Source organism: Pelmatolapia mariae, linkage group LG3_W (assembly GCF_036321145.2).
Source record: "Pelmatolapia mariae isolate MD_Pm_ZW linkage group LG3_W, Pm_UMD_F_2, whole genome shotgun sequence".
Lineage (NCBI taxonomy): Eukaryota > Metazoa > Chordata > Actinopteri > Cichliformes > Cichlidae > Pelmatolapia > Pelmatolapia mariae.
Window position 1 is genome coordinate 4665449 of NC_086229.1, and position 127151 is coordinate 4792599.

The 127151-nt window shown below is 41.9% G+C and overlaps 3 protein-coding genes across 5 annotated transcripts; all 3 read left to right on the forward strand.

Annotated features, from left to right (window-relative positions):
• Positions 1 to 10481: 10481 nt before the first annotated feature.
• Positions 10482 to 29454, forward strand: LOC134624167 (uncharacterized). Of its 3 annotated transcripts, none has more exons than XM_063469148.1 (11): positions 10482 to 10675; positions 14114 to 14155; positions 18944 to 19222; positions 19303 to 19533; positions 19619 to 19714; positions 23329 to 23607; positions 23682 to 23918; positions 24015 to 24110; positions 28163 to 28441; positions 28516 to 28758; positions 28854 to 29454. In XM_063469148.1, exons 1-11 carry the CDS (start codon positions 10639 to 10641, stop codon positions 28931 to 28933), a joined length of 1899 nt encoding a protein of 632 aa, XP_063325218.1. In that variant the 5' UTR covers positions 10482 to 10638; the 3' UTR covers positions 28934 to 29454. The 3 variants fall into 3 exon arrangements, with proteins under 3 accessions (XP_063325218.1, XP_063325217.1, XP_063325216.1); XM_063469147.1 differs by having other exon boundaries at positions 19297 to 19533; positions 23688 to 23918; positions 28854 to 29453; XM_063469146.1 differs by having other exon boundaries at positions 19297 to 19533; positions 28854 to 29451.
• A 2707-nt stretch (positions 29455 to 32161) lies between these two features.
• LOC134620194 (alpha-2-macroglobulin-like) lies at positions 32162 to 70961 on the forward strand. Its single transcript, XM_063466232.1, has 36 exons — positions 32162 to 32241; positions 32321 to 32501; positions 32599 to 32752; positions 34541 to 34593; positions 34697 to 34717; positions 36444 to 36609; positions 36685 to 36769; positions 36868 to 37018; positions 38925 to 39042; positions 39136 to 39245; positions 39342 to 39509; positions 39748 to 39975; positions 50343 to 50406; positions 50501 to 50646; positions 51047 to 51196; positions 52082 to 52225; positions 52332 to 52455; positions 52592 to 52700; positions 53064 to 53289; positions 53819 to 53945; positions 54905 to 55026; positions 55124 to 55175; positions 55442 to 55525; positions 58552 to 58728; positions 58979 to 59054; positions 59964 to 60120; positions 60704 to 60778; positions 64776 to 64938; positions 65013 to 65200; positions 67302 to 67514; positions 69944 to 70068; positions 70179 to 70269; positions 70357 to 70425; positions 70507 to 70612; positions 70753 to 70797; positions 70910 to 70961. Exons 1-35 carry the CDS (start codon positions 32162 to 32164, stop codon positions 70788 to 70790), a joined length of 4341 nt encoding a protein of 1446 aa, XP_063322302.1. The 3' UTR covers positions 70791 to 70797; positions 70910 to 70961.
• Positions 70962 to 73450: 2489 nt separating this feature from the next.
• On the forward strand, positions 73451 to 111609 carry LOC134620201 (alpha-2-macroglobulin-like). Its single transcript, XM_065470085.1, has 37 exons — positions 73451 to 73477; positions 75541 to 75661; positions 81402 to 81498; positions 81577 to 81757; positions 81856 to 82009; positions 85733 to 85785; positions 85877 to 85897; positions 86444 to 86609; positions 86685 to 86769; positions 86869 to 87016; positions 91928 to 92045; positions 92139 to 92248; positions 92345 to 92512; positions 92741 to 92968; positions 95952 to 96015; positions 96110 to 96255; positions 96655 to 96804; positions 97570 to 97713; positions 97820 to 97934; positions 98019 to 98154; positions 98559 to 98784; positions 99301 to 99427; positions 100387 to 100508; positions 100606 to 100657; positions 100915 to 100998; positions 103033 to 103209; positions 103460 to 103535; positions 105519 to 105675; positions 107397 to 107471; positions 109251 to 109413; positions 109488 to 109675; positions 110026 to 110238; positions 110734 to 110858; positions 110966 to 111056; positions 111144 to 111212; positions 111293 to 111398; positions 111539 to 111609. Exons 1-37 carry the CDS (start codon positions 73451 to 73453, stop codon positions 111574 to 111576), a joined length of 4521 nt encoding a protein of 1506 aa, XP_065326157.1. The 3' UTR covers positions 111577 to 111609.
• The last annotated feature ends 15542 nt before the right edge of the window (positions 111610 to 127151 follow it).

Genomic DNA, 127151 nt, shown 5'->3' on the forward strand with positions numbered 1-127151 from the left:
CGCGTCCCATGCGCTTCCACCCGTCGATGGCGGGCCTGCGCCTGTCCGCTTCCAGGTTGGTCATGGCGATCACCGAGTCCTCTATCTCCGGCGGGAAGTAGGCCATGAACGCGGAGGCCTCGTCTCGCGCCGCCGCGAGGGCCTCTTCGGTGGGGCCTCGTCCTCGCGGGTCGAGGTTGTCGTCGTCGTCTTTTTCTTCTTCTTCTTCTTCTTCTTCTTCATCATCATCATCATCATCATAGTCTTTGTCTTCGTCTTCTTCGTCGTCGTCGTAATCATCGGCTACATCTGCGTCGCGAGTTTCACCGAGTTTCGCGCCGCGATCGCGCCCAGGATCGCGAACGCCACCTGCAGCGCGGCCGGCGTCGTCCTCGTCCTCGTCGTCCTCGTCACCCTCTTGCTCTTGCCAAAGCTCCCGTGTCCCCCGCCCCGGTTCGGCGTCTGCTTCTTCCTGTTCCTCTCCGTCGCGGCGGTTCGACTCGAGTTGCAACGCCGTATCGTAATCGTGCTCCTCTTCTGCGAAATACCTATGGTCCGCCACCCCGTCGTTTTCGTCCTCCTGAGCCTCCGAGTAGAAGCGCTCCTCCTCTGTCGAGTCGTTATCCCCCTCGGCCTCTTGCTCTTTTTCCTCGGCCTCTTCGTCCTCCTCATTCTCCTCGTCCTCCTCTTCGTCCTCCTCCAACTCCGAGTTCTCCTCCTCCTCCTCCTCCAACTGCGAGTTCTGCTGCTGCTGCTGCTGCTGCTGCTCCTCGTCCTCCTCTTCGTCCTCCTCCAACTCCGAGTTCTCCTCCTCCTCCTCCAACTCCGAGTTCTCCTGCTGCTGCTGCTGCTGCTGCTGCTGCTGCTGCTCCTCGTCCTCCTCGTCCTCCTCCTCATCCAACTCCGAGTTCTCCTCCTCCTCCTCCTCCAACTCCGAGTTCTCCTGCTGCTGCTGCTGCTGCTGCTTTTGGTCTTCCTCGACCCCTAGGCCTCGATAGCGGAACGTGGCCGGTCGCAACAACCCAGCCGCCGGAGCCGAGCCCGTGTAGGCTGAAACCGTAGGTGGCGATGGCGATGGCGATGGCGGTGGCGGCGGTGGCGGCGGTGATGGCGATGGTGGCGATGGTGATGGTGAGGAGGAGGACGACCACCGTGACGCTGAAGGCGAAAGCGCTACGCCTGTACCGCCGAGCTTAGTGCTCTTTCCCTCCCACGGTCTATTGCGTGACATTGTCTTTGTCTAACGAGACTCCCTCCCTCTCCTTGTTGGAGCCCTTGCCTCCGTGACCAAACACCAACGCGCTTAGTACCCGCCGTACACTTTCTTATCATCTCGCCTCGACACGCGCTCTGCTTTCGCTAGGGTGTTTCTCCTCGACGCGCGCACCGTCGCCACACACACACCACCCAACCCCCCCCAACTCACTCTATCACCCCCCCCCCCCCCCCCCCAACCCCACCACTCTATCACCCCCCCCCCCCCCCCCCCCTCCTCCTCCTCCTCCCCCCGGGGGCTCGTGAGACCCCCCCACACACACACACACCCGACCCCCTTGCTATCTCCGTGGGGGGACCAGCGCACCCCCGGACGACAGACCCCAACAGACCAGACCCCACCAGACCAGACCACACCAGACCGGACCCCAACAGACGGACCCCACCAGACCAGACCACACCACATCAGACCACACCACATCAGACCAGACCAGACCCCGCCGGGGAGCATCAGGGTTAAGTTGAGCCAACAAAACATTTTTTAGAGTGCACCGTCCCAATCCTCAGCATAAATCCCCACAAGAAAGCAGACTTAGAATGTTTTACATGTCAGGGTATCACACCCCTTCCTGCATTAAGCAGATACATAACATGCATAGGTTACCGTAACCACAGCTCTTCTGTTTACAACCTTTGACACACTCAAAAAGATATCATCTTCGTCTCCATGCCAGGTGCTTCCTGTTGATTTTTTTCTTCTTGCTTATCTCTGGAACATCAGAAGCACATTCTATAAAAAAAACTGTTGCTTATGCAGCCACAAAATGCAGTTACAAGCAAAATATGTCTTAACTCTTACCTAGAAATGAGTCTATGTAATGTCTGTGTATGCAGGCGAGCGTGCCTCGGCCTGACTGCGCTCTGTCTCACCTTTCACCTCACCAGATAAAGCTTGTAACCTCTTAACAGACAGAATGCCAACTTTTCTAAGCACATTTTGCAATATGTGTAATAACCAGAGATGGGCAGAAACGAGTTACTTGTAACTTTCATTGCCTGACATCTGTGCCGTTTGAGTTTGCTTGGCTAGATCTTAACTGGTGGTCATGTTCGACCAATCTCTCGATAGCTTCTCCTTCACACTCTGTTCACCAACACCTCGTTGTTTTTCTCTCTCTGAATCAGGTTTTCCCTCAGGTATGGCGTCCATCATCACCATCATTGAATTCAAGTTCCCTGGATGACCGATGTCCCCCGATGTGCTGTCAGATTCAGGCACACTCAAACAGTCGGTAGTTCAGTTTAAACACAGTAGAAGCTCCAGGTGTGGTAGTCCACTTCTTAGTGATGATGTTTGTAATTTTTGGTCTTGTAGTCTGGAGTTTGGACACTTACTCATCTTCCTTTTCCTCTTAGCATCCAGTAGCACATATTTATGGTTGTCTCTCCTTTTTGTCCATCTCCTTCCTTTTGGAACCCCCTGATTTCCCTCCTTCCTTCTTCCATTCTGAGTGTGGATGCTCATATTCGTCACTAGCTTGTTTTTCTATTTGGAATATGGTTGGACTGCTGGGTAATGGCCCCCCAAGACAAGATGATATATAGCCTTCCTTTTCCACTGATCCCATCTTTAAAAAAATTCTCATTGTTATTGTTTAATTTATGTCAAAATTCGATCCCTTTTCCAGATAAGTCTTAATGTTTGTTTTACCTGTTTTTGTTTTCTTCTAGGAATAAGGACTCTCTTCCTCCCAGGTCTAATTATTATTAAGTTTCCTTTTATTGTTTAGGACCGAAAATGAATTAAACTTTTCTAATTACTGAGATTTAAACGATCAACCTCTATTTTCAAAACGATCAGCGCAATGCTTTTTCTTTTTCTGAAACCGCAGGTTTCAATTTTGACAAGGAATAATTCTGAAATAAAACTGCAAGCTCAACGATTCTAATTTAAAGCAAGCAAAATCATAGCTGTTCAATCCAGCTGGTAAATGATTAAAAAAACCCAACCCACATCCACACACACCCACAGTGCTAAACTAATACAGCGATAGCGACAACATCGAATGAATGGAAGTGGCAGAGGTCTGATCTGCTGCCCTTTAAGACCACAGCTGACCTTCCTCAGAACGTCACAGTGGAGTGAAGAGACTCCAATAACATGAAGGGTCATGTGTATGAGAGTGGAAACAATCGGCCAGGTAAAGAGGACCAGGATTAAAGAGGTCGCAAGATCCACTGACAACTAAAGACCTCAGTGTCTGTGAAGGTTCTCAGTCATCCAGGTCATCATAGTCTAAGGAGCTTGTAAAGAAAAGCGTCTGGACTTCTTTAAGTTGCTAGAAGACGTTTCACCTCTCATCCGAGAAGTTTCTTCAGTTCTAAGGTGAAATGGTGGAGAGTCCCAGATTTAAACCCAGTGGGAGTATCCCCCCAAAGAGGGACAAAGGACCCCCTGGTGATCCTCTAATCGCCTGAGCCAAGGTGTGAAAGCGGGTGTGGGTCCTAATCAGCCAGGGTTTCGGGTGAGCTCATTGTGAAACCTGGCCCCACCCTATCATGTTATTTCCTGAGGTCAGATGGCCCAGGATGTGAGTGGGCGTTAAGGCGTCTGGGAAGGGATCTCAAAACTGGATTATAGATGGCAGACAGTTGATGTCGTAAACCCCCGCCTCTGTTCAAAGATGGTCGCTCACAGTGGACATAAATGGCTTCTTTCACTCCTCTTTCAAACCATCTGTCCTCTCTGTCCAAAATGTGAACGTTGGCATCCTCGAAACAGTGACCTTTATCCTTTAGATGCAGATGGACTGCTGAGTCTTGTCCCGTGGAGGTGGCTCTTCTATGTTGTGAAGTGGCTGTTTGGTCTCTCCGATGAAGAGGTCTGGGCATTCCTCGCTGCACTGTACATGTGGTGCATGCTGTACAGTGTAAAGACCTCAATCTGACCCTGAAAGTGGAGTCTACACCTGCAACATCTACAACACATACAGAGCCCTCCTGCTACAGAAATAGTGATAATTTCCTTAAACATCAATAAGTTTTCACCTTGTTCTCACTGTTTGCTGGTGATGATGTCACATGCTTTTATGACTGTCCAGCCGTACTACGATTCGAATAAGCACTAAGCCCAATTTGTATGAGTGCGAGGGATTTCCAGCTGTGTGCACCCCTGTGCAAACATGGGTCAGAACCTCTCTAGCTCTAAGATTCAATTCCCAAATTTATGGAATAGGATGGATATAAGTCTACTGTTAACTTCGGGAAGTTGTTAGAAAGCTGTGGTATCATTTTGCTAAAGTGCACATCTCCACTCAGGCTAACTGGGAGGAGACAGATCTATACTTGGACATATTATTTACATCCTTCAGGGGTTTTACGTTAGAGCAGACATTCCCAAACTGTGGGGCCCGCCCCCTAGGGGGGGGGGGGGGGGGGGGGCGCAGAGCTATTGCAGGGGGGGGGGGGGGGGGGGCGCGGCATGAAAAGGGGGGGGAAAAAACAAAACAACAACGCTTGGACACTGCTAGCACAGGGCGCCCACACAAACGCAAAGCAGGAGATGAAGCATCGCTGAATATGTTTCCAAACCAACTTCATTCTAAGCCAAAGACTAGAAAATATGGTGAAGCATATCTTCCCTTTGGTTTCACCTGCACAGGTGCTGAGGTAGGTCTCCCTGCATAATTAGTTTTCCCTGCATGGGAGCAGCGCTGGGCTGTTCAAATCACGGAGAAACAGTATCCTACAGTTGTTTATGTTTTTTAACCCATTTTGCAGAGGGATTTTTTGAAAAATGTATTTATAGCAATGTTGAACATTATTACACAGGAAAAAAAACAACTACATGTAAAATAATTACACCGTGATGCCTCTGCCTTTCTAAATGCAGGGACAGTAACTGCCTGTATATGTAAGCGTGTAAAACCTGCAGAGTCAGATTAACAGTATTTCGTCTCTATCTGCCATTCTGCAATTTATCTCATGTAAACAATAACGTGGCGCACAGCGTGATATGAAAAAAGGCACATACCTTTGACATTGCGTGACAAACTCTGTAATCCTCGTCCACACAAAAGAGGAGTTTTAAAAAATCTCTGTTCTCGGTGATTCAATACGCCGTTTACATGTGGCTGAAACAGCTGCGTGTTCAAAAATACCCGTGTAGGTGCGGACGGAGCGTAAAAGAGTTGGCAGTTTATTTTCTTACTACCTGTAATTTATTGCAGATTATTTGTATTTGCTTAATTGTTTAATAAATGTTTGAGGTGTGAAATGGAGCAAAATATGGGTGTGTGTGGTTGGAGGATGTGTTTGTGCGTGTGCGTGTGCGTGCACGCGCGGGGGTGGGGGGTGGGCGCGAACATTTTTCTTGTAAAACAAGGGGGGCCCAGCAAAAAAAGTTTGGGAACCACTGCGTTAGAGTATCACATTATAGAACATGTACCTGATATGGAGTATGTTGGGAGGTTTGACTGATATTGGTAGAAGCATGTGACTTTCCACCGCAGCCTTTGACGTGGGGCAGACTTGGGTAAAGTAGTTAGGTTATTTGACCACTAGAGGGCTCTAATGACCACCTAACTGTTGACTTTCATTAATATTGAGATATTAGGCCTTTTCTGTTGCTTGGGATATGCAGATATTCCTGCTTTCTGCCTGTTTAAAATCGCACTGTGAGATTTCATTCAGTCAGATCATTCAGTTGATTGTTTATGGTGTAATTGATTAATGGTGTATGATGTTGAACAGTAATGATTGTCATATTTGTCATGTAATAATAGTTATTCTTCCTGTTTCCTGCTATTTAGAACCACACATACACACCCCCATATCCTCACCGAGTATGCCAGTTGCTGTACTACTTGCCTGCTGTTCACTCAGTTATATCAGAGCTATCTCCCAGCTTACTTTGATGATTATAAAGTTGAATATCAACCTGAATCAGCTACACCGACTGATGAACCGACAGCAGGTTAAAGATCAGCGCTCTGCTGAGCAGTGCTCAATCTCTCTGCAATCATATACTTCAGGTTCCCAGTGCAGCAAATCCAGAACCCAGGCTTGTGGATATTCAACTTCAGGATGCTCTATTATTGCAGGGCTAACAGATCTCCACACAGTGATATTAATAATATTGCACTTTATTAAAAGCGCCTTATCTGGCACTTTATTGAGCATTGCACCCTAAGCATAGATTTGCACATAAAGAACATTTGCACGGAATAGTTGAATTATTTATTATTTTTTGTGTATTTTGTGTGTATTTATTGTGTATTTTAAAATCAGTAGGTAGCCTTTTGGTTCCAGGTCCTGCACAGCTGCTCCTCATTAAGAAGTGTGCTGGTTGTCTGTGATGAGGAAAGGTTGTTACTGAGAGCAAATAAGGTTAACCATCGAGAGCTGGGGCTAATGTTTGTAAAATTTAGAAATAAAGGTGGTGCAAAGAAGTAGATGTTGAACATGTTATCTGCACCCAGTGATGCAACCTTAGCGAGGCCATGAGCGAGTGCATCAGATCCTGTTTTGTCCACTGGAGGCCTGCAGGGCCAACATTTACCTTCATGTTCAACAATCAGTACAGTAGTAGCATTAGCTTTTACTCACAGGTCTATATGAACCAAACATGATAATGGAAACCAAAGCAGGTTCACAAAACAGCTGTTGTGTGTCAAGCTGGGATATTGTGACATCAGCCAGAAAATTCAGACTGGTGCTGGTTTCATGTGGGAGGTTTGAACAATATACAGCAGCAACAGCACAAGTGCAAAGTTACCAGCTTCTATTCATTTTAGTGCTTGAAATGAAAAATGCACCTGTAAAATATTTGGATGTAAAATATGTTCACAGCTGTCCTGCTAGTAGGAAGGTCACAGCTAAGGTCAGAGCACAGGTTAAACGATAGATATAGCATGATGACACTTTCATACAGTTCCTGCTTATGTCACTCAACAGTATGAGAAGACGGATCATCTGAAAGCTTAAGAGTGGAATGAACTGATAGGTTAGATGGAAATGTGTAACTTAAAGAGTTGTTTCATATCTGAAACAACCAAAAACACATTTATTGAAAAGAAACAAACACTGTTGGTCAACTTCTTACAAACAGATTCACCAAGCGACCAGCTGTAGTGGGAGGTACCCACTGTGACAGTGTCACGTTAGTGTTGTCCATCTACCATTGAAACAATGAAGCATTTAGACTCGAGTGAGTCCACCACAGTGGACTGTGAGTGCATGAAGCACTGAGGAAGCACAGCAGCTAAATAAGGATTTGACTGAAAAATAAATCTATACTTCTTAAGTTTACCTTTGTATATGGATAAACATTAAAGTGTGAATGTATGAGTATTATAGAATAACAAACTTCTTCATGTTACTGTTTCTTTATGTGACTGAAAGAAAGAACAAAGTTCCTATTAAGGCTTCAGCTGCTGCATCACAGCTGAACTCTTTCACAGATCGTTGGAAACGAGGTTTGATTAGTTCATCAACTTTCCCAAAACACATCTGTGATCCTGGATCATTAGTTACAAACAAATCCTGATAATATGACAGGGAACACATGTCACATTGTGGAGGGGGAGCAGGGTCACATGGACACCACAGTGGGTGTGGTCAAAGCTAGAACTGCTGCCTGTTCCCCACTTCCACTGAAATCTACACCTGGCTGCATGTAGCAACCCAAAAGGTCGCCCAGTGTGTCCTGCAGCCTGCAGCAGTCCTGTTGGACCTGTAGAGCCACGCCCACTGTGTCTTGAGACCCCTGGACCACCAGCATGGAGGTCTTCACTGCAGCTACACAGGACTGCATCAGCTGAGGCAATATGGTGGCCTATGAAACCACTGGGAGAACAGCAGAGGGCGACAGACTGCTAAGTTTTCCTCATGTATCAGTGCTTACACAGAGGATATAAACCTATGAGGTATTGAAATCAACCAAAGCCAACTGGAGTCCAACCAGTGAAAGAGACTGACTTGACCTGTGATTGGTAGAAAGGAGGGATAAGAGCCTCCATCCTGTTTGGATGAAGGTGTGAAGGAACTGCAGAACTCCACCGGAGGAGAGGACTCAGTAAGAAGAGACGGAGGTAGAAGCTTTCCTCACAAACACAGGAACTTGAAGTAGGTTAAAGTGAGGTGGACACTCAGGTCACAGCTTGTTAATGCAGCTCCCACCTGTACAGGGACACTTTGGCCATGATTGGTATCATTTATAGAAGACCGACTGTTGTTTGATATTAGCAGTGATCACACAAAGTCAGTGAGAGGGAAGCATCCAGACAGGCAGTGATGGAGTCGACCATGTGGGGATAGCGGTGTGAAGACACGCTGGACAGCAGCTCACAGTCTGCTCCTGAAGCCAAGACGCTGCTGAATAGAAGAAAATAGAAGAAAATGAGGTTGTTGGACTGCAGGGAGGTGTAGACCACAGCTAGAGGGTGTAGACAAGCACCTAAAAGAACTCCACTCAATGCCTCCAGCTGGGAGCCTGTTGATGAAGTATGGAAGTGACAAACATCTATGATCTCAGTGGCAGTAAATAAACACAGTGTTGTTTGAAGGTCTTGGAAACAGGAAATGTGGGCAGTGTAATATCTGAGAGACTGACAGAAGTCCAGCTGTGGTGGCTGAGAGCCTTTAGAGGAGCTACGCTAGTTCAAACTGCCACACAGTGACTGTGTCTGTGCCACTTTACAACTTACAGGAACAACCAGGTCCATTTAGAGGGCATCAAGGACGTTTTAGGAGCCAAAGGGGGAACAGACCATGAGTCAGGTGCTGTCAGTGCCCATTCAAGTACATTATCTTTAATGCTCAGGAGGCCGAGCAGGATGTCTGCTAACAACAAGGTTGATGGTTTCACACCTAAGTTGCTCCTGTGTCCATCAGACCAGGTCAAAATACAGATTATAAGACAATCACACACACACACACACACACACACACACACACACACACACACACACACACACACACACAGAATTGCACCCTGAGCACCCGTCCGGCAGCCAAACCCATCTGTTCTCTCATTGGATTGTTACATTTGTGATTAACATGACATTGACCAATCAGCTGAAAGGAAAAAAAATTGTGTCAAAATTAGTTTTTGTCTCACATGCAGAGTTTTACACGTAGTTTTCTGCTTAGTATCTACAAGCATACAAAATGTGTATATTTACGACTTGTGTACATTTATTTTTTTAGACACACACAAATTCTCATCTGTAGATGCACAAACATAACATTTCACATATTTTGGTTTATAAGGTTACAAAACTCAGTTCACAAATATGCATAAATTACTAAGATCTGGTGGAATTCTTAGCCCAAGGTACGTGAAGCTGCTGGGGGACCACTGAAAGGGATTGCAAATATTTGGCAGAGCAGACCTGGTCACCCAGCAGCAAAACCTCTAACTGGCCCAAATTAATTGTGTGAGCAGAGAATGAGCTGAGCTCACATATAATGGACATAACAGCTGATATTGATGCTTCTGCTTTCTAAAATAACAAAATATCGTCAGCTATGTTATGATTTGTTCCACCCAGTGGAATCATCTTGCACATCTTGCACTTATCATGCACATCTTGGTGAATGGCCTCAGCTAGAGGTCCAAGTGCTAATGCAAAGAGGAGAGGGGACAGAGGACAGCCCTGCCTCGTTCTTCTTCACAGTGGGGAGGCTGATGATTGGACACCATCGGTTATAACACAAGCTTCTGTAAGTTCGTAGATAATTTTAATCCATTAAATTAAACCCTCGCATGAGCCAAGTCTTTCTATCTTTCTTTCTATGGTAAACAAACCCGTCCACTCGATTCTGTTTTTTCAGCTTCTAAAGCTATAACATAGGCTATTATATTATATTATATTATATTTCAAACATTAGTTCACTTGTCTTCCAAACCCCAGCAGCTGTCTGTTGCAGGTCTGAGTGTTTACTAAAATAAAAGCTTTCTAACATCTCACCTGTTTGTTTCTATTCACACATACATGTGTATTATGTTTATTAACAGAGAGATGAAGCTTGTGTTTCCGTCATGTAGTGACTGTGCTTAACTCTATGAAGCTTATTAGACATTATATAACAGATCATATATAAAAGTGAATTTTCCCAAAGTGCTTAAGATATTTTTGAATTATCTTTTGTTTTCCTTAAAGAAATCTAGAACATGTGCCATTTTTTTCATGTCGTGTGTAATTTCCATTAGAAATATTAATGACAGTTAAATGAAGAGGGGATGGAGCTGTGATGTCATCAAGTACACTGCTGTTTAACGATCGCTGCGTTGCTCGGCAAGTCTCGCCTGTGAGCTTACGAAGTCCGGACTAGCGGAGTATTGAGAGACGGCCTCAGTTTTCTTTGTGCGCCATCATCTGCAGAGTGACGGATCTGTCTGAGAGCTGTCGGTGGTTCGGTGAGGATCAGCTGTAACTTTTTATGGTCAAGATGTTGATGATCGTGCTGCTCTTACACGGTAAGAACCCGCTCTGAACTCACACACGTACGGACACACACACGGACGTGGCTCCAGACTGTTTTTATAGCCGCTCATGTTCACGTTAGGCACATTATTCTGTACTCAAGCTCGTTCATGTGACGAAGCTCGTCCCCGGGACCTCCATGCATGGCGGATCCTGCACTTTCAGCTGGTTTGATCCCACACACCGATCATGTGTGTGGTTAAACGTGTGTAGTACAGACAGCAGTGAGGGCGGAGCCTTTCACTGATCGTTTTTACAAGAGCGACTTATTGATTGATTGATTTCCCATGAGTAAGTTTCCTAATAAAGGTGGATGAAGCTGAGAGAAGCAGTCAACAGAAAACAATAACAGCGCTGTTTTAACGGCCGAAATGCAAAGATTCATTTACTCAAACACAGAACAGAAAGAAAGGCAGCAGCCTGTGTTCAGAAAACCCCCCAAAAACATTTGATTTCAATAAAAACCACAATGGTGGGGAGGGAGACAAAGAGAAACTGGCTTCTTTTCCCACTACAACCGTGTTTACAGGCTGTTCCAGTGTTTCTCTGTCTGACACAGTCGACCAAACAACAGATACACATTTAAACAAAAGGAAGTTAACAATCTAAATGTTTCTTCCAGCAAACATAAAAACCCTCGTATGTAATGTCAAATCTTTTGTGCGATTTGGTGCATCTTAAATAAATAAATGAATAATCCACAAAGTAAGCTGTATTAATGCTGAAACCAACAAAAGTAAAACAAAACTTATCAATTCTTTGACAGGAAAACGAGCATGTTTACTTGATCAGGTGTTAGCAGTGTTGTTAACAATATTAGCAGCGGTGCTGAAGACGCGTTGAAGATTTCTGTGCCATGTGTGACATCAATGGGAACCGTTCTTCTTCTACGACCTCCTCGCTGAGCTAACTCCATTTCTATCTGCACCTTCTCCTCCAGTGTGCAGCAGGTTGGAGGCCTCCCTCTCCCCAAAAGGCTGCCCAAAGAATGAGGCTTCTTCTTTGGTGGCTGTGTTACACTTTCTTCTCCTCCTTCATTTTTCACCTTAATGTGCACTTTCCAGAAATCCACCATCTCAGCCTGCAGTTTACTTTGGATAAAGTCAAGCCGGGCTGCTGTCACATGGTTCCTTTGTAGCGAGGGTCAAGCAAAGTTGCAGTCTGCAGCAAGCGCGGGCTATTTTATTGTCATATTTTATATCCAATTGTACCAAAATCTCTTCTTTTATGACTCTTGTCATTTTTGCATCACCTGCCTCCACTTTGAGAGCTGAATCTCTCAGATGGTGAAGCATGGGCACGATGGAAGAAACAGTCACATCATTTTCTGTGGATAAAATGTCAGTAAAATCAGTGATGGGCCTCAGTGCTGCGTTCACAGCCTCCAAAACACACATGTCCTGCCACGTCAAGTTGGGTAACGAATGGCGGCTCCTGTCTGAAGGAAAAACTCTTTTTCCAATGTTGCAGCAGTTCGAGTTCCTTTTGTTCCTTGTGGACTCCCGTCGTCTCTGCCAGCTGTATGCAAATGATGCATTAATGGAGCCAAACGCTCTGTCAGTGTTTGTCTTTTCTTTCTTGATGGCATTGTTTACTGCAACATTTAAGTTCCGGTCATGCGGTCTGAACACTGGACTTCATTTATCTCTCTGCAGGACAATCAGAAGAAGAAGAATCTGAAGAAGAGAGTATCAATTGCGTTGAGGGACCAGTTGATCAAATCCATTTTCTTTAGGTTTTAGAGAACAAGACTAAGAGACTCTGAGGGTTAGAGTTAGACCAGACTAGACAAGGACATGAGAAGTCAAGCAGGAACGATAAGGTGATGGAGAGAGAGAAAGATGCAGCCGCCTCCGTCAAGAGCCAAAGCAAAAACCTGTTTATTGAATAATCTGAAACTCTCGAAAAAGAGTTTATTAATATCTTCTCTAATCTCTTTGAGACAGCTTTGCAGATTATTTTGAAGCCTACATTAATAAGGGATATTGTACGATAGCTTGAGGTAAATACAGGGTCTTTGCCTGGTTTAAGCAGGAGACTAATATTGGCAGAATTCATATTTGGCAGTAGTCTGCCATTTTCCTTGATTTCCTGCAACATTCTGTGGAATACAGGTACAAGAAGTGTCCAAAATTCTGCAGCAAGTCTGTCTGGAGCCTTATTAGTGGGCATACTTATCAGGGCTTCCTGGAGTTCACCTGGCGTCAGTGGCGAATCCAGTGCCATTGCTTGATTGTCTAATAATTTTGGAAGAGCTACGTTGTCAAGAAACTGGTCAATTTCATTTTTAGACGGGTTTATATGCGGTGAATATAAAGTTTCATAGATATTCCTGAAAATGTTGTTTAATCTTTCAGGGTCATATCTTATTTTCCCAGATAAATCATTTACAGCTCATATAGTTGTTTTTTTATTTATTTATTTTTAACTGTTTAGCTAGAAATCGACCGGATTTGTTACTGCGTTCAAAATTCTGCCAGCGAAGTCTTTGTACTAAGAATTGTATTTCATTTATTAATAATTTCATTTAATTCTAGTTTTGTTTTGTGAATTTTGTTCAGTGTTTCCTGATCTTGGTGGGACACGTAGGCTTCTTCTAAGGAGTTGATGTTTTTTTCTAATTCCTGAATAATTTTGTTTTCTCCTTTCTTTTGTGTGATGAGAAAGACATTGTTTTACCTCTCATCACAGCTTTCCCTGCTTCACATAGAACAGATGCTGTTGTTCCACACAGGTCATTATAGTCTAAATATAGAGTCCACTCTTTTTAAAAATATTTAATAAAGTCTTCATCTTTAAGCAGTGATGTATTAAATCTCCAGTTTTTACTTTAGGAGATAATCCAGACGAGACTGGGAGTGATGGACATGTGAGAAGAAAGTATATTTCTTACTTTTGGGGTGACGGGAACCTCTTTTCTCTGGTGCCAGCTACATTTACATTCCATGTGACAACCTTAGTGTGCCCATATTTGTGTGTGTATGGCTAATGATGCACGCTGTGGGTGACACTTAGACGGGCGAGGAGAGGAAATACATCACTCCTGTGTAAAGAGAAAGAAAAAATGTGAAGAGATGCTCCATAAGTCTGACTGTGTGTGTGCATAATAACTAATATGAGTGAACGCGCTTGAGTGTGTGTGTCCTATAAGTCTGTGTGTGCAGTGAGACTGTTGTACTTGTGTTGTGGGAGGGATGAAAGAGAAAACTTGAAAGAAAAAAGAGAACATTGTAATTAACACTTTAACGCCATGGAGACTTTCAGTGTTTTAATATAATTTGACATCATGTTGAATTAATAAGCTGATATTAATAACTTCAACAGATGTTAATGGAAGATTAACAAGAATCTGTACTGTACACATGGTGGTGGAGAGGCCTTTAACCTTTAATGATCTCTGGCCTTTAGTGACCTCTGTCCTCCTGTTGCAGGTGTGTGTGTGCTGCTGCTGGCTGCACCGACGGTTTCTGCAGGTGAGTTGATGGAAGTGTAAGTTCAGACATTTCTGTAAATGGTAAAAAAGAAAATTCTGCAGATTTACAGCATATTGTCTGTGTCATTACCATAATTTTGTCATTAATGGAAAAATTGAAAGTTCTGTTTATATTCCCATTAAAAGGCACTTCTTTTCACAGTAACTCATTAAATGTACACTAGTGGTCATGGTTCTGGGTCATTTTGACCCAGCATTTTCAGTTTCTTGTGTTTTGGTATTCTTCTGTATTATGATTCATGTTCTGATTCTGTAGTTGTGCTGTTTTGATTATTATTATTATAGGTTTCAGATTGGTCCTGGTAATGAGTTTAGTTCCTAGGTTTCATTCTTGTGTCCTCATGTTTAGTGTAGGTTTATTTCAGTGTCAAGTCTGCATCTTTGTGATTTGTTTCTGGTTTCCTCTTTTACTTTGAAGGTCCATGTCTTATGTCAATGTCAGTGTTTTCAATTTTTCTTCTCCCCGTCTCGTTAGCCCTAATTTATCCCAGTTGTGTCTCCCTCCTGTTTCCTATTCCCTGATCGCTCCACTGTGTATTTAAGCCCCCTGTGTTTGCCTTTGCCCTCTGTTGCGTCATTAATATTTGGTACCCTGTCCATGCTGTGTGTTTTGTCTGATGCTCCTGTTTAGTTTTTCTCGTCCTGCATTTCAGTCCTTAGTTTCCCTGTTCAGAGTTTTGTTTTAGGTGAGTTTAATTTATTAAGAGTTTTCCCCAGCAATAAAGCTGCGCTTTAAGTTTAACCTCCCTGTTTTGAGTCCTGCGTTTGGGTCCTTTCCTGCCTGCTGCACACAGCCCAACATGACATTACAGGTCAAAAGAACACTTCAATTTTTCCAGTTGTTTATTGAAAATGATGCAGTTTAATGTCTCATTGCACTCTGAAATAAAAGCATGGTACAAATAAGCAAGTCAAGTTAAGAAATCATGGAATCAATTTATAGACCAAAATGTATTTGACTCATCAAAGTAGCCCCCTTTGGCAAATATAACAGCTGAACACACCCGTGCCATTCTTTCTGCAATAGCAATCAAATATTTTCCCAGAAGTTCCCATAAATGTGGAACTTGTAGGTTGCTTTGTTTGCACTCTTCTGTCCAGGTCTGTCACGTCCATGCGGCCAAACACAAAGGAGTGGACTTAATCGCAGACAAAACTCGGAGACCTGATGTGAAGTTTATTACAAAAATGAGAAACAAAAACAAAACACACTTAACAAGTAAGCCATGAAGGGCGCGAGCCTAATAATTTGAGTTTCTGTTCCATTTCCTCATCTGTGTCCATGCCTGGGTCCACACACACCTTCACTCGGTCTGCTCGCGGACCGTGACATGACTGTGAACTGAGCAGGGAGGCAGGCAGGTGAGTAAACACTGAAAACTGTGAGCAGACCAACAGCTGAATTAGCAACAGCAGTGCAGGAATCCAAAAGGTTACTGAGAGCAGAGAGAAACACGGTCAACTCCAACAAAGCAATGGTTAGAAGGTTGGACTATGACAACATTCACTGACTGATGTTAGCAGACGATCTCGCAAGAAATGGTTGTGAGCTCTGGTCTTAAATCCCAGCAGGCTGATTACACACAGGTGTTACCAATGCGAGTAGAATGGTGGCTCCACCCCGAGGTGGAAACACCGGTACAATGGAAAAAACCCAGCACTGACTGAAACCTTGACAAGTTCATCCTAAACTAACTCGATGGAGTTCAATTCTGGAGATTGCTGGACACTCCATGTTTTCAAGCTCACCATCTTCTTCTTCTTCTAGGGTCAATCGTGGCTCAAGAGTTGGGAGTTTGCCTTGTAATTGGAAGGTTTCCGGTTCGAGCCCCGGCTCCGACTGTCTCGGTCGTTGTGTCCTTGGGCAAGACACTTCACCCGTTGCCTACTGTTGGCGGTCAGAGGGCCCGGTGGCGCCAGTGTCCGGCAGCCTCGCCTCTGTCAGTGCGCCCCAGGGTGGCTGTGGCTACAACGTAGCTTGCCATCACCAGTGTGTGAATAAGTGGATGACTGAATGTGTAAAGTGCTTTGGGGTCCTTAGGGACTAATAGAGCGCTATACAAATACAGGTCATTTACCATTTTTTCCTGAGGTAGTTCTGGTACAGCTTGGACTTATTTTCTGGGTCAATATCTTGCTGTAGGATGAACACCTGACCAACTAGATCCATAGCAGAGGGTACTGCATGGTGCTGCAGAATGCTGCGGTAGCTGTTTTGGTTCAGTATACATCACCAAGCTGGATCTAGCAAACAGCCCCAGATAGTGTTTTCTTTATTCCCTGAGACCAGCTGCACTGGATCATCACCAGCTTCATCATCACCAACCTCCAAAGATGGCGCTCATCAGAGGGCGACATCGTAGAGCACTCTGAGTCAAGTTACGTTTTACATTCCTCTTCCTTACTACTCTCTTGTGCTGAGCTAAGACACATATTAAATCTGAACCTGCTGGAATCCTGTCCAGAGCTAACATGCTACGCTGACCTGATGCTAGGCCGGCGCGAAGCAGAGGACTCTCCTGAGAACAACAAGCTGGAGTGGAGGCAGACGGGAAGGAGCTGACAGAAGGTTCCGGTGCATGATTAGCAAAGGAAGGCCACTGCTTGCAAACATTCAGTAGTTGGAAAATAAAATGGATGAACTCCATGCTCGGATTTTCACACAAAGAGACATTCAGGAGTGCTCCATACTGGGTTTCTGTGAAACCTGGCTTGGGGAGAGAACACCTGCTATGGCAACAACACCAGAGGATTAATCGCTCATCAGAGGACAGAAGCACTTTGGACAGTGGCAAGATCCGCGGTGGCGGAAGGCAGCCCTCATTAAGCAAACCCAGTCACAGTCACGACTATTAACACCTTACAGTGTTTATTACATAAACTGGTGTACGTCTGTTTGTGCCCCTCCCAGGACTGTGCGTAGGTTTCCCAATTAAAAACCCTTGGTCAATGGAGACATTAAACAGAAAGTCAGGGAGAGGAGGGAGGCCTTGAAGGCAGGAGATCAGGCAGAGCATAAGAGAGCCCGCTATGAACTGTTGGCGTCCATCAGAGCTGCAAAGAGGGCCCACTCAGAAAAGTTTGAAGGCTACTACCTCAACAAAAACAATACACGTAGTATGTGGCAGGGAATTCAAGGTGTCACAAACTACAGGGGAACCACAACAACATCCACAGACCCCTGAGACACCACCGTTCCAGACAGCCTCAACACCTTCTATGCCAGGTTTGACAGACTGAACACAGACACACCCTCAAAGACCCCCTGAAACCCCACAGACACTGTCTTCCAGGTGACACACTGGTGCTGAAAGCTCTGAAAAAGGTGAACCCCCACAAGGCGGTGCAACCTGATAGAGTTCCTCCCAGAGTACTGAAGGCCTGTGGGGAACAACTAGCTGGAGTGTACACTGGCATCTTCAGCCTGTCACTATCCCAGGCAGTAGTCCCATGCATTTTTAAAACCTCCATCATTATACCAGTTTCCAAAAAAACAGACCTATCCGCCCTGAACAACTTCAGATCAACGGCACTCACACCAGTCGCTCTTCCTGGACTACAGCTCTGCTTTCAACATCATCCCTCCGGGCAAGCTGACTGAGAAGCTGACTGCAGGTTACATTAGACCTGAGCTGGAATCTCAACAACACAGCAACAGTGATTTATTTTATTAAGCTGTTCAGGAAAGCTGGCTTGAACCACTGCCCTACAGAGGACTGAAAGAGAGCATCCTCACCGCAGGCACCACTGTCTGGTATGGAAACTCCACACATGCAGAGAGGAAGGCTCTGCAAAGAGTCAGAAAGACAGTGGAGAGGATTACAGAGAATAAACTTCCTTCCATGGACTCTCTGTACACACAATGCTGCCAGGAAAGAGCAGAGAGAATTATTAGGGACTCACACCATCCAGCTCACTGCTCAGACACAAAAATTGTACGTACAATCTGAGACACAACAGAGCAGACAGCATCATCACACACAGAACAAGGTTATTCAGCAGCTTCTTCCCCGCAACTGTCAGACTGATGGCAAACAGAAAACACTGAACACCTAAAAATAACACAGCACTACTTTACCTCATTCTGAATGAAGTTGGAAAAATCATGGATGAATACGCAATTATTTACTCAGATCTGTGAAATGTGCAATATTATGTTTACAACCCTATTACACTATTTATATGTAATATACCATTTGAACTCTCACCAGCAAGTACTTGTATCAGCACACAACCTGTACAATGTTTCTTATATCCTTGATATTGTAAATACTACTAGAAGACTGCTCCACTCTTTGCTTGATCTCTACTTTCTTAACTTTCTTTGCTTTTACCTTTTAAATGTGACATGGATACCGAGCTCTGCAAAAAGAATTCCAATGTGCATATGACTGTTGGTCCTGTGAACAAATGGCAAATAAAAATCTTGAATCATAAGTTTGGATCTTCATCCTTTTTCACTCAGTCAAGTCTTTCCTTTTGTTGGCCGTTCCTCTGAAAACCAAAGTGTGTGATCACAGCTGAAATAAGGGAGATTTTTCCACTTTAAAGTGCTTCAATTAGTGATGCTGTTGATCCACAAATTAAATCAACTCTAAGGATCTGAATGTTCATGACAAACACAAATATCTGCTTATTATGAGGCTAAAAGCTTGATGTAGTTTATAATATGTCAGCAGCATATAACAGCCCTGCACACCAGCACTGTGCTTCTACTAGACTTTAATCAACATATAGTTATGATTTATCATCTCTGTGTGTCCTCCAGTGTCTCTGTCTGTCAGTCCAAACCTTCAGCAGGTCTTCAGAGGATCTTCTTCAGTGTATCTGAGTTGTGTTGATGATGGACAGACAGCTGATGGATGGACAGTGAAGAGGACCAGAGGAGGACTCACTGAGGACTGTGGAGCAGCTCCAGGCTTTGGGAGGCTTCTTGGTTCCTACTGTGTTGTGGATCTTTCTGCTCCCAGTGAAACTTTCTGGTGTGAGGACTCCTCTGGACAGCAGAGTGACAGAGTCTCCTTCAGTGTCCAATCAGACACTACAGGTGAGATGTTCCAGCTGTGTCTCTGTCTCTGTGTGACTCTGCTCTCATTAACTCTGTTTGTCTTTGCTGGTCAGATAGAGCTGTCATCCTGGAGATCCATGCACTTCCTGTGAGGACAGGAAGTGATGTCATTCTGCGCTGCAGACAGAGGAATGGTGCCACAGTCGCAGCTTATTTCTTCATCAAAGGAAGTTCTGTTGGTCCTAAACCAGAGCACATCATCACTAACATCACGCAGGCTGATGAAGGTCTCTACTCATGTTCTACTGAACAGGGTGGAAAGTCTCCTCAGAGCTCTCTGAGGGTCAGAGGTCAGAACACTGACATCACTTCCTGTTTAAAAGCTGATGTAACATTGTGACCTGATAATAACCTTCTTTATCACCTCTTCTGCAGATTCTCCTACCATCATTCATCCTCCTCCTCCTCACTGTCCTCCTCCTCCAAGCACCTCCACAAACTTTGATCCTCCTCTTTTGCTCGACAAAAAAGGTCAGTAAAAACATACAGTGGCATCAACTGCATAACCCAGTGTCTGCAACAGTCAAACCTCTGCTGCCAGTGTACAGGGTACCCCAACCTTACCTGTCCAGCCTCCCACCAACACACTCTGTTTTACATACACAGAAGCCTTCAAACACCAAAGACCATCACACTTCCTCCTCCATGTTTGACAGTCGATGCCACACACTGTGGATTCATCCTTTCACCTACTCGATGGTGTACAAAGATCCTGCGTGATGAACCGAAGATTTCAAACTTTGATTCATCAGTCCATAATACCTTCTTCCAGTCTTCAGTAGTTACTTAATGAGAGTAACGTATTCAGAATACTTTCGATTACTTAATATATTATCATGTTTTCTACAACTACATGAATGTACTATTGCTGTGATTTATTACTATTACTGTAGGTTACTCTCCATACTAATACCAATTAGATGTTTAAATCTTAATATAAATGAGTAATAGTAGGTGGACATTAGGCAAGGCTGCACTTTTTGCAGCGAGCTCGTATAGAAAACTATTCCGCGCCTATATAAAACAGGCGACTCAGAACCGTAGTAAAGGGACCTCTGGCTAATACGTCGGGTTCGTGTTGGGCTCGTAGCTGAAAACTAGCTTTACTTTGTTGTCTGGATCAACTTTGCTAGCGAGAGACAGAGAGAGGCGTTGAAAGGCTGCTGCAACGGAGCTCATTGTTTCAGAGGAAAACACAAACACAGTGTACAGTCGAGTCTTAATGCTCATCAGGCACTCTTCTTGGCTGCAGTGGTTATTATTATATTTACATGCTTCCAGCTCCCGTTTCTGCTCAGTGACAACTTTTGCTTTTTCTCCCTTCTGGTGCTCACAGACATATAACAGGTATGGCAGTCCATTCTCCCTGCAGCACGGACTACACTGCCCATGAGGCTACATCCTTTAGGGCTATGCTTGTAACACTCTGCCTATTGCCTTCATACTAAATAATTTTTTGTATAATAACTTTTACAAATATTTCTTCACGCCATTATGCAGGCCGCAAGTAGAGGTGACATGTGCCACGAGATTGAGACACAGGCCTTAGAGCCTCTTAATGCATGTTTGTTTGGGTTTCCACCTGCGTGGAATTACCAAAAATAGAGAGGACATAGCCTAATATTTGAAACAGGAAACACTGCCGTGTAATCCATTTATTTCAACAAAGTAACTGTATTCTGAACTAGGATGCTCCAAAGCCACACAGAAAACCATCACTGTGTGGCGCCACGATGGTGACTCTGCACTGCAGCACTGCTTTAACTGCACAGACTGGCAGGTCTTCAGGGATGCTGCTGTGTATAAGGGGAAGCTGGATTTAGAGGAGTATACATCGGCTGTCCTCAGCTACATTAGTAAGTGTGTGGAGGATGTTACCACCACCAAGTCTGTGATGTGCTATCCAAACCAGAAACCCTGGCTGAATGCAGAAGTCCATTCCCTGCTGAAACTCAGGGACGCCCTCTTCAGGTCTGGTGATGCACAGAAACTCAAGAGGGCTAGGAGAGAACTGACTGCAGGTGTAAGGAGAGCCAAAGCCACATGCGCACAGAAGATTCAGGTTCATTTTTCTTCCCAGGACCCACGCAGTATGTGGAAGGGTATCTAGTGCATCACTGACCACAAAACTGGGGATAGGCAACGCCCCAGGGACCCTTCTCTGCCTGAGACTCTCAACCAGTTCTACGCCCGCTTTGAGGACCCTAACACGCACCCAACCAGGATCAGACTCTCCCCACCACCAGATGAAGAAACCCTCAGTGTGACAGCAGCTGAAGTGAAGCGGACCCTCAAGAGGATTAACCCCCGCAAAGCTGCCGGCCCAGACAACATCCCCGTGCAGGTTTTGAGGAACTGTGCTGATCAGCTCTCTGTGGTCCTGAAAGACATTTTTAACTCCTTCCTCATCCAGGCAGCTGTCCCCACCTGTATGAAGACCGCCACCATCGTTCCAGCCCCCAAGAGTTCTGCTGTGACAGGTCTAAATGACTATCAGCCAGTAGCCCTCACGCCGATCGTCACGAAATGCTTTGAGAGGTTGATTATGGCCCACATCAAAGCCACCATCAGTGTCACTTCAGATCCACACCAGTACGCCTACCGGAAGAATCAATCCACAGAAGATGCCATCTCTTCTGTGGTTCACACCACCCTCACCCCCCTGGAGGAGAAGAATTCCTACGTCTGTCTGCTCTTCGTGGACTTCTCATCCGCTTTCAAGACAATTATCCTGCAGACACTTGTTGACAAATTACTGACCCTGGGACTGAGCTCCTCTCTTTGTAAGTGGGTCCTGGACTTTCTGACCAACAGACCGCAGTCTGTGAGGATCCACAATGTCTCCTCCTCTTCCACAGTCCTCAGCACTGGCTCCCCTCAGGGCTGTGTGCTAAGTCCCCTCCTGTTCACGCTGCTTACATATGACTGCTTACCCAACCATCCAGGCTGTCATATTGTGAAGTTTGCGGATGACACAGCTGTGGTTGGTTGCATCACAAACAATGATGAGACTGGCTTCAGGAAGGAGGTGGAACACTTAGAGAACTGGTGCAGGAAAACAATCTCTGCTTAAATGAGAAGAAGACGAAGGAGATGATTGTGGACTTCAGGAGTGGAAGACACACACACACCCCTGCACATAGGAGGATCTGCAGTCAAAGTAGTACCCAGCTACAAGTACCTGGGTACGTACCTGGATAGCAACCTCATCTGGAAAAACAACACTTCCAGCCTGATCAGGAAGGCTCACCAGAGGCTCTACTTCCTGAGGCGGTTGAAGCATGCGGGACTTGAGAGCTTCCTTCTACAGATGTGCGGTGGAGAGTGTTCAGTGCTCTGGCATCAACATGTAGCACAGAAACTGCACTGTGGCAGAGAGGAAAGCTCTACAGAGGGTGGTGAAGGCTGCACAGAGAGCGGTCGGAGGCAGCCTCCCAACCATCACAGACATATACACCTCCAGATGCAGGAAGAGGCCCACCTGTGTCATGAAGGACCCCACTCACCCAACATACTCACTCTTTGTTCCGCTCCCCTCAGGCAGGAGGCTGAGGAGCATTAAATGCAAAACCACAAGACTGAGAAACAGCTTCATTCCAGAAGCTGTGAGACTTCTCAGCGCATAATGGACAAGAAGTGTTATTGTAGCACCTTAATCACTACTGACACTTACTCATTATTTTGTATTTTAAATACATAACGCTGGTACATGTATTCCATTACTCCACAACACTGATCATCGCCAGCTTGGATCTCCATCCTTTTTCACTCAGTCAAGTCTTTCCTTTTGTTGGCCGTTCCTGTGAAAACCAAAGTGTGTGATCACAGCTGAAATAAGGGAGATTTTTCCACTTTAAAGTGCTTCAATTAGTGATGCTGTTGATCCAAACATCAAATCATCTCTAATATCTGAATGTTGATGACAAACACAAATATCTGCTTATTATGAGGCTAAAAGCTTGATGTAAACATAACAGTTTATAATATGTCAGCAGCATATAACAGCCCTGCACACCAACACTGTGCTTATATTAGACTTTAATCAACATATAGTTATGATTTTATCATCTCTGTGTGTCCTCCAGTGTCTCTGTCTGTCAGTCCAAACCTTCAGCAGGTCTTCAGAGGATCTTCTTCAGTGTATCTGAGTTGTGTTGATGATGGACAGACAGCTGATGGATGGACAGTGAAGAGGACCAGAGGAGGACTCACTGAGGACTGTGGAGCAGCTGCAGGCTTTGGGAGGCTTCTTGGTTCCTACTGTGTTGTGGATCTTTCTGCTCCCAGTGAAACCTTCTGGTGTGAGGACTCCTCTGGACAGCAGAGTGACAGAGTCTCCTTCAGTGTCCAATCAGACACTACAGGTGAGATGTTCCAGCTGTGTCTCTGTCTCTGTGTGACTCTGCTCTCATTAACTCTGTTTGTCTCTGATGGTCAGATGAAGGTGTCATCCTGGAGATCCCTGCACTTCCTGTGAGGACAGGAAGTGATGTCATTCTGCGCTGCAGACAGAGGAATGGTGCCACAGTCAAAGCTTATTTCTTCATCAAAGGAAGTTCTGTTGGTCCTAAACCAAAGCACATCATCACTAACATCACACAGGCTGATGAAGGTCTCTACTCATGTTCTACTAATCAGGGTGGAAAATCTCCTCAGAGCTCTCTGAGGTTCAGAGGTCAGAACACTGACATCACTTCCTGTTTAAAAAAATGATGTAACATTGTGACCTGATAATATACTGACTGAACCATCTTTATCATCTCTTCTGCAGATCCTCCTACCATCATCCATCCTCCTCCTCCTCACTGTCCTCCTCCTCCAAGCACCTCCACAAACTTTGATCCTCCTCTTTTGCTCGACAAAAAAGGTCAGTAAAAACATACAGTGGCATCACCTGCATAACCCAGTGTCTGTAACAGTCAAACCTCTGCTGCCAGTGTACAGGGTACCCCAACCTTACCTGTCCAGCCTCCCACCAACACACTCTGTTTTACATACACAGAAGCCTTCAAACACCAAAGACCATCACACTTCCTCCTCCATGTTTGACAGCTGATGCCACACACTGTGGATTCATCCTTTCACCTACTCGATGGTGTACAAAGATCCTGCGTGATGAACCGAAGATTTCAAACTTTGATTCATCAGTCCATAATACCTTCTTCCAGTCTTCAGTAGTTACTTAATGAGAGAATCAGAATCAGAATCAGAATACTTTATTGATCCCTACGGGAAATTATTTTTTGTTACAGTGCTCCATAATAAACAGACATTAACAAGACGGACAATACACTAACTAAGAATAGTACAATATATACAGGCATATATATACATACGTCGTTTATTAATAAATAGCTAAAGAAGAAACATGTGTGTGTTAAGAGGATGCGTTGTACAGGGAGATGGCCACAGGCAGGAATGATTTCCTGTGTCGTTCAGTGGTGCTTTTCGGTATCTCAGTCTCTCACTGAACGTGCTCCTGTGACTGACCAGCATGTCATGGAGTGGGTGGGAGGTGTTATGCAACATTGCCTTTATCTTGGACAACATCCGCCTCTCCAACACCACCTTGAGGGAGTCCAGCTCCATCCCCACAACACTACTGGCCTTATGGATCAGTTTATCGAGTCTGTTTGCATCTGCGACCCTAGTAACGTATTCAGAATAATATATTATCATGTTTTCTACAACTACATGAATGTGCTATTGCTGTGTGATTTATTACTATTACTGTAGGCTACTCGCCATACCAATACCAACTAGATGTTTAAATCTTAATATAAATGAGTAACAGTAAGTGGACATTAGGTAAGGCTGCAGTTTTTGCAGCGATCTCGTATAGAAAACTATTCCGCACATATATAAAACAGGTCAGCGGCTCTGAACAGTAGTAAAGGGGCCTCTGGCTAATATGTCGGGTTCATGTCTGGCTCGTAGCTGAAAACTAGCTTTATTTTGTTGTCTGGATCAACTTTGCTAGCGAGAGACAAAGAGAGGCGTTGAAAAGCTGCTCCAACGGAACTTATTGTTTCAGAGGAAAACACAAACACAGTGTACAGTCGAGTCTTAATAGCTTACTTACAGCTGGGCTCGTCAGGCACTCTTCTTGGCTGCTGTGGTTATTATTATATTTACATGTTTCCAGCTCCCGTTTTTGCTCAGTGACAGCTCGGACTTTTGCTTTTTCTCCCTTCTGGTGCTCACAGACATATAACAGGTATGGCAGTCCATTCTCCCTGCAGCACGGACTACACTGCCCATGAGGCTACATCCTTTAGGGCTATGCTTGTAACACTCTGCCTATTGCCTTCATAGTAAATCATTTTTTGAATATAATTTTTAAAAAAGATATTTCTTCACACCATTATGCAGGCCGCAAGTAGAGGTGACATGTGCCACGAGATTGAGACACAGGCCTTAGAGCCTCTTAATGCGTGTTTGTTTGGGTTTCCACCGGCGTGGAATTACCAAAAATAGAGAGGACATAGCCTAATATTTGAAACAGGAAACACTGCCGTGTAATCCATTTATTTCAACAAAGTAACTGTATTCTGAACTAGGATGCTCCAAAGCCACACAGAAAACCATCACTGTGTGGCCCCACGATGGTGACTCTGCACTGCAGCACTGCTTTAACTGCACAGACTGGCAGGTCTTCAGGGATGCTGCTGTGTATAAGGGGAAGCTGGATTTAGAGGAGTATACATCGGCTGTCCTCAGCTACATTAGTAAGTGTGTGGAGGATGTTACCACCACCAAGTCTGTGATGTGCTATCCAAACCAGAAACCCTGGCTGAATGCAGAAGTCCATTCCCTGCTGAAACTCAGGGACGCCCTCTTCAGGTCTGGTGATGCACAGAAACTCAAGAGGGCTAGGAGAGAACTGACTGCAGGTGTAAAGAGAGCCAAAGCCACATGCGCACAGAAGATTCAGGGTCATTTTTCTTCCCTTGATCCACGCAGTATGTGGAAGGGTATCTAGTGCATCACTGACCACAAAACTGGGGATAGGCAACGCCCCAGGGACCCTTCTCTGCCTGAGACTCTCAACCAGTTCTACGCCCGCTTTGAGGACCCTAACACGCACCCAACCAGGATCAGACTCTCCCCACCACCAGATGAAGAAACCCTCAGTGTGACAGCAGCTGAAGTGAAGCGGACCCTCAAGAGGATTAACCCCCGCAAAGCTGCCGGCCCAGACAACATCCCCGTGCAGGTTTTGAGGAACCGTGCTGATCAGCTCTCTGTGGTCCTGAAAGACATTTTTAACTCCTTCCTCATCCAGGCAGCTGTCCCCACCTGTATGAAGACCGCCACCATCGTTCCAGCCCCCAAGAATTCTGCTGTGACAGGTCTAAATGACTATCAGCCAGTAGCCCTCACGCCGATCGTCACGAAATGCTTTGAGAGGTTGATTATGGTCCACATCAAAGCCACCATCAGTGTCACTTCAGATCCACACCAGTGCGCCTACCGGAAGAATCAATCCACAGAAGATGCCATCTCTTCTGTGGTTCACACCACCCTCACCCCCCTGGAGCAGAAGAATTCCTACGACTGTCTGCTCTTTGTGGACTTCTCATCCGCTTTCAAAACAATTATCCCGCAGACACTTGTTGACAAATTATTGACCCTGGGACTGAGCTCCTCTCTTTGTAAGTGGGTCCTGGACTTCCTGACCAACAGACCGCAGTCTGTGAGGATCCACAATGTCTCCTCATCTTCCACAGTCCTCAGCACTGGCTCCCCTCAGGGCTGTGTGCTAAGTCCCCTCCTGTTCATGCTGCTTACATATGACTGCTTACCCAACCATCCAGGCTGTCATATTGTGAAGTTTGCGGATGACACAGCTGTGGTTGGTTGCATCAGAAACAATGATGAGACTGGCTTCAGGAAGGAGGTGGAACACTTAGAGAACTGGTGCAGGAAAACAATCTCTGCTTAAATGAGAAGAAGACGAAGGAGATGATTGTGGACTTCAGGAGTGGAAGACACACACACACCCCTGCACATCGGAGGATCTGCAGTCAAAGTAGTGCCCAGCTACAAGTACCTGGGTACGTACCTGGATAGCAACCTCATCTGGAAAAACAACACTTCCTGCCTGATCAGGAAGGCTCACCAGAGGCTCTACTTCCTGAGGCGGTTGAAGCATGCGGGACTTGAGAGCTTCCTTCTACAGATGTGCGGTGGAGAGTGTTCAGTGCTCTGGCATCAACATGTAGCACAGAAACTGCACTGTGGCAGAGAGGAAAGCTCTACAGAGGGTGGTGAAGGCTGCACAGAGAGTGGTCGGAGGCAGCCTCCCAACCGTCACGGACATATACACCTCCAGATGCAGGAAGAGGCCCACCTGTGTCATGAAGGACCCCACTCACCCAACATACTCACTCTTTGTCCCGCTCCCCTCAGGCAGGAGGCTGAGGAGCATTAAATGCAAAACCACAAGACTGAGAAACAGCTTCATTCCAGAAGCTGTGAGACTTCTCAGCACATAATGGAGAAGAAGTGTTATTGTAGCACCTTAATCACTACTGACAGTTACTCATTATTTTGTATTTTAAATACATAACGCTGGTACATGTATTCCATTACTCCACAACACTGATCATCACCAGCTTGGATCTTCATCCTTTTTCACTCAGTCAAGTCTTTCCTTTTGTTGGCCGTTCCTCTGAAAACCAAAGTGTGTGATCACAGCTGAAATAAGGGAGAATTTTCCACTTTAAAGTGCTTCAATTAGTGATGCTGTTGATCCACAAATCAAATCACCTCTAAGATCTGAATGTTGAAGACAAACACAAATATTTCTGCTTATTATGATGCTAAGAGCTTGATATAGACATAACAGTTTCTGTGCTTATATTAGACTTTAATCAACATATAGTTATGATTTTATCATCTCTGTGTGTCCTCCAGTGTCTCTGTCTGTCAGTCCAAACCTTCAGCAGTTCTTCAGAGGATCTTCTTCAGTGGATCTGAGTTGTGTTGGTGATGGAGAGACAGTTGATGGATGGACAGTGAAGAGGACCAGAGGAGGACTCACTGAGGACTGTGGAGCAGCTCCAGGCTTTGGGAGGCTTCTTGGTTCCTACTGTGTTGTGGAGCTTTCTGCTCCCAGTGAAACCTTCTGGTGTGAGGACTCCTCTGGACAGCAGAGTGACAGAGTCTCCTTCAGTGTCCAGTCAGACACTACAGGTGAGATGTTCCAGCTGTGTCTCTGTCTCTGTGTGACTCTGCTCTCATTAACTCTGTTTGTCTCTGCTGGTCAGATGAAGGTCTCATCCTGGAGATCCCTGCACTTCCTGTGAGGACAAGAAGTGATGTCATTCTGCGCTGCAGACAAAGGAATGGTGCCACAGTCGCAGCTTATTTCTCCATCAAAGGAAGTTCTGTTGGTCATAGTCTTAAACGAGAGCACATCATCACTAACACCACGCAGGCTGATGAAGGTCTCTACTCGTGTTCTACTGATCAGGGTGGAAAGTCTCCTCAGGGCTCTCTGAGGGTCAGAGGTCAGAACACTGACATCACTTCCTGTTTAAAAAATGATGTAACATTGTGACCTGATAATAAACTGACTGAACCATCATCATCATCTCTTCTGCAGATCCTCCTACCATCATTCATCCTCCTCCAAGTGCCTCCACAAACTTTGATCCTCCTCTTTTGAAAAAAGAAACAGTCTGAGGAGGAGTAGCTGGTGATGAAGAGCAGCCTGTGTGTATATACAGGATAAAGTATTTAGTGTGTATTAAGATGAAGATGCAGCTTTGCTGTGGCCTTCCTCTGCCAACAGATAACAGATAACTAACCTCAGCCAGATGTTCTGCAGCTGTTTCTCTAACATTAGAAGTTTATAATGATGATGACCGCGAGCGTGTTTCTGCTGTTCTGATGGATCTCCACAGAGTGTCCTGACTCTGTGTCACATGTGGGGTCAAAACGCTTCATGTGGTTTAAAGGTCAAAGCTGGTGACTGTCAGGAAGCATCAGACAAACAACATGAAACACCCCCTCTGACCTCAGAGCTCCCTGAGGCCACACCCACACTTCCTGTCAGTCCCTGTGATTGACAGCTGCCTCCATCAGTATCATATATATCCATATAATCACCCTGACGCTATGATGTTGTGATGTTGGTTTTTACTTATTAACATGATGTCTCGTGTCTCTCTGTCACACATACAGTATTTAATCATTTTCTCACACAGTTCTTCTCTTTCAGATTTGTGTTGTTGGGTTTGTTGTCACAGGTCACAAAAAAGTTTCTTACTTCACTCTAACGTATGTGAGTTTGTATTATATTTGCAAACTGATAAAGGGAAAAAGAGTCATACACACACACACACACACACACACACATATATATGTATATATATATATATATATACATAATGTATAAAGAAAAAGAAACTTCCCCTCTCGCCCCTGCGGGCGATCAATCCTTCAAGCTCGGGTCCTCTACCAGAGGCCTGGGAGCTTGAGGGTCCTGCGCAGTATCTTAGCTGTTCCCAGGACTGCGCTCTTCTGGACAGAGATCTCCGATGTTGTTCCCGGGATCTGCTGGAGCCACTCGCCTCGTTTGGGAGTCACCGCACCTAGTGCTCCGATTACCACGGGGACCACCGTTACCTTCACCCTCCACATCCTCTCGAGCTCTTCTCTGAGCCCTTGGTATTTCTCCAGCTTCTCGTGTTCCTTCTTTCTGATGTTGCTGTCATTCGGAACCGCTACATCGATCACTATGGCCATCTTCTCCTGTTTGTCCACCACCACTATGTCCGGTTGGTTAGCCACCACCATTTTGTCCGTCTGTATCTGGAAGTCCCACAGGATCTTTGCACGGTCATTCTCCACCACCCTTGGGGGCATCTCCCATTTTGACCTCGGGACTTCCAGGACATATTCGGCACAGATGTTTCTGTACACTATGCCGGCCACTTGGTTATGGCGTTCCATGTATGCCTTGTCTGCTAGCATCTAGCACCCTGCTGTTATGTGCTGGTGCATCTTTATACAGCCTTCACTTGGGGCCTTACTTGGTGTGATAGACCCCAGCCTCTATGGATCTTGTGCTCCATCTGGCTGGGATCTCACTGTCCATGTGTTGGGGCGGGTCCAGGGGCATACTGTGTCCATCTATGAAAGGGTTACACACAGCCAGGCAAGATGACTGGAAAGAGTCTTCGGTTAGGATTAGGCAGTGAAAAAGCAGTGTGGTTATGGTTAGGGAAACTGACACGGTCATGTTTCCGTCGCCTCATGTTTCGTCATTAAATCCTGAGAAAATGTTAGTAAAGGTTATGGCTGACTCTACCACCCTCAGTGGACTCTGAGACAGCAGCACGAGCCAACTTATTACCTGTTATTTACACTGCGTTTTACATACAGATTTCAGGACACATCAGTAATTGACCTCAAGAGAGTTTTTCGGCCTTTTAACAATTATAGGGAGGATTCAGGGTCACCTGGTCCAGCCCTAACTATATGCTTTAGCAAAAAGGAAAGTTTGAAGCCTAATCTTAAAAGTAGAGATAGTGTCTGTCTCCTGAATCCAACCTGGAAGCTGGTTCCACAGAAGAGGGGCCTGAAAACTGAAGGCTCTGCCTCCCATTCTACTTTTAAATACTCTAGGAACAACAAGTAAGCCTGCAGTGTTCATGTTCAAAGGCATTGTAAACGTTGTCGCTGTAGAAAGGAGTTTTCTTCCCACACAGAGTGTACAGTGGACTCTAATGTTTTTGTCACTTTTTATGGAATCAAACTCAAAGTAATGTGAGTACTTCCAATCTCTAAATGCTGCATGGTTGTACTCTCTCCCACACTCGATATATTATCCATTGTTGATCTGCACATGTCTCATGTCATAAATAAATGTATCATAATAAATATCTAATAATATCATAACAGCAGCAAATATTCAGTATATCAGTACAGACTTCAGTCTTTCATTTAACTGTTTTTAAACAAACTTTATTTTCTGCATTTGTTAACAAGTATTAACAAAGTGTATTAACATTTATAGATTAACACATCTGTATGTGTGTAAAGCATGCCCCACCACAGCCCCTTAGTGAGACAGAACAAACAAAAAACCTTTTCCCGTAAAGGCAAATCAAACAAGGCAAACAGAATCACATGGGGTAACACTGCTGGGTCCAGAGGGTCAGAGATAATGACTCATTCTCAGCAATGTTACAGTTTAAAAACCAGACCAGATATCCATCCACACTCAGCAGTGTGACTGTCACTGCAGTTATTTCAGTGGCTGAAGTTTGATCTGTGTTGTTTACCAAAGTGCAACAAAAGCTGTTTAACATGATTCATTTTGAATTCTTACAGAAACATTGTGATTTTTGTCTTTAAAGTGTGTACAGCAGTCTGTGACATCACTGATGAATCCACCAGTTCTTTTTGAGCCTGTTATCACTACACAAACGTTTGTTTAGTCTTTCCTGAAAAATAAGGTCAAAAACATGGCACAGTCAGACATCCCACATTGGGTAAAAGGAGTTACACCCACTGTAACTCCCAGTGATTTTAGAAAATATCAGTAGTTACAGACTACAGCGGTGTATCCCAGCACTGATGCTAAGTCAAACATGGGAACATTCAGAACAGAAATAACTTTTTGTAACAGCCGCATTAAACTTGGAGCTGATTTAGAAACATCACCTGGGAGCACTGTATGTTACTGTAATGTTTTACACTCAACCACAAACTTTACTGTTGTCTATAGTTTAGTGTTCAGTGGTGAAAGCAGGATTGGGATTTTGTAAATGTGTAAGTTATTGACTTTGTGGAGATCAGAGTACATGAGTGCGTTTCAAACACGTGGCTGTTACAGTGTATGTGGGTGGGGACGATCAGCCTATATTTAGCAGAAGTTGACACTGAGAATTTTCACAACCAGTCATGGACCGTCTCTGGATCCTGAGCTGCACTCTGTGTGTCCTCCTGAGCTGGATGCATGTGGATCAAGCAGTGGCTGAACCGTGAGTTTGTCTTCAGCCTGTTTTTGTCTGTGTGAGTTGTTCACTGCAGTAACTGCTGTATGTGCGATGCTGTATGCAGCCAGTACCTGGTGGCCATTCCTGCAGTTATTGAAGCTGGAGCTGAGGCCAAATTCTGTGCAACTCTCCGACAGCCCAGTGGGACTCTGGTCATGACTGTCACTTTGAAGTCTCGAGAGAAGAACACGACCTTATTCACGCATACGTCAAATGAAGAATTTCAAACCTGTGTTCAGTTTAAGGTCCACAACCAGCACTTTCACACACAAAGTGTGTTTGTTAGTTTTTATTGTATGCTTTATTGGCTTTGATGACTATCTAAATATCACACTGTCCCAGGCTCCTTTGGTACAAAAGGAGGTGCAACATTTTCAGGTGGAGGTACGAGGAGACACATTTTACTCCACACAAGTCACAAAAGTGATGATCCGAGCCTCTGATCCCTTCACATTCATCCAAACAGATAAACCCATCTACCTCCCTGGACAAAAAGGTAACAATGTGCTACTATGTTATATAAGACATGTAGTTCATTCAAATTTCATCATCATGAGCCCGCTGCTCCACCGTCTCCAATTTGTGTAACAAGTTTTATGGTCCAAAATTTGGACACACATACAGTGATTGATGTGAAAGTTGTGCTTCATTTAGCAAACGCTTTTCAAGATATTTAATACGGTCCATCGACCGAGATGTTTGTTCGCACTTTGAAATCTGAGTCCATCTTTGAATATAACTATTTTAAAAATTCACAGTAATGCAAAATAAAACATGCAGAATACTCAGAGTGCACAACTCCCCCCAAAGGACAAAGGCCATATTATATTACTCAGACATGATTTATTTTTTGTACCATCTGTCCCCGATTACAGAGTCAAATTCATTTTATGTGAAAGTTTAATGGTTTTATCTTTAATAGTTTTATTGTTCACAATTAAATTATGTTCAAACATGGAATTCAAAGCAGCAAAAATCATGAGGGAAGGATATGGAGGGCCACGGGTGCCATAATGTATGAAACACATAATTAGAAAATAAATTAAATGTCTTGTTAATTAAAATATAAATTAGTGATATCAATTAAATTTAAATAAATTATATATATATATATATATATATATATATATATATATATATATATATACACACACAATACACATTAATTAAATATCAGTGATTTTATTTAAAAATGTAATAAATTATTTGAATGATCTGAAAAAGTTTCTGTTCATCTGGTTGTTTTCAGTGGGGAAACTATGAACCAGTGACTTTGTTTTGTTCCAGCCAGGGTGTGATACCAGAGCTCTGCTTTGCACTTCTTCCATGTAGCGAACGGCACGTTGTTCCTTCAGTGGGCTGGTTTCAGTCATTATGCAAATGTACTGTTTATAAGATTGGGGAAAGCTGAGACTGAAGAAGTCACCTGGATCAGTGACGCAACGTTTATCCACTGAAAACATCCTGATGAACAGAATCAACTTTTGGGGTTTTCTTTACCTGGATGATTGAGTGTACACTAACAGATATTTAGGTATTTATGTCTAATTTCCAGTTTCCAACACATATTTAATGACTTTGTTATATATTCAATTAATTTTTTCTCATTTTGATTATTTACAAGGATATTTAATTATTTCACTGTCCATTTATTGGTTTTCAATTTAATTAATTATTTTGTGTTTCCTCTTCTTCAGTGTTCATTAATCAGTTTTATCAGTCACCCATCAAACTCAGGGACACAGACCATTTAGACAAAGTCCAAAGTATTGCTTTGGCCTGGTGTCTGTTTATTTAGTGTGCCCTGCTTAATGCACACAGCCATTTGGACCTGATGGACCTACACCATAAGCAGTATTTTAAAATACTTGCCATGTCACCAAATATGATTTTATTATTTTTATGTAGTGCAACCTTCAAGCATTTGGTCGGTCTGTCCACATAACCACCAATTCATATCAGTCCATTATCTGAGATCTGCATTGACTTGCTGTGTAGGGTAAAAATCTGATGTTGTGTTTGTTGATAAGCTGCAGTGACAGATCACGATGCGCTGCAGCACAGCAACCATGAAATATTTAATTAAAAATTGAAAAACAAAATACATAATTTATTAATAATAAAATTGTTTAGATATTTAATTAATTATTTCAATTTTAATTAGTTATGTAATTATGTGTTTATTTAGTTAATTTTAGCAATCATGGCCCAACCCTAATAGATCTTTGTTTTAAAGTATAATGAGAGAAACAGAGAGATAATCTCTTTAAAATTTTTCTCACAGTGAATTTCAGAGTCGTTGCCATGGATAATAACATGCGACCGGCCAATCAGCTGGTGAGTTTTTGAACAGTGTTATTAATGATGCTGTTTAGAATTGACATGCAGTGATTTACACAACAATTTCTGAACTCCACCTGTCTTTGGTTCTTTCTTTCAGTATGATGTCATTGAACTTCAGGTAAGGGAATATCTCCAGAAAAGGTTTTTACTTCTGCTGTAAATGTATCAACACAATGCTGAACACATGGAGTCGGACTTGATTGCTCCCTGCTTATATACACACTGCTTCTGCAGTATTACTCCAAGTCACTGACAATTTAAAAAGTGAACAAATTGGGTCGCATATATACAGAGGTGGGTCGAGTATCGAAAAATTTTATTCAAGTAAAAGTAGCATTACTTTAAAATATTATTAAGTAAAAGTGAAAAGTAGTGAGATTGCTGTCAGTGCTCGTAGGGCAGTGGTTCCCAAACTTTTTTTGCTGGGCCCCCCTTGTTTTACAAGAAAAATGTTCACGCCCCCCCACCCCCGCGCGTGCACGCGCACGCACGCACAAACACATCCTTCAACCACACACACCCATATTTTGCTCCATTGCGGTTTATATCAAACCTCAAACATTTATTAAACAATTAAGCAAATACAAATAATCTGCAATAAATTACAGGTAGTAAGAAAATAAACTACCAACTCTTTTACGCTCCGTCCGCACCTACACGGGTATTTTTGAACACGCAGCTGTTTCGGCCACATGTAAACGGCGTATCGAATCAACGAGAACTGAGATTTTTTAAAACTCCTTTTTTTTTGCGTTTGCAAGGAATATAGTTTGTCACGCAACGTCAAAGGTATGTGCCTTTTTTCATGTCACGCTGTGCGCCACGTTATTGTTTACATGGGATAAATTGCAGAATGGCAGATAGAGACGAAATACTGTTAATCTGACTCTGCAGGTTTTACACGCTGATATATACAGGCAGTTACTGTCCCTGCATTTAGAAAGGCAGAGGCATCATGGTGTAATTTTTTACATGTAGTTGTTTTTTTTCCTGTGTAATAATATTCAACATTGCTATCAATACATTTTTCAAAAAATCCCTCTGCAAAATGGGTTCAAAAACATAAACAACTGTAGGATACTGTTTCTCCGTGATTTGAACAGCCCAGCGCTGCTCCCGTGCAGGGAAAACTAATTATGCAGGGAGACCTACCTCAGCACTTGTGCAGGTGAAACCAAAGAGAAGATCTGCTTCACCATATTTTCTAGTCTTTGGCTTAGAATGAAGTTGGTTTGGAAACATATTCAGCGATGCTTCATCTCCTGCTTTGCGTTTGTGTGGGCGCCCTGTGCTAGCAGTGTCCAAGCGTTGTTGTTTTGTTTTTTTTCCCCCCTTTTCATGCCGCGCCCCCCCTGCAATACCTCTGCGCCCCCCCTAGGGGGCGGGCCCCACACTTTGGGAATCACTGTCGTAGGGTCAGGTGCAGCTGCCATTCCAGCCAGTCTGTAAGCCTGTATAATGATATTGACAACAAAGAGTTGTACTCGTCTTACAGCCACCAGGAAAATATCCAGAATTCCAGATTACCAGTCAAGCCCTGCTGTCACCACAACTTTGCACTGCCAGTAAACTTAGGAAGCTAGCTCCCTGTGACTCATAGCTGACAATGGCATTACCGCCTTATTATTCCTTTAATTGGTATTATAGAAAACAGAACAAATAAACAAATGTTCAAAAGAATTATTGTGTTTTTACACCTGCCTTTTCATTGGCATTGTTGTCATTTTAGAGGCAGGGGAAACTATATATATATACATATATATATATACATATATATGTATGTGTGTGTATATATCTATAAAACTACTATGTGTATTAGCTGTCACTGTCATTTGATTTAACAGGATCCAAATAGTAACAGGATTGGACAGTGGCTAAATGAAACATCCAATAGCAGAATACTGCAGCTTTCTTACTCCTTGGACACTGAGGCCTGTGAGGGACCGTACCAGATCATTGTGTCAATGGGTGAAAGGAAAATATCTCACAACTTCAAAGTGGAGAAGTATGGTAAGTCAGTCTTATTTAATTTTAAATTCTTTGTTGTAATGGAGTGAAAATGCTGACATTCATATTTTTCCCCAGTTTTACCCAAATTTGATGTGACAGTAAATATATCTGAAGAAGTGAGTATTGGGCAGGAAGACATTGAAGCTGAAGTGTGTGCAAAGTAAGAAAAAGTTCTTTCAGGACAAATTATGTGTTGTTGAAAATCTGTAGTTTGGAGAGCAAATGACTCATAATGTTTATTTATTTTTCTTTAAATAGGTACACGTATGGACAGCCTGTACCAGGACGCGTTACAGTTAATGTGTGCCGACCTATTAATAGGTATAGCGGTTTTGGTATATCGATGTACGATTACGATCTTTTGGCCCTATGGGAGATGGGTGGCTCCTGCCACACAGAGACAAAGCAGGTACAGTTATGGCTTCATTTCTCTTTTTTCTCTGATTCTTTGGGTACATTCAGGCCACTGCATTAGCATTACAGCACACGCATTGCCTGCTGTACTCAGTTAAGCTGGTGTTCTCTTCACTTTTTTCCTACAGTTTCATTGTCTCATATGTCACATACTGAGTTATGTGCCTTCATTGAGCCATGAGCTAAGGCAAGTGGTGTGTTTCATTATGTCTGACACACAAGAGAATACAATTTCAGACTGTTACACTGACACAAGCAGAATGAATAGCTACAGGGTTTACTGAAACATGCAAACACAAATAGAAATACAGCCTGAAGTCTCTCAGGCAAGCTTTCATGAGTTCAAACCCCACTGTTAGATTCAAAGAAGGACATGGGAATAAAGGATGTGCTTTTGCAACAGGCTGCTCAACAATGTGATACAAGTTGTCTGTTATGTGTAGAAACAATAATCCCTTGAGGCAGGTGTCCTTGTTGTGCTTGGATGGTTCATAGGTCAACATAAAGTGCCTGATGCAAATAAAGGAATGAAAAAAAAACCTTTCTCTAGAAATGATCAGGTACAGGGACTGAACTGGAAATGAATGTGAAAGCAGCCAAAGTCTAAACAAAAACTGCTCAAGCAGGAAGAAATTAACAAAGTTTGGCTCTTTGGAAGTCAACAAACAAAAAAAAGGTTGTTGGGTGAAGAAGTTTTCACAGTACTGTATAACATATATATAGTAGTACTGAAATTTTCAGGATGTAAATGAGATGCTGCTGGGAAATTTAAACGATACAGTGGTTTTGTAAGGTGATACCATCATACTGCTATACAGGCCCAGTTCCAAAGGATGTTTGGGAGGTTGTGGAGGATATGGTGTCTGTGTTTTCCAAAAAGAATTTCACATTTTGAATCATCTGAGCACAGAGCAGTTTTTGTTGTTTTAAATGAGCTTTTGCCCAGAAAAGAATGCTGTGTTTCCAGTTCGCATTCACATTTGACTTCTTCTGCGCGATGGAGCTTTAACCTGCATTTGTGGGTGGCACGGTGAACTTTGTGCACAGATATTGATTTGTGAAAGTGTTCCTGAGGCCATGCAGTGATCTGAGTGGCAGAATGATGACAGTTTTTCATGCATTGCTGCCCGAGGGCCTGGAGACTGCAGCCATCTGATAGTGGATTTCAGCCTTATCCTTTGCTCGTTTTGATGACATTATGTGCTGCAGATGATGAGATATTCACCGTCTTGATAATTTTACATGAATGAAATTATTCTGTCATTGTTCTACAATTTGTAGACACAGTCTTTTGCAGATTTGTAAACCTCTGCCCATCTGTATTTCTGAGAAACTCTGCCTCTCTATTCAAAGGAGCTTGCAAAGAAAAGCGTCTGGATAGCGTCTGGTATAACCTCACAATACAAAAAAAGAAGGTTGTTGCTTCTCTGAGCAAAGACCGCGACATCATCATATTACCAGCTGACAAGGTGAAATGTCTTCAAGCAACTTAAAGAAGTCCAGACGCTTTTCTTTGCAAGCTCCTTTGACTACGATGACCTGGATGACTGAGAACCTTCACAGACATTCTGCCTCTATGATGATCTTTTTATACACATTTATGTGAATGACCTGTTGCCAGGTAACATAATCAGTTGCAAAATGTTCCCTCAGCTGTGTTAGTTTAATACAACTGACCGCTCCAGACTTTTGTCCCCCCACCCTACATTTTTGAACCATATTGCTTTCATCAAATTCAAAATGAGCTCAAGATTTTCATGACTCTGTAAAATCTCATAGTTTGAACTTTTAATATATTTTATAGATTCGATTGTGAATGAGATTTGATTCTAATTTTGGTTTATTCTAGTAAGATTATATCGCACACAGCAGTCATTTTCTTTCTTTATTGTTCTTCCCAGGCAGACAAGACTGGCTGTGCAACATTTTCCTTCAACATGTCAATTTTTACTAAAATGGACCAAAAGGTGCTTCAAGATGTTCTGGATATCAGGGCCAAAGTGGAAGAAGAGGGAACAGGCAAGTTGTGTTATTCCTTTAAAATGACACATCAATGTGTATTTAACCAAAAAGGCATTCACAGGATTATAACATGAACGTTTCTACATTCAGGTATTTCACACCCTCAAGAGAAGAGAATCACAATTTCTTATGTCCTTGGAAAAGTGTCTTTCATTAACATGCCCAAGGTTTGGGAACGGGGATCTAATGTGGAAGGAAAAGTGAGCCTAACATGTTGTTTTCAGCTCAGTTTGTCATACAAAGCACACTTATGTTATTTGTATTTTCCATTGATAGAGCATTGTGTGTTTCAACAGGTCAGAGCAGTGTACCACAATAATACACCAGTTTGTGACGCACCGGTCTACCTGTTCACGGGAGAAATGTGGCGAGCACGCTCACTACAAAATCTGACAACTGACAGCAACGGTGTGGCCTCATTTTCTTTCAGCACTGATAACTTTGACCAGGATATCCAACTCCATGTGAGCTGACACACTGAAACAACACTATAATTTAATGCAGCTATCACAGCAGCCTGAAACCTCGACTGGTTTCTCATAGCTTCAAATGTCCAAATACCTCCCACAGTAAAAAGTGGCAATACTGAAATAGTTTATGACTCATCTTACTCCACGTTTCCCTGTCTTATAAAGACTGCCTCATTGTCCAAGGTTAGTTTTAGATCAAGTTTTTAGATTTTTGTTTCCTATCCCCAACTAGGCAAGCCTGACACCAACACTGGGCCACCCAGGATATAGAACTGCATACTATGACAGGGGATTTCACACATTATCCATGTCCCAGCCGTCTTCTCCTGATATTAAAACAATCAGCTCTCTAGAGGTGCAGAAGAAGGATAAACCAGTTCCCTGTGATGCAGAAGAAGACATATCAGTCAACTACACTATGGTGGGAGAGTCTCCGGGATCTGTGGATGTCATTTATCTGGTGAGTTATCGCTCATCTTGTCACTTTATGGCATAACTACAAAGTTCACCATGGCCAGACCTTTTGTGTGTTTGCTAAAAAAGTACTGTTGTAATGCCCATCATGACTGAAGAAGACACTCTCAGTCCATCATGGAAATCCAGCAGCCTCGATCTATTTCAGAATAAATACCTGATCCAGCCCAAACTATATGCTTTATCAAAAAGGAAAAAGCGTAAACTTAAAACTAGGGAGGGCGTCTGTCTCCTGAATCACAGACTTCATGTCTGGTTCCTCTGTTTTGTCCCTCATCATTTTCTGTCAGCTTAGTAATTAGCCTCGTTTGTTCATGATATCCTTAGTTTTCTCTCTCTGTTAAGTATTTATATTCTTAGGCCTTCGTAGTTTTAGTCATCTGGGTTCTGCTCTCAGTTAATCGTGCTTTCCCTGTGTTTCCCCTGCACTTTTCAAGTCTCGTCTTTTAGTGACTCCATGTTTAGTTATTTTCTGTTTTATTTTCTAATCCTTTGTTTTGTTTATCTTGTCTCTTTTTCTCCATTGAGTTAAAGTAGTGTTCCACAGGTGTTTCCTCTCTATTCTGTGGATTTATTCTCCTGTTCCCATACACTGTTTCCTGGGATTCCAGTTTTTCCTAGAAGTGTATTTCCTTAGTTAGCATTTCCAGTGGACTATCTTGAACTTGTTGTGTTGAAAAACCAACCACTTGTTTTTCTTTCCACTTCTGTGTCTTGAGTTCTGCATTTGGGTCTGTGCCCTGATTGCATTACATGATAAGCCTAAAACCCCAAATGGACATGATGGCTGTCACAGCAGTCGTTTTTAGCTTTCTCTAACTTGGATGTAACTGCCCCTGAAGTTTATTGATGATGTTTGGGTAGAATAAAGGGCCATGCTCCAACTGATGTTTAGCCAAAATTTTAATCTTGTCTTCACCAGCAAACACCGTGAAAAACTACAGTGAAAAAAGCAATGAAAACACAGATATTGTGTCAGCAAAATAAAATTACAATCGCAATAAAATGTACACACAAAGTAAAATACACAACCATACCACGTGCGCCTTTCTACAAAACATTGTGAGCAGTTGCAGTCCATATTCTTTCTCCTTATTCACAAGCTAGCTTGTTTTTCTGGCTTGAGTCTTCAGTCTCTGGTGGCATGTGTATGGGCTCGAATTGTGGTCATAAATATTTTGTACTTGTAAATCACGATTTGTATGTGTAAAAAGAATTTATGTGTGCATAAAAAGAATTTGTGTGTGGACTTAGCCAAAAAAATACGTGAGAAACTCTGCACTCAAGTTTCAAGTTCCAAGTACAAATTTTGACCCTATTTTTCTTCCTTTCATCTGATTGGCCAATGTCCTGTCATACAGTTAGGGCTGGACCAGGTGACCCTGAATCCTCCCTTAGTTATGCTGCAATAGACGTAGGCTGCTGGGGGATTCCCATGATGCATTGAGTTTTTCCTTTCCAGTCACCTTTCTCACTCACTATGTGTTAACCCTTTAAAGCCGGTCGGAGTGGACACGCTCCGTTTTGCGTAACTATTTTTAAACCCCGGTAGCACTGCAACCACGTAAGCTAGCGCAATAATTTTTTTTGCATATGAAACCGGAGGAGTTGTACTTACATCTTATGCCATCAGCTTATCCTAGGTCACAGTTTCCTTCCACATATAGCTTTGCAAAAACTGCATAAAAAGCGCTTGCAGCAACAAAAACATAATATTCCAGAAACACGCTTTGCCGATCCGATCAGCTGTTCATAACACTTCCTACGTCCATCAGCGTGAACTGTCGCATGTCTGCCATGACCTGCCCGAAACCGGAAGTGACGTCATTTTGCGGAAATGTAGTTTTTTACCATCGTGGCCTTATGACCCTATACTGGTGTTTTTAAAAGTTATGTTTGACTTTCTGACTTTCTGTGTCGTTTCTGGGATGCTTAGGACTCATATTGCACTGCTGGAAATAGTTTATTTTGATGCATATGCTGGGTTTTTTGCAAATTTGCAAATAATATTTATTTTCGTTTTTCCTGCAGTATATGAAAATTGGTGTATTTCAAAAATAAAACTATGAAGACACTTAAAATAAATTTCCTGTGGTGGGAAACTAGTTTGTGCAACATTTTTGTATTTACAGTTTTGAGGGATAAGCCTCTTAAATTTCTCTAACTAGAAATATATGTTAAAAAAACAAAAACGATTTTCAATTTTTTTGTAGTTTATTGCACTTTTTTGCAATTTATGTAATTACTATGCATACATATTATTAAAATTTGGGCTATAATGGTTGTATTGATGTATAGTAACTTGAAATGCTCCCAAAAATGGCTCCACAGCATGTAAAAATATAATATAAGCTCTGGCGGACTTGGTTCTATGGTAGGTCTTAAAGGGTTAATAGACCTCTCTGCTTTGAATCATACCTGTTATTAATCTTATTGTAGGGTCTACCTTACAATATAAAGCACCTTGAGGTGACAGTTTTTTTGATTTTGCGCTGTATAAATAAATTGAATTGAATTATTTCGATTGATTCTCACTGAAGGCATCAAAACTATGAATGAACACATATTTAATCATTTGGTGAACATTGTCGAGCACTTGTTGGCCTTTTTTGCGGTCCATCTCATCCCAAACCATCTCCTTTGAGTTTATGTCAGGTGACTATGGAGGCCAGGCCATCAGGTGCAGCACTCCATCACTCTCCTTCTTGGCCAAACAGCACTAGGTGTGTTTGGGTCGTTGTCCTGTTGGAAAATAAATGATGCAATGGCATGTGGCTGCAGTATCCTGTGGTTGCCATGCTGGCTCAGTGTGCCTTCAGTTTTGAATAAATCCCCAATGGTGCCACCAGCAAAGCCCCCCCCCCCCCCCCCCCCCCCCCCACCCTCCCAACACACTATCACACCTCCTCCTCCATGCTTCACAGTGGGAACCATGCATGTAGAGACCATCCATTCACCTTTTCTGTGTGGCACAAAGACACGTCAGGTAGAACCAAAGATCTCAAATTTGGACTCATCAGACCAAAGCACAGATTTCCACTGGTCTAATGTCCATTCCTTGTGTTTCTTGGCTGAATTGTAGCATAAGCTCCTAACACGGCGGTCTGATCGACAGATAGATTTTATTCCAGGACCGTCAGAAGACGCTACAATTTTGCGAACTCCCTGGAAAACTGCTCGGTTTGTGGCATCTTGTGAAGATTGTGAAAGTAAACAAGTGGTGTGATCCTGACTGCATGCACGCATGCTAGCAACTGCCACAACTAGCTAAACGTAAGCTAAAGTGGCAGTTTTTGTTTTGACGCTGTCACCGGTACGAGATTTCGGAATGGCACCACTTACCTCAACATCCAGTTGTGAAAGCTGCATCAACCTGAGCCAAAAAGTGATTGAGCTGGAACAAAGGATATCCACGCTATACCAAATCCAGGGGGCTGAACGCGAACTTGACACGATCCTTCTTGGCAAAGCTCAAACCACCGCTACTAGCGCTGAGCTAGCCGACACAGTGCACCACCCAGCTGTTGTGTCCCATGATCCCGCCAACAGTCAACCCAGGCTCTCAACTTGTGTCGCTGGTGTTTCTGCCACGGACGAGAACTGCTGGTTTCAACTAGGGGCCAGACCCAAGGCTCTGGTCAGCTCCACTCCACTCCAACCGGCGCCATGGACCGTGGTTGAGACGCGTGGTGGCTGCAGAGGGGCCAGAAGGATCCATCTCTCGCACCCTCACCCCTCCGGTGCGGTAGTGCTGGAGAATAAATTCAGTGTCCTGGATCCTGTGGACTTTCCTCCTCTGGCTGCTAGCCCTCGCCATCCCGCTGTGTCGCTGAGGTCTGCGCCATCTCCACCACTACGTCCCCGGAGCCGCGGCGGGCAGCCCGACGCCGTGGTGCAAACTCGCCGTGGAGAACTGTGCTTTACCCCGGCTCCTCGGAGAAGAGGACCCACGGCGCGGCTACCTGGGAGTCACTCACGTGGTCTGGTTGGTGCATCTCCATCTGAACACCCCCGGTGCCGCGGCGCGGGCGTCTCAGATGGTCAGCAGCCCCCGGTGGCACCTCCTCTCTCCACGCTGGTCCTCGGGGATTCCATCGTCAGGAACGTGCGGATGAGGGGGGTGCTCACGCTGTCGTTCCCGGGAGCCACCGTCGTCGACATAGTGGACAGAATTCCCAACATCCTGGCATCCCACCCACAGGCCAACCGGCTCATCATCCACATCGGCACAAATGACATCCCCAAACAGCAATCTGAGCTGCTGAAGCTGGACTTCCTCCAACTCTTCAGCCTCCTCGGTCAGTTGCAGGTGAGTGCTTTTATCTCCGGGCCCACCCCCACCTGCGGCAGAGGGATAGGCCGTTTCAGCCGACTGCTCAGCCTTAACACCTGGCTCTCCTCCGCCTGTGTCTCCCACGGTGTGGGTTTTATTAACAATTTTGATGCCTTCTGGGAGAGGAGGCATCTTTTTGGGGCAGACGGACTCCACCTCAATGCCTGGGGACGCCGTTTGCTGTCCGCCAATTTGGTATTTGGCGTACAGCACTCCCGCACACGGCCCTGTCATTACCCCAAACCGACATTACCTGCTGATCTGTCCGCCACTGACTGATGTCCCCCTGGTCCCAGCTCCTATATTTGTTCCACTTTTAACAGTAATACACAAAACCCTGGACTCGGACCTCTCTCTCCCACAGTCAACACAATACCCGTCATAATCACAAACAGAGAGCAACACAATTATCATAAATCCAGTAACTCCAAAAACATTAATAACCTCCGGCCTCTTCAAAAATGTCAACATTCATTGAACTCTAGTGTCAAAAATCCACCAGTCCCAATCAGTATGGCACTTTTAAATGTCCGCTCTCTGTTGAACAAGTCTTTTATTATTAATGATTTAATTTTAGATAATAAACTTGATTGTTTATTTTTAACTGAAACATGGCTGGGTTCGGATGCACCAGTTGTTCTCACTGAGGCCTCCCCACCAAATTTTAATTTCTCTTTTTCTATTAGAAGTGGTAAGAGAGGTGGTGGGACTGCATCTTTCACCAACAACACACTCACCACCAAACAAATTTTATTTGATCATTTTACCACTTTCGAATTCCACGCTATTGTTTTTAGCAGCCCTCCAGTTTTATCTGTCACAATTTATAGACCACCTAAAGACAGTGCTGCTTTTATCAAGGAATTCTCAGAATTTTTAACAAACATACACTCAAAATATAACATGATCATTCTAACCGGTGATTTTAACCTGCACATAGATAATCCTTCTGACCCTACATCAAAAGAATTCTTAAACATTCTTCATTGTATGGATTTTACCCAGCACGTCATGCAGCCGACTCACAACAGAGGACACACTCTGGACCTGGTCATCACCCATGGATTGTCCACCAGTGTGTCCTCTGTTGTTGACTTGGCTGTCTCTGACCACTACTGTGTGTTTTTTAACATCACCGGTTTTATTCAGCGGGAGACCTCGGTGCGAACTGTGAGGAGGCGCTATCTAACCTCTGAAGTGGCTGCAAATTTTACCAGGGTTTTAGACGAATGCCCCCCTGTGATTTTACCTGCACCCTGTGATTTTATTTTTAATCATTTTAACCTCAAACTGAAGAAAAGCCTTGACTCCGTTGCTCCACTCACCACCAAAAAGATAAACGTAAAACGTGTGTCACCCTGGAGAAACGAAGAAGTCAAAAAACTCAAAAGAAATTGCAGGGCAGCAGAAAGGAGATGGAGGAAAAATAAAAATGAAATCAACTATCAAATACTTTGCAAGCAACTTAAAATTTACAATAATACACTAAGGAATTCAAGAAATTCATACTTCGCCAAAATAATCAGTAATAACAAAAATAATCCCAAGGTCCTCTTCTCCACCATAGATCACTTATTTAACCCTGATTTTAACAGCTCCCAAAGAACCCCCACAGACTCACTCTGTGAGCAGTTTGCAGACCACTTCAGGGGAAAAATCAACACCATCAGATGTGATATTTTATCTTCTCGTGATATGATTTTAAACACATCTGAGGGCTCGATTGTACCTGAGGAGACACTGGACAGGTTTGTCCTGGTTAATGCTGAGAACCTTAAGAAAGTTTTCTCCACAGTGAGACCCACCACATGTCTTTTAGATCCAATCCCCTCTCACTTTTTAAAACACTTTATGGATTTTTTGAAGCTGAGCTTTTATACATGATGAATTGCTCTCTTCAGTCGGGTGTCTTCCCTGCTGCCTTTAAAACGGCGGTGGTGAGGCCCCTTCTGAAGAAGAGCAATTTGGATTGTAATGATTTTAATAACTACAGACCTGTATCCAACTTACCATTTTTGAGTAAAATTTTAGAAAAACTTGTTTTCACTCAGATTAATGATTTTCTGAATGATAGACAGATCCTGGAGATATTTCAGTCTGGATTTCGGGTGAACCACAGCACAGAGACCGCTCTCCTAAAGGTTTTAAATGATATTAGATGTAACTGGGACTCCCAAAAGCTCTCAGTCCTGGTGCTACTGGATCTAAGCGCAGCCTTTGATACAGTAGACCACGCTATTCTTTTAAACAGACTGAAACACATGGTGGGCCTCTCTGGTGCTGTACACAACTGGTTCACTTCCTATCTCTCAGACAGAACTTTTATGGTAAGTATGGATACATGCTCCTCTAAGATCCATAAAATGACATGTGGTGTGCCTCAAGGGTCGGTTTTAGGCCCTGTACTTTTTAATTTGTATATGCGCCCTCTTGGCGGTGTCATCAGGAGGCATGGAGTGAACTTCCACAGTTACGCTGATGACACTCAGCTGTACATCTCCGTGTCTCCTGATGACACCAGACCAATGGATGCCCTTTTTAACTGTATTCTAGATATAAAATCTTGGATGGCAGACAACGTTTTACAGCTTAACCAGGACAAAACTGAAGTTTTAATCATCGGTCCTGAGGCTCAGAGAGAGAAACTCTTGTCTAAATTACAGGCATTTTCACTATGCCCTTCACTACAAGTGAAAAACCTGGGTGTTATTCTTGACTCTGAGCTTGGTTTTATCCCACATATTAAACATGTAACCAAAATTGGATTTTATCATCTAAAAAATATAGCCAGAGTTCGCCCTATTCTCTCTCGGGCCAACACGGAGATGCTGATGCATGCTTTTATTACCAGTCGCATTGATTACTGTAATGCGCTGCTCTCTGGTCTCCCCAAAAAGAATATTTCATCTTTACAACTTTTGCAAAACTCTGCAGCTCGTGTGCTGACGAAGACCAGAGGGCGGGCCCACATTACACCGGTTTTACAATCGCTGCATTGGCTCCCCGTGTGTTTCAGGATCGATTTTAAAGTTCTTTTATTGGTTTTTAAATGTCTTAATGGTCTTGGGCCTTCTTATCTTTCAGATCTGCTTTTACCATATGAACCCTCGCGGACCCTGAGGTCCTCTGGTACTGGCCTTTTGATTGTCCCTAAAGTCAGGACACATACTCACGGAGAGGCAGCTTTTCAGTGGTATGGTCCTCGACTGTGGAACAGCCTGCCGCAGGAGCTCAGGGCCCCAGAGAACGTTCATGTTTTTAAAAACAGGCTCAAGACCCACCTTTTTAATTTAGCTTTCACCTAACGTTTATTTAGTTTATGCTTATTTATTCTATCCTGTTATTCTATTTATATTATTAATTTAGGTTTTACCTAATATTTATTGATTTTATTCTTATTCATTTTTTATCTTCTTACTCTATTTATATTTATATTGTATCCCATTCTTATTTATTTTATCTCTTTATCCTGTATATATTCTTATTAGGTCATATCTCCAGTGTTTCCTCGGAGGGGGCTCTCTGCACCGGGGCTGTGATCGACCGTGGCTGCTGGGGCCCTGTGGGTCCTCTGAGCCTGGCTGGGGGGCTTCTTTGCCTCCCTCCTGCTGTGTGCCCAGCCTGGAGGCTGCAGTCTGTGACCGGCTCCCGGTGCAGACAGCTCCCTGTGATAGTGTTTCCTCACTTGGCTAATGCGTACCCAGCCCAATTTTACTCTTTAGGTGTGTATGTGTGTGGGTGTGTGTGTGTGTGTGGGGGGGGGGGGGGGGGGGAATGTGTGTATTCATGATCGTTTATGTTAATGAGAGTGTGGGGAGTGAGTGGGAGGGTGGGTGGGGTGGGCTGCTTTTAACCATGTAAAGCACTTTGTGTTACATTTTTTTTTTGTATGAAAAGTGCTTTATAAATAAAGATTGATTGATTGATTGATTGATTGATTGATAAACAAATCACTCACTCACTCACTCACCCCCTCCCTCTTGGGTCACAGCTTCTTCTTCTTCTTGGTTGGCAACCAATGTTAAGGAGCATTACCGCCCCCTGGCTCACAGCTCAGTCGACATTTAGATGCGAAAATATATATTTGACACATGTGAGGAAAATACTAATAAAATAAAATAAAAATAAATAAAATAAATGTTCCCTTTAGAAATCTTTTTTTTTCTCTTTTTTGCTCTATAAAATAGTTGTTTTTCTTTTTCAATCACTCATCTTAGCAGTAGGATTTACATGAAAAGAGAAACAAATTAAGTTTGAGTGAAAATGTAAATTTTTTGCACTCTCTGGTCAACTGACTCAGTGAACCAAATGACTCAAAACCCCCGATTCACTTTGGTGAGTGACTCATTCAAACTTGATTCAGTAAAAAGAATCAAATTTACTATCACTATCTGCTACTGGAACTCTGTGTGACATTTATCTGGACTCTAATCTGAGCTGCTGTTAACTTGTGATTTCTAAGGCTGGTGACTTGTATGAATTTATCCTCAGCAGAGGTGACCCTTGGCCTTCCTTTCCTGGGGCGGTCCACATGTGATCCAGTTTCATCGTAGCACTTGATGGTTTTTGTGACTGCACCTGGGGACACATTCAAATATGAATTCTAACAGTTGTGTCAGCTGTTCTGTCAGCTGTGTACCAACCTGACTTCTGCACAACACAACTGATGGTCCCAACCCCATTAAGAAGGCAGGAGATTCCACCAATTGACACTGATAAGGTTCACCTGTGAGGTGAAACCATGTCAGGTGACTACATCATGAAGAGAAGGCCGAGGGTTTGCAGCACTGTCAGTAAAGCAGAGGGCGACTACTCTGAGGACTCTAAAACATAAAACATATTTAGTGTTATTTATATATTTTTCTTTGCTTCAGTGTGCATCTACATTGTAGAAAGTATTAAAATAAAAATTAAAAAAACACTGAATGAGAAGGTGTGTCAAAACTTTTAACTGGTAGTGTATGTTCACCAGTGTTGGTCAAGTTACTTGAAAAAAGTAATCAGTAACTAATTATTGATTGCTTCCCCCAAAAAGTAATCCTGTTACTTTACTGATTACTTATTTTCAAAAGTACTTAATTACTTAGTTACTTTTTAAAAACACGATTTACAACCTGAATAGGTGATAAAGCGATAGATCTTTCTGCCCAATTCTACTTTTTCTGCATAATCCATCATACAAAATGTAATCAAATGGAAAAGTCTCTTTTTAAAACTTGTTTTATTGGTTTTAATCTTTTAACTTTATGCATCAAGCAAAAATCTAATTATATGCAACATTCTCTGACTGGAAGAAATTTGTTTAACATTTAAACCTATTTTCTGCACATTCCAGCACATAAAATAAAATATTTTTTTGTGTTTACACTCAGTCTTTCAAATAGATGCAAGTAAAACACAACAGAAAATATATAAAATCAAAGACTAGAGGTCCTGTTGCTCTATTTTCACCTGTAAAGCAGGAGTGGGGTAGGCGGAGGTTTGCCCTGGTGCAGGTGTGCTGCAGCGGTCAGTTGAAGAATCTGCGAGTTTCTCTGTGAATTTCCCATTACGTCGTAGCGCACTCAGTGCTTGCTTGGAAGTTTAGGGGGTTTTTGCTGTAAAAAGAAGTTTTCTTCCCACGCACAACGGACGCTAATGTTTTTGTCACTTTTTACGGAATCAAACTCAAAGTAAGGTCAGTACTTCCACGCTTTAAACGCTGCACGCTCATACTCTCTCCCGCACTCGATATATTATCCATTGTTGATCTGCACACAGCTGTTGTCACCAACGTCGCACTCGCTTACGTCACTGTCATGAGACATTCTCGCACAAAAAATCACGGTTTTAGTAACGCAGTAACGCAGCGTGCTTATGGGAAAGTAACAGTAATCTAATTACCTTTTTTGCAATAGTAATCCCTTACTTTACTCGTTACTTGAAAAAAGTAATCGGATTAGAGTAACTGCCCATCTCTGATGTCCACAGATATCAGTGCAAGTTCATTCTTGTTTTTTTAACTGATTTCTGTCTTCCAGGTGTTGTCCAGAGGAGCTGTCACCATGCAAGGACAAAAACAGGTTGAAGTGCAAGATAGATCGGGTAAAATTCCCATATTTCCACAAATGCCACAGCCAAGCATTGACGTTGGTCTGTTTTGTTGATCTGTGGATGTATGTTTGGACCTGTGTTTCAGTGAATGAGGGCCAGGTGTCCTTTAAAGTCAGAGTGTCTCCTGAGATGGCTCCAGAGTTCCAGGTTGTGGCTTATGCCGTCCTGCCAAGTGAGGATGTAATTGCCCACAGTGCTGACTTCTCTACTGACAAATGCTTCAGCAACAAGGTGAGTGTAATTCTAGAGGTGTGCTGTGTGTTTGGTGTCTGCAGTCATGCACTGGTGTTCAAATCAAAGTCATCTCCAGTTGGCTAAATCATGTGAGGAATTCTAGCATCAGTAAATGGACTGGTTGTTCCACAGCTGTTTCTACTCTACCTAAGGACTCAAAGCACTTAATACAACCTCACCCACTCACACCCATTTATACAAGCACTTTTTTCAATGATGATGCAAGTCCTACCTATCTAACACTGACACAGTGTTCATACAGTGTCCAATGTAGTGTACAGCCATCCCATGGGACTCATGATTTGTCACTCACCACAGTGAAGCAGCACATTTAGCCAGCAGTGAGTGGGGAGTTATCACAGTCACTAAACATCTACGGGTGTTTTGTGTGTGTCAGGTGTCAGTGGAGTTTTCACCGTCTTCAGCCGTCCCAGGTGAAGAGACCAACATGCAGGTGACGGCCCTGCCACGTTCTCTGTGTGGTGTGAGCGCCATCGACAAGAGCGTTCTCATCAAGGAGCCTGGGAAGACTCTGGATGCAGATAAGGTAACTGCTGATATTAACACCAGTGAGATGGACACATCCCTTATTTCCAGAGCCCGTAGTGTCGTGAGTTACCAACAGCTCACGCCTTCGCTCTGGTACTGATAAGTACTCTTTGGGCAGTCGTACATTGAACTGTTTTAAACAGTCAAATGCTGAGTTTGTCTTAAAGCAAACTGGTATCAAAAAATTCAAGGTTACATACGCATGTGTCTGTGATGGCAGTCTTTCTAGTGAGTAAGTAAGTACCATGCTTGTTGCTCATGTGGTTGCAGACAACAATATTTTAATCTTATAAAATTAATTCCTTTTGGGCAAATTAATATTTCAGCATGGAGATAAATCCAGGATCATGACTTTTTTTTTGCAAATAATTCAGCCATACAACAATTTGTAAGTGTATCACCTGCCAGTCAGTGTCTTCTTTACTTGAGAAGAATTTAACTTTGCATCAAAACTGCTCACATACATGAGTATTTTTTGATGTTAAACATACAGCAAAACTTAGAAAAAGTGAGACTTAGTGAGGTAAAGGAGCTACAGAGACAGCATCAAATGGAGAAGACTTACTGTAGCCATATAAAGTCACTAAGAACGATGTGGTGTTTATAGCAAAATTGTAGAACTTCTGTAAGATTTGGTAAACAGATACTTCAACTATAACACTTCACATCTGCGGACACTTACTGCTAATTTGATCATTTTTATTTATTTATTTTTTATCAGAATTCTTCTTAGAAAATGTAGCAATTGATTTGAGCCTAATCTGTACTCGTATTTACACAAGTACTACATGTAAGAGTTAAAAAAAATATGTGGATCAAATGTTACCAGGCAGGCAGGCAATAAATGTTTGGAGATTTTGTTGAACTGCACTTTTCTTTTCAGATATTTGACTTGCTCCCACTCAAGAAATCCTCAGGTATCCCATATGAGGTTGAAGATGCTACAGAATGCCTTAATGTGAGACCAAAAAGATATGTTTTGCCGTACCCCAGTCAACAGCAAAATGACGCCTATGCAGTTTTCCAGGTAAAATACATGTATACCTGTGAGTCAGTCAAACATAATGTAAATGCAATAGTTTTTGTTGTTGCACCAGTTTTTGCTGATCTTCGTGTGCTGCTGAAATATCTAGAAAGTCGGACTGAAGATGGCAACAAACTTGCTTTTTCGATTGCCTTCATGCCTCAAGTTCAAGGGAAAAGTCTACCATGATGGCTCTCGTGTCTACCATGATGACTCTCATCGCGTCTACTACGGTGAATCATTCACTTGTTTGTGTTGTGTCTGGCTATAAATTTTACTTTGTATTCACCAAAAAGAAAACAGGTAATTAATTTTTCTTTTTTTATTTAGCTATGGCTCCCCGGTTTAGAGATAATTCTATTCAACTAGGTAGTCCTGGTCTGGGATATGCTGGGCATCTTCCTCCTGAAGCTGCACCAATAGAGACAGTTCGCTCTTTCTTCCCTGAGACTTGGATCTGGGATCTGGTGGAAGTTGGGTAAGTATCTGTTGTGAAGAGATCTGATGCATATTACATTTTAAAAAAGTATATGCGATCACATTTAGAAACCCATGTGAACTTTCTGCTGTGTCTTTGCACACATGAAAAACATGAAAATAGAATAATTGTGAGTTTTTTCTTAAGCATGTTTTGATGCTTCAGGCTGATGTTTTGTCATATTTAAAGTTGTGCTTTGTTTTTGTGGGATATATTATTTCACTTTCTTTTACTTTGTCAATGCAACATATACAAGTAATTCACACTGCAGGATGTAACCATACTGTTATACAAATAATTTACAGACATAAAAACATCTTTTATAATGTTATAGAATATGTTTGTGTGTATCTGCTACTTCAGAGAGGATGGGAAAAGGGGCGTGTCCCTGACTGTCCCAGACACCATCACCACCTGGGAGACGGAGGCTTTCTGTTTGTCCTCTCAGGGTTTTGGTTTGGCTCCTCGTAAAGAAATGAAAGTCTTCCAACCTTTCTTCCTTGAACTCACCATGCCCTACTCCATCATCCGGGGGGAGCACTTTGAACTGAAGGCGACTGTCTTTAACTACCTGACCAGCTGCATCATGGTAATGAATGATTAAAGTGTTTAAATACATTTCTGTTCATAGCCAAGGAAAACCATACCTAAAACATTACTTTCTAAGCTAAATTTATATCATAGTTATTAAAATACAATAGAAAATATTTTTTTCTTTGGCAATATAACCATGCAGGATGCAGGCCGTTCTTGAAGGGCCCCTGCTCACCAACACCTACAAGCTCACCTGCAAATACTGACAACAGGATTGCCCAATCAAATGTCTTTACACTACCAACCCTCCTCTAGTTTTCTTTGTGCTCTCATGCACCTTGTAGAACAGAGTTTAGTGTGGAAGCTGTAAGAAAACAGATGGAGGGAAACGATTAGGAAGGGAGTGATTAAAGTATCCAAGTAAAATGAAGGTCTACTTTCTACTTTGATTATGAGTTCATAACATCAAACTTGTGCATTCATTTAGATGCTTAAAAAATGTGTTCACATTTGAACTCAGCTTTAAATGTAGCCATGAGATTGTTGAGCTAGTTTAAAATATAATGTCTGTGTTCCTCGTACAGGTTACTGTCACTCCTGGGCCGTCCTCAGATTACACCCTCACGCCTCTCTCTGGTGATCTGTACACATCCTGTTTGTGTGCCAACGAGCGCAAGACCCTCAGGTGGACCATGATCCCAACAGCCTTAGGTGAGAATCAGCCTTTGGTCCTCCACACTGCCAGGAAACCGTGTGTGGCAGGCTGAGTATGGCCCAAGTGCAGGACCCAGAGCAGGAAGTGAACTCTCAGGAAGTGACTTAAAAGCAGCTTGAAGAAAAAAGAATCCACATAAGACGGCTAAATAGAATAAATGGAGATTAAAACATTAAAGAGCAATTATAAAAAAAACTATGTGAGAAATACTGTTGAAATATAAGTTATCATAATAAAATGAGTGAATCTGAGACCCAATAAGCTATATTCATGGAACTTAGAATGCTGTATGTGCATTAGACGACAGTGAGTGTGCAGTGTAGAGCTAGGACATGTAGACAGTCAAATCCAGCTGCAAATCGAGGTAAACCAAGAATATAACCTCTGTGTTTAGAGGGCTAAACGTGGGGGTTGTAGGGAGTGGGACAGAACTTCTATACCTCCAGTCTGAGGGTAGCAGCTGCCTCCATCCTCATGCTTTACTTAATGCAGCTGTCTTAGCCAATTATAAGTCATTTTGAAACCTTCCTTTCAATTCTCATCAATTATTTACATTATGCATGCTTCCCTTGGACAGTATAATTAGAACAGACTGTTTGCAGTTGCATTGCCATGTAAATTATTTCTTCTTAATCTTAATTAGTATGATTTGCAGTACTTTGGCCTCCAGCAGGACTCAGCAGCAACCCTGACATCATTTTGGACTGTTTTTTTTTTCCAGCTCATGTTTTTCATGCCTGATGCAGTAAAATGTCCAATTATAATTTATCTTACCTTCGATTTAGAACCAACATTAAATCTAGAGATCTAGATTTAGATCTAGTGTGATCACAGTTAACTGTCTCCTTTTGTCCCAACACATTCCCTTCTAGTTTCTACAAAATCTGTAAAATAACCTCAGTAACCTTTATTTTAATGGAGAGATAAAGAAGGTGACCTGTGCTGCTGTTTTTAGGGGCTGTGAATGTGACTGTGTCTGCTGAGGCCGTAGCGTCCCATGTGTCATGTGATAATGAGGTTGTGAGCGTACCAGACAGAGGTCGCATCGACGTGGTCACCAAATCTCTCATAGTGAAGGTCAGTGCCATAAATACAAGACCAGAAAAACATTTTTACTCATAAAATTTAAATTGTTACTCTTTTTAAAGATAATTTTGCACGTCCTCTTCCTCAGGCTGAGGGAACTGAGATGACAAAGACGTACAACTGGCTTCTTTGTCCAAAAGGTCAGTGTGATGTCCATCAGCAACACCAGTTACATAATGTAAATAAACAAATAACCTAAATGCTCAAAGTTAGCAGTGGAGTGCATTGTGTAAATAAAATGTTATTTTTAAAGTAATAATGTTAATAAAAATGTGCCAAATTTTCACCTTTTGCTTTCACAAAATGTAACGATATGTGCTGAAGTTCAGCCCACCTGGTGACTTTGAACAGTAACTCTGTTGTAGTCGTGACTTCCTGATTGGACTTTTGTTGTGTCTGTACACAGGAAGCCTGCTGACAGAGGAAGCAGAGATACATCTGCCTGAGAATGTGATAGAAGGATCTGCCCGCACTTCTGTATCAGTCCTGGGTAAACCTCATGATTTCATCTCAATTTTGATTCAGCCAAATAAAAATATGGCAAGTTAAAGCTTTGTTAAAAAGGTAAATAGCAAATTACTAAAACAACAGAAAATAAAAGGGACCTCATCTTCAAGTAAAAGTAAAAACCGTATTCAGCTTTTAAAAGATGATTTCATTTATAAATAGAAAAAAGCGACCCACATCTTCCTGGCCTTATGTGAAAAATAAATGGACCCCAAAAACAAAAGGCTGGTTTTGCCATTCTTTGCAGGAAGAACTGCAGTCTAGCTTTTGTCATAAGTGTCTTTTGAAACGCTGTGGAGGAGTTTTGGCCCAGTCACACCAGAGGGTTTTCCAGCGCAATTGTTCTGGTCATGCAGAATCATGTCAGTAGGATTTAAGTCCAGATTTTGACTCGGCCACTTTCTGGCGTTCTGGATCATTTTCCAGAACGCCAGAAACAACCTGAAGAGTCGGCTCCCAGCCGACTCTTCAGGTTGTTTTGTTGCTTTAATTAATTTATTATCAACAGCAACATAAAATTATGCACAAAAGAAATTACTAATGTAAAAAAAAAGTGGATTTATTTATATCTTTACATATAAATATATACGGTGGCCCCTAGAGACAAAGCACGTAAAGTCCAAAGCACGTACAAACTCCAAAACACATTTCTAACGTTAACTGACCTTCCAAAACAGAGCTACCTAAATCACTTAAATTTCACAATTGAAAACATATGTGTATTGTTTGTGTATTTATACACAAGCACTCATATATATTCCAATAATTCAAAAAAATGTTCATTTACCTGTTACTACCACACACCAGATCTGGTCGCTGGTACTTCCTGGCTTGTGTAGCCACTAGGTAACAAAAGCTCAACACTGCGCCGAGCATTCTGGAGCACTTCTGTTGTGATTTGTACGTGCTTTGACTTTGTACGTGCTTCTAAGTTTTTACGTGCTTCTAAGTTTTTACGTGTTTTGGAGTTTGTACGTATTTTGTCTGTAGGGACCACCATAAACATACTTTTATTTATTCGCTCCACATAAAATGTAATAAATAAATCATATAATACAAAAAACTATTTACATTTCAACTTATAACTATTTAAATTTTCAGCTTTTTCTTTTAAACAAATTTAAAGTGAAACAACACAAAACACTGCAAACGCATGTCAGCCAATCAAAAAATGATATGGCAACATGTGGCACTTGGTTGTTTAGGGAGAAGGGGAAGTTTTAGTAGTGACGGAAAGCGGGCGAGCGAAAGAAAGAGAGAGCGAGTTTTCATATATGAGACATTAGTGACGTTTAGCGTGTTTGGAGGCTATAGTTAGTGTGTTATTGTTTTATATTGTGTGTCAGTTAGACTGCTGAATGTCACATTTGCTCCAAAAAAGCCACCAAAGGCAGATTCCAGTGTAAACGCTGTTCCCACATGGAAAACAGGACTGATGCACCTCCTGCTGTCAGACCTGCAGGGTTTAAGCCTGTGGTGTTCTCCTCTGTCTTATACTGAATACAAACTAGTTTTTTGGACTGGCACAAATAATTTGTGTGCCTGCTTATTTGATGCAGCACACCTGATTGTTCTGTAAATAGACTTAAATGGTTATATAAAAAACGCCTGAGGCCTTTTCTGTATTTTTAAGTAAATAGTACCATATAACTTTGTTGTTTACAAAACTTGTGTATAATTTTTAGAAATGTACAACTCATATTTGCATTTCAAGTTATGAAAATAATTTGTTAAACATGTTTGTGGGTTTTACAGTAAAAAATATAACTTTTTTTCTACTGGGATTTTGACATTTTTGTCTGAATTTAGATCAATTGTGCTAATATAGTATGCCAAAATGAAAAAATAACTCATAACAATTTCAGATATTTGAAGTTGTGCTCAAAGTAAAGATACAAAACAAGGCAAGATAAACAGTTTTTAAAGGTGAAATATAGAGGTAAAATCAAAAGTAGTCAAAACGGCCAATTATATCCTGGATCCCAGAAGGTTAATTGCCCAAGTTTGAGATTCAAGGCACAAACTGATAGCTGAACATTCTCCTGGTAGAGAGTTCTTCCCTCCAGGTCGTGGCGTGCTACTGAAACAGCAGAGGCATGATTTAACACTGGGCACCAGCTGCCTTAACCAGACTCCTCCGTCGCTAACCACCTGAACCCAATGCCCCACCCCTCCCCTGCAGCTGAGCCACAGACACCCCTACGCCACACAGCCCCAGAGCATCACACTGCTACCACCACTGTTGGTATGATGTTCTTTCTATGAAATGATGCAACAAAACTCAAGACTTTTTCTCTTCAGTCCATATAATATTCTCCCAAATATGTTGTGGAGCATGGAGATGTTTTTTTGGCAAATGTGAGATAAGCTTTTGTGTTCTTTTTGGTCAGCAGTGGTTTTGTCCATGAATGCTGTTTTTGCCCCGTCTCCTTTGTATTGTTGAATCGTAAACTCTGACCTTTACAGAGGAAGGCAAGGCCTTCAGTTCTGGGTGTTGCTGGGATTCGTTGGACTTTTTCAGTGAGTCGTCGATGTGCTAATGGAGTAATTTCGGCCACATCTTTTCTAGTTTTCTCAGTTTGTGGATAATAAGTTCCAACATGGTGCACTGGCGCTCCAAAGCTGTAAAAATTGTTTTTAACCCTGTCCAAACTGATAGATCTCAAGACTTCTCGCATATTTTTGAATTTCTTTAGGTCATGGCAATGACGTGTTTCTTTTAGCCTGCTTCCCTTTGTCAAACAGATTGTACTTGAGTGATTTCTTGATCCAGCTGGTCTGGCCTTAATCAAATCTGGGTCTGGTTGGTGAAATGAAACTCAGGCTTCCCAGAAATATTTGGTTAATCACAGTCAATCTACGATTTTCAGTTTGGATGTTTTTTCGCTCAGCAAATGAAATCATTGTTTAAAATTGCATATTGAAATTATTCAGGTTATCTTTGCCCAATAATACAAAGTTGTTTCACGCTAGTTTTGTTAGTTTTAGTGAATCAGTGTTTTTGATCAGGTGACATCCTCGGCCGGGCTCTGAAGAACCTGGATGGATTGCTGCAGATGCCGTATGGATGTGGGGAGCAGAACATGGCTCTCCTGGCCCCCAACATCTACATCCTCCACTACCTGAAAGGCACACAGCAGCTCACCACAGCCATCATGGAAAAAGCTACTAACTACCTCACCAGTGGCAAGTTTTCATTGTTTCCTCTAAGAAGGAAATCATTTGAATCACTTCAACACACACGGTTCAAGAAACAAGCCGACATGAGGCAGAACATTAGCCACAGTTTTTGGTCAAATGTGTCATTTTCCTCATCTGTCAGCAAGAGTCATAGAATTTCCCAAATCTTGATGTACACATGCAGATCCATAAACAAATGGAGTCCAATCATCACCATAGCAACAATGTCTCGATCGTTGTGTCTCTGTTGTTACAGGATACCAAAGACAGCTCAACTACAAAAGTGCTGATGGTGCTTACACCACATTTGGAACAGGACCAGGAAACACTTGGTGAGAACATCACTGATCAAACATGTCATAAACCAGAGAGGTTACACTAGTTTTTAAATATCCCACCAAACAGAAGACGTTTCTTGAAGTTTGACTACCATTAATAACATAAACATGTCTGCCTCTAAGACTTAAAATAATTCTACATTTAATCCTTTGACTAAGATAACATTACCAATAACTTTTGGTTAATACTGTGTAATTTAGTAGGTAGGAAGGAGCATTAGAGCCACATAAAAAATGTTATTGATCATTATTAGAATAAAGTCAAATTTTAATGATTAAAGTTGTAATTCTGCTTTAAAAAAAGTCTAAATACTATTTCAATAATAAAGTCTTAATACTGTTTTGTGAAAAAAGTCAAATTCAAATCTAAGAAAACAGTTGAAATGATTACAGTTTTGTTTCAAACGACTGCTATACCCTGTATAAAATGCTTTGTGTAGATGTAGTGAAATAGATAAGTCGTCCTGTGTTACAGCATAGATCCTCTTTATTCCACGAGCATGTAACCATCGGTATCCTTGCATCTGTACATTAGCAGCTATTTCCTTTTATACAAATCTAACCACATGCAGATTTCTGCACCACTTTATGCTTTTCAGTGTACTTATACTTACTGCCACACGGTTTTTATTGCTACAAGTGACATCAGTTCCTTCCTTGTTACTAAAACTGAGTCTGAAGTACGATTTCACTAATTCAGAGGGTAAAGCAACCGTGGCAGTTTGTCCTGAAACAACTGTAATATCCACATTTCTGCTTTTTATTCAAAATACATTTTCAAATTTAATTTTAAAATTTCGACTTTATTTTCAAAATGATCAGTATTTCTTTCTCTTAATGTGACCTCACAGCCAAACATTTCCATCGTTGTAAGACGTGTAAGTGTTGTTTTCTTTTTGTCAGGCTGACTGCGTTTGTGGTAAGAAGTTTTGCCAAAGCTCAGTCTTTCGTCTATATTGATCCCAGAAAGATCGAAGAGTCTAAGTCCTGGCTGCAACATAAACAACAAGAAAATGGCTGTTTTGAAAAGTCTGGGAAACTCTTCCACAATGGAATGAAGGTAACCTGCAGTTCTTTGCTGTTAGACTGTGGAAACAGCCTCCAGTGTGGACGCACTTTAACAAATATTATTAATATGTCATGCATACATGGAAAACACTGTATTAAATACTGTAATAGCTCACACCAGTACATTCTATTATTTTATTTAAGAAATAATTTCCATACATCTTGCTCCATTCACACCAGCACTGCCTTCTATGTAGCATTCACACACATATTTATACAAAATACAAAGTATGCACCAGAGACCAACTTGGGATTAGTATCTTGCCCACAAATATTTGGCATGCAGGCTGGAGCAGCTGGGAATCAAACCACCAGCCTTCCGATTAGTAGATGACTACACAAACTGTTTATAAGGTTGGGGAAACCCGAGGTGAAGAAACATCCATCTCATTGGAAATACAATGTCCAAATGAACAAAATCAACTTCCTGTTCATCTCTTTAGCTGGATGTTTGAACATACATCAAGACATTCATGATACTAAAACCACATGCAGCTAAAAATCATTTTCATGACTTCATATCCCTGAATGTTGGTGCATTGATGATAAGTGTCTATGATGTATTCTGTTGACAGGGTGGTGTATCTGATGAAGTGACTCTCAGTGCGTACGTTACAGCTGCCTTCTTGGAAATGAATACATCCCAACATGTGAGTAGACTCAAAGAATATCAAGGTATTTTAAAAAAAAGGAGTAGAGTTTGTCCTGCTGAGCCATGGAGTTAGGTTCAACCAGCAGTCCCTACACGTAAGCAGGTCTCACTACCATCCAACATCACCAGATGACACAGTTCACCTTTGCTATTTCTATTGGCACTCTTATATGGAGCATGCATCAAGTTACCATTACCGTCACCCTCCACATCTTCCTGAGCTCTTCTCTGAGCCCTTAGTATTTCTCGAGCTTCTCCTGTTCCTTCTTCCTGATGTTGTTGTCGTTCGGAACCGCTACATCAATCATGGCGGCTGTCTTCTTCTGTTTGTCTACCACTACTATGTCTGGTTGATTAGCCACCACCATTTTGTCCGTCTGTATCTGGAAGTCCCACAGGATCTTAGCTCAGTCATTCTCCACCACCCTAGGGGCCGTCTCCCATTTTGACCTTGGGTCCATACTCAGCACAGATTCTTCTGTATACTATGCCGGCCACTTGGTTATGGCTTTCCATGTATGCCTTGCCTGCTAGCATCTTGCACCCTGCTGGTATGTGCTGGATTGTCTCAGGGGCATCTTTACACAGCCTGCACCTGGGGTCTTGCCTGGTGTGATAGACCCCAGCCTCTATGGATCTTGTGCTCAGAGGTTGTTCCTGTGCTGCTATGATTAGTGCCTCTGTGCTGTCTTTCAGTCCAGCTTTGTCCAGCCACTGGTAGGATTTCTGGATATCATCTACTTCTTCTATCTGCCGGTGGTACATACTGTGCAGGGGCCTGTCCTTCCATGATGGTTCCTCGCCTTCCTCCTCTTTCTTGAGTTTCTGCTGCCTGAGGTATTCACTGAGCATGCGGTCAGTTAGGGCCATCTTCGTGATGTATTCGTGGATGTTCGTTGTCTCATCCTGGACTGTGGTGCTGACACTCACCAGTCCCCGGCCTCCTTCCTTCCATTTAGCATGCGGGACTTGGGGTGAAACCCTCCATGCATGGTCAGGAACTTTCTTGTCTTGATGTCAGTGGCTTCTATCTCCTACTTTTGCCAGCTTATTATCCCAGCAGGGTACCTGATGACAGGCAGGGCGTAGGTTTTGATAGGCCGGATCCTGTCCTAACATTCAGCTGACTCCTCAGGATTTGCCTGACCCTCTGCAGGTACTTGGTGGTAGCAGCTTTCCCAGCAGCCTCTTTGTTGTTCCTATTTGCCTGTTGGATCCCCAAGTACTTGTAGCTGTCCTCTATGTCTGCAATATTGCCTTCTGGTAGTTCGATTCCCTCAGTTCTGACTCTTTGTTATCATCCGACTACATTTCTCCAGTCCAAATGACATTCCAATATAGTTGCTGTATATCCTGGTGGTGTGGATCAGTGAATCGATGTCTCGTTCACTCTTGACATACAGCTTGATGTCATCCATGTACAGGAGATGGCTGACAACTGCTCCATTCCGTAGTCAGTATTCGTAGGGACAGAGCATCTCCTTGGCAGATGGTGATTGTGCTATGGGCTTGAAGTTGGCCTCTAGTGTTGTACGCCACATCCCCACTGAGTTTTTGATGAAGGCTCTTAGAGTCCTGTTGATCTTGTACAGGTCTAGGCATTCCAGGATTCAGCTGTGGGCATCGAGTCATAGACCCTCTTGTAATCAATCCAGGCAGTCTCAGCTGATTGTTACAAGTAGCTGGTGTTTTGCACCTCTGGTATTCTTGCCAATGAGTGGGGCACAGGAACATGTGTCTGTTCATCTTAGCCACTATGATTCCTGACAGGAGCTTCCATGTGGTACTGAGGCAGGTTATTGGTCAGTAGTTGGATGGGACCGATGGGACCGATCCCTTCAGGACTGTCCACCCTACAGTTAGCCATTCTGGGTGTTTCTCGTCAACTAACAGCTGGTTCATTTGTGCTGCCAGACGCTCATGGAGTGCAGTCAGCTTCTTCCACCAGTAGGTGTGAGCCATACTAGTGTATGGCAAGGTGCTGGCCAAGGCTGTTAGTCGTTGCTTGGCAGTTTCCATGGACAGCTTGCTATACTTCTTCTTGGGCACCGTCTTTGTCACACCTTTCTGCAGCTCCGATAGTTGGCTAACCTCCCTCCTTGATCTTAGCTTTCTAGTCTCCTTCTCCTTGTGGCTGTTCAACCTGTAGCCAAGCATCTCTCTGATCACTGCTGCTGTAGTTTAGATCTTCTTGTTAGTCTTGATAATCGTGGATGTATGTATCGCATTTACATCATCTAGCAGATCTTCACATCTTGGTAACCAGCTACGGGGGATCCAGGTTTCAAATTTTGCCAAGATCTTATCTTTCAGGTCAGTTCCTCTCGCACTATAGCACTTGGGTACCCGAGTACAAATCTCGGGTGGAGGTGATGACATCTCCCCCCTGACCTGTCGTCCTGGCTCCCCCTTGCCGTAGCATTTGTGTTGTACCTTGTCAATCTCTAGCTGTGAGAGCAATACCCTTCTTTCGAATGTTGGAACACTGAGCTATTAGTTGTTTCGCCGTCAATGTGGATGGTGGGTATTGAAGATTCCATAGGTCCCTCATCCTATTCATGTAACCCCTTCCGCCAGGGTTACTTGTATAGTAGCATTCCAACAACGCCCTATTTTCATCTCTTGCCCACCAATGCCTTCTTGTTCCAATAGTTGATCTGGGCGATGTCCGAGCTGGTATGCATATATACATACATACACAAAAGTGTATAAACCAACAATATAATATACAATCTAATATATATATTACATATACCCCAAAAAGTTGATTCTGTTCATCTGGACGTTTTCAGTGGGAGAAACGTTTCGTCACTCATCCAAGTGACTTCTTCAGTCTCAGCTGACTGCAGGTTTCCCCAAATCTTATAAACAGTACATTTGCATAATGACTGAAACCAGCCCACTGAGGGAACAATGGGCTGGGAGGTCAGTTCCTTAATCATAATTATGCAAATTCTCATGACCATTGATCAACAACCACTGACCAAAACCCACTGATCAAAGACCACTGATCAATGGCCATGAGTACCATTCACAGAGAGTTGGGGAATGGCTGCAATAACAGCACTGGCCCCCTCCTCGATTCAGAGAGGGTCTTTCCTTTTTTACATAAATGGCCTCCTTGACCCCACACTCAAACCAGCATTCCTCCCTGTCCAGGATGTGTACATCCTCATCCTTGAAAGAGTGTCCACTGGCCTGTATGTGTGAATAGACTGCAGAGTCCTGGCCTGACGAGGTAGCTCTTCTGTGTTGTGCTATCCTCTTAGCAAAAGGTTGGTTGATTTCCCCGATGTATAGATCCTGGCAATCCTCCTGGAACTTAACAGCGTACACTATGTTACTCTGTTTGTGTCAGGGTGGACCAATTTTTGGCGCAGCGTGTTTTGGGGTTTAAAAGCCACAGAGACACAGTGTTTAGAAAAAAATGCGCCTCAGCTGTTCTGATACTTCTGACACGTACGGGATCACTACAGGTTTTCACTTAGGCAGCAGTTGTCCTTCTCTCCTGTATCAGCTAGAGCGTAGGTTTACGGTACACATCAGCTTTTAAATGTCCCCCATTACTGATGGAAATCTCACAGTCTTAGGGTAACCTGACACTTTTCATATCCTCCCTGGTGAATTTGATGTGTCGGTCCCCCAAGTTAATGTGATCCGTGAATTGTGGAACATCCTGAGAATTGATTTTCACCCAGGTGTCATCCACATACCTGAACTCTCACCAGCAAGAACTTGTATCACCACCCAACCTGTGCAGTATTTTTTCAATATCTTCTTTATATTGTAAATACTACTAGAAGATTGCTCCACTCTTTGCTTGATCTGTACTTTCCTCTAATTGCTGTGTTTTCCCACATCTGCCACTTTCTATTATCACGCTGATGTTTTGAGTGACTAAATCAGGAATACTGCCTCCTATTCTTCTCATACTGGGTTTAATGAAAGAAGATTTCTGTTTTTCCATTGAAGTTCTTTGTTTTGATCTTTTAAAGGATCCTGTGATGAACAAGAGCCTGGCTTGTCTCAAGGAGTCTCTCAGTGACCTGAGCAACACCTACACTACAGCTCTGCTGGCCTATGTGTTCACTCTGGCAGGAGACGTGGAGACCCGAGCTCACCTTCTGCAGCACTTAGACACAGTTGCAGTGAGGGAAGGTGAGTCATCCTTCAGCAGGACATCATTCAGGCTTTATTAGCATAACTGTGACTGTTATTGTGTGTGTTTGTAGGAGGTTTCCTCTACTGGTCTCAGACAGCAGCAGAAACATCAGCCTCCCTGTCAGTGGAGATCAGCTCTTATGTGCTGTTGGCCAAACTCAGCGCCTCCCCGACTGCTGAGGATCTGGGATATGCCTCTGGTATTATCAGGTGGCTGACTGGGCAGCAGAACTATTACGGAGGCTTCTCCTCCACTCAGGTACTACACCACCCGAACAGCATGAAGCTCATCTTTGAGTTCATATACAGTCTTGGACAAAATCAGTGACAGAAGAAATAATACTGAAGCTTTCATTTTTCTATCAGATATGTAAAAGGTTCAAGGTTCAAGGTTCTTTATTTGTCACATGCATAGTTATACAAGTATAACACACAGTGAAATGTATCCTGACACGCTCCTCGACATGTGCAAAAAAAGGGGGGGGGGAGTAGAGGAAGAACATTATATATATATATATATATAGTATATACATTGGGGTGAATGTGCAGTAGTAGCAGCAAGCAGGTGAATTCTGTACATTAATAAGAATAGACATCTGACTATTTTACAGAATAGACAATATAAACATATTTAAAGTTAAAGGGATTTGAAATGTACATTGTGCCTGGGTTTAGAGTGTCTGGAAGAGAGTCCTGTCTCAGTCAATTATAGATGATGTGAGAGGGCGGGTGTGTTTAGGGCCCGGATGGCTTGGGGATAGAAGCTCCTCTTGAGTCTCTCTGTCCTTGCCCGGATGATGCGGAACCTTCTACCAGATTGTAGAAGTTGGAACAGTTTGTTGCCAGGATGGGACGGGTCCTTCAGTATCTGCGCTGCTCTAGTCCGGCATCTCCTGGTGTAAGGTGTCCTGAAGCGGGGGGAGAGCAATCCTGCAGCAGCGTTCTGCTGTACGGATCACTCTCTGGAGAGCTTTTTGGTCCTTAACACAGCTGTTCCCAAACCACGATGTCATGTTCTGTGTGAGGATGCTCTCCACAGCGCCTGTATAGAAGATCCTGAGGATCTTTGGAGAGACCCTGAACTTCCTCAGTTGTCGTAGGTGATACAGGCGCTGCCTAGCCTTTTTGGTCTGGACCTGAATGTCGGCAGCCCATGTCAGGTCTGAGGAGATGCGGACACCAAGATACTTAAAGGACTGCACCCTCTCCACTGGAGCTCCATTAATGATAATGGGCTTGTAGTCTCTGTGCTGACTCCTTCTGAAGTCCACCACCAGCTCCTTGGTCTTGCCGACGTTCAGCTGGAGGTGGTTGTCCTGGCACCATGATGCCAGATTCTTCACTTCGTCCATGTAGGCCGCCTCATCGTTGTTGGAGATGGCGCCCAACACCACTGTGTCGTCCGCAAACTTCACAATGGTGTTGGAGCTGTGGGTGGCCACACAGTCTGAAGTGTAGAGGGAGTAGAGCAGTGGCGAGAGGACACATCCCTGTGGTGCTCCTGTGTTGATGGTGATGCTGTCGGAGACACACCTACCCACCCTCACCACCTGAGTTCTGCCAGTGAGGAAGTCCAACACCCACGCACACAGACGGCTGTTGAGTCCCAGATCCCTCAGCTTTGTGAACAGTCTGCAGGGCACTATTGTGTTAAACGCTGAACTGTAATCAACAAAGGGCATTCTCACATAGTTACCCTGTTTCTTGTCCACGTGGCTGAGGGTGGTGTGCAGGACGTGGGCGATGGCGTCCTCAGTGGATCTGTTGGGTCGGTAGGCGAACTGGAGCGGATCTGTGGTGTCTGGGATGGAGGAGGAGATGATGTTCTTCAGCAGCCTCTCAAACACCTTCATTACTACCGAGGTCAGCGCAACTGGCCGGTAATCGTTCAGGGATGAGGGTTTGCTGTTCTTGGGCACCGGGATGATGGTGGATCTTTTGAAGCATGTGGGGACCAGATGCTAAAACAGATTTGTTTGAGCCAGGCAGGGATGTTTTTATTCTTTAGTTAGAATATGACATTTAAGTTTTGTCTAAAAATTCATTGTTTTAACAGAATAGCAATGTTACCTCAGACCTCTGTACACCAACTACACGTAACAGCTTGTAAATAACAGATCACCTGCAAGTTTATACCTGTAATTTCTATACTTTGATGATTCTCAGTTAAAGATATTTTAACCTGTTTAACGTTTATTTAACCAGGAAGTGAAAATTTGAAAACTTGAGATTAAGGATCTCTTTTGTGAGAGGGTTTCAAAGTGACACGGGCAGTTTTAACTTAATGTCTATTCCACTTAAGCCCATGTAATATGGAGACATATGCTGTGTGAGTTAACCACAATGAATCCATCCTGTAGGACACGGTGGTGGCTCTTCAGGCTCTGGCTCTCTACTCCACTCTGGTGTTCAGTCCTGAAGGTTGGAGCACAGTGACAGTTCAGGCTCCCAGCAGTCAGCTGACATTTGATGTAAATCAGAGCAACAAACTGCTCTACCAGGAGGAGGCGCTGCAGGACGTGTCAGGAAAATACAGCCTGGAGGTGAAGGGCACTGCATGTGCTTCAGTGCAGGTCAGTGACAGCATCATGTGACAAGCTCCTGGTTGATGTCAGAGAAAGGCTTTCTTCTTTTTCTTTTTACTTATAAAACTTTAGAGAGTATTAGCATTTTCACATGTAATAAAGCTCATCTTGCACATTATTTTCATACACAATAAAGACATTAGACCTGGCAGTAATAACTGTAGAGAGTACAATGCTATTTTCAACTAAATTAGAGAACTGAGCAAAAATAAATGAACTTTCTGTCTGTATCAGAATCAGGGAAACTATTTGTACCAGAGGGAAATTGAGTTGTCATTGCAGCAAATATACAACAAACATCAAGCACTCGTATAAAATGAGTGTAGATATAACAGAGATACTCATATTAAGATAAATATAGACATGTATGAATTAGGGGTGCAACGATACACAAAATTCACGGTTCGGTTCGATACTTTGGTGTCACGGTTCGATATTTTTTCGATACAAAAAAATGTTCATGCCTTTTTAATTTGTCATTTATTAAAATTATAAATATATATTTTAACTGAAAAGTACAGTTTTTAAATGTAATGTTGCTGAAACAACAAAATAATCTTTTAAAATAAATCTATCTGATCGAGAAATCACTCATCTTTGGAAAAGAGAGTTTATTACAGAGAAATGGTTCTTTCCAAAATAAAAGCTATACTATACGCTTCTTCTGGGCTATATTCTCAGCAGCATATTAAACATATCAGGTCCCCATAAGGAGAATCATGTGCTAACGGCTAGCTAAATGATGCGGGTAAAGTTTGTAGCATGCGTGCTTGTTGTTTTCTTCTGCTTCCACTTGTCTTTCCACTAGGATGATGTCGGCGTAAATGTGCAGTCATATTCGTTGTGTTCCCACTAGTGCTGTCAGGGTTAATCTCGTTGAAATGACATTAACGCCATAACACCGCAAATCTCTGTTAATGAGTTACCGCGGATCCTCCCGTGCGTGGGGCTGGACGGCGTCAACACGTTAACAAGTGTAATCGATCCCTTAATTGATTAACTTAGGGACATGGATATTCTAGGTACTTTCAATGAGGAGAAGAGGAACAAGAAAACTATAACACCTCCTTATGCTGTCTTATAGAGAACACTCTATGGCATTTATTACAACACAACACATAACAGTCTCATCAGCAACTTCAATAATATGCAGAATGTTAACAACACTTCTGAGACAAAACCCAATATAATCCCCCCTTCAGTCAGTCAGTTCAGTTTCCATATTAATATTAGTCCATTTATGTCTCTTATCACAGTTCTACCTCCACCAACCACTCTGGTTTGGTGAGGAAAGGAAAAAAGTAAAATATGGTGTTGAAGTAAAAAATAATAATAAAATAAATTCAGAGCTCTGAGAAAAACTTTGTCAATCTACCCGGGTGGTGTGTGTGTGTGTGTGGATAAGCCCAGTGCTTATCTGCAAAGATGAGTAAAATCCTCGTTCGCCGTCCTTCTGGTTGGAGCGATGCGTCTCTGGAAAAAGCCCCACTGGATTCGCCTTCCAATCGCCGATCAAGTATCCAGCAACTGTCTCTCGCACTATGTCCCAACAAAGTAAAAAAACAACTGGAAAAAGGGATGCATGGTAAGCAAATCCTAATAAGTCTGTAACTGTAAGAACCTTAACACTTAGAAAAAAGTTCTTATTCTCTTTGGTACTCAATGCGCTCGGTGCGTTCTTCTTCTAGCTTGCTGGCTATCTGCTCCGCTGCAGCTCGTCTTCTTGCCGCATAACGCAGTGCAGGACAACTATAGCGCCATCACTGCCCTCTGTTGGATAGAATTAGTACTGCATACATTAAACATTAAAACAGTGGCTTGAACAGCAGTGGATAACCTTAAGAGGGTTACACAAGCTAACTGCGCTAACGCACAAGTTCCCACCAATGTAACTGAGCATTGCGTGGCACATCCGACATACTGTTTTACTTTTGTCCATGACGCGCTTACCATCGGGGTCATGCTTCACATGAAAACCAAAATAGTTCTAAACGCCAGATCTGAATGAGGGTGGGGGAGGTTCAATTTCGGCTAGCGTTGAGGCAGTTGCCATGTTGCAACGAGCTTAGCTTCTGTCTCGCTAGCTTGCGCTGCGCTCAGTGGATCTGCGCTCGGCAGTGCAGCCTAGGGGGAGTAGTGGAACGCAGATCCACTGAGCTCTCAACACAGACAGCATCGTCAGAAGAAAAGTTGATAAAATAAATTTAAAATTTTGTATTGTTCGATACATATGCGTACCGAACCGAAAGCACTGTATCGAACGGTTCAATATCGATACGAGTATTGTTGCACCAATAGTATGAATATAAAAGGAAAGGTATGTGTGCAAATATGTGTCATGGTGTAGAACAGTGACAGCAGGGTGCATTGAGGTGTGATTAGTTCTGTTCCACACGTGACCCAAGTGTGTTTCCCAGATTTCTGCCACCTACAACATCCCAACACCTGCTGATGTCACCACTCTCAGTGTGAAAGTCCAGCTAGAGGTCAACACCACCAGTGAATCTGCTAGACCCAAATTCACTGTGCAAACACAATCGCTGTAAGTATGTGACAGGTTAGAGGAGTGCTCTTTACCAGTGTGGAGGAACTGCTGGTAGATGAAAAGCAAGTGTGCAATCAGGTCAGTATAATCACACTGTTCAAACACAGGTACAGTGGAAAGGAGAAAACTACAAACATGGTGATCCTGGACATCAAAATGCTCTCTGGATTTTCCCCAGACCCCGAGTCTTTGAAGAGTGTGAGTAATTAGACAGATTCTACCAACGAGTGTGTCTCATGTGATAATTGTGATGATAATAATAAAAATGATGTCATCTCCTCACAGCTCAAACGTGGCTCCCTGGTGAGTCGTGTTGAACAAAAGGAGGATCATGTTCTGGTGTACTTAGAGGAGGTAAGTGAAAGTCACCGTGGGGAACACCAGATGATGATCTTTGGTACAAACTGTGTCTGCGATTGTTTCTGTCTCGTCCAGTTATCAAAGGACACACCCATCAACCACAGCTTAGAGATCATCCAGGAGCTCCCAGTGGACAACCTGAAGCCAGCCGTGGTCAAGATCTATGACTACTACCAACCAGGTCCAAGTCTAGCTAAGCTTTACTCCAACAGCTTCACTTCAGAGGATTCATCAGACTGAACAGTTCATACAAGCTGATGTTTCCATCAGTGGGACACAGAGAAATGACACTTTCATGTTTTTCTACCATGTTTCTGTCAGGTGACCAGGCTGAGACCCAATACATGTTTGTGTCGTGAGCTGCAGGTAAGAAGCTGTAATAACACACAAGTACACCTTTCACACACATTCATGTTCACAGCATCAATGAAAAGGACCAACTTTGAACTTTTACTAACTTTTATTCTTCGTCTCACAGTTTGAAGAAGGTGTGGCTGGTCCTGAGGTTTCAACCTGCATTTGAATAAAGATACTTTTTCTGCTCACATGTGTGTATGGTGGTGATTGCAGCTGATCACACTCAGATAATGAGCCACATACGATGGACTCTGAGCCAGAGCCCACTGACAGTAAGAGGGGAAAGTGTGAACATTTGGAAGAGAGGGCCTGACCAGTTTCTCTGGCTAAGATACAGTAAAGCTGACAACATGATGCATTTACTGTGGTGGGTGTGGAAAAACCATGGGTGATGTTATGCCAAGGTAGGTATTCATGACAGAATCTGTTTCCACTGGTTCAGGAGTATTCGCTGCACAGGGAGAGCGGATCCAACTGACTCCGCCTCCATTACAACCAACTAGACATGGAAGTAGTGAACTGTTTTAGTAAAAACGTGAAACATGAGTGTGACGGTTCAGTTTGTGTGTTACAACTGAAAATTATATAATTATTGTTCTCACAAGTGTTATCTGACGGGATTATTTCAAATACTGCTGTGAATGCACCCCTGAGACTGGCCTTATGCCACATTTCTGTCTTTGTGCAGGTTTAGGCAAAAACAAAATGGTGCAAGTGGGCAAAACATTAAAAAAGCAAAACGTGCTCTTGGGAGACGTTCAGTGACAGCTGGCAAGTGACGTCCACGGAAATAAAAGAAAGAAACATAATGCGTGTGTGTTTGTGAGCCTTTAACATACAGAGTGTGTCTGTGGAATCCAACAAAGCAGCGACTCTTTCGCTTGTGTACTTCATGTACTTGTGTGTTTGTGACAGTGGAGCAACATCACAGCTGTGTCCTCCCCAAAGACTGGACACCTTTAACAGTGTACAGGATACAACAGCCAACCATAAATGCTAACTGTACATGAAACTGTAAAAGTACACAATGACGTCATTCAAATAGCATCTAATGGTACATGTACATTTATACACAGCACTACAAGTAAATGGCTGTTCCTGACAGGCTGTGTTAACAAATTAGTCTGAGTTTGTAAAACATTTTTATCATTTTACAGTTTTATTAAACTGTGCATGTTTCATACTTCACTGTGTTACATGGAAAAATACAAAGATCAGTTTCAGAGAGCTTGTTGGAACAAATGTATCATTATTAATAGTCTTGTAACGTTGAGCACACAGTCACTACATGAATCTGTGACTGTTTAGTTCAGTTTGAACGTTTGTATTAAATAACCATAAGCCTTCTTCATCAGCTAACAATTCTATGACATTAACAGCTCGTCCTGTTTATGACAACGCTCTGACACGATCTGCTCCAGCTGCTGTTTCATTCACTAAGCTGCTGTTGTTCTTTCAGCTCTCAGAGCTGCTGCCTCCTCCAGGTCCTCGTCTCCTCATGAGGACATTTATCATTCATATCTGTCAGTGTGCCTGAAACACATTCACAGTATCTCTCTCTGTTTGTGTAAACATGGAGAAAACACAGTACATACAGAGAAATGTACCCAGAGCAGTAAATGATGTAAATATCAGCTCTTTATAAAATCACCACCATTAACGGACATTTGAATCATTAAACTGACATCAAATGATCTCAACTTTGCTGTTTTATCTACAATAATCATGTCATTGTACATGTACGCTGACAATAAAGATTCTCTTTTATTGTAAAATGCTGAGATGATTATTAGACAGAAGCCTGCACTGAGCGTCTATATGACAGTAATCACACAATCCTCCCACTGTCACTGTGTTGTTTCCTTTGTGCTCTTTTTGCTTTTATATAAATGACAAACAGGTGGACAGACTCTGCAGCTCTGATAGATGAGTATGTTTGTCAAACAGCTGTAAGAAATCTTCTGTCTTACACTCTCATTACGATCATCTGATTTCTGTTCATGTGTCAGAGGATTAAAATAGTGGTGCAGTCTGCAGCGTGGATATGGACATTACTGAGAGCGTGATGATAAAGTGGAGTCTGCTGCAGGAGAGAAACACCTGTGTTATGCTGTTAACACAACTTTGGCTCTTCACAAGCACATGCACAGACAGCATGCTAACACTAAGCTAGCCAGGAGCCCAGAATGATGTTAAAGCTGAGTGAATGTTGACCCCAGACAAGCACCGTGATAAAGTGAGCAGTCAGGCTGCAGCTGTTTCTAACTCTTCATGTTTCTACAGTAGAATCCAAAAAGTCTCTTTGTACCATTTTTCATTTTTGATTTGTGTTCATACCTAAAACTAAGAGAACAATCATGTCCTCATCAGGGATCTGTGTTGGTGTGTGGGGCTGTAGCTTTGTATTGTTAAATGGTGATTATGATTATGTTATTTTACAGAATAACATTAACCAGTAGTATAACCAATGTCTTTCTCCTGGTAGTAATGAAGTACTGCATTACTTTTAAGAAAAGTGTTTCGTGTAATAATGATTTTTTGAGTAATGGCCCAGCATTGATCACAACAAAGAGGGGACACGCCTCCAACATGCACAAACATTTGAGCATGTGGCATGTAATTCACTTGGATGATTTTAATGTCTTTGATATGCTGCTTAGAGATGGCGGAGACTCTCAAAGTGGAGCCAGTGAGAATTGAAAAGGGAATCAATAAGTGATGTATAATGGGAAATGCTAAATTCTTATCAAGAAGTGGCTACAGCTGTTCAAAATCCCACAAATCCCACAGACCTGCTCTCACCCCCCATACTCCACGCCTTCGAAGCTTATGTCTTTTACGTTGTGAGACGTGATGATTCATGTGCTGATTTGTTTTTTTCTGTTCTCAAACTGATCTCCTTGTTGGAGCTCAGTCTGGGGGGAGTTCTTTTTTTCTCTTCGTTTTTCCTCATGTTGTGCATTTTCCATTGTCATACCTCTCTGACCTGTCTTCCCCATGTGATGTTTGTCTAATGTATGTATGGTCGGAGGGTAAGATGGCACTGGCAAAGGACGGCAGCCTTAACCAAATTTCCTTCGGGTCAACCTTCAGGATCAATTTTGTGTTTCCTTAAGATGGCGCAGAGTATGGCAGCCTCGGCGCGAGCTCCCCCAAGCAACAGTTGGTTTTTGTGTTTAATTTTACTTTTCCTTTATTTTTTCACGAGTAGCACATGTCTCCTTGTGTACGACCGACAAACCTTACTGGACATAAAAGATGGACTTTCTCATCACTTTCCGGAGTTCAAGTTTTGCAACACGGACCCTCCGTTTGCAGACCCCCCATTCATCTCACCTGAGACAACTTTGTTCTCTGGCCCTGGAGGCCGCAAACGCCGACGCAGAGGGAGAAGATCTGGCGTTCTGGTTCAATTGAGACGGCGCACTAACAGACCACCGCTACCCAGTTTATTACTGGCTAATGTGCAGTCTCTGGAGAACAAGCTGTGCGAGCTTCGGGCACGGATCTCATTCCAGCGAGAGATGCCTCACAGAAACCTGGTTATCGGACAAGGTACCGGACTCCGCAATACAACTACCGGGGTTCTCTGTGCACCGTGCGGACAGGTCACAGGATCTTACAAGGAAAAGCAGAGGTGGTGGTGTATGTTTCATGACCAACAAAAGCTGGTGTGATTATGCGAATGCGCACCCGGTCAAATCCTTCTGCTCACCGGACCTGGAGTACCTGATGATTAAGTGCCAGCCATTCTGGCTACCGAGGGAATTCACAGCAGTGATTATTACGGCTGTTTACATTCCCCCACAAGCCGACATTGACCGAGCACTCAGGGAACTGTACAGCGTGATCAGCAGTGAGGAAACCGCACACCCAGAGGAAAGTTTCACCAAAACTCCACCAACACATCCATTTCAACACTCGTGGAGACCGGCTATTTGACCACTGCTACACCTCCTTCCGGGATGCGTACAAAGCCCTCCCCCGCGCCCCATTCGGCCAATCAGATCATCGCTCCATCCTGCTCCTGCCCGCCTACAGGCAGAAGCTGAAACAGGAAGCTCCAACCCTGAGGGCGGTGCACCGTTGGTCGGACAAGTCAGAGTCTACGCTGTTTTGATCACGCGGACTGGGAAATGTTTCACGTGGCTGCTAATGACATCGATGAGTACACAGACTCAGTCTGCGGATTTATCAGAAAATGCGTGGAAGGTGTCGTCCCATCCAGAACAGTTAAATCCTTCCCAAATCAAAAACCCTGGATTAATGGAGATGTTCGCACGGCACTGGCGGCATGGAGCACCGCTTTTGCCTCCGCGAACACATCGGACTACAAACACGCACACTACCAACTCCGGAAGACGATCAAAGCAGCCAAACGTGAGTACAGGGACAGGGTGGAGCAACAGTTTGACAACCCTCGGAGTCTGTGGCAGGGACTAAACACAATCGCAGACTTTAGAGGGAAAACCAGCACACCGCAGACCACGGCCTCTCTGTGTGAGGATCTAAACGTATTCTACGCTAGATTCGACACAGCAAACACCACGAGACCGGACAGTGTGCGCACCGCGGATGACGTTAGTGCGCACACTGTGTCTGAGGAGGATGTGCGGAAGTGCTTCAGGAGGGTGAACGCACGCAAAGCTACTGGTCCGGACGGGATTCCCGGCCGCGTCCTCAAGTCATGCGCGGCTCAGCTGGCTGGAGTGTTTACACACATCTTCAACCTTTCCCTCTCTCTGTCTGTAGTCCCAGCCTGCTTCAAAATGGCCACCATCGTCCCTGTACCCAAATCCTCCACATCTCATCACTGAACGACTGGCGACCTGTAGCCCTGACCCCCATTGTGAGCAAATGCTTCGAGAAGCTGGTCAGGGACTTCATCTGCTCTGCACTACCCGACTCACTGGACCCTCTACAGTTCGCATACCGCCACAACAGGTCCACTGATGATGCCATAGCCCTGACACTACATACCGCCCTCTCACACCTGGAGAAGAGAGACACGTATGTGAGAATGCTGTTTGTAGATTACAGCTCAGCATTCAATACCATCGTTCCCTCAAAGCTGGACAGGAAACTGCAGGATCTAGGACTGAGCAGCTCCCTCTGCAGCTGGATCCTTAACTTCCTGTCTGACAGACGCCAAGTGGGATAAACATATGTTCTTTTTCATCCTCCTTGCTTTTGGGGTTCTGGAACATTTTGTAAGTGTTTCTCAGGAACGAACGGCAATAACCCCTTTTTCTTAACACTAGAAACAAGGTCCGTGTGGCTTCTTCTAAGTAATTGGGACTGGCTGCAAATCCTATGGAAAGGAAGCAATTGTGACCGAATTACTTCTTGTATGTATGTAGCGGTAAAAGCTGATCTTCCACAGTAATGCATTTGTGTCTGTGTCTTTAAAATATACCTCAAGGTCCAGTTTGTTTGTCGTTCAAAACTGAGGTCCTATGAAAGTAATGATGTCTAAGAAGTTGACAGAATTTTTGTACATTGTCTATTTTACTTTAATGGATGAGTGATGATTATTGAGCAGATCAATGAATTTCACAAAGTCTTCCTTATCATGTGTCTAGACACCTCAGATGTCATCCAGATATCTGTAATAGTATAACAGTTTCAGGGGGGATTTTGCTAATGCCGTTTCCTTCCAATCAGCCATAAAAATATTGGCATATGAGGGCGCAAATGTTTTGCCCAATGCTGCCCCACTGATTTGTAGATGGAATTCATTATTAAATTCAAAGTCATTCCTGGTTAGGTTGATCTCCAAAAGCTGGATTAGGATTGTTGTATCTTTGTAACCCTTTTTTTAAACACTTATATCTCTGATAGTCACTACACCTACATTGTAACCAGATCAATGTCTATGGGGAATAGCATTGAGTCCCCAGGGAGGTTCAGGCCGCTGATTTTTGCCAGGAAATATCCTTGTATCCTTGATGTAGCTGGGATGCTTGTTCGGGGTAAGGTAAGAGGCAAGCTAGGTCTTATAAAGTAATTTCCGGTGTACTAGCAAATCATGGCCTGGCCACTGTTGCTTTTTCCTTCCTTGTGTCACATGGGTCCATCTTATCCCAGATGGCAAATATTCATTGAAACAATGTTAAATCAATATCAGGCAATTCCATTGAATCAACATCGAAATCTGATATTAAATTTACATCACTTTTGCACCCTCTGTTAATATTAAAATAATGTCAGAATTTGATATTGAATCATTGTTTATTTCTTAGCAAAAACAATTTCAAGTACAAAGTCATGGAAAGACAAAATTACATATACTCATGACTTTTTTTTACATCTTTGTAAACTTACACTATTGGATAGAAAAAAATACTTTACATAATATTTGAGTGATTTCAAATTTTTGAACCATAATATGTTTTGATATCACTGTATGCATGTACTATACAAATGTATAAAAGGGAAGAACATACAGTGCTGAAATTGAAAATCATTATTTTGAAAAAAAGTTTTAACCTTTGGTGAGCCCCAAAAACAGGCAGGCCAGATTAGAGTTTGCCAAATGACAACTACAAAAGCCGTCACAGTTCTGGAACAACATCCTATGGACAGACGAGACCAAGATCAACTTGTACCAGAGTGATGGGAAGAGAAGAGTATGGAGAAGGAAAGGAACTGCTCATGATCCTAAGCATACCACCTCATCAGTGAAGCATTGTGGTGGAAGTGTCATGGCGTGGGCATGTATGGCTGCCAGTGGAACTGGTTCTCTTGTATTTATTGATGATGTGACTGCTGACAAAAGCAGCACAATGAATTCTGAAGTGTTTCGGGCAATATTATCTGCTCATATTCAGACAAATGCTTCAAAACTCATTGGACGACGCTTCACAGTGCAGATGGACAACGACCCAAAGCATACTGCAAAAGCAACCAAAGAGTTTTTGAAGGGAAAGAAGTGGACTGTTTTGCAATGGCCACTCAATCACCTGACCTGAATCCGATTGAGCATGCATTTCACTTGCTGAAGAGAAAACTGAAGGGAAAATACCCCAAGAACAAGCAGGAACTGAAGACTGTTCTTCCATTCTTACTAACCAAGATAGATCAGCGCCTTTTTTTTACACCGCGGGACATGACAAGGCTGCCCTTTGAGCCCTTTGCTCTTTGCAATTTCTATTGAACCTCTTGCAATAGCCATTAGGAATGAGCCCTCTATTGACCCTGTCAGATTGGGGAATATCAAGCACTACATCTCCTTATATGCGGATGATGTTGTTTTGTTTTTGTCAAATCCTGAGCGATCTGTTCCTGCACTCTTAGATGTGGTGAGGTCATTTGGGGAAATCTCAGGTTATACAATTAATTGGCAAAAGAGTGAGTTTGTGGCTTTAACTGCAAATTTGGATGTTGATTTTTTAAAAGTTTTACTTTTAAATTTACAGACAGATTGAAATACTTGGGTGTCACTTTGCCTAAGGATCCTAAATTGATCTTTAAGTTGAATTATCTTGAACAAGTAGAAAAATTGAAAATAGATGTTGAGAAATGGAGGGCTCTCCCTATCTCCATGGTAGGTCGCATTAACGTAATTAAAATGGTTTCCCTTCCTAAATTTTTATATTTATTTTTAAACTTACCTATTTTTCTGAATAAGCAATTTTTTAAAGTGATCGACTCAGTAGTATTACCATTTGTCTGGGGCTTTAAAACTCACAGGATATCAAAAGTTCATCTATGTAAGTCAAAACTTAAGGGTGGATTTGCTCTGCCACTGTTTCAGTTTTATTATTGGGCTGCAAATGCTAGAACTCTTGCTTACTGGCAGGAAGGGTACAAAAAAATTAAGTCTGCCGATACCCCACCTTGGGTGGTCATAGAGAGTGGTGGGGTTGAGAATAGTTCCCTCCCTGCTCTTCTTTTTTCATCCTCTAATCTGCGAACCAAGGTCAATAATTTTATAGTTTCGAACTGCGTTAAAATCTTTAGTCAGATCAAAAAAGGTTGTGCTCTACCAGACACTTCGATCCACACTCCAATATATGGTAATCATGCATTTCCACCCTCATGTTTAGACGCCTCTTTTGATATCTGGACACAGAAAGGTATTATTACTCTCAAAGATTTATATATTGACAGGCAGTTTGCATCATTTAGTCAGTTGCAGAACAAGTTCTCTCTCCCTGCGTCACATTTTTTTCATTATTTACAGATAAGAAACTATGTTCGTCAGAGTATTGTTAATTTTCCATCTCTTCCGGAAGAGGGGTCAATTTTTACACTCCTGAGTTCCCCGGATTCTAAAAAGTTGGTTTCTGGTTTTGTGAAAGCCTTTTCTGAGTATTTAAATCTTAAATCTGACTTTTTGAAGATGGCATGGGAGGAGGAGCTTGGTTTGCTGATTGGAGATGAGGTGTGGGAGAGGAGTCTGTGTAGGATCCATTCTTGCTCTATAAATGCAAGGCATCAGTTAATTCAATTTAAAGTGCTTCACAGACTTCATTATTCAAAAACTAAACTGCACAGGATTTTTCCTTCTATTAGTCCAATATGTGATCGTTGTAAACTTGGAGAAGGCTCTCTTACTCATTTGTTTTGGACTTGTCCCAAATTGTATAACTATTGGTTGAATATTTTTAACTGTTTTTCTGATATCTATAATTGCACATTAGAGCCGGACCCAATAATTGCATTGTTTGGATCTTCCTCTTCCCTTTTACACCTCAGCTCTGCTGCACAAACCACAGTTTTGTTCGGAATGGTAATTGCTAAAAAAAATATTTTGACTCTCTGGAAGACGGATATTGTACCTCAATTCAAATTCTGGCTCACAGAACTGACTGCTCTACTACATATGGAGAGAATTAGGTATATATTAGCGGACAAACTTAGTAATTTCTTTGATGTGTGGCAACCATTTTTAGACCATGTATTAAAACAAAGTCCTATTTGATCGATTACCAATAACTTAGCCTTCCACCTTAGCGCTTTATTTTTGTTTATTGCCAGTGTTGAAGCAGTATTTTTGTCGTTGCAGTGTATAAACTTTTGTCTTATTTGTGTGTTTTAGCCCTTGCTGTTGTGTTGTCTGTTGTTTTTTTGTTTGTTTTTTCTTATATCAAAAAATCTCAATAAATATATATATATAAAGGAACTGAAGACTGTTGCAGTAGAGGCCTGGCAGAGCACTGAATTTTTGACCCAGATCTATGAAGTTTGTCAGGATTCAAGACTTTTAAATATTGACATAAATGAACATGCTGTTTAGGGTCCTTGGCCACATGTTCCAGCACATTAACCATGAGTGAGCTCATATCATAAATACATGTATCATAATAAATATCTAATAATATCATAACAGCAGCAGATATTCAGTATATCAGTAGACTTCAGTCCTTCATGGGTTCAGTGCTGTTAACTGTTTTTTCTGTTATTTTCTGGATTTGTTAATAAGGATGAACACATCTGTATGTGTGTTTAAACATGCCCCACTGCAGCACATTAGTAAGACAGAACAAACAAAAATCCTTTTCCCATAAAGGCAAATCAAACAGGACAAATGGAATCACATGGGGTAATACTGCTGGGTCCAGAGGGTCAGGGATAATGACTCATTCTCAGCAGTTTTACATCTCAGTTTAAAAACCAGACCAGATATCCATCCACAGCAGCAGTGTGACTGTCACTGCAGTTATTTCAGTGGGCTGAAGTTTGATCTGTGGTGTTTACCAAAGTGCAACAAATAGCTGTTTAACATGTTTCATTTTTAATTCGGACAGAAACATTGTTATATTCGTCTTTTAAGCAAATATAGCAGTCTGTGACATCACTGATGAATCCATCAGTTGAGTATGAGCCTGTTATCACTACACAAACGTTTGTTTAGTCTTTCCCGAGAAATAACGTCACAAACATGGCAGTCAGACATCCCACGCTGGGTAAAGGTCAGTGTTGGTGGCTACACTTACTGTAACTCCCAGTGATTTTAGAGAATATCAGTGGTTACACACTACAGTGGGATAGCCCACCACTGACAGTAAGAAAATGCACATTATTAAATGGTAAATGGCCTGTATTTGTATAGCGCTTTACTAGTCCCTAAGGACCCCAAAGCATTTACACATCTAGTCATCCACCCATTCACACACACATTCACACACTGGTGATGGCAAGCTACATTGTAGCCACAACCACCCTGGGGCGCACGGACAGAGGCGAGGCTGCCGGACACTGGCGCCACCGGGCCCTCTGACCACCACCAGTAGGCAACGGGTGAAGTGTCTTGCCCAAGGACACAATGACCGAGACTTACAAGGCGAACTCCCAACTCTTGAGCCACGATAGTAAAACAGGCACATTCGAAACAGAAATAACTTTTTGTAACAGCCAAATTAAACTTGGAGCTGATTTAGAAACATCACCTCGGAGCAGTATATGTTACTGTAATGTTTTACACTGAATGACAAGCTTTAGTGTCGTGTATAGTTTAGTGTTCAGTGGTGAAAGCAGGATTGGGATTTTGTAAATGTGTAAGTTATTGACTTTGTGGAGATCAGAGTACATGAGTGCGTTTCAAACACGTGGCTGTAACAGTGTATGTGGGTGGGGACGACCAATATTTAGCCGAAGCTGACACTGAGAATTATCACAACCAGTCATGGACCGTCTCTGGATCCTGAGCTGCACTCTGTGTGTCCTCCTGAGCTGGATGCATGTGGATCAAGCAGTGGCTGAACCGTGAGTTTGTCTTCAGCGTTTTTTGTCTATGCGAGTTGTTCACTGCAGTAACTGCTGTATGTGTGATGCTGTATGCAGCCAGTACCTGGTGGCCATTCCTGCAGTTATTGAAGCTGGAGCTGAGGCCAAATTCTGTGCAACTCTCCGACAGCCCAGTGGGACTCTGGTCATGACTGTCACTTTGATGTCCCAAGAGAAGAACACGACCTTATTCACGCATACGTCAAATGAAGAATTTCAAACCTGTGTTCAGTTTAAGGTCCACAACCAGCACTTTCACACACAAAGTGTGTTTGTTAGTTTTTATTGTAAGCATTATTGGCTTTAATGACTATCTACAATATCCCACTATTTCAGGCTCCTTTGGTACAAAAGGAGGTGCAAGATTTTCAGGTGGAGGTACGAGGAGACACATTTTACTCCAAACAAGTCAGAAAAGTGATGATCCAAGCGTATGATCCCTTCACATTCATCCAAACAGATAAACCCATCTACCTTCCTGGACAAAAAGGTAACAATGTGTTGTTATGTTATATACAACATGTAGTTCATTCCCTATCAAATCATCATGAGCCAGCTGCTCCACCATCTCCAATTTGTATAAAAAGTTTTATGGTCCAAAATGTGGACACACATACAGTGATTGATGTGAAATGTTTTCTTCATATAGCAAATGTTTTTCAAGATATTTAATATAATATTTAATACGGTCCATCGACCGAGATTTTTGTTCGAACTTTGAAATCCGACTCCATCTTTGAACATAACTACTGTATTTTCCGCACTATAAGGCGCACTTAAAATCCTTTATTTTTCTCAAAAATTGACAGTGCGCCTTATGTATGAATTCTGGTTGTGTTTACTGACCTCGAACAGATATTATGTGGTACAAATGCGCTCAAAAATCTGTCAAAAAATGTTTTAGTACGACTTTGGTAAGGTATGAAGCCGCACCGCTTGATGGATTGTCGGAGCATTACGGCTGCCGTAGTCAGGAGCCTCACGGACTCGGAGTAATCTGGGTCCTAAACGCCGTCTGCTTCAGGTCCTAAAGTCAAACGAACACTGCGGCATCGCTGAGAGTTAAAAAATGTCTAAATTCTTTCCTCTTAAATAAAATGATGAGTGTTGCTGCTTTACCAGGTGTAACAATTAAGTTTAACATCCAGTCAGCCATGAAAACAGAATTTATTAAATTTAACAGAGTTAGAAGTTAGCAAGAAGTTAGCTCGCTGGTTTTGCTAGCTACCTAAACATGATATAGCATGTTCTGACTGAGAGATTTCTGGATAAAAAAAAATGTACAGCTCTGCTATCACTTCCAACATAAATGAAGATAGAAAACTAAACAGCAGTGATGTTAGTAGGGTTACTGAAGTTGGGCAGCTGGTATATAATGATGTGCTACGTTATTGCTAGCGACACAGCTATGTTAGCATAACATAAACACAGTGGCCCTTTTTCAATTCTAGGTACGCAAGTACATACTCGCGTTCTCGGCGAGACCGGACTTGCCGAGACCTCACGGGAGTACGGACTTGCCGAAAACGCGAGCACGGACTCGCGATTTGGATAATTGGAACACCAGCGTACATGATGATGTCACAGGTCCGGAGTTTTTACTGCCGTCCCCTCTTAATTTAACTGTGAGTAATATGTTATGAAGCTTAACTTTAATCACAGCCAAACCGGTTTACTCAGGAACAAATAAAACACTGAAATAAACCAAACATTAACATTTAGAAGTGATCTAAGTGACTTATATATCATGTTTAAGCTCAGTAGCAAAATCTCTATTAATAAAAATAGTGTACATGTATGTCTTAATAAAAACAAGCAGATGAGATGTTAGAACGCTTTTATTTTTATTTTAGTGGACACTCAATACAATAGACAGCTGCTGGGGTTTGGGGTTTGTTTAACCTGAGTAGCGAAAAGACCGCGGGGGGGGGGGTGTTTGAAAACAATGTGCCAGAGTCCGCTGTTCTCGCCGGCTCTAGTGATCCTCGACCTCGCTGTCTTCTATGGAGCTGGTGGGTCACAGACGTCTCTGAAAACGTCGGAGCACGTTTGGAAATATATGATATCTTGGTAAATCGAGCAGATATTTGAAGATTACACAGCTACATTCTCGCTTGAAAATAACTTTTTTTAAGTTATTTTGTGACCCAGAAAGAGTAATATTTAAAAGCTTTTAGCCCCGCTCATCCGGCATTGCCCCGTTTGAGTTTTGGACGAAATGCATTCTGGGATATTTAGCTGTACCAAGTCCACACAAGTCACCACCGATGCATGCTCGATAAAACAGGCAGAGCGAGAACACATCCGGGACTTTTTTGCGTTCTCGGCTTGATGCGTACTTTGAATTGGAACAGTACTGATGACGTATCACGAGTACACGAGAACGCAAGTACGCACAAGTATATTGAGACAGGGCCAGTGAAGCTGGAGGATGAACGCTAACTTTTTTCCACTCGATAAAAGTTCCCGATGGTTTTTGACAAATGCAATCGCATGGAAAGATGCTTTAAATGGCCCAAACTTCAGTCAGGAGAACAACTGAGATAATCCATCCACAATACCAGGTTAGTCATTATTATAAGATAAGATAACCTTTATTAGTCCCACACATCAGAAATTGGTTTTGTTACAGCAGAAAGTGGACAGTGCAAAGTTACATAGCAATGATTATAAGGCGTTTAATGCGCCCTATAATCCAGTACGCCTTATGGTCTGAAAAATATGGTATTTTAAAAAAATATAAAAGGGGAAAAAAATCCCACAAGTTTCATATTTGAGCTCACACTAATGAAGAACTTCACATTGCAAAAGACAGCTACTGACAACGAATGGTATGCAGTTATTTCACAGTGATGAGAAATAAAACATGCAGAATACTCAGAGTGCACAACTTCCCCCAAAGGCCATATTATATTTTCCATTTTGAGACTTGTTGCTGTGATGGAGAATTAGACAGTAATTCAGCTTAACTTTGTAATCGGGGACAGATAGCACAAAATAAATCATGTCTGAGTAATGCCACTTAGTTTATTTCAGAGTCAAATTCTTTTTATGTGAAAGTTTAATGGTTTTATTTTTAATAGTTCACAATAAAATAAATATGTTTAAACATGGCTTTGGAATTCAAAGTACAAAAAAATCATGAGGGAAGAATATGGACGGTGTCGCGGTTCGTATTTTGAGGAAAAGACAAACGACTGCAGAGTCCCAGTAGATGTCAAAAATAGTGATTTTATTAAACACATATATATGTGGGGAAGAAGCGTATCGTTACACTTTTCAAGGCAGTCTCCCCCGAACAAAAATAAGGAGTGGTATATATAACAGTTAATGACGAATAATATGCGTCAAACAGTTGGATTTACTGGAAATCTAAGTATCAATTCTCGGAATCTAAGAACACTCTCTTCCGCCGGACCCTAACGGCCTTTCACTCCTCTCCTCCAGATGTTCCCCGTTATCTAAACTGTTATTGCTAAACAGCCAAGTACACCGGACAAGTCACGTAGCACTTTTGAGCAAAACAAGTTGAGAAACTGTGAGTGTATGTGTGCAGGCCCCCCCCTTATGTGTCTTGGGTGTTATCCTCAGTTAACCTCATAGTGCTGGGCCTACAGGCCTCCAGGCTGTGATTTTATTATATGTGGTGGGCTCTAGTGTAAACAGATATGAAATCATCTTAACATTAGCTTAACTTTCTCACTTACCCATAACTTCAGCCCCCCAGTTAACAACTCTCTAATGAACACTATGAATAACATGAATACAGTTAAACCTGCAATGAAAGATTATTATGCCATTACTATATGTGATTAAATACAAACTATAATATAACATCAACCGATTCATTAAATTCTTTGATGACATGATAATGATAAATGATGATAATGGTGATAATACTGGTTACGAATAAAACCTGAAAAATAGAAAAAACATCCTCCTTTTCACAACGGTCTCGGGTGCCAAAATGTATTAAACACATAATTAAATAATAAATTAAATTAAGTGACATTAATTAAAATATAAATTAGCAATATCAGTTAAATTTCAATAAATTATATATATATGTCTCATACATGTCAGTCCATTATCTGAGATCTGTCTTGGCTTGCTGTGTAGGGTAATCAATCAGATCTGTGTTTGATAAGTAGCAGTGACTTTGTTTTAAAGTATAAAGAGAGAAACAGAGGTAACCTCTCAATTTTTCTCAAAGTGAATTTCAGAGTCGTTACGATGGATAATAAAATGCGACCTGCCAATCAGCTGGTGAGTTTTTGAACAGTATTATTAATAATGCTGTTTGGAATTTGGAGAACAGTTTCTTAACTCCACCTGTCTTTCTTCCCTTTTCTTTCAGTATGATGTCATTGAACTTCAGGTAAGAGGGCGTCTCCAGAAAAGGCTTTTACTTCTCTTGTAAATGCATCAACACAACACTGAACACATGCAGTCAGACAGACTTGAAGGTTCCCTGCTCACTGCTTGCATACACACTGCTTCTGCAGTATTACTCCAAGTTACTGACAGTGCAAGGTTTAAAAATTGGACAAACTGGGTTGCATATATGTAACACACACCGTGCAGGGGCCTGTTCTGTCACTGCCCCACATGTAAAAATAAAATGACAGGGATTAAATCAAAATAATAATTTTGATTTAATTACTCCACAAACACAGCCACAGCTTCCCTGTCATTACAGCTTAGGTTTCTTTATATTACTTAATTTTTTAAACATTTATAAACAAGTGCTTCACATCTAGAAGGGGACAAAGCTGGCTACAAATGAAGACAGGTCATTTTTACGTCCCTCTAAATTTATATTGTCCAGTTTTAGCTCTAATGTTGTTGAAAAAGAAAATAAAGAATCTAGTTGGTACTGTATTTACACCTGTGTAGTAGCTGTCACTGTCATTTCATTTAACAGGATCCAAATAGTAACAGGATTGGACAGTGGCTAAATGAAACATCCAATAGCAGAATACTGCAGCTTTCTTACTCCTTGGACACTGAGGCCCGTGAGGGACCGTACCAGATCATTGTGTCAATGGGTGAGACGAAAATATCCCACAACTTCAAAGTGGAGAAGTATGGTAAGTCAGTCTTATTTATTTTTAAATTCTTTGTTGTGATGGAGTGGAAATGCTGACATTCATATTTTTCCCCAGTTTTACCCAAATTTGATGTGACAGTAAATATATCTGAAGAAGTGAGTATTGGGCAGGAAGACATTGAAGCTGAAGTGTGTGCAAAGTAAGAAAAAGTTCTTTCAGGACAAATTATGTGTTGTTGAAAATCTGGAGTTTGGAGAGCAAATGACTCATAATGTTTACTTATTTTCTTTTTAAACAGGTACACGTATGGACAGCCTGTACCAGGACGTGTTACAGTTAATGTGTGCAGACCTATTGATAGGTACTTTTCCCGTGGTGTATCGGTGCACAGTGAGGATGATTTGGCGCTATTGCAGATTGCGCCCTGCCACACAGAGACAAAGCAGGTACAGTTATGGCTTTATTTCTCTCTAACCTTTTTTCCCTGATACTTTGGGTACATTCAGGCCACTGCATTAGCATTACAGCATACGGGTTGCCTGCTCTACCCAGCTGAACTGGCGCCGTATGTCCTCTTCACTTTTTTCCCTACATTTCATCATCTCGTACTTGTTTCATCCACGGATTTGAATTTTTAGTGATGTCTCATCTTTTTTGGATGGACGTGTCAGCTCCAAAGGAGTGAAGTGGTTATTGTTGTGCCTAAAAGGCTGCATAGGTTGTGTTGGTGTTTCTAATATCTGCTAGATGATTGGCATTACTGGTAGGGCTAAGGCAAGTGGTGTGTCTCATTATGTCTGTCACACAAAAGAATACAACTTCTGTGAGAAATCTAAGAACTTCAAAATACTCTGATCAGACTGCGACACCTAAACAAGCTGAATGAATATACACATATCAAAAGATTCAGCTCCTGTTTTAAGTTTGAACAATTTAGACTGATTTACTGAGTTACTGCTCAGTGTTGGGAAGGTTAAAATGTATTCCACTACAGATTACAGAATACATGCCTCAAAATGTATTTTGTAACGTATTCAGAATACGTTACTCAATGAGAGCAACGTATTCTAAATACTTTGGATTACTTAATAAATTATCATTCTTTTTACTACTACATGAATGAACTATTTCTGTGAGTTTTATTACTTTTACTGAAGGCTACTCGCCATACCAATACCAATTAAAGCTGCAAGCAGCGTTATGAGGGCCCTCGCACCCCCCGCGCGTCGAACTCAACACCTGAAACCAGCACGTCCGATCTGATGTCACATTGATGGAATTCATGCATTTAACCACCAGCTAACATTTCATCTCATTCAATTATGATTATAGTCCTCCCACTAGGTGGCGCTCTAACCATTACTGACAAATGCCATAACAAACATTACCGAGCTCGAGTCTCGTCATACCTGCGACCTTTGGGAGAGATTGGACATTGTGTTTTTGAGTGACAGCAGATTACTGCTTTTTGGCGAGTGATTGAAACTCCACGTGGCGCCATGACCACCCCGTTTCCCTGAACGTAAAAAGCTTCGCAATTTAACATCACAAAGGTCTTTAGATTCAACCCACTGGAGATCGTGCCAATCTGATGAAATCCCTTGGAGGAGTTCGTCAAAGTACGGTGCCTGAAAAGAGGGGAACATGTCGCCAAAATTACACATTAATTTTAAAATGGCTGACTTCCTGTTGGATTTGGGATATTGCTCCAAGAGACTTTTTTGTACATCTTGTTATCTCCTATAAGCTTACCAGGTTTCAGACTCATAGATAAAACACAGAGCAGGGGCTGATGTTATGAAATTTTGTAGGGGGCGCTGTGGAGCCATTTTGCGCTATAGAATGAAAATGATCACATAACAAAAAAGCCTTCATCACATTGGAGGTGTGCGCCAAATTTCAAGACTTTTTAAACTTTCCAATCCCCTCAAAAGCCACTTCATCTTTCATGGTGAACTGCGTTGCCACCAGGGTGCGCCGTTCAGTTTAAAGTCACAATTTTTGCACTGAAGCATCATGAGGGACTCATGTTAATATTCACCGCTTTTGAGGTGGCCACAATGAACCTGTAAAAATCAGTACAACAAAGTGAAAGACATGACATTTCCTGTTGCCACTAGGTGGCGCTCTGCGTATTCCTGACAATGGGCACATCAATCTGTTCAGGGTGGGTCTGACATCATGCCTGTAAAGTCTGGTTCTGATCAGACTGGATTTCATTGAGTTATACTAATTTGTTTCTTCATGGCGAGACATCAAAGTTCGCCATGCTGCTGGGGTCACACCCTTTCGCGAAAAGTCACAGTTTTCACTGTAACCAAGACCAACTCCTTAAGGCTTTCCTGGAGAAATTTGAGGCTGCAGATGTCACCCATCACAATACTGTACCCCAAAGTGTAAAACATGACATTTCCTGTTCCCACTAGGTGGCGCTCTCCCTGATGTCAAATGTGGCAATTGAAATCTGTTCAGGGTTGGAGCCTTATCATATTTGTGCTCTTTGGTCCAGATCGGACAATGTATGACAGAATGAGAGGCAATAAGATTTTCATGACGAGTCATCGAAATTCGCCGTGGCGCCACCGCATCACCGTATTGCGAAAACTCAAAAGCTCTGCAATTTAACATGGCCCAGGTGTGTAGTTGGGTTTGCGTCAATGGGCCCACTGACTTTTTTGTTCGTCTTGGCATGATACACATGTGTGCCAGATTTCATACATGTAGCTCAAACGATTTGGTCGTAGGGCTGCATTTAACAAGGCATAGGTGGCGCTCTAGAGCCATTTCCCAGTGCTCATATGTAAAACCATTAAAATACAAAAATTTTCACCAGACCTGGCATGTGTGCAAAATTTCATGAGTTTTTGAGCATGTTAAAGCCCTCAAAAAGGCCCTTGTTTTGCCTGAATAATAATAATAAGAAGAAGAAACGGAGCAGATACAATAGGGCCTTCACACTCTCAGTGCTCGGGCCCTAACTAGATTTTTAAATCTTAATATAAATGAGTAACAGTAGGTGGACATTAGGTAAGGCTGCACTTTTGCAGCAAGCTCATATAGAAAACTATTTCGCGCTTTTTTAAAACAGGTCAGCGACTCCGACAGTAGTAAAGGGACCTCTGCCTAATACGTCGGGTTAGTGTCGGGCTTGTAGCCGAAAACTAGCTCTACTTTGCTGTCTGGGTCAACTTTGCTTGCGAGAGACAGAGAGAGGCGTTGAAAGGCTGCTCCAACGGAACTTATTGTTTCGGAGGAAAACACGAACACAGTGTACAGTCGAGTCTTAATAGCTTACTTACAGCTGGGCTCGTCAGGCACTCTTCTTGGCTGCAGTGGTTATTATTATATTTACATGCTTCCAGCTCCCGTACTTTTCGGCTCTCCTTTTTCTCCCTCCCTCACTCTCACAGACACATAAATGGGTATGGCAGTCCATTCTCCCCACAGAATACACTGCCCATGAGGCTACATTCCTCAGGGCTATGCCTGTAACACTCTGCCTATTGCCTTCACATTAAATAGTTTTTTGAATAATCATTTTAAAAAATATTTCTTCACTCATGGGCCGTAGGTAGGGGTAACATGGGCCGCGAGACTGAGACCCAGACATTAGAGCCTCTTAATGCGTGTTTTGTTTGGGTTTCCACCCGCGTGGAATTACCAAAAATAGAGAGTGCATAACCTAACATATGAAACAGGAAAAGGCCGCCATGTAATCCATTTATTTCAACAAAGTAACTGTATTCTGAATACCACCTTTTTAAGCTTTAACTTGACGGAATGACATGTATTCCGTTACTCCCCAACACTGTTACTGGTACAGTACAGTGTTGTTTTGTCTGTTTGTGTTATAAACATAGTATTTTAGTAGTTTCCAGGCCACATTATGGCATCATAATATAGTGCAAAGATATTGAGCCACCCCTAGTTTGTTTATATGTTGCAGGTACATGGGAAATAGCTACAGTGGTTTACTGAAACATGCAAACACAAATGGAAATGCAGCCTGAACTCTCTCAGGCAAGCTTTCATGAGTTCAAGCCCCGCTATTGTTGGCGTTTGTTTTAGATTCAAAGAAGAAAATGGGAGTAAAAGATGTGTTTTTGCAACAGGCTGCTCGACAATAGGATAAAGTTCAAACTGGTTCTTTACTAAGTTGTCTGTTATGTGTAGAAACAATAATCCATTGAGGCAGGTGTCCTTGTTGTGCTTTGATGGTTCATAGGTCAACATCAAGTGCCTGATCCAAATAAAGGAATGAAAAAACGTTCTCTAAGAATGATCAGGTACTGGGACTGAAATGGAAATGACTGTAAAAGCTGCCAAAGTCTCAACACAAACTGCTCAAGCCCATTTTAAAAAATCCCAAAAAAGTTTGGCTACTTGGAAGCCAACAAACAAACACACAAAAAGGTAGTGGGTGAAGATTTTTTTCACAGTACTGTATAACATATATATAGTAGTACTGAGATTTTGAGGATGTAAATGAGATACTGCTGGGAAATTTAAACGATACAGTGGTTTTGTGAGGTGATACCATCATACTGCTATACAGGCCCAGTTCCAAAGGATGTTTGGGAGGTTGTGGAGTACAGAGCAGTTTTTGTCGTTTTAAATGAGCTTTTGGCCAGAAAAGAATGCAGCGTTTCCAGTTCGCATTTACATTTGACTTCTTCTTTGCGCGATGGAGCTTTAACCTGCGTTTGTGGGTGGCACGGTGAACTTTGTGCACAGATATTGATTTGTGGAAGTGTTCCTGAGGCCATGCAGTGATCTGAGTGGCAGAATGATGACAGTTTTTCATGCATTGCTGCCCGAGGACCTGGAGACTGCAGCCATCTGATAGTGGATTTCAGCCTTATCCTTTGCATGTTTTGATGACATTATGTGCTGCAGATGATGAGATATTCACCGTCTTGATAATTTTACATGAATGAAATTCTTCTGTCATTGTTCTACAATTTGTAGACACAGTCCATTGCAGATTTGTAAACCTCCGCCCATCTGTATTTCTGAGAAACTCTGCCTCTATGATGATCTTTTTCTACACATTTATCTGAATGATCTGTTGCCAGGTAACATAATCAGTTGCAAAATGTTCCCACAGCTGTGATAGTTTAGTACAACTGACCGCTCCAGACTTTTGTCCCCCCCACTATACATTTTTGAACCATATTGCTTTCGTCAAATTCAAAATGAGCTCATATTTTTCATGACTCTGTAAAATCTCATAGTTTGAACTTTTAATATATTTTATAGATTCGATTGTGAATGAGATTTGATTCTAATTTCGGTTTATTTCTAGTAAGATTATATCGCACACAGCAGTCATTTTCTTTCTTTATTGTTCTTTACAGGCAGACAAGACTGGCTGTGCAACATTTTCCTTCAAAATGTCAATTTTTACTAAAATGGACCAAAAGGTGCTTCAAGATGTTCTGGATATCAGGGCCAAAGTGGAAGAAAAGGGAACAGGCAAGTTGTGTTTTTCCTTTAAAATGACACATCAATGTATATTTAACCAAAAAGGCATTCACAGGATTGTAACATGAAAGTTTCTACATTCAGGTATTTCACACCCTCAAGAGAAGAGAATCAGGATTTCTTATGTCCTTGGAAAAGTGTCTTTCATTAACGTGCCCAAGGTTTGGGAACGGGGATCTAATGTGGAAGGAAAAGTAAGCCTAAAATGTTGTTTTCAGCTCAGTTTGTCATACAAAGCACACTTATGTTATTTGTATTTTCCATTGATAGAGCATTGTGTGTTTCAACAGGTCAAAGCAGTGTACCACAATAATACACCAGTTTGTAACGCACCGGTCTACCTGTTCACGGGAGAAATGTGGCGAGCACGCTCACTACAAAATCTGACAACTGACAGCAACGGTGTGGCCTCATTTTCCTTCAGCACTGATAACTTTGACCAGGATATCCAACTTCATGTGAGCTGACACACTGAAACAATGTGTAATTTAATGCAGCCATCACAGCAGCCTGAAACCTCGACTGGTTTCTGATAGGCTGCAAATGTCCAAATACCTCCCACAGTAATCCTGAAATAGTTTATGACTCATCTTCCTCCACCTTTGCCTTGCTTATAAAGACTGCCTCATTGACCAATGTTATTTTTAGATCCAGTTTTTAGACTTTTGTTTCTTATCCCCAACTAGGCAAGCCTGACACCAACAGTGGGCCAGCCAGGATATAGAACTGCATACTATGACAGGGGATTTCACACATTATCCATGTCCCAGCCGTCTTCTCCTGATATTAAAACAATCAGCTCTCTAGAGGTACAGACGAACGATGAAGCAGTGCCCTGTGACGCAGAAGAAGACATATCAGTAAACTACACTATAGTGGGAGAGTCTCCAGGGTCTGTGGATGTCATTTATCTGGTGAGTTATCTCTGGGTTTACTACAACGTTGAACATGACCAGGGCCCGTATCCCTAAAGATTCTGAGAATCCTCTCAGAGAGCTCCTAACTTAACCTAAAAATTCCTTGCCAGGAGTTTTAGCTTAGAAGTGATTCCAGAACATTTTCAGTGAACTCTGAGCAAGGAATGGATGGAAAATCCTATCTTAGAGAGGAGGTGTGGTTGACCCCGTTGCTAGGTATGAGTAATCATTTCAAAAGCCGTGATTGGTTGATCCTACAAGTTTGATGGAAATGAGCTTTTGGTGAGAATGAGCAAAGGATGTACCCTCAAATCAATAAACATAATTATACACTCTAATCTTATGCTGACTGTAATTGTAAATAATATTTCACATTCAAGAAAATATCTGGAAAATGAATAGTAAGCTGTAGGGGTTATAGCCTAACATTAGAATCTAAAATATGTGAAAACTTAAACTCATTACACCCTGTTCAAATAATGATTCGTGTCTTATTTGCTCATATCAATATCCCAGCTGGCATATTTTGTACTTTCACTCCCATATGGTCCCCATTGAAAACAAGATGGCCTATCTCAAGGGGCTGTCCCTAATGAAGTAGAAATCACAACGTTACAAGTCCAGTGTGGTCTTAACGAGGGTAACACGGCTCAGCTTTTATCAATGTCTGTGATTGCTGGCTGGTCTATTTATAAAGGCTTGTTAACAAATATCCTACAAACACAGAAAATGGAGAAAAAAAGGACTCGCAAGCCGAACTGGACTGAGGAGCAAGGTTTGTTGCTGGCCCAGTTGGTGAACGAACATAAAGGTGTCTCTCCTGCCTCTTCTGTTGGCCATTTTGTGCAGCTGCTTAGGGGAACTCCTAAGCCACTAAAAGTCCTATTCCCTGCTCTTAGCAGATCTTGCCTTAGGAGCCCTTTTAAGCGCTAGGAATCTTGAGGAATAGCTTTTATATTAACTGGGATTATCGTGTCACTTTTAGGGGAAATTCTAAGAAAATGTCATGACTCTGAGAATTTTCTTAGAATTTGGCCGCTAGGAGCCACTTTTTGCACAAAGATTCTTTAGGGATACGGGCCCAGACTTTTTGTGTGTTTGCTAAAATACTACTGTTGTAAAACCCATCATGACTGAAGAAGACACTCTCAGTCCATCATTAGAATCCAGCAGCCTTGATCTATTTCAGCATAAATACTGATCCAGCCCAAACTTAGTTTTAGTCATCTGGGTTCTGCTCTCAGTTAAAGTTGTTTGTATTCTAGCCCTCATTATAGTTATTATGCTTTTCCTATGTTCCCCCTGCACTTTTGACTGATTGATGAACTTTATTGATCCAGAAGGAAATTGGGTTAAAGGCTGCCAGCAGTCCAGCGCCATCTTACCCTTCCAGCCATACATATGTTACACCCCTGAAACCGGGGGGAAAAGAATCACGAGAGTGATTATGACTTGCGTCTCTCACGCAGTCGTTTATTGCAGTGAGGAGAAGACGTGGAGGCCCCCTACTGGAGAATAGAGACACTACTAATCTAACCCCAGAAAAAGCTTACTAGTCAATCAGTGATGTATAGTTTGCAGTTCTCTTAAGTAACATAAAGCCATTAATATAACCATTAATATTATAATATAACCTCTTAACCATTTTCTTACCATATTTACATTATTTTTGTTCTTATATCAACTGATATGAATTAGTATTAACTGAACAGTTTTATATGCAGTAGTCCTTCAACAGTAGTCCTTCAACCTGTCACGCTTACATTGCACAAACATCACATGGGGACGACAGGTCAGAAGAATTAGAACAATGGAAATACACAATACACGAGGAAAGACGAGGAGAAAAAAGACCCACCCAGACTGAGCCGTTAAAGGGAGATTGGTTTGAGAACAGAAAGAACACCTCAGCACATGAATCTTCAAATCTCACAACATAAAAGACATAAGCATCAGAGGCATTATTAAGAAGAGAAATCTTGATACTAATGTTCTTTCTAACTTCAGGCCAGTTTCTAAACTCTCTTTTGTGGTGTATTCGACAGAAGAATGGAGACGGAGCTTAGTTTATAATGGAACGTGTATTCAGCAGTAGTTAGCCATTCAGTACATATCACAACACTTTCTTCTTCCTCTCTCCTATATCTATCAGTCACAGAGCCCCCTACTGGTAACTGAGTATATGTTCATATTCAGTCCCCCTGTAAAGCAACCCTTCACCATCTTAGCAGTGTATGTAAACATAACATATTTTATGTCCAAAAATTTGGAAAAAGTTGTTTTCAAGCAACGTCAGACCTTTTTAGATGTTTGTGGCATTTGTGAAGCATTCCAGTCTGGTTTTAAATCTCGTCCTGAGCTCATGTTCTGTTGCTACTGGGCAATGCCCCTCTTCCTCTGCCCCTGTGTGTTGTGGTGTGCCACAGGGCTCTGTTTGGGGTCCAGCTCTGTTCTCCTTATACACGCTGCCTTTTTTATTTTTATTCCTATATTTAGGAAATACAACATTCCCTTTCATTGTTATGCTCATGACATCCAAATTTGCTTCCCCTTGAATCTGGATGTCTCTGTCCCACTGCAGCCTTTGCTTAACTGTCTGCATGATGTTAAAGACTGATTAACACAGTATTCTCTCACCCTAAATGAAAATAAGACCAAAGTTATTGTTTCTGAAAGTCATGCCCCTTGGATAAGTTAACTGATACCCTCGGTCTGCTTGCATGTCTTCATTCTCACACTGTATGAAATCTCTGAGTGTTTTTGGATAGCTCTTTAAATTAGAGAAGCAAGTGTCGACAGCTGTGAAAACTAGTTTTTATCAGTTACACGAAATAGCCAAAGCAAAGCCATAAAAAAACAAATTAAAAAACACATTAAAAAGCACATTGAATTAAAAGGTGTCAAAACTTTTCACTGGTAGTGATGTCCACAGATATCAGTGCAAGTTCATTCTTGTTTTTAAATGATGTCTGTCTTCCAGGTGTTGTCCAGAGGAGCTGTCACCATGCAAGGACAAAAACAGGTTGAAGTGCAAGACAGATCGGGTAAAATTCCCATATTTCCACAAATGCCACAGCCAAGCATTGACGTTGGTCTGTTTTGTTGATCTGTGGATGTATGTTTGGACCTGTGTTTCAGTGAATGAGGGCCAGGTGTCCTTTAAAGTCAGAGTGTCTCCTGAGATGGCTCCAGAGTTCCAGGTTGTGGCTTATGCCGTCCTGCCAAGTGAGGATGTAATTGCCCACAGTGCTGACTTCTCTACTGACAAATGCTTCAGCAACAAGGTGAGTGTAATTCTAGAGGTGTGCTGTGTGCTTGGTGTCTGCAGTCATGCTCTGGTGTTCAAATCAAAGTCAAATTCAGTTGGCTAAATCACCTGAGGATTTCTAGCATATACTGGTTGTTGCACGGCTGTTTCTACTCTACCTGAGGACTCAAAGTGCTTCTTTATACGACCTCATGACCCGCTCACTCCCATTTATACAAGCACCTTTTTCAATGATGATGCAAGTCCTACCTATCTAACACTGACACAGTGTTCATACAGTGTCCAATGTAGTGTGCAGCCATCCCACTGGGACTCATGATTTGTCACTCACCACAGTGAAGCAGCACATTTAGCCAGCAGTGAGTGGGGAGTTATCACAGTCACTAAACATCTACGGGTGTTTTGTGTGTGTCAGGTGTCAGTGGAGTTTTCACCGTCTTCAGCCGTCCCAGGTGAAGAGACCAACATGCAGGTGACGGCCCTGCCACATTCTCTGTGTGGTGTGAGCGCCATCGACAAGAGCGTTCTCATCAAGGAGCCTGGGAAGACTCTGGATGCAGATAAGGTAACTGCTGATATTAACATCAGTGAGATGGACACATCCCTTATTTACAGAGCCCGTAGTGTCGTGAGTTACCAGCAGCTCACGCCTTCGCTCTGGTATTTCTGTCCTGATAAGTATTCTTTGGGCAGTCATACATTCAACTTTATGTAACAGTTCAATGCTGAGTTTGTCTTAAAGCAAACTAGTATAGAAATAATACAAGGTTACAAATGCATGTGTCTGTGATGACAGTCCTGTAAGTGTATCACCTGCCAGTCAGTGTCTACTTTATTGGGAAGACTTTAACTTTACATCAAAACTGTTCAAATACACGAGTATTTGTTGATGTTAAACATACAGCAAAACCTGGAATAAGTGAGACTTAAAGGAGGTAAAGGAGCTACAGGGACGGCTTCAAATGGAGAACACTTACTGTAGCCATATAAAGTCACTAAGAACGAACAGTTCATAGAGAAATTGTACAACTTGTGTAAGTTTTTTTTTTAAACAGATCCCTCAGCTACAACACCTCAACTACAACACCTCATATCTGTGGAGGCTTACTGCTAACTTGATCATTTTTTTTTTTTTAAGAATTCTTCTTAGATAATCTAGCAGTTCATTTGAACCTAATTGGTTCTAATATTTACACCAGTACTTCATTTAAGAGTTTAACAAATATGTAGACCAAATGTGACCATGATCATGACAGACAGATAGATCAGTCAAAACTTCATAGGACTAAAAATGTTTGGAGGTTTTGCTGAACTGCACTTTTCTTTTCAGATATTTGACTTGCTCCCACTCAAGAAATCCTCATATATCCCATATGAGGTTGATGATGCTACAGAATGCCTTAATGTGAGACCAAAAAGATATGTTTTGCCGTACCCCAGTCAAGAGCAAAATGATGCTTATGCAGTTTTCCAGGTAAAATACATGTATACCTGTGAGTCCGTCAAACATAATGTAAATGCAATAGTTTTTGTTGTTGCACCAGTTTTTACTGATCTTTGTGTGTTGCTGAAATATCTAGAAAGTCGGACTGAAGATGGCGACAAACTTGCTTATTCGATTGCCTTCATGCCTCCAGTTCAAGGGAAAAGTCTACCATGAAGGCCCTCGTGTCTACTATGGTGAATCATTTGCTTGTTTGCGTTGTGTTTTTGATACAAATTTTCTTTGTATTTACCAAAAAGAAAACGGGTAATTATTTTCCCTTTTTTTTTTTTTAGATATGCTTCCGGATGTTAGATATTCTTCTGGTCCTGGTCTGGGATCTGCTGGGCATCTTCCTCCTGAAGCTGCACCAATAGAGACAGTTCGCTCTTTCTTCCCTGAGACTTGGATTTGGGATCTGGTGGAAGTTGGGTAAGTATCTGTTGTGAAGAGATCTGATGCATGTTAAATAAAAAAACAAACAAACACTAAGTATATACGAGTACATTTAGAAACCTAGAGGGTATGTGAACTTTCTGCTGTCTCCTTTGCACACGTGAATAACATGAAAATAAAATAGTTGTGAGTTTTTTCTTAAGCACGTTTGGTCATGTTTAAAGTGGTGCTTTGTTTTTGTGGGATATATTATTTCACTGTCATCAGTAACGTGGAGCTCTTTCACTTTGTCAAGGTTCAAGAATGTAACATATACAAGAAGTTCACACAGCAGGATGTTCTTAGGTCATAGTAACTTTACTATCATACAGGTCGCTTACACACATATGGACATGTTTGATTATGTTATAGAATATGTTTGTGTGTATCTGCTACTTCAGAGAGGATGGAAAAAGGGGCGTGTCCCTGACTGTCCCAGACACCATCACCACCTGGGAGACGGAGGCTTTCTGTTTGTCCTCTCAGGGTTTTGGTTTGGCTCCTCGTAAAGAAATGAAAGTCTTCCAACCTTTCTTCCTTGAACTCACCATGCCCTACTCCATCATCCGGGGGGAGCACTTTGAACTGAAGGCGACTGTCTTTAACTACCTGACCAGCTGCATCATGGTAATGAATGATTAAAGTGTTTAAATACATTTCTGTTCATAGCCAAGGAAAACCATACTGAAAACATTACTGTCTAAGCAAAATTTATATCATAGTTATTAAAATATAATAGAAAATATTTTTTCTTTGGCAATATAACCATGCAGGATGCAGGCCGTTCTTGAAGGGCCCCTGCTCACCAACACCTACAAGCTCACCTGCACTGACACCAGGATCGCCCAATCAAATGTCTTTACACTACCAACCCTCCTCTAGCTTTCTTTGTGCGCTCATGCACCTTGTAGAACAGAGTTTAGTGTGGAAGCTGTAAGAAAACAGATGGAGGGAAACGATTAGGAAGGGAGTGATTAAAGTATCCAAGTAAAATGAAGGTCTACTTTGATCATGAGTTCATAACATCAGGCTTGTGCATTCATTTAGATGCTTAAAAATGTGTTCACATTTGAACTCAGGTTTAAATGTAGCCATGAGATTGTTGAGCTAGTTTAAAATATATTGTCTGTGTTCCTCGTACAGGTTACTGTCACTCCTGGGCCGTCCTCAGATTACACCCTCACTCCTCTCTCTGGTGATCTGTACACATCCTGTTTGTGTGCCAACGAGCGCAAGACCCTCAGGTGGACCATGATCCCAACAGCCTTAGGTGAGAATCAGGCTTTGGTCCTCCACACTGCCAGGAAACCGTGTGTGGCAGGCTGAGTATGGCCCAAGTGCAGGACCCAGACCAGGAAGTGAACTCTCAGGAAGTTACTTAAAAGCAGCTTCAAGAAAAAGAATCCACATAAGACGGCTAAATAGAATAAATGGAGATTAAAACATTAAAGAGAAATTATAAAAACACTATGTGAGAAATACTGTTGAAATATAAGTTATCATAATCAAATGAGTGAATCTGAGACCCAATAAGCTATATTCATGGAATTTAGAATGCTGTATGTGCATTAGACAACAGTGAGTGTGCAGTGTAGAGCTAGGACATGTAGACAGTCAAATCCAGCTGCAAATCGAGGTAAACCAAGAATATAACCCCTGTGTTTGGAAGGGTAAACGTGGGGGTTGTAGGGAGTGGGGCAGAACGTCTATACCTCCAGTCTGAGGGGAGCAGCTGCCTCCATCCTCATGCTTTACTTAATGCAGCTGTCTTAGCCAATTATAAGTCATTTTGAAACCTTCCTTTCAATTCTCATCAATTATTTACATTATGCATGCTTCCCTTGGACAGTATGATTAGAAAAGACTGTTTGCAGATGAATTGCCATGCAAATTATTTCTTCTTAATCTTAATTAGATCTTATGATTTGCAGTACTTTGGCCTCCAGCAGGACTCAGCAGCAACCCTGGCATCATTTTGGACTGTTTTTTTTTCAGCTCAGGTCTTTCATGCCTGATGCAGTAAAATTTCCAATTATAATTTATCTTACCTTCGATTTAGAACCAACATTAAATCTAGAGATCTAGATTTAGATCTAGTCTGATCACAGTTAACTGTTTTCTTTCGTCCCAACACATTTCCTTCTAGTTTCTACAAAATCTGTAAAATAACCTCAGTAACCTTTATTTTAATGGAGAGATAAAGAAGGTGACCTGTGCTGCTGTTTTTAGGGGCTGTGAATGTGACTGTGTCTGCTGAGGCCGTAGCTTCCCATGTGTCATGTGATAATGAGGTTGTGAGCGTACCAGACAGAGGTCGCATCGACGTGGTCACCAAATCTCTCATAGTGAAGGTCAGTACCATAAATACAAGACCAGAAAAACATTTTTACTCATAAAATTTAAATTGTTGCTCTTTTTAAAGATAATTTTGCACGTCCTCTTCCTCAGGCTGAGGGAACTGAGATGACAAAGACGTACAACTGGCTTCTTTGTCCAAAAGGTCAGTGTGATGTCCATCAGCAACACCAGTTAAATAATGTAAATAAACAAATGACCTAAATAAGCAGTGGAGTGCATTGTGTAAATAAAAAGTTATTTTTAAAGTGAAAATGTTAATAGAAATGTCCCAAATTTTCACCTGTTACTTTCACAAAATGTAACGATATGTGCTGAAGATCAGGCCACCTGGTGACTTTGAACAGTAACTCTGTTGCAGTCGTGACTTCCTGATTGGACTTTTGTTGTGTCTGTACACAGGAAGCCCGCTGACAGAGGAAGCGCAGATACATCTGCCTGAGAATGTGATAGAAGGATCTGCCCGCACTTCTGTATCAGTCCTGGGTAAACCTCATGATTTCATCTCAATTTTGATTCAGCCAAATAAAAATATGTCAAGTTAAAGCTTTGTTAAAAAGGCAAATAGCAAATTACTAAAACAACAGAAAATAAAAGAGACCTCATGTTCAAGTAAAAGTAAAAACCGTATTCAACTTTTAAAAGATGATTTCATTTATAAATAGAAAAAAGCGACCCACATCTTCCTGGCCTTATGTGAAAAATAAATGGACCCCAAAAATCAAAAGGCTGGTTGTGCCATTCTTTGCAGGAAGAACTATAGTCTGTGTGAAAAATTAAAAAAACACCCCTTCCCTAGCTTACCATGTCAGCCAATCAAAAAATGATATGGCAACATGTGGCACTTGGTTGTTTAGGGAGAAGGGGAAGTTTTAGTAGTGACGCCCTCGACGAAAAGCGGGCGAGTGAAAGAAAGAGAGACAGCCAATTTTCATATGTGAGGACTGATACCCCTCCTGCTGTCAGACCTGCAGGGTTCAGGCCTGTGCTGTTCTCCTCTGTGCTACACTGAACACAAACTATTTTTTTTTTTGGACTGGCACAAATAATTTGTGTGCCTTCTTATTTGATGCGGCACATCTGATTGATCTGTAAATAGACTTAAATGGTTATATAAAAAACGCCTGAGGCCTTGGCTGCATTTTTAGGTAAATAGTACCATATAACTTTGTTGTTTGCAAACTGTGTACACATTTTTTAGAAATGTACAACTTCTATTTGCATTTCAAGTTATGAAAATGATTCGTTAAACATGTTTTTGGGTTTTACAGTAAAAAACATAACTTTTTTCCACTCGGATTTTGAATTTTTTGTCTGAATTTAGATCAATTGTGCTAATATAGTATGCCACAATTAAAAAAAATAACTCAAATTTCAGATATTTGTAGTTGTGCTGAAAATAACGATACCAAACAAGGCAAGATAAACAGTTTTTAAAGGTGAAATATAGAGGTAAAATCAAGAGTAGTCAAAAACGGCCAATTATACCCTCACCCCAGAGGATTAATTGCCCAAGTTTGAGATTCAAGGCACAAACTGGTAGCTGAACATTCTCCTGGTAGAGAGTTCTTCCCTCCAGGTCGTGGCGTGCTACTGAAACAGCAGAGGCATGATTTAACACTGGCCACCAGCTGCCTTAACCAGACTCCTCCGTCGCTAACCACCTGAACCCAATGCCCCACCCCTTCCCTGCAGCTGAGCCACAGACACCCCTACGCCTCATAGCCCCAGAGCTTCACACTGCTACCACCACAGTTAGTATGATGTTCTTTCTATGATGCGTCACTTTTAAGCCAAATGCAACAAAACTCAAAACTTTTTCTCCTCAGTCCACATAATATTCTCCCAAATATCTTGTGGAGCATGGAGATGTTTTTTTGGCAAATGTGAGATAAGCTTTTGTGTTCTTTTTGGTCAGCAGTGGTTTTGTCCATGAATGCTGTTTTTGCCCCGTCTCCTTTGTATTGTTGAATCATAAACTCTGACCTTTACAGAGGAAGGCAAGGCCTTCAGTTCTGGGTGTTGTTAGGATTCGTTTGACTTTTTCAGTAAGTCGTCGATGTGCGATGGAGTAATTTTGGCCACATCTTTTCTAGAGTTTTGGAGCACAGGCGCTCCAAAACTGTAGAAACTGATTTTAACCCTGTCCAAACTGATAGATCTCAAGACTTCTCGCCTATTTTTGAATTTCTTTCAATCATGGCAACGACGTGTTTCTTTTTGACATCTTTTAGCCTGCTTCCATTTGTCAAACAGATGGTACTTGAGTGATTTCTTGATCCAGCAGGTCTGGCCTTAATCAGGTCTGGGTCTGGTTGGTGAAATGAAACTCAGTCTTCTCAGAAATATTTGGTTAATCACAGTCAATCTACGATTTTCAGTTTGGATGTTTTTTCGCTCAGCAAATGAAATCATCATTTAAAATTGCATATTGAAATTATTCAGGTTATCTTTGCCCAATAATACAAAGTTGTTTCACGCTAGTTTTGTTAGTTTTAGTGAATCAGTGTTTTTGATCAGGTGACATCCTCGGCCGGGCTCTGAAGAACCTGGATGGATTGCTGCAGATGCCGTATGGATGTGGGGAGCAGAACATGGCTCTCCTGGCCCCCAACATCTACATCCTCCACTACCTGAAAGGCACACAGCAGCTCACCACAGCCATCATGGAAAAAGCTACTAACTTCCTCACCAGTGGCAAGTTTTTATTGTTTCCTCTAAGAAGGAAATCATTTGAATCACTTCAACACACACGGTTCAAGAAACAAGCCGACATGAGGCAGAACATTAGCCACAGTTTTTGGTCAAATGTGTCATTTTCCTCATCTGTCAGCAAGAGTCGTAGAATTTCCCAAATCTTGATGTACACATGCAGATCCATAAACAAATGGAGTCCAGTCATCACCATAGCAACAATGTCTCAATCATTGTGTCCCTGTTGTTACAGGATACCAAAGACAGCTCAACTACAAAAGTGCTGACGGTGCTTACACCACATTTGGAACAGGACCAGGAAACACTTGGTGAGAACATCACTGATCAAACATGTCATAAACCAGAGAGGTTACACTAGTTTTTAAGTATCCCACCAAACAGAAGACATTTCTTGAAGTTTGACTACCCATTAAAAACATAAACATGTCTGTCTCCAAAAGTTGAATCTGTTCATCTGGATGTAGCGTTTTGTGGGAGAAACGTTTCGTCACTCATCCAAGTGACTTCTTCAGTCTCAGCTGACTGCAGGTTTCCCCAAATCTTATAAACAGTACATTTGCATAATAACTGAAACCAGCCCACTGAAGGAACAATGGGCTGTGAGGTCAGTTCCTTAATCATAATTATGCAAATTCCCATGACCACTGATCAACAATCACTGACGTCAAAGGAGTTGCAAAGAAAGGCGTCTGGACTTCTTTAAGTTGCTTGAAGACGTTTCCCCCCAAAGAGGGACAAAGGACCCCCTGGTGATCCTCTAATCACATGAGCCAAGGTGTGAAAGCGGGTGTGGGACCTAATCAGCCAGGGTTTCGGGTGTGCTCATTGTGAAACCTGGCCCCACCTTGTCATGTGAATTCCTGAGGTCAGATGGCCCAGGATGTGAGTGGGCATTAAGGCGTCTGGGGAGTAATAATGCCCACTCACATCCTGGGCCATCTGACCTCAGGAATTCACATGACAAGGTGGGGCCAGGTTTCACAATGAGCACACCCGAAACCCTGGCTGATTAGGTCCCACACCCGCTTTCACACCTTGGCTCATGTGATTAGAGGATCACCAGGGGGTCCTTTGTCCCTCTTTTGGGGGGAAACTCCCACTTGGTTTAAATCTGGGACTCTCCACCATTTGACCTTAGAACTGAAGAAGCTTCTCGGATGAGAGGTGAAACGTCTTCAAGCAACTTTAAGAAGTCCAGACGCTTTTCTTTGCAACTCCTTTGACTACGATGACCTGGATGACTGAGAACCTTCACAGACAACAATCACTGACCAAAATCCACTGATCAAAGAACACTGATCAATGGCCATGAGTACCATTCACAGAGAGTTGGGGAATGGCTGCAATCACAGCGTTGTAAGATGGCGAAAGATGTACCCTTAGGCCCCCTCCTCGATTCAGAAATGGTCTTTCCCTTTTCACGTACTCATGCCCATTGATCAGTGTTCTTTGATCAGTGGGTTTTGGTCAGTGATTGTTGATTAATGGTCATGGGAATTTGCATAATTATGATTAAGGAACTGACCTCACAGCCCATTGTTCCTTCAGTGGGCTGGTTTCAGTCATTATGCAAATGTACTGTTTATAAGGTTTGGGGAAACCTGCAGTCAGCTGAGACTGAAGAAGTCACTTGGATGAGTGAAGAAACGTTTCTCCCACAAAACGCTACGTCCAGATGAACAGAATCAACTTTTGGAGATTTACTTTCCTGGATGATTGAGAATGCATCAAGACATAAACATGTCTGCCTCTAATACTTAAAATAATTCTCCATTTAATCCTTTGAATAAGATAACATTAACAATAACTTTTGGTTAATACTGTGTAATTTAGTAGGTAGGAAGGAGCATTAGAGCCACATAATCAATAAATGTTATTGATCATTATTAGAATAAAGTCAAATTTTAAAGATTAAAGTTCTTATTCTACTTTAAGAAAAAGTCTAAATACTATTTCAATAATAAAGTCTCCACCACTTTCTGGTTTTCAGTGTACTTATACTTACTGCCACATGGTTTTTATTTGCTACAAGTGACATCAGTTCCTTCCTTGTTACTAAAACTGAGTCTGAAGTACGATTTCACTAATTCAGAGGGTAAAGCAACCGTGGCAGTTTGTCCTGAAATAACTTGCCCACATTTTGGCTTTTTTCTCAAAATACATTTTCAAATTTAATTTTGAAATTTCAACTTTATTTTCTAAATGATCAGTATTTCTTTCTCTTAATGTGACCTCACAGCCAAACATTTCCATCGTTGTAAGACGTGTAAGTGTTGTTTTCTTTTTGTCAGGCTGACTGCATTTGTGGTAAGAAGTTTTTCCAAAGCTCAGTCTTTCGTCTATATTGATCCCAGAAAGATCGAAGAGTCTAAGTCCTGGCTGCAACATAAACAACAAGAAAATGGCTGTTTTGAAAAGTCTGGGAAACTCTTCAACAACAGAATGAAGGTAACCTGCAGTTCTTCTTTGTTAGACTGTGGAAACAGCCTCCAGTGTGGATGCACTTTAACAAATTTTATCAATAATGTCATGCATACATGGAAAACACTGTATTAAATACTGTAATAGCTCACACCAGTACATTCTATTATTTTATTTAAGAAATAATTCCCACACATCTTGCTCCATTCACTCCAGCACTGCCTTCTATGTAGCATTCACACATATTTATACAAAATAGGGCTACCATGATTAGTCGACTAGTCACGATTACGTTGACAATTTGATCGTCGACGAATAATTTAATAGTCGACACGTCATTTGAAGCTTTGTAAGATCCCAAAAGACGCAGGAATAAGTAGTAGGATTTAAGAGTGTAATAACGGACTGAAACAGAAGATGGCAGCACTGCATGTACAAGGATGCCAGCTGCCGTTAAACCCCGAAGAAGAAGAAGCTGTGTCCCAGAATTCATAGCGCGGCCCAGTTTAGTTTCCAACAATGGCGGCAGCTAGTTAGTTTTCATATTTCTCTTATTACTCTTTCTGGGTCACAAAATAAACGTTTAACATATTTTCAGGCGAGAATGTAGCTGTGTAAACTTCAGATATCTGCTCAGTTTATCAAGACACCACATATTTTCAAAAGCGCTCCGACATTTTCGGAGACATCTGTTACCCAGTAGAACGATAGCTAGACGGGGTTTAACGCTCACTTGAGCCGGTCAGAACACCGGATTCCGGGCAAACCATTTTCAAACCCACCGTCGTATTTCACTACTCAGGTTAAACATGATATATAAGTCACTTAGATAACTTAAAAATTTTATTTTTTGGCTTTTTTTCAGTATTTTGTTTGTTCCTGAGTAAATCGGTTTGGCTGAGATTAAAGTTATAGTTTTTACACAGCTGAATAAATGTCAAGCAGACAGCTGATTATTAGAAGTGTGAGATGCTCCTGAATATACTCTGGTGTCCTGTTATATTTTATAATAATAATAATGGATTACATTTTATATAGCGCTTTTCAGGACCCCTCAAAGCGCTTTACAATACCACTATTCATTCACTCTTACATTCATACGCTTTTAGATAGCAATGAGCAGACGGCTGAGTTTATTAAGCTTCACTCAAACAATCTGCAAATTTCATTAAAATGTAATAAACTATCATCTTGTCTTTATTTTTAGTTAGCACATACCTTAAACACTTAAAGCTGTAAGCTAATGATCATTATATAAGAGCAGATGCTGCTGGTGCAATACGCTGTACCTTTTACGTCCAATGGATGCATGATCTGATTAGTCGACTAATCGCAAAAATAATCGGTGACTAGTCGACTATCAAAATAATCGTTTGTGGCAGCCCTAATACAAAATACAAAGTATGCACTAGAGACCAACTTGGGATTAGTATCTTGCCCACAAATATTTTGCATGCAGGCTGGAGCAGCTGGGAATCAAACCATCAACCTTCCGATTAGTAGATGACTACACAAACTGTTTATAAGGTTGGGGAAACCCGAGGTGAAGAAACATCCATCTCACTGGAAATACAATGTCCAGATGAACAAAATCAACTTCCTGTTCATCTCTTTAGCTGGATGTTTGAACATGCATCAAGACATTCATGATACTAAAACCACATGCAGCTAAAAATCATTTTCATGACTTCATTTCCCTGAATGTTGGTGCATTAATGATAAGTGTCTATGATGTCTTCTGTTGACAGGGTGGTGTATCTGATGAAGTGACTCTCAGTGCGTACGTTACAGCTGCCTTCTTGGAAATGAATACATCCCAACATGTGAGTAGACTCAAAGAATATCAAGGTATTTAACAAAAAAAGGAGTAGAGTTTGTCCTGCTGAGCCATGGAGTTAGGTTCAACCAGCAGTCTCTACACATAAGCAGGTCTCACTACCATCCAACATCACCAGATGACACAGTTCATTTCTATTGGCATTCTTATATGGAGCATGCATCAAGTTACCATTACCGTCACCCGCCACATCTTACCGAGCTCTTCTTTGAGCCCTTAGTATTTCTCGAGCTTCTCCTGTTCCTTCTTCCTGATGTTGTTGTCGTTCGGAAACGCTACATCAATCATGGCGGCTGTCTTCTTCTGTTTGTCTACCACCACTATGTCTGGTTGGTTAGCCACCACCATTTTGTCTGTCTGTATCTGGAAGTCCCACAGGATCTTAGCTCGGTCATTCTCCACCACTCTAGGGGAACCTCCCATTTTGACCTTGGGTCCATACTCAGCACAGATGTTCCTGTACACTATGCCGGCCACTTGGTTATGGCTTTCCATGTATGCCTTGCCTGCTAACATCTTGCACCCTGCTGTTATGTGCTGGATTGTCTCTGGGGCATCTTTACACAGCCTGCACCTGGGGTCTTGCCTGGTGTGATAGACCCCAGCCTCTATGGATCTTGTGCTCAGAGATTGTTCTCGTGCTGCTATGATTAGTGCCTCTGTGCTGTCTTTCAGTCCAGCTTTGTCCGGCCACTGGTAAGTTTCTGGATATCAGCCACCTCCTCTATCTGCCGGTGGTACATACCGTGCAGGGGCCTGTCCTTCCATGATGGTTCCTCGCCTTCCTCCTCTTTCTTGGGCTTCTGCTGCCTGAGATATTCACTGAGCATGCGGTCAGTTGGGGCCATCTTCGTGATGTATTTGTGGATGTTCGTTGTCTCATCGTGGAATATGGTGCTGACTCTCACCAGTCCCCGGCCTCCTTCCTTCCATTTAGCATGCGGGACTTGGGGTGAAATCCTCAATGCATGGTCAGGAACTTTCTTGTCTTGATGTGAGTGGCTTCTATCTCCTCCTTTTGCCAGCTTATTATCCCAGCAGGGTACCTGATGACGGGCAGGGCGTAGGTTTTGACAGGCCGGATCCTGTCCTAACATTCAGCTGACTCCTCAGGATTTGCCTGAACCTCTGCAGGTACTTGGTGGTAGCGGCTTTCCCAGCAGCCTCTTTGTTGTTCCTATTTGCCTGTTGGATCCCCAAGTACTTGTAGCTGTCCTCTATGTCTGCAATGTTGCCTTTTGGTAGTTCGGGATCACTACAGGTTTTCACATAGACAGCAGTTGTCCTTCTCTCCTGGATCGGCTGGAGCTTAGGTTTACGGTACACATCAGCTTTTAAATGTCCCCCATTACTGATGGAAATCTCACAGTCTAAGAAGGCTAACCTGACACTTTTCATATCCTCCCTGGTGAATTTGATGTCGTTCCACCAAGTTAATGTGATCTGTGAATTGTGGAACGTCCTGAGAATTGATTTCCACCCAGGTGTCATCCACATACCTGAACTCTCACCAGGAAGAACTTGTATCACCACCCAACCTGTACAGTGTTTTTTCAATATGTTCTTTATATTGTAAATACTACTAGAAGATTGATCTGTACTTTCCTCTATTTGCTGTGTTTTCCCACATCTGCCACTTTCTATTATCACGCTGATGTTTTGAGTGACTAAATCAGGAATACTGCCTCCTATTCTTCTCACACTGGGTTTAATGAAAGAAGATTTCTGTTTTTCCATTGAAGTTCTTTGTTTTGATCATTTAAAGGATCCTGTGATGAACAAGAGCCTGGCTTGTCTCAAGGAGTCTCTCAGTGACCTGAGCAACACCTACACTACAGCTCTGCTGGCCTATGTGTTCACTCTGGCAGGAGACGTGGAGACCCGAGCTCACCTTCTGCAGCACTTAGACACAGTTGCAGTGAGGGAAGGTCAGTCATCCTTTAGCAGGACATCATTCAGGCTTTATTAGCATCACTGTGACTGTTATTGTGTGTGTTTGTAGGAGGTTTCCTCTACTGGTCTCAGACAGCAGCAGAAACATCAGCCTCCCTGTCAGTGGAGATCAGCTCTTATGTGCTGTTGGCCAAACTCAGCGCCTCCCCGACTGCTGAGGATCTGGGATATGCCTCTGGTATTATCAGGTGGCTGACTGGGCAGCAGAACTATTACGGAGGCTTCTCCTCCACTCAGGTACGACACCACCCGAACAGCATGAAGCTCATCATTGTTTTAACAGAATAGCAATGTTACCTCACACTTCTGTACACTAACTACACGTAACAGCCTGTAAATAACAGATCACCTGCAAGTTTATACCTGTAATTTCTATACTTTGATGATTCTCAGTTAAAGATATTTTAACCTGTTTAACGTTTATTTAACGAGGAAGTGAAATTTAGAATAGTTGAGATTAAGGATCTCTTTTGTGAGAGGGTTTCAAAGTGACACAGGCAGTTTTAACTTAATGTCTATTCCACTTCAGCCCATGTAATATGGAGACATATGCTGTGTGTGTTAACCACAGTGAATCCATCCTGTAGGACACGGTGGTGGCTCTTCAGGCTCTGGCTCTCTACTCCACTCTGGTGTTCAGTCCTGAAGGTTGGAGCACAGTGACAGTTCAGGCTCCCAGCAGTCAGCTGACATTTGATGTAAATCAGAGCAACAAACTGCTCTACCAGGAGGAGGCGCTGCAGGACGTGTCAGGAAAATACAGCCTGGAGGTGAAGGGCACTGCATGTGCTTCAGTGCAGGTCAGTGACAGCATCATGTGACAAGCTCCTGGTTGATGTCAGAGAAAGGGTTTCTTCTTTTTCTTTTTACTTATAAAACTTTAGAGAGCATTAGCATTTCCACATGTAATAAAGCTCATCTTGCACATTATTTTCATACACAATAAAGACATTAGACCTGACAGTAATAACTGTAGAGAGTACAATGCTATTTCAAACTCAATTAGAGAACTGAGCAAAAATAAATGAACTTTCTGTCTGTATCAGAATCAGGGAAACTATTTATCCCAGAGGGAAACTGAGTTGTCAAAGCAGCAAATATACACCAAACATGAAGCACTCGTATAAAATGAGTGTAGATATAACAGAGATACTCATATTAAGATGAATATAGACATATAGGTATGAATATAAAAGTATGTGTGCAAATATGTGTCATGGTGTAGAGCAGTGACAGCAGGGTGCACTGAGGTGTGATTAGTTCTGTTCCACACGTGACCCAAGTGTGTTTCCCAGATTTCTGCCACCTACAACATCCCAACACCTGCTGATGTCACCACTCTCAGTGTGAAAGTCCAACTAGAGGTCAACACCACCAGTGAATCTGCTAGACCCAAATTCATTGTGCAAATACAATCGCTGTAAGTATGTGACAGGTTAGAGGAGTGCTCTTTACCCGTGTGGAGGAACTGCTGGTAGATGAAAAGCAAGTGTGCACACAGGTCATAATCACACTGTTCAAACACAGGTACAGTGGAAAGGAGAAAACTACAAACATGGTGATCCTGGACATCAAAATGCTCTCTGGATTTTCCCCAGACCCCGAGTCTTTGAAGAGTGTGAGTAATTAGACAGATTCTACCAACACGTGTGTCTCATGTGATAATTGTGATGATAATAATAAAGATGATGTCATCTCCTCACAGCTCAAACATGGCTCCCTGGTGAGTCGTGTTGAACAAAAGGAGGATCATGTTCTGGTGTACTTAGAGGAGGTAAGTGAAAGTCACTGTGGGGACACCAGATGATGATCTTTGATACTAACTGTGTCTGCGATTGTTTCTGTCTCGTCCAGTTATCAAAGGACACACCCATCAACCACAGCTTAGACATCATCCAGGAGCTCCCAGTGGACAACCTGAAGCCAGCCGTGGTCAAGATCTATGACTACTACCAACCAGGTCCAAGTCTAGCTAAGCTTTACTCCAACAGCTTCACTTCAGAGGATTCATCAGACTGAACAGTTCATACAAGCTGATGTTTCCATCAGTGGGACACAGAGAAATGACACTTTCATGTTTTTCTACCATGTTTCTGTCAGGTGACCAGGCTGAGACCCAATACATGTTTGTGTCGTGAGCTGCAGGTAAGAAGCTGTAATAACACACAAGTACACCTTTCACACACGTTCATGTTCACAGCATCAATGGACCAACTTTGAACTTTTACTAACTTTTATTCTTCGTCTCACAGTTTGAAGAAGGTGTGGCTGGTCCTGAGGTTTAAACCTGCATTTGAATAAAGATACTTTTTCTGCTCACATGTGTGTGTGCGTGTGTGTTACCAGCTCCAGTATTATTAATGCTTCTTTAATAACATGCTTCATTATTAATAACAGGCAGAATGGAAAATATAGTGCTGTGTATGGACCCTGAGACTGGCCTTATGCCACATTTCTGTCTTTGTGCAGGTTTAGGCAAAAACAAAATGGTGCAAGTGGGCAAAACATTAAAAAAGCAAAACGTGCTCTTGGGAGACGTTCAGTGACAGCTGGCAAGTGACGCCCACGGAAGTAAAAGAAAGAAACATAATGTGTGTGTGTGTGTGTGTGTGTGTGTGTGTGTGTGTGTGTGTGTGTGTGTGTGTGTGTGTGTGCAACATCACAGCTGTTTCCTCCCCAAAGACTGGACACCTTTAAAAGCTTACAGGATACAACAGCCAACCATAAATGCTAACTGTACATGAAACTGTAAAAGTACACAATGATGTCATTCAAATAACATCTAATGGTACATGTACATTTATACACAAGTAATTGGCTGTTCCTAACAGGCTGTGTTAACAAATTAGTCTCTGTCTGTAAAACATTTCAATCATTTTACAGTTTTATTAAACTGTGCATGTTTCATACTCCACTGTGTTACATGGAAAAATACAAAGATCAGTTTCAGAGAGCTTGTTGGAACAAATGTATCATTATTAGTAGTCTTGTAACGTTGAGCACACAGTCACTACATGAATCTGTGACTGTTGAGTTCAGTTTGAACGTTTGCCATTAAATAACCATAAGCCTTCTTCATACACCTGACAATTTATATGACATTAACAGCTCGTCCTGTTTATGACAAAGCTCTGACACGATCTGCTCCAGCTGCTGTTTCATTCACTAAGCTGCTGTTGTTCTTTCAGCTCTCAGAGCTGCTGCCTCCTCCAGGTCCTCATCTCCCCATTTATCATTCATATCTGTCAGTGTGCCTGAAAAACATTTACAGTATCTCTCTCTGTTTGTGTAAATATGGAGAAAACACAGTGCATACAGAGAAATGTACCCAGAGCGGTAAATGATCTAAATAACAGCTCTTTATAAAACCACCACCATTAACAGACATTTGAATCATTAAACTGACATCAAATGATCTCAGCTTTCCTGTTTCAGCTACAATAATCATTTTATTGTACATGTACGCTGACGGTAAAGATTCTCTTTTATTGTAAAATGCTGAGATGATTATTAGACAGAGCGGCTCAGCAGAAGCCTGTACTGAACATTAATATGACAGTAATCACACAATCCTCCCACTGTCACTGTGTTGTTTCCTTTGTGCTCTTGTTGCTTTTATATAAATGACAAAGAGGTGGACAGACTCTGCAGCCCTGATAGATGAGTATGTTTGTCAAACAGCTGTAAGAAATCTTCTGTCTTACACTCTCGTTACGATCAGCTGATTTCTGTTCATGTGTCAGAGGATTAAAATAGTGGTGCAGTCTGCAGCGTGGATATGGACATTACTGAGAGCGTGATGATAAAGTGGAGTCTGCTGCAGGAAAGAAACACCTGTGTTATGCTGTTAACACAACTTTGGCTCTTCACAAGCACATGCACAGACAGCATGTTAACACTAAGCTAGCCAGGAGCCCAGAATGATGTGAAAGCTGAGTGAATGTTGACCCCAGACAAGCACCGTGATAAAGTGAGCAGTCAGGCTGCAGCCGTTTTTAACTCTTCATGTTTCTACAGTAGAATCCAAAAAGTCTCGTTGTGCCAGATTTCATCTTTGATTTGTGTTCATACCTAAAACTAAGAGAAAGATCATGTCCTCATCAGGGATCTGTGTTGGTGTGTGGGGCTGTAGCTTTATAATGTTATATGGTGATTATGAGACACATCATTTTACAGAATAACATTAACCAGTAGTATAACCAATGTCTTTCTCCTGGGAGTAATGAAGTACTGCATTACTTTTAAGACAAGTGTTTTGTGTAATAATGATTTTTTGAGTAATGGCCCAGCATTGATCACAACAAAGAGGGGCCGCGCCTCCAAAATGCACAAACATTTGAGCATGTGGCATGTAATTCACTTGGATGATTTTAATGTCTTTGATATGCTGCTTAGAGATGGCGGAGACTCTCAAAGTGGAGCCAGTGAGAATTGAAAAGGGAATCAATAAGTGATGTATAATGGGAAATGCTAAATTCTTATCAAGAACAGCTGTTCAAAATCCCACAACGCTGGCCGACATGATGGCAGGGCTGTGAGTACGCAGACTGTGTTTCGAACACAATATGGATAACATCTTGGAGAAGAACAACTGGATTTGAGAGAATTGGTGACCTGTGATGGACACTAGACTATCTGTAAAAATTGGATGCAGTTTTTCGCACTAAACCTAAACATTCACCATCTTCACTCATGCGGCTATCCCACTGGTGCCAGGCCTGCCACGGTCAAAGCTGACTGGAACAACAAATTCTTCTATGATAACAGGATTGTTTGTAGACTACAGCTCAGCATTCAATACCATCGTTTCCTCAAAGCCGGACAGGAAACTGCAGGATCTAGGACAGAGCAGCTCCCTCTGCAGCTGCATCCTTAACTTCCTGTCTGACAGACCAAGTGGGATAAACGTATATTCTTTTTCATCCTCCTTGCTTTTGGGGTTCTGGAACGTTTTGTAAGTGTTTCTCAGGAACGAACGGCAATAACCCCTTTTTCTTAACACTAGAAACAAGGTCTGTGTGGCTTCTTCTAAGTAACTGGGATTGCAAATCCTATGGAAAGGAAGCAATTGTGACCGAATTAGTTCTTGTATGTATGTAGCGGTAAAAGCTGGTCTTCCACAGTAATGCATGTGTGTCTGGGTCTTTAAAAAATACCTTAAGGTCCAGTTTGTTTGTCATTCGAAACTGAGGTCCTATGAAAGTAATGACGTCTAAGAAGTTGACAGAATTTTTGTACATTGTGTATTTTATATGTGATGATTGTGATGATTATTGAGCAGATCAATGACTGTTACTGTTACTAAATGTCTCTCAAGAGCACATTTTGCTTCCTTATCATGTGTCCAGATACGGTGGCCCCTAGAGACAAAGCATGCACAAACTCCAAAACATGTACAAAATCCAAAACACATGCAAACTCCAGAACACATGCAAACTCCAAAACACGTACAAAATCCAAAACACATGCAAAATACAAAACACATGCAAAATACAAAACACGTACAAAATACAAAACACGTATAAAATCCAAACCACATGCACACTCCAAATCACAATGGAAGTGCTTCAAGACCCTAGGGGCAGTGTTGAGCTTCATTTGCAAAATAAACGGCAAGTTTGTTGCAAACACATGGGCTGTGTCCCAATTCAGGGTCTGCACGCTTGAAGTACGCATTTTAAGTGCGATTACGTCACCGCCACACGACGACGGCTGTCCCAATTCGAAGTGTACTCCAAATGCGCCGTCGATTTCCCGAAATATTTTCCGAAATATCAAGCATGGTCCGGTGCACGCTTCGTGGTCCTATATATCCCACAATTCATAGCGCGGCGGTGTGTGTGGATAATTTTGCCACAAAATACGGCAGAAGGGAGCGGCCAAAGAGTGAACTGTCAAAAGTAAGTACTGAATATTATGTCACTTATTCATGTGCGAATGTTTAATAACGAAGAACATTAAAACATTACTGTTGGCCACATGTCGGCAAAGTTATGTGACATTAGTGATGTTTGTACTTTCATATATATATATATAGTCAACCTTAATCTGACAGAGAATGTGATCATTTTATGGATAATTAAAGTCAGTCATATATCCACAAACACAACAAGCTGAAAGTCAGTGATGCTGCTCGGTTTGCAGTCCTGAATATCACGGCACAAGCAGGATTCACTGCACTGTTAATGTTAGCTATGTTATATTGCTGCCTTTGCATGTGTTTTGGATTTTGTACGTGTTTTGTAGTTTGTGCGTGCTTTGTCCCTAGAGGCCACCGTATCCAGAGACCCCAGATATCATCCAGATATCTGTAATAGTATAACAGTTCAATTCAATTCAATTCAATTCAATTTTATTTATATAGTGCCAAATCAAAACAAAAGTCCCCTCAAGGCGCAAGGCGCAGTTTCAGGGGGAATTTTGCTAATGCCGTTTCCTTCTAATCAGCCATAGAAATATTGGCACAAATATTTTGCCAAATGCTGCCCCACTGATTTGTAGATGGAATTCATTATTAAATTCAAAGTCATTCCTGGTTAGGTTAATCTCTAAAAGCTGGATTAGGATTGTTGTATCTTTGTAACCATTTCCTCTTCTTCTTTTTAAACACTTATATCTCTGATAGTCACTACACCTACATTGTAACCAAATCAATGTCTATGGTGAATAGCATTGAGTTCCCAGGGATGTCCAGGTTGCTGATTTTTGCACCAGGAAATCTGGTGTATCCTTAATGTAGCTGGGATGCTTGTTCGGGGTTAGGTAAGATGTCTTAAAAAGTATTTTCCGGTGTACTAGCAAATCATGACCTGGCAACTGTTTTCCTTCCTTGTGTCACATGGGTCCATCTTATCCCAGATAGCAAATATTCATTGAAACAATGTTAGATCAATATCAGGCAATTCCATTGGATCAACATCAAAATCTGATATTGAATTTACATGACTTTTGCACCCTCTGTTAATATTACATGAATGTCAGAATTTGATATTGAATCATTGTTTATTTCTTAGCAAAAACAATTTCAAGTACAAAGTCATGGAAAGAAAAAATTACATATATTCCTGACTTTTTTTTACGTCTTTGTAAACTTACACTATTGGATAGAAAAAAAAAATTTGAGTGATTTCAAATTTTTGAACCATAATTTAACCATGTTTTGATGTCACTGTATGCATGTACTATACAAATGTATAAAAGGGAAGAACATACAGTGCTGAAATTGAAAATCATTTCAATTATTTTGAAAAAAAAGTTTTACTTAGGCTTTCTTTTATGACAGGTCCGGCTTTCTTCTTCCAACTCGTAGGTCTGAAATTATTAACCAAGAATTTTGGTTTGATTATGATCATAAAACGTAAGCTGGCCATGGCTTATGAGAAGCCTGACTGGTTCATACGTTTGCCATGACTCACTGTGATGAACTCTCCTCTTTACTGCGACATGGACTTTTCCCAATGGATGTTTTTCTCAAGGAGGATATGGAGGCCATGAAAGTTTCTCCCCATTTATCCAGGAACTGGAGACAATTTTTGTACCACCAGTAATGAACTGCACAATGCACCACTCTTTCATGTTTTCAATTTGTTTTTTTTTGATTGTCTCGTTGCCTTGTCTAGGATAAATAGGAAAACAATCAAAAAAAAAGGGGGGGAAATGTTTTAATTAAACTTATTGACGTTTTGACTGTACCTAAGTATAAGTAATTAATAAAAATGTCTACAGGCAAGAAACTGTCTTGGCTCTAAAGCCTGATAAAACAAACTGATTCATTTTCATTTGCTATGTATAATAGGCATGGCAATGAAAGCTGTGGTGTCAGGACAAAGAAAATATTTCCTAGTTATATTATGGAGCTTTCTTATACCAAGACTGCTGTTCAGCTGCCAAACCCTGTAGCGTCCGATTCTGGATGATGTAAGGGGTACTGGAAGTAAGAGTCCTTGTGACAAAACTTTTGGATAATTATAAATGTGTCAGTAGCTACTTTCAAATATTGCAGATGATAGCAATGTCATCTACAACTTTCACACAGTTATCCCCATCTCCTGAAGACACGATGTACTTTTCCGTTATTACCTTTTTGTATTGTTCTGAATGGCCTATTTGACCCAGAAGATGACCATCATAATGCAGATGCATTAATCTGTGTCTTTTTTTCCAGTGGTGATGGCTTTACATCTGGTTTTTCTGAAAGCTTTTTAACAATCTGCCTTAAAGGCAAGTGAGGCTTTTGGAAGAGATGTTTACACGGAAAGTCACGTGGGTATGCCACGTGATCATTCAGTCTCAGGCGATTCCCTCACATGTGTTAAAGGTTTTGTGTAGCGGGTGCTCTCGAATCTCAAAAGTAACACACTCATTGTACACATTTGTAGAGGTAACTTTACCTTTCTGGATCATATTGCACACATATGCAGATCTTTTGAGGCAATTTACTTTGCATACAGCAGCCATAGAGCGAGAGTCAGGGTAAATGGTGGGCGAACCGAATGCAGGGCTAACAAAAGCACTCTTGTAGCTTTATAACGGAAAGACATGAATTTATGACATGAAAATGTTTGTTCAGAGTTTCTGTTATAGGTGAAATTTATACTTTTCTTGTTTTGTTTAAGCTAGCTTTAGAGCTATCATGTATGCTTGTGAACCAAATTAACTCTATGCTGTAGAACTCTCTAATAGGCAGAAGATAGTCAGCGTGTTTTTGTTTTATTGCCCTACCTAGAAAGTTATAACTGATTAAGACCCCCAAACAAGAGAATGTAACTATGGAGAAACACAAAATTGTTTAATGATGGACTTGGTGACAAACCTTGTTCTTTTTGACCACAGATAAAGTAAACATTGGTTTAGTGCTTTACAGCCCGGTGATGGTAAGGTCTTGCAGTGAATTGAGTTCCTGGTGTGCCCCCCCCCCCCATACATATATTGTATCATATCATATTAAATATATTTATATCAGCCCTTAACTTTCAATAGTCGGAGTTTGTGGGTGTACCAGGGTGCTGAGTGAGAGAAGGATACAGGTCTGTTTTTTTTTTTTTAATTTTTAATTTAATTTTATTTAATTTTAGAAAGAGGGACAATACATATTAATGAACATTTTAATAAATGTAAATATGCCAGATTATAGCCTTGGGCTAATTTCCATCTGCAGACCCTCTGGCAGGTTGGTGTTAAACACAAATTAGTAAAAACATACAAAGACACTATTTACAGAGACAAAAACAGTCATCACATTATACTAGAACAAACAAATGACAAGCAGAGTGGACACAGAGGACTGTATAGATAACAATAGCGGAAACACATCAATTATATTGCACAAACCCCAGTATTGCATATGCCCTGACTGTCGTGATATTGCGTTCACCCATTGCACTAACAGTTGATTCCCTTTTTGTAATACACTAACTCTTTTTCCCGTCCAATATAAAGCATGATTATTAAACATGATCACATGTTTGTGTGTCCCTCAGCCGCCCTTTTAAGTGACTCTTAAAGATAGAAAGACTTGTACTTTCCCTCACTGACAGTGGAAGACTATTCCAGAAGCTCACTCCCTGATATGACAGAGCATTCTGTGAAAAGGTGGTCCGCCTGAATGTCAGTTCACAATCACCTCTAACAGTGGCTCAAGTCAGTCGAGACCGGGCAACACTGCTAGACTTTTGTTTAATAAAATCACTCATTGGTGGAGGCGCCAGACCATGTATAACTTTTTATATTAGACAGGCAGATTTAAATAATTTGAAATTAGTAAAATTTAAAAACTTATATTTATCTAAAATTTGACAATGGTGATATGAAAAAGGTTTTTTATCTAATATTTTCAATGCTCTTTTGTAGCATACTTCAATTGGCCCAATAGCAGCAGAGCTCGTATAGGACCAACTTGTAATACAATATTCAATATGAGCCAGTATCATAGAATGCAGGAATGTAATCACTGCTGTGTCTGTTAATGATGTGCGGATATGTCTAAAGTTCTGTATATTGACATTTACAGTTTTCACTACTTTTCTAATGTGTTTTTTAAAGGATAATTTAGAGTCTAGTAGCACCCCCAAATACTTAAATTCCTCAACATTAATTAATTCTTGTGCACCCAAGCAAACTTTTACTGCAGCCACGGTTGTTTTAGGTTTACTAAAAAACATTGATACGGTCTTTTTAAAATTAAGGCACAGGCATGAGTCATTCAGCCATTTTTGTAAATCATGTAATGCCAGTGAAAGCTGATGGGCTGCATCATCAGCAGTTTTGGCTTGCGTAAAAATTACCGTATCATCAGCATACATAATCGTGTCCACATTTTTGCACACATTAGGCAAGTCATTAACATAAAGTGAAAATAACAGGGGGCCTAGAATTGAACCCTGGGGGACACCTTGCGTACAGTAAAGATAGGGTGACTTGCTATTCTTTATTTACACATTGTTTTCTATCTGATAGATAAGACTGTATCCATTTAACAGTATGATTACTAAAGTTAAATGTCGACAGTCTAGACAAGAGCTTAAGATGATTCACAGTGTCAAACGCACGCTTGAAATCAAGAAAAACAGCCGCAACACAACTGCTCTTGTCTAAGTAAGATTTCACTTTCTCAACAAAAACACAGACAGCCGTTTCAGTTGAATGAAGAGTGCGAAATCCGAATTGCATAGGGTGCAAACCCGGATTGGAGTCATTAAGATGATTGATGATAGAATTAGCAACCCACTTTTCTGCTATCTTTGAAAAGATAGGGAGTATGCTAATAGGTCGATAATTAGCAGGGTCTGTTTTATCACCAGATTTATAAATTGGTGTAACTTTTGCCACCTTCCAACTCAGAGGAACGACTGCCTGCGTGATTGATAAATTAATAAGATGGGTCACAGGCACCAAAAGACAAGATTTATAATGCTTCAAGAAATTGATATCAAATCCAAACTCATCCCTTGCTTTAGAACTTCTTAATGTAGAGATTATATTTTCTACTTCATTTTCTGTAATTTTCTGAATATTGAACTTTGAATCTGGAGAAGAAACATCCTCTTTGGTGTCGATATTCCCAATATTTTGTTGAGGGTCATAAGAATTAGAAAACAATTGTGCAATTTCATTAATGGTACTTTGGAAAAAATCATTTAATTTAGTAGCTACTCTAAGAGGCTCTGATACCAGTTCATTGGCAAATTTAAGTTCAAGGTCTGTATCAGCTTTATGCTTACTGTTACCAAGGAGTTTGTTAATATTTTCCCAAATTGGCTTACAGTCTCCTTTGGCACTATTAATTACAGTCATGAAAAAATTTGCTTTTTCCATTCTCAAAGTTTGTGTGACTTTATTCCTTGCAGATATAAAATGTAATCGATCAGTATTTAATCCAGATTGTAACGATTTTTTAAGTAACTGGTCTCTGAGTCTCATAAGCTGTTTACACTCGGTATTAATCCAAGGCAAGGAATAAACTCGTTTCTTTAAATGGCTCTCTTTCTAAAACTGTGACAAGACCCCTTTAATAGCAGAGTATAATAGATCACAGCATTTATTAGTGTCATCATAGGATAGTATGCTAGTCCAATCAAAATTATTTAGAGCTGCCATTAAATGTTGCTCTTGATTATTTGGAATAAATGTTTTTTTTATATTCATGCTTTTACTGACACATCTCAGTCGCTTTTTAGTCAGCTTTCTAGAGAAGAATATTGCATTGTGGTCAGACAAGCCAGTCAAAAAGTTATATGTTTTTATCATTCTATCCGGTTTGTTAGAAAACACCACGTCTATTAGAGTTCTAGAGCGATTTGTTATTCTAGTGGAATCATTGATCATTTGTTTTAAACCAAAATTATCTGTGATTTCTTTTAGTTTCTTTCTGTCGCTTTTGTTATCCCAATTTACATTTAAGTCTCCCATTAGGATAAGTTCATTATTGAAGTCGCAAGAATTCAGAAGTGCCTTGAATTGGTCACAAAAATCTACTTTTGCTGAAGGTGGGCGATAAAGACATAAAACAGTAAATGACATTTCTGCTGAGAGTGACACTTTAACTCCAACACATTCAACAGAGATTTCATTGGGCCAGATTATTTGTGTACATTTTAGAGAGTCCTTCATATACAATAACACCCCTCCCCCCTTTCCTTGATGCCTATCTTTTCTAAAGACATGGTAGCCTTGTAGAGTTACCAGTGCTTGTGGAGAAGAGGGTTTGAGCAAGAGACTTCAAAATAGTACTGAGGCTATGATTATAATGATTATAATGAAATACTAGATCATCTTGAATAGAAAGCAGCTAGAGAGAGCACAAGAACGGATATCAAGATTTATATTCTTAATATTCCAGAAAGAAATAATGCTGGGGTTCTTACTTATGGAGAAGGCCATTTGGACATTAAAGGAGAGAAGCAGATGATCAGAGATTGGCAGCTCATCAGCTGTGCAGTTGAAGGGGGTAAGTCCAGAACAGCAGACCAGGTCTAAAGTATGGCCCTTAGTGTGAGTAGGGAAGTTTATGTGTTGTTTGAGGCTGAAGCTATCAAAGCAGGATAAAAGGTCTTTGGTAAGAGGATGATCGCAGTTATCCACATGGACGTTGAAGTCACCCAGCAGTATTATATTAGGGGGAAACAGTAGCTAGGTTAGTCAGCAGATCAGCAAAGTCACTTATAAAAACAGAATTATATTTTGGGGGGTGGTAGATGACAGCTATGATAGTTGGAGCAGGTCCTGAAAGTTGACAAACAACAGATTCAAAGGAGCTGTAGGTAGGGACAGACAGCGGCGAGACTTTCCAGTCCTCACGATAAATTACCATGAGGCCACCACCACAGCCGGACACACGAGGTTGGCAGGTGTAAGCAAACCCCGGGGGGGTGGAGTCGTTAAGTTGTGAAAAGCCATTGGGCTGTTGCCATGTCTCAGTCAAGCAGAAAAAGTCAAACTTACCGTCTGTTAGGAGATCCTGGATGAGATGTCCTTTGTTCGTAAGCGAACAAATATTAAGCAGGCCGAGCTTTGAGCTTCTCAAATTGTTGTTTAGGGTTTGAGAACCCAGTGGCTGCACCCCCTCATCACCACTCCCATTGTACTGGGCCAACATATCTTTAAGGTTTTTAATCCCCATGTGGGCCAATATGACCCTGTAATTTTGAAGTGAATATACATCAGACAGATCTTTCAAAATTTAGTTTGTTGTCTCTGTAAAGAAAGAGTGAGAATAAGTGGTGAAAGCGGGCACGAGTCAAGCTGGGCTGTCAATCCAGGCCTCCTCCAGTGTGTGCTGTCCCATCCCATTTGTGCATGGAACTGAATTTGTGTTGCTGGAGTTCAGTTTGTATTTCTCTGAGAAACCTCCGGGGGAGTATCCCCGTTTCCTGAGGCTGCGAAACAGAATTGTGATGGACTCCTGGAGAGCTCTGTGTTTCGGAAGGGATTCTGTGGAACCTGATTGAGATTTTTACAATGCCTTTGTTTTGTGTTTCCTTTTTTGTTGTTCTTGCTGTTCTGTCTGAAGATCACCTGCTCGGGATTTAACTTATTAACCCTAACCCTAAGTTACTTGAAAATAGTACTTAGTTATTAATTACTTCTTCAAGAAAGTAAACCAGTTACTTTACTGATTACTTATTTTCAAAAGTAATTAGTTACTTAGTTAGTTAAAAACATGTCATACAACTGGAATACGTAATAAAGCATTAGACCTTTCAGCACATTTCTATGTTTTTCTGTGTAATCATAAAATGTAACCAAATGAAAAAGTTTTTAAAAAAACAAAACAAAAAAAACCCAACTTGTTTTATTAGTTTTAGTCTTTTAACTTTATGTGTCAAGCAAAAATAGAATTATATGCACCAGTCTCTGATGGGAAGAAATGTGTTTAACATTTAAACCTATGTTCTGCATATTCCAGCATATCAAATAAATTAATTTTTGTGTTTACACTCACTCTTGTGAGTAAAAACACAGTAAAAAAAAAAAAAGTCAAAGATTCAGCAGCTCTTAAATCTACTGTCACCTGTGTAGCAGGTGTGGGGCTGGTGAAGGTTTGCCTGGTGCCACAGCGGTCATGTCAGTGGGGGGATCCGGGGGTTTCTCTGTGAATTTCACATTCCCGTGGCAGCGTGCTCAGTGCTCGCTCAGATATGAATTTGAATTTTGTAGAAAGACGTTTTCTTCCCATGCAGAGTGTACAGCGCATGCAAATGTTTTTTGTCACTTTTACAGAATCAAACTCAAAGTAATGTCAGTACTTCTAAGCTTCAAACGCTGCATGGTCGGACTCTCTCCTGCACTCCATGTTATCCATTGTTGATTTACACAAGTCTGTTACCACAGACGTCGCACACTTGTACGTCATTGTCATGAGACACTCTCACAAACTAAATCACGGTTATCGCAGTGTGCTTATGGGAAAGTAACAGTAATCTAATTACTTTTTAATAATCCCTTACAATACTCATTACTGGAAAAAAGTAAAGGGATTACTTGTAACACGTTACTGCCCATCTCTGCACATAAGTATGTCATTGTTTTAGTCCAGAGTTACTCATACATGCCTAAGAAATGCTCCAGCTCCTCATATAAGTGAGGTAATACAGTTGCATGCGGATGCCAGTAAGGTGCGTGCTAGAGCTGCTCTTCTGCCTAGCAACACCCTTTGTGTTTTAATTAACCAATGTGCACGAAATAAAATTGGTATTTAATGTTTTAAAATTGATTTCATGAAAGTAGTTAACTTCATTTGGCGTAACGGACTTTATTGCTTAGTCTTTAGTGTAGTCAAATTTATAAGAGAAAATTGTTGAGCTGTTAAAATAGGAGGCAATCCAACAGAATGTTTCACCCAGATGTAGAATAGAATAGAATAGCTTTTTATTGTCACTGTTACAAGAACAGTGAAAGGCAGTTTGGCATCTCTCCATGTGTGTGAAGTACACAATAGCGTAAGTATTTACACAATAACAGACAAATTTACATTTACACAAGAAAAATATGTACAAGTTATACATACACCTGCAAACATACATACACATATGTATATATACATATATGCATCCGTACATACCTACACACATATTTCCACATACACGCTTACATCTATATACATACATGCCATCTAACTAGCAGGTGCATTGAGAGGTGCAGTGTGATCAGTGATGTTGCACATTGAGTGTGTGGGGGGGTGCTGTTGGAACTATACTGAATAATGTTATAATAAATACAGTTTAAAGAGGTAAGGGTGTTGGTTGCATTGAAGTATAAACAGAAATACGATTTATAAATAAGGTGTAATGTCCATGAGTGTTGGCAGTGCAGTTATCCTCCAATCAGGGTGGAGGTAGGGCATGTTTGACAGCCTGTGGGTAAAAACTTCTGTTGAGTCTGTTTGTCTTCGACCTGATGGACCTGTAGCGTTTACCAGAGGGAAGGGGGGAAAAAAGTGAGTGTCCAGGGTGTGAGGGGTCTTTGATGATGATGCTGGCTTCCTGCTGAAGGCTGCCAGTATAGATGTCTCTGAGGGGGGTTAGTGAAGTGCCGATTGCCCGCTCTGCTGCCCTCACCACCCGCTGCAGTTTCCTCTTGTCTTCCGCGGTGCAGCAGTTGAACCAGAGTGTGCAGCAGTAAGTCAGAAGGCTCTCGATGGTTGAGCAGTAGAAGTTTTCTAGCAGTCTTTGGGGTAATTGGGCCTGACGTAGTTTCCTGAGGAAGTACAGCCTTTGTTGTGCTTTCCCTACCTGGTGGGAGATGTTTCTGGACCAGGTAAGGTCGGCCGAGATGTTGACTCTGAGGAACATAAAGCTTTCTACCCTTTCTACCTCCTCCATCAATGTAGAGGGTAGAGTGCTCAGATCGCTTTGTTCTTCTGAAGTTGATTACCATCTCCTTGGTCTTGGTTGTGTTCAGATGCAGGTTGTTGTCGTCACACCATTGCTTCAGATGCTGAACCTCCTCTCTGTAGCTGAATCATCGTTGTTGTCGATCAGTCCTATGACAGTGGTGTCATCAGCACATTTTATAATGGTGTTACTGGTGTGGATTAGTGAACAGTCATGGGTGAAAAGTGAGTATAAAGGGGACTGAGGACTCACCCCTGTGGGACACCTACATTCAGAATGAGGGTGGAGGAGGTGTGCTCTCCCATTCTTACGTTCTGGGGTCTGTTGCTCAGGAAGTCCAGTATCCAGCTGCACAGTGAGCTGCTGAGTCCTAAGTTGCTTAGTTTATTAACCAGTTTGTGGGGTTGAACTGTGTTGAAGGCAGAGCTGAAGTCCACATATAGCATTCTCACATAGGTGTTACTACAGTCCAGGTGTGTGAGGGCTGTGTGAAGAGCTGTTATTATGGCATCCTCTGTCGACCTGTTTGCCCTGTATGCAAACTGGTATGGATCGAGGTTTGCAGGGATGGCAGCTTTAATATGTGTCATGATGAGCTGCTCAAAACATTTGGCAATTATGGGTGTTAAAGCAACTGGACGATAGTCATTCAAGCAGCTCACTGTGTTCTTCTTGGGCACTGGAACGATGGTGGCTGACTTAAGGCAGGATGATACTACAGACTGTATCAGTGAGAGGTTGAAGATGGTGGTGAAAACCTCTGCTAGTGGGTCTGCACATGCTTTAAGCACTCCACCGGCTGCACCGTCAGGACCAGCTGCTTTCCTCACATAGACTCTGTCAGTGTGGCTCTGACCTGGTGCAGCTCCAGCTGGATGGGAGCGTCGTCCCTCTCTGTAATGGCAGGGTAGGTGTTGGTGTCACTGTTTTCTTGGTTAAAGCGGGCAAAGAAATGGTTTAGGGTGTCCGGGGAGTTGGTTTGTGTGCAACTGTCTTTGTAGCCAGTGAGTGTCTTGATGCCCTGCCACATGTTTCTGGAGTTCTTTGTGTTAAAGTGTTCCTCGATGCGCTGTTTGTATTTGCGCTTGGCTTCTTTTATGCCTTTAACCAGAGATTGGCGTGCCTCTTTGTAGACTTGTTGGTCTCCTTATTTGAAGGCGCTGTCACATGCTCTTAGTAGGGCTCTCACCTCACTGTTGAGCCATGGCTTCTGGTTCAGGAACTCTTTAACAGTCTTTATTGTTGTTACGCTCTCAGTACAGAAGCTGATGTATGAGAGTACAGCAGAAGTGTGGCCCTCCAAGTCTGATCCTTCTGCAAATACACTCCAATTCGTGTTATCAAAACAGTCTTGTAGGGCCGTGGTGGCTTCCGTGGTCCACACTCTTACTGATTTTTCAGATGGTTTTTGACTTTGAATTAGAGGTTTATAAGCAGGGATCAGGGACAGAGAGAGATGATCAGAGAGTCCAGGATGAGGCAGGGGGGTGGCCTTGTAAGCATCTGGGATGTTGGTGTAGACCTGGTCTAGTGTGTTGTTTTCCCTCGTCGGAAAGCTCACATTTTTAAAGAATCCAGGCAGGACAGATTTCAGGTTTCTGTATGAAGTTTGTCAGGATTTAAGACTTTTAAATATTGACATAAATGAACATGCTGTTTAGGGTCCTTGGGCACATTTTTCAGCACATTAACCATGAGTGAGCTCATATCATAAATACATGTATCATAATAAATATCTAATAATATCATAACAGCAGCAGATATTCAGTATATCAGTACAGACTTCAGTCCTTCATGGGTTCAGTGCTGTTAACTGTTTTTTCTGTTATTTTCTGGATTTGTTAATAAGGATGAACACATCTGTATGTGTGTTTAAACATGCC

Coding starts and splice junctions, on each gene's coding strand:
- LOC134624167 (XM_063469146.1), top strand. CDS start 10,639: ATGGTCAAGATGTTGATGATCGTGCTGCTCTTACACG. Junction 10,676..14,113: donor GATCGTGCTGCTCTTACACG/GTAAGAACCCGC, acceptor CTCCTGTTGCAG/GTGTGTGTGTGCTGCTGCTG. Junction 14,156..18,943: donor TGCACCGACGGTTTCTGCAG/GTGAGTTGATGG, acceptor TGTGTCCTCCAG/TGTCTCTGTCTGTCAGTCCA.
- LOC134620194 (XM_063466232.1), top strand. CDS start 32,162: ATGGACCGTCTCTGGATCCTGAGCTGCACTCTGTGTGTCCTCCTGAGC. Junction 32,753..34,540: donor CTACCTCCCTGGACAAAAAG/GTAACAATGTGC, acceptor TTTTTCTCACAG/TGAATTTCAGAGTCGTTGCC. Junction 59,055..59,963: donor ACAGGACCAGGAAACACTTG/GTGAGAACATCA, acceptor TCTTTTTGTCAG/GCTGACTGCGTTTGTGGTAA.
- LOC134620201 (XM_065470085.1), top strand. CDS start 73,451: ATGGCGGAGACTCTCAAAGTGGAGCCA. Junction 82,010..85,732: donor CTACCTTCCTGGACAAAAAG/GTAACAATGTGT, acceptor TTTTTCTCAAAG/TGAATTTCAGAGTCGTTACG. Junction 107,472..109,250: donor AAATGAATACATCCCAACAT/GTGAGTAGACTC, acceptor GATCATTTAAAG/GATCCTGTGATGAACAAGAG.